This window comes from Lycium ferocissimum, unplaced genomic scaffold (genome assembly GCF_029784015.1).
Source record: "Lycium ferocissimum isolate CSIRO_LF1 unplaced genomic scaffold, AGI_CSIRO_Lferr_CH_V1 ctg1030, whole genome shotgun sequence".
Classification (NCBI taxonomy): Eukaryota; Viridiplantae; Streptophyta; class Magnoliopsida; order Solanales; family Solanaceae; genus Lycium; species Lycium ferocissimum.
Window position 1 is genome coordinate 23,746 of NW_026713251.1, and position 144,179 is coordinate 167,924.

General features: G+C 38.6%; 1 protein-coding gene across 1 annotated transcript; it reads left to right on the forward strand.

Annotated features, from left to right (window-relative positions):
- Positions 1-32,569: 32,569 nt before the first annotated feature.
- LOC132041466 (uncharacterized) lies at positions 32,570-63,427 on the forward strand. The gene is given in 17 exon segments (XM_059432177.1): positions 32,570-32,740; positions 38,816-39,244; positions 39,328-39,450; positions 41,291-41,432; positions 41,500-41,642; positions 41,644-41,742; positions 41,824-41,882; positions 42,068-42,162; positions 45,477-45,579; positions 45,759-45,853; positions 45,952-46,014; positions 61,275-61,350; positions 61,464-61,572; positions 61,822-61,934; positions 62,082-62,140; positions 62,405-62,513; positions 62,877-63,427. Coding segments are annotated over 16 exon segments (1,911 nt in total). The 5' UTR covers positions 32,570-32,740; positions 38,816-38,856; the 3' UTR covers positions 63,012-63,427.
- The last annotated feature ends 80,752 nt before the right edge of the window (positions 63,428-144,179 follow it).

The window sequence follows — 144,179 nt, forward strand, 5'->3', positions numbered from 1 at the left end:
TAAGTATAAAATCAACAAGATAAACAGATAGGCACTTAATACTCAAATCCAAGTCACAGAATATCCCATAATAGAGTCACAACCTATGATGAAGCTCCTAACCCACAAGTCTGTCAAGTTTCAATAATCTCACCTGATAATCACAAGCCCAAGTTCCTTCCCTAGGTAGAGTCACTAATCCACAATTTAACGCAATCAATGATCATAGCAATACCACAACAGCCGTTTTAGCAAACACACCAAAATCAGAACTAAACGAGCCATATAATAATGCAGAATAAAATGTAATGATGTGCAATGCAAAATATGATGATATGCAATGCAATGTAATTCAATGCACTGGCCAAATAAACATTGTACACACATACTATTTATGTCATAGCTCAGAAGTCATGACCTGCAGGGGACTCATGGTGTCCATGTACCATTCATTTCGGATCCACTCCTCAGACACGAGCATAAACCTCCGCTCCGGAAAGAACCTCGAACCCGGGCCATATCAATTGTTATATCCCGTATTTTGTGCATTGGGAGATTCCGAGCTAATTGCGAAAAGTTAGGGACAAGACTATTTTCCGACTTTGTTTTAACACATAAGTTGCTTATGAATTTTGTTGGATAGAAATATTAAGGAATTTGGGGTTAAAAGTGAATTATGAAAGGTTAGACATTTCATGAAAATTTGGGGCCAAAAGTGAAGTTTTGGAAACTTAAAATTCATGAAAAAAATGGCCATGTGGCCGTGCATGTGAGGTGTGGGCCATAGGCCACATGTGCTAATTATATAAGCATGCATAAGATGACTAACTTAATCATCTTCATCATTTTCCACCTAGAAAGTTCAAGAAATATGGAGAAAAAAAATGAAGGGCCATTCGGCCATGCTTAAACCGAAAAAGAACAAGGAGATGTTGATCATGAAAAATTTCAAGGAGATGTTGATCATGAAAAATTTCTTTCTCCTAGCTTTCCTACTAATTGTAAGGCCCTCGTTAACGTGGAGTAGTTGTTGGAACAAGAAAACCGCTCGTTGTCGCAATTCACTAACTCTAGCCGAGGGTGAAGTCAAGTGGAGAAGGGTAAGATTCAATCTTCTTTCATGTGTTGTGGGTGATTTGTACATGTTGTGATATGTGGAAATGAATGAAGTTCATAAAAATATGGTGTTGTGTGTGTGGCCGTGTATATGTAGTGTTATGTAGGGGTGAAGAACTAATTTCATTTAGTATGTTTGGATTGTTGTGTTGTGGATTCTATGGTGCTAATGACAGTTTAATGGTTCAAATTAAAGTTATAGTTATTTGCGGCTTGTTATGGAAGCTAATGGAATTTTTGTATAGTTTCTTGAATTTATGGAAGTAATGTTAGCGAACGTATGGATTGATAATGTAGTTCATGAATTTGGAAGGAAGAAACGTGTCGTGTCGTTTTCTTGAACTTGGAGTGCTTCGGGTGGCATGTTGTATGTTGATTGGGCCGATTTGAATAATTTGTGGATTGTCCGAAGTGTTCTTGAAATCTTGTTTGAATGGTTTGGATTAGTACTTGGACATGTGATTGTCACACCCTTAATCCGATAGGGTGTGATGGGCACCCGACCCTTATTTAGGGCCGAGCGAACCCGCTGACTCTCGTAGTACTCATAACCATGCTGACCCTCAAATCATGACACAAATACATAATGAAAGTTTTTCGAAGAACAATATGCTTTTTACCTTTCTCGAATCAAATGAAATCTATAACATATAAAAATTTATGATACAATGCATAAAAATACATCCGCTTACATAACCGACATTTTATACCCACGACACTGTCTGCAAAGTCTCTAGCACAGAATATGAAACCATAACATAATACTCTGACTCGGCAGCACTCCGGAGAAAATGGAGCTCGCCAATCCCGCCGGAACATCTTTTGCTAATATCTTCGCTCACTCCGGCGTACTGCGCGGCATGAAACGCATTTCCCCAAAGAAAGGGGGTCAGTACGGAATATGTACTGAGTATGTAAGGCATGAGTAACAACATATGGAAGGATACAAAGCATGAATAGTACAAGACAAAAATATGGAACATATCATGAGATAAAGAGTAACCTGTACATCTGAGTGCCTTTTAGGCGGGTACCATGCATGCTTAGTCTTTGAACGCGTGCCCGATCCATATATATATATATATATATATATATATATATATATATATATATTATATTATATTGCTGCGGAACGTGCAGCCCGATCCATATAATATATTGCTGCGGAACGTGCAGCCCGATCCATAACCACATATCCCGCGTCCGGGACGGTATCATGTCATATTATACCAACTGATCAGGTGGTTACGCGTATATAACGCTCTCGCCCTTTCCCATATTCCCCATATACATATACATAAATCATATAAGTAGCATGCATGAGAGCCCAAAGAAAGTCATGTATCTATCGGAGTGACGTAAGGTCGGTAGCCTCCGATCATATTATGGATTAATCGTGGTCGCTTTGTCTCACTTTGGAGGAACGATTATTATAAGGTGAGACTCATCGATGAAGAATAGCTTCACGAGGAAATAGCTTCACGAGGAAACATTAATTAGGATCATAAGGCATCAATTCATATACTTTGGAATCCTTAAAAAATAGTCATCATTCATGAATAAAATTGAGAAATCAAGAAATGGCTCAACATTCTCATATCGTCATTGAAATCATAAACTTGGAACCTTTAAACATAGAATCATCATCATCATATTCATCGTAGGAAGATATTCTCATTTTTGACATCATCGTTGTCATCGTAAAACATGTCCATCGAGTTGTCATGAAAGCTTACGGAGTCATAAACCTCCATTTTGGAAAGATACAGAAATTTTAGAAAGCATTTACGGGTCATCGAGAAAAGAAATCATGCCTTGGAATTGTAGACTTCTAACTTTTGACAACAACAAAGTTATGGAAGCATTTATGAAATCGTAATCTAAGAATCATGCCTTTGAAAGAAAGGGGCGAGCCTTAACATACCTTAGCCGCTTCCTAAGCTAATCCGAACTTACGTCTTGACTTCTCACGATCTACAATAATGTCATTAGGTATCAACCATTGGCCATAACTGATACAAGGACGGATACGTGGAAACGAGAAATTAAGAAGATAAACAAAAGGAAAAGAAAAGATAGATAATTTGACACAACTTAAGATTCAATTTAGCAACCAAAGTTATATTAAAACTAAGGCCTCTAAATTATCATCTAAAGAAACACCAAATTCTTAAGTTGACCTCAAGGGAATCGAATCCCAAGCAACCAACCTCTCAACAACACAAGAATCAACAAGAGCCTACCAAAGGCCTCTCACAAGTTTCTCTCTCTAGAGATACCCTAAAACACTCAAAATATTCATAATTCATCCAAAAAGTCCCCAAATGAAATGAAAGACAAGCTATATATACAAGCTAAGTAAAGAAGACTAATAGGCAATTACAATGCTACCCTTAATGAAGTAAGGGCCTTGTTTGGCTAGTCTTAGTGTAGCCTTCAATTCAGGATCGGCCTTCAATGGCCAAACACGTCCCTTCTTGAATAGATGGCCCTCTAATCAACCTCGCATGCACATGGCCTTCTTGCAATCATAACCCTCTTGCGCAAAGTAGCCGCTTGCACAAATAGCCCTTTGCGCAAATAGCCATCTTCCGACCTTGAATCACCCAAGCTTGCAATTGTAGCCACTTTAAGAGGCAAGCCTTGGGATTTGGACTCTTAAAGCCTTCCAACCAAGCTATCTCCCATATCTTGAAGGCCATCCTATGTGGACCTCTCATGATCTTCAAAGACTCCATTTTCATGAAGCTCGATGGAATTGGTCTTGTATCAGTTTTACTAATCAGCCTAAAAGCCGATTAACAATGAACAATCATTCTGAATAATATTGCAAATAGCACATATGATGCACATGTTGGTCAAGAGAAACAGGTACCTGTTTTAGACGTACTCGGCCCCTGTTTCGAGCCTCACTAGGTCAATTGCAAATGATGCAAAAAAAGCGGGGCTACTAGGGATACCATGTTTGTGTTCCAGTTCTACTAAGGTTAAGCCTGACGGAGAAAGATATCTAGACTGGCTGTAAAACGAGCGGACGACTCGAGTCGAGTGAGGGATAACGTACCGGTAGCAGCGCTTTCCGGCTTTGTTGTGGGTCCTTCCCATCCTAAACATGTGTGACTATAAATCCTTCACCAGGGACCAAGGGCCCACTGGCTTTATCTCAGAAGAAGTGGGGTGCATAGTCGCAATTCCCGTTTTTGTGGCAAAAATGTATTATTGAAGACTCAGAGGGAGTGCACGAGAGAAGACAATTATATTGCAGTTAAACAATATCAAAGCAGTAAATAAGCAGGCATAGAGCACATTAGTCCCATATATACAAAATATCCAAGAAAAAAATAACACAAGCCAAACATAAGTCAATAGACAGAGCTCGAATTCTGGTTATCCCCAGCAGAGTCGCCATCTGTCACACCCCTTTTTTTCCTTAAATAAATAAAAAACAAATTAGTTATAAATTCATTTAAAAGGTTTTTTCCAATTAAAGTGACGTTTTGAAAAGGGATTATTTTATTTATTCAGATTCGCCACTTGGAATTGAGTTTTGGTGTTCCAAGTCACCTTATTGAATTCCTGATCAAAAGGAAAATTGACTCTTTAATTAATGGTCTGCCAAAACAAAAGTCCGGGTAAGGAATTTTGTTGATCGGGGAGAAGGTATTAGGCATTCCCTGAGTCCCGTGGTTCTAGCACGGTCGCTTTATCAACTTATGTTCGGCTTAAATTATTTTGGATAAAATGTATTTATTTAGCTATGCCTATGATTCGCTTAAACATTATTGACCTTTTACTAGTCTTGACTAAGACGCGTAGTTGCGGCCTCAACCTCGACATACGTCAGCTAGACGCGTAAACGCGACCTTAACTTGCGTATCACACCTAGAATTTTTAACCTACTTGCCTTGCTTAAACCATGACGATTATTTGGTCCCTTTTCCACTCATATTATATCGAAGAAACCCAGCAAATTTTTTAGATATATTTTAAAACCAACAGATCGCACTAAATTGGAAGAAAATCGCGAATACAGTCACATAAACAAACTACCAATTGCAACAGAGAAAGGGAAAAATGGATATATAAATTATATTATATAAATTAATATATTATGATTTATTTTGATGATATAAATATAGTACAAGTAATATTCTTAGTGTACGCATGGTTCTGATTATCTAATGTATAGACAAAAACATATATTTTAATCTTGACATCCATTAAGAAAGATGTTACCACAGTGAATAAGATATCATTGATGGGAAATAAAATATAATCAAAGAATGATAATCAGTATTTAGTTCATATATTCGAAAGAAGAATAAAACTAATAATAAAATAAACATTGTTAACTTTGATTGCATAGAAATAATGATTCCCCATAAAAACCATTCAAACCAAATATCCATATTCAAAATTCATCACCAAAGAAAATTTAACTAAATGAAAGTTCCCTTTAGGCTAAAAATATACTAAGTATTATCCCATTGGCAGATTAATTGAAAGGATGGAAATAAATTGAGATTATATGGGCAGTCAACTAAAATAGATTTAAACTTCTAGTTAGGATACCACACAAATTTTGAGTTCATCTCTATCTCTTGATTTTAATTACCTTTAAAGCTAATTATGCCAATATTAGCGTACAAATACTGCTATTCCATTCTATTCTTGCTAAACAGTGGACGGTTGCTAAAGTATACACATATGATGAGTTTATTTATCCTTCAGGCTTAATAAACAGAAACGATAATTAAAAAGCGATACGTCTCATATAATCATGATATTGAACTATACAAAGAAGACTGAGTGTTACCTTTTGCGAAAATATCTCGCTGAAAAATAATAATATGAAGCTACAATATTCTACCGATTTCCCAGTTACTAACGACTAACTTCAAGTCCACGAACTCGAAACCGTGAACGGAAATCTCGAACTCGAACTTTACAGAAAACCTTTATTTTTTTTTGAGTTTGCTGTTTTATGTTTCTCCGTGTTTCTTTTTTTTTTGTTCTCTTCCTCTGTTCCTATGTGTTGTGTTGCCTTATTTATACTGTATGTGTGTGGGTGTTCTGCATAATTAAAGGGACGTGTGGGAGTGGAAGGTTAGAGGATAATGTTTGGGGAGAGTTTAAAGGGGTGGGGGTTTAAAAGAATTGGGAGGATTGGTTTTGGGATAAGGATTGTGGTAGAAATACGTAAAGGAAATGGGACTTAGGAGGATTTGAATTTGTAACAGATTAGTTTGTTTAGGTGAGTATGGATACTTTTTTTTTTTTAAAGATAAAAATGCTAGCTAATCACTTTTAAAAAAATATATAGAATAGTTAAATAGCTAGTCCAAAATAAAGAAAATGTAACTAAGCGAAATACTAAAACCACTAGCTTATTTATCAAAACTTAAATTATAAGAAAACCTATTTTGTGAACTTCCTTTCTTTTCTTTTTTTTTAAAACAAAACTTATCCTAAAATGTGACTCTATATTTGTAGCTTTTGATCTTTTAAAAGTAAGAATTACTAAAAATGAATTAAAAAATAAAATATTTAATTAAACCTAAAAGAAATATTTAAACGCTAAAAATGGTGTAAAAACATATGTTCGGTCAAAAATTAGGTGTTCACAGCTAGCACCACTCAAATGAACTCACACTCTCTTGCCTTTTACCACTCAATTGGACCGGCCAATGTTGATTCTCGTTTGGATCTGGTGGGTTGCAAGGTGCACAATTTCTACTTGAGGTCGGAATGGATTCTTGTTAGACTCAAAGAAAAAGGTCGACTCAATTAAAGCAAACGCACTTGAATCAAGAAGGTATCGACGAAGATTAAAAGAAAAAATAATGAAGAAATTGGCACGAAAAGAATTATGGACGCAAGAACTAGTTAACAACCAGGTAAGGATCAATTACTAGTTGTTAATTAGCTAGAAGAATCAAAGAAATGAAGTTAGGAAGTAGACAAACCCGGACGAACACTTAGAATTTTTTTGCAGAAATTACTCAGACCATGCGACCACTATGCGTCACATGGTGATCGCACGTTTACCCCCTCTCTGAATCTCGTCTGATCAGGCTGACGTGGCATGCTAACGACTCGAAATTGAAGATTTAGACTCTAGAAACACTAAGAAACTCTAATCTAACACTAGATTCAACAAAATCAACAAAAATTAATTGTTTTTTTTAGTAGAATCAAATCCCAAGCTAGATTTGTTGACACAAACCAAATTTAGGCTTTGATACCAATTGATACAAGAACGGATACGCGGAAGCAATAAAATAACAAGAAAAGTAAAGGATGGATAGATTGACACAAGAAAATGGAATTAAAAGCAACCTGAAGGTATATTAAACCTAAAGACCTCAATTAATTAACATTAACAAGCACCAAACTCTTAGGAAGACCTCAAGAGAATTAGATTCCCTGGAAACCAACCTCTCAACAAATCTCAAATCAACAAGAGCTTAAATCCATAAGACTCTCAATTGTTTTTCTCTCTAGAGACAACACAAAACACTCAAAATATTTTCATCAATTCATCAAAAGCTCTAATGAAATAAAAGACCACCTATTTATACTAACTAAATCAAAGAAGACCCTATTATTACATAAATTCTATTAATGAGGCAAGGGCCTTGTTTGACTAGTCTTGTGGAGATGGAAATCTTGAATTTGCGAATGTGGCCTCTTACAAACATAGCCTTCCTTGCTCATTTGACCACTTTAATGCTCTTCCATCTCCAATCCGTCCTCCCATGCTATCATCCAAACTTTGACTCCACGGGACGGTCCTTGAAATGTCCTTGAGGTAACTCAGCTTGCATCAACCCACAAAACTTTATAGATGAGATGTTGAGGACATTGCGAGTAATGCATGCTTCTGATGTTGAATCGATAGAGTTGGCCTCTTATAGATTACGAGATGTGGTGGTTCATTGGTAGAGTACTTGGATATCTTCTAGGGGGGTAATTGCACCTCCACCGGTATGGCAAGAGTTTGTAGATGCTTTTCTTCGACACTATTTGCCGCTAGAAGTTCGACGGGCCAGAGCTGGTAGATTCCTAAACCTCAGACAGGGGAACATGAGTGCCCGGGAGTATAGCCTCCGTTTTAATTCTTTGGCTAGGTATGCTCCTGCTATGGTAGCTGAGATAGGGGATCGTGTCCACCGGTTCGTAAGTGGTTTGGGGCCACATTTGATTGATGATTGTTTGACGACCTCACTTCAGGAGGGTATGGATATTTCTCGTATTCAGGCCCATGGCCAAAATCTTGAGGAGCGACACAGCAACGGGGAAGTGAGTATGTATAAGATAGGGGTTGTAGTGAGAGGGCTAGATCTTCAGGTGCTATTAGTGAGTTCAGAGGTGTTACATCCCGTACTTTCAGAGAAGCACTTAGTAAATTTGAACGTAAGTATGTCGAGCTATGGCTAAGTAAAACAACTTTGAGAAAGAATATCTTTTAGTATATGAGAAGTTTTGAAGCAAAGCAAAATCCTAAATGAAGTTCGTCGAGTTTAGTTTCCAACGCAATAAACCGCTCATCGATATGACATCAGAGTAGAGAATTATGGATGTTGCAATTTAGGCTAACGGAGCAAAAAAACTGCTATAGTAATCAGGCTGCTACAGTCTTTGCTAAAATAACCGACTTGCTACAATAACTGCTACAGTGACCCGACCCGAATTTGACCCACTATTTAAGGATCAAATCTGATCCTAAACCTTATTTTTCAGCCAAGAACTCTCCAAATATTTTTCAAATCTTCTAGAAAATTCTCCCAACTTTCGTCCACTAGATTTTAACGCAAATTAAGTGAAATTCCCGAATTTAAGTTCAGACAACACATAGCTGCGATTATAGTATCGAATTGTGGCAAAACTTGGCTTGGATTCAAGGTGAAAATCGAAGATATTGCAATTCTAGTGGGTGAAAGGTATGAATCTTTCCTTATTAGTATTGATTTAAGCTTATCTACGGCGGAAAAGTTACTAAATGAGCGTATAATGAATTTATGGGTCGAGAAATTGGATAAAACATCGTGTGGGATGTTTATGGAATATTTTGGTGTTGATAATATTATTGTTGATGTTGGTATTGTTGTTGTTGTTGTTAGTTTCTGAATTGAGATTTTGGGCTAAGCATATAAACAGAGGAGATGCTGCCGAAATTTCGACAGATTCTGGAAAGATTTATTTGGAGGCTTAGGATAAGTATATAACAACGGGCCTAACAATAGTATGAATGGTTTTATATGTAGATTTCAAGACAGGAGGTAGGTTGGAAAGTCGAGAAGCGAGCTTCCAGGTATGTTAAGGCTAAACATTTCTTTCTTAAGGCATGATTCCTTTGTTGTGAACCTATACATGATATCTTCAATAACCTCGTTTCTAAAAGTACCAAAGCTTACAGTTCCTGATGTTCTTGTGATATCCTTGATCTTGTTTCATAGCTATTGTTGTTATTCATTGATGTTGATCTCATCTTATGACTTTGTTCGTTTAAGGTGAGACGTGTTCATGATGATGGTTCCATTATAATAATTCAATGAGTTAAGGAACAGGTTCTTAAGGAATGTCTTATATGACACGATTAGAGTGCTAGCAGAGGGTCTTTAATGACGTTTTTAATGTTCGAAGAGAGATTCATGTTGTATCTTAGGATTTGGTTATAGTCTAGTCAAGTGGGAAGAAGTGTTAATGGCCAGAGATGTGCTTATAAAGCTTATACGATTATGTAGATACTACGGGTTAAGCGAAGACTATGAGAAGTGTATATAGATTACTTGTAGAAGTTTGATTATGATGTCGATCACAGTTACCACTGGTCTACGACCGATTGGGCGATTATTACCACCGTGCTACTACCAGGTAGGGCGGATGTATATATTTACCACCGGATTGCGGCGGTCGGGCGATTACCACTCTGCTACGGTCGGTTGGGCAGTTACCGCTGATCAGTCGGGCAGTTGCGCTCTACCGTCGGGCAATAATTGGACGGGCAGTTATTACCACCGGGCTGTAGCCGATTGGGCAGTTACCACTGATCAGTTAGGCAGCTAGTATAGGATGATTAGTAAGATAAAGGCACAGTACTGTACATAGATATGGTTAAGCATGCGAGAGTATAGAGAGACATGTATTATATATGGATCGGGTTGCACGCCGCAACGTATGTTCGGATAATGTTTGATGATAAGTTAACCAGGGCCATGGTAGGGTATACAGACCTAGTAAAGATTGCAAGAAGATGAAGAGGTATGTATACATATGCTAGATTTCCATCGGTAGTTCAGAAATGCCAGGTTGATTCTTATTCTTCTCATCTTTAGTATATGGCTATTTTGCTGCATTTTCTGCCTTGCATACTCGGTACATTGCTCGTGCGACGTCCTTTGGCCGGGGGCGGCTCGCGCTTCATGCCCGCAGTCTTGAGATACGGCTTGACGGATCTTTCGGCAAGGATACCATCTCGGCGAGCAGAGTCGTGGCACTCCACTTGCTTCGGAGTTACCCTGTGAGTCAGCATGGCTGCATATGCATTTGCATGGGTATGGCGGGGCCCTATTCCGGCCACTTTATGTTATGTACTCCTGTAGAGGCTCATAGACAGATATGCACAGTTAGATATCTTATAATTGTCTCGACTTATACTATGTTGTATTATTATTATGGATAGCCTTACCGGCACATGCACTCGAGATTAGTTTGAATACGTAAGTATGTTATCTTTTGGGCTTGTGCTCCTATGGCTTATAGTACCTTGGTCTTATGATGCTTTTCGAGATACGCGTAAAACGTGAGCTACAGTTTGGTTCGCTCGGTTCCCGTAGGGTGCCGAGTGCCAGTCACGCCTTACCAAGGTTAGGGTGTGACAAAAGGGGGTTAGTGGCAGCAGTATTCTAGGTACTAGTCAGCAGCTAGTGCACCTCCTCGATTTGCAAGCAAGAGATTTGATCGCCCTATTTATTCCGGACCAGGTAAGAGTTCCAGAGTCTCGGGTTCTCAGTATAGGGGCGATTCAGGCCAGATGAGGCCACCTGTACCATGATGTATTCATTGTGGTTGGCTACATTCAGGACAGTGCCACCTAGGTTCAGACGCTTGCTATGCCTGTGGTCAGTCAGGCCATATGGTGTGTGACTGTCCATCGAAGGGTGGTAGAGGTATGGTCTAGCCTACAGGATCAGCAGTTGGTTCTTCATCATCTGTACGCCCTCCGGGGCAAAGCTCACAGATACCAGCAGGCTATGGTAGAGGTAGAGGACGAGCGTCCAGTACGAGTGGTCCTCAGCACCGTATTTATGCACTGGTTGCGCGGCAGGATCTTGAGTCTTCCCCCGATGTTGTCACAGGTATATTATCAGTATTCTCTCATGATGTATATGCACTGATTGATCCAGGTTCTACATTGTCATATGTTACTCCTTATGTTGCCGGTCGGTTTGGGGTGAAACCTGAGTCAATTAAACCTTTCAAAGTGTCTACACCTGTTGGTGACCCAGTGATAGCTAGACGGGTGTATAGGAATTGTGTGGTTGTAGTTTGCGACCACCATACCATGGCTGATTTGATTGAGTTAAAAATGGTAAATTTTGATGTTGTTATGGGTATGGATTGGTTGGCCTCTTGTTATGCCAATGTTGATTGTAGAACGAAAATGATTTGTTTTCAGTTTTCGGGAGAACCAGTTTTAGAGTGGAAGGGTAATACAGCGTCTCCGAGAGGTAGGCTTATTTCCTATCTCAAGGCAAAGAAGATGATTGCTAAAGGTTGTATTTATCACTTAGTCTGGGTCGAGATACAGAAGCAAAACCGCCGACTCGTCAGTCTATTCCAGTAGTGAATGAGTTTCCAGATGTGTTCTCGAACAAACTTCCAGGTCTTCTACCAGAACGGGAGATTAATTTTGCCATTGATGTACTACCGAATACTAAGCCTATATCTATTCCTCCTATAGAATGGCTCCTCTTTGAGGCGAAAGAGTTGAAGGAGCAACTGAAGGATTTGCTCGAGAAAGGCTTTATTAGGCCTAGTTCGCCGCCGTGAGGAGCACCTGTATTATTTGTAAGGAAGAAAGATGGCTCCTTGTAAATGTGTATTGATTACAGACAGCTGAATAAGGTGACGACACTACAAGAAAGTGGAGATACGACGACACTTTATAAATGTCGTATTACGTTGTTTAAATGTCGCAAATTCGTTTACCGACATTTAATTTACATTTGCATCAAATGTCGTAAATTGCTGTGTCGGGAATTTTCCGACATTTAGGTAAATGTCGGTAAGAAATAAACGACATGTAGGTAAATGTCGATAAGAAATAAACGACATTTATTTACGACATATATAAAATGTCACTTAATTTTTCCAACATTTAGATAAATGTCGGTAAGAAACAAAGTGACATTTATTTACGACATATATAAAATGTCACATAAAACTTCTGACATTTAAATTAATGTTAGTAAAATTTTTACGACATTTACTTGTGGTCTTTATAAAATGTCACATTGAAATTTGACATTTTGGTCAATATTATTAAAACAAATTTATGACATTTATGAAATGTCGTATCCACATTTATGTGAATGTCAAAAATTAATGACATTTTAAGAAATTTTGCCAATGTCGTATTAAAATTTGCAATATTTCAATTAATGTCGATTCCATATTAATAATAATCATCTATTTAATTTATATCATGATACATATTTATATTCAATTTGCGCGTTTACAAATTTCAACTTTTACAAAAAGGTAAGATACGTAAAACAAATGCTTTTTTAATATCATAACCGAAGAACAAAGTAGCAAATATAGAAGTACTTTACACAAATTAACAAATAGAATGAATTGTTCTCTCAAGTAAACACAAATTTAACTAAATCATAAAAGATAAATTTAACATATTAACTATGTTAAGATCTCTCCTAACTCGAATAAATTTCCTTAACTTCCAGAATGATTTCTGCAACAAAACTTTGTGAAACCATCTCTTCACAAGTCAAGCTATTCGTTGTCAATAATTGATCTCACTTTCTTCAAAATCTTTTGCACAAGAAGTTCACATAAAAAAAAAAATAAAAAAAAATTATAGCTATATAATACAATAAAGAAAAAAGTGTATTATTGCATAAAGAAGATCCACAGAGAAATCCAATCCTAAGCCCCACACCTGCAAATGCATTAAGAAATTCGCTACAACTAAAACAATCTTTGAACAATAGTGTATTATTAATATAAAATCAAACAAGAAAACATTTGGTGCAATTTATGAAAATCTTCACTACAATGAACACACAGAAAAGAGGGGGAAAACGAAATATAAACGAAACAGAAGAAGACATTAAGAAAAAGAAGCAAAGGCTATTAAGAAGAAGAAGCACGCACCCGATAAATTGGTGAAGAGAGCCGCTTAGTTCCGTGTATTTAAAAAGAGAAAACCTAGAATTAGATTTGAAAGTTAAAAAAAGGCAAGGATTCCCCCAAAAAAATTAAAAAGAAAAGGGCACTTTGCCGCCTTAGCTTTTGGTGAAAAATTCTCTAATTTTTAATCCCCAAACCAAATAAGGTGTTGAGAAAATTAAATACTTTACCAATAATTAAAAATCTTTTGGCAACGTTAACAATACATTGTTGCAAATATATTTATACTTTAATTTATCTATGTACCCATAAAAATATTGTAACAAGATTAGAATGTTTGAAAAAAAAAAAAAAAGGCTCATGGCTAAAAGGTTTATTATACAACATAACTAAAGCTTCATTTGTTTTTATTAAAATTAAGATGTGAAACTGAATATAATTTGAATATTAAAATATGCATTTACATTTAGATGTTTAAATTTGAATAAACGTTTGAATATTAAGATGTTGTATTAAGATCGAATACTAAATAATTAAGACTCTATATTTCCAACATTTGAATTTAAAACTTGTCTTTACTTAAAATTTAAATTAATATAAAATTCTAATAAATACTAAATTCTTTAATACTACTAATATATTTTTCAATAATTTTTGTGTAACGCACAAATTTTAATACTAATTACTTTTAGAAGAATCAAATATTCAATAGTTCTGTTTTTATAATTTTATAATTTGCCTTTTAACTTACTTAAACAAATAATTTTAACCACATTTTTAGTTCCAAACTCATTTGTTATACAGTCAAACCCCTTTATAATTGCCATTGTTATAACAGCATTTGACTATTATGACCTGATTTTTTCTGGGATCAATTTTTCGTGTTATATTTAATTTCTCTATAACAGCATTCTACCTATAACAGCAGACAGCAGTGCCTTATAGCAGTACACTCTTTGTAAAATTACCTCCCTTTTGCTGAACGTTTGGACAAAATTCTTCGTCAATTCAAGTGTTATATAATTAATAAGAGACTGAAATTTACGAACAACCTACAATTGTAGAATTCTTACGTCAAATTTGAAATATTTAAATTCTCAATTAATTTTAAATGCATATGTTCCTTAGATTTTAATTCTTTATCAGTATGGTACAATTAGTTATGGATCTATTAGTAATTTATTAGTATTTTCAATTTTTAATTAATTAGATATGAAAATCTATTGAGATTTTAAAATTAACAAGTTTATTGTTTTCGTTTGTATGTAAAAAGTACTAAAAAATAATTATTTGCGTACTTTTGTTTATAACAGTTAAATAGGATCTAAACATCAAATGTCAGTATACAGACATAACCGCATCTCACTATAGCAGCCATGAAATTTTTGGACAAACGCTGTCGTTCTAGAGAGGTTCGAGTCTATATTATAGTTATATTTATGCATCTAATAAATTTTTTTTCCTAGAGTTAAATATAAAGAGGGGCAAACGCTCAAATATATATCCGAACTATACGATTTAGAATAAATTTACCCACCGTTAAATGTATCTCCTTTTTACTTTTGTTGTTACCAAAATGACTCACTTTTGCCCTTTCGGGCTAACGACAATATCATAAAGGGTAAATTTAGATCATTTGTAAGTTCAAGAGGGCCAAATACCTTCAATCTCTACGGTAGATGTCAAAGAGGAAAGAGAAGAAGCCCGAAAAAGAGCAAAAAAGAACATAAACTTGGACACGATAAACAAATAAAATCGTATCGAGGTTCTAAGTGTACAACTTTGGTATGATGTCCTTAGAACTTGGATTCATGTAGAACATCGCACCACCATATGAAGATGGTATATAGGGCAAATCTGGATCATTCGCAAAATCATAATTAAGTTAGGATTAAAGGAAAAAAGAGTCTATACGTTTAATTAATTAAATTGATGTACTTTGGCATGTATTTATCCTTTTTAAAAGGTTATTCATGGTTAGTGACTTCTTAATTACCTTTCATTGGATTTAAATAAATTGTTTAGGGTGCAAGGTTTAAATAAAATTGCCTTGAACTTTGTGAATTATCTGAATTGCTCCTTGAACTTTATGAACGGTCAAAATTTTTCCTTTATATATGTTGTTGCCATTAGCCCATAAGGGAAAATTTAGTCATTTTGATAATAATGAAGGTAAAAAACGAGATACTTTCTCAAAGGAAGGTAAATTTGCTCACATCGTATAGTCCAGGGCAAATTTTGGACCTTCGCCCTTTAAAGGGTCAAATTAATTTTAAAAGATCTAGGTTTTCAACATTAGATGTAAATGACGGTAATTAGAGACTAATAATATGACATTTGAAACAATTAGAGACTAATAGTATGACATTTGAAACAATTGTCACAATATATTCGACACTTTTATGAAATGTCACTGTTTTAACGACATTTACATCAAATGTCGTGAAAAATGACGACATTTTGGACCAAATGTCATGACATATTCGACATTTTCGCTAAATGTCGTTAAAAACAACGACATTTTGCAACAAATATCATTATTTTAGCGACGTTTTACACCAAATGTCATTATTTTTATGACATTTTTCACCAAATGTCATTGTTTTTACGACATTTGGCATCAAATGTCATTGTTTTTATGACATTTGTTCATAAATGTCAAGAAATTCTTTATTTTCCGACATTTGTTTCAAATGTCACCAAATAAATGTCGTCGTATCTCTACTTTCTTGTAGTGCGATCAAGAATAAATATCGGCTCCGAAGAATTGATGATTTATTTGATCAGCTGCAGGGTGCTAAATTATTTTCTAAGACAGATCTTAGATCAGGGTACCACCAGGTGAGAGTTAGAGAGAAGGACATTCCAAAGACATCCTTCAGAACTAGATATGGTCATTTCGAATTTCAAGTAATGTCGTTTGGGTTGACTAACGCACCAGCGGTATTCATGGATTTGATGAATAGTATATTTAGGCCTTTCTTAGGATCTTTCGTGATTGTATTTATCGATGATATCTTGGTATATTCTCGATCCGAGGCAGAGCATGCAAACCATTTACGTGTTGTCCTTAGAATTCTTCAGGCCTGAAAGTTATATGCGAAGTTTTCTAAATGTGAGTTCTGGTTTAATTCTGTGACTTTTCTGGGGCACATTATTTCAACTGACGGTATTCGGGTAGATACCCAGAAGATTGAAGCGGTGAAGACTTGGCCAAAGCCTATAACACCTACTAAAGTTCGTAATTTGCTAGGTCTGGCAGGTTATTACAGAAGATTTGTAGAAGGATTTTCTTCTATTTCTGCAGCACTGACGAAGCTGACTCAGAAATCAGCTAAATTTCAATGGATGGATGCTTGTGAGCGCAGATTTCAGGAGTTGAAGAACAGATTGACTTTGGCCTCGGTTCTGACACTTCCAGAAGGATCGGAGGGCTATGTCATTTATTGTGATGCCTCAGGCGTTGGGCTAGGTTGTGTGTTGCTCCAGCATATTTTCAAGCAGAAAGAGTTGAATTTACGGCAAAGGCGATGGTTGGAGCTATTGAAAGATTATGATGTTAGTATCTTATATCATCCTGGGAAGGCGAACGTCGTAGCTGATGCTCTCAGCCATAGATCCATGGGTAGCCTATGTGATATCCAACCGGAGAAGAGGGAGTTAGCTTGTGAGCTTCAGCAGTTAGCTAGTTTGGGAGTTCGATTAATGGAGCTCATGAGCTTCAACAGTTAGCTAGTTTGGGAGTTCGATTAATAGACTCGGGCAATACAAGAGTTACTATCCAGAATTCGGTACATTTCGTCTTTAGTAGTGAAGGTGAAAGAGCGCCAATATGAGGATCCCATATTAATTCATTACAGAGATACACTTTCCCAGAAGAAAAAGTCACCATTTGAGATTTCTGCAGATGGAGTTCTCAGATATCGAGGCAGATTATGTGTTCCCGATGTTGCAGGGTTACGTCTCCAGATCTTGGGAGAAGCCCATTGTTCCCGTTATTCTGTTCATCCAGGAGCGACAAAGATGTATCATGATATTAAATCAATTTATTGGTGGGATGGAATGAAGAAAGACATAGCAGAGTTCGTGGCTCAATGTCCTAATTGTCAGCAGGTAAAGATTGAGCATCAGAAGCCTGGGGGATTGTTGCAAACTTTGGAAATTCCGACTTGGAAATGGGAAGTAATTAATATGGATTTCATTGCAGGCTTTTCTCGTTCTCAGCGTAAGTATGATTCTATATGGGTAATTGTGGATAGACTCACAAAGTTAGCTAATTTCCTGCCTATCAGAACTACATACACAGCTGAAGATTATGCGAAGCTTTATATCAAAGAAATAGTATGACTCCCTGGTGTTCCAGTATCCATTATTTCTGATAGAGGAGCACAGTTTATAGCTAATTTCTGGAAATCTTTCCAAGAAGGTTTGGGGACTTAGGTGAGTCTTAGCACAGCATTTCATCCATAGACTGATGGACAAGCTGAACCTACCATTCAGACTCTCGAGGATATGCTATGGGCATGTGTGTTAGATTGTGGAGGTAATTGGGATGATCACTTACCGCTTATTAAGTTCTCTTATAACAATAGTTATCATTCCAGCATCCAGATGGCCCTGTATAAGGCTTTATATGGGCTCAAATGTAGATCACCGATTGAATGGTTCGAAGTGGGAGAGACCAAGTTACTAGGGCCAGATTTGATCCAGCAATCAATGGAAAAGGTCAAGCTTATTCAAAATCGATTACTGACAGCCCAAAGTTGTCAGAAGTCTTATGCAGATAATCGCCGATGAAACTTAGAGTTCCAAGTTGATGACTGGGTATTCTTGAAGGTGTCACCGATGAAGGGCATCATGAGATTCGATAAAAAGGGTAAGCTTAGTCCTCGGTATATTGGGCCTTACAAGGTTGTACGCAAAGTGGGCCAAGTAGCCTATGAGTTAGATTTACCTTCAGAATTAGAAACAGTCCATCCAGTTTTCCATGTGCCAATGCTTCGCAAGTGCATTGGAGATCATTCCAGAATTGTATCTGTAGATGATGTTTAGGTCACCGAGTAATTATCCTATGAAGAAGTTCCCATTGCAATCCTAGATAGACAAGTTCGGAGGCTAAGAACTAAAGATGTAGCTTCAGTTAAAGTTCTATGGAGAAACAATAATAGGGAAGAAATGACTTGGGAAGCTGAAGAAGATATGAAGTCTGGGTATCCACATTTGTTTCCACTCCCAGAGGAGGTTCAGGCTGAGCCACCATTGTCTTTCTGATGTTATGCACTCCTTGTAGAGGCATGTAGACATATGTGTATAGTAGATGTTCCATAGTCTTATGTATTCATATTTTTGTATATCATTTTTGGCAGCCTTATCGGCTTGTACATATGGGCATAGTTGATGTGTTTATATAGACGTGCATATGTTCGATGGAACTGGTGTCTTTTCCGTTTGTGGTAATTATGAATTAGCTATGTGTCTCACCTAGACGTGATTATGAGAGGTATGTTAAGAGGTGCTCGATAGGTTAACTCCGGGTGCCCGTCATGGCCCTCCGATTGGGTCGTGACACAACATTATTTTGAGGAGCTAAGATACTGTATCATTTATAATTTTGGACTACATGAATATATATCGATGGATTTTAGAGAAATTCAAAATACCTAGCAGCAAAAAAGTATGAGCTTAATACTTGAATTAATTAGACATAAAAATGTTATTTAATGTTTTCTTTTGCAAACCTAAGAATGTATGGACGAGATGTATTTCAACTAACTGATCAGAGGGACTTAGCATGTTTGATCTAAGAGTTCTTAAAAATATGTATGTTACTATATTTGCAAGGAAATATTAAATTGGTGACAACATCAAACCACTGAATCCAAGTAAAATTGGCAGTATTATGAAAAAGCTAAATCTTCCTTAAGAAAGATAAATTCTTTTATTCTAAAATTCTTTTATTTTGAATTGAGAGTAGTTAACTTTTCAAATTTGAATCGCGGATAAAGCTATTGAGTAGAGTGTGGTTAATTTTGAATTTAAAGTTAAAAAAGAATGTTATTTGTGCATGATGAAACAATAAACTCATTTCTCCAAAGTCAAAGAGAATGAATGTACGGGCAAAGAGAAAGAGGCTCCAAAGAAAATAATGTTAGAAATGCATTTGGGATGTTGTTATTTGTGCATGATGAAACAATGAACTCATTTCTCCAAAGTCAAAAGGGAGTGAATGTAAGGGCAAAGAGAAAGAGACTCCAAAGAAAATAATGCTAGAAATGTATTTGGGATGTGATAATTTCATCATGAAAACGCAACAGATGGTAACGTAAACACAAGGCGGGGTGAATTTTTAGATAAATGGGTGAGTTTTAATTTTAATGTCGATTTATATACATGCAAGCTTAGAAAATGACAATGCAACAATTTTACATTCTCAAAATTTATCATATCAGTTCTCTTAGTTTTTGGGTATGTTTGAGCACAAAAAAAACGTTGATGGTATTTATAGATCAAAAGATTAACAGAAGACATTTGTGAGCAATTTTCAAAACGTTTGGGATATTATTTAGGGAAAAGGTGCAAATATACCCCTCAACTTTGCGATTTAGAGTAGATATATCCCCCGTTATAAAAGTGGTGTAAATATATCCCTACCGTTACAAAATGGTGCAAATATACCCTTTTTGTTGATAGATTTTTTTTTAAAAATCATTTAGTTTATTTTGTAATTAAAAAAATACCATGCGGCTTTAAAAAAAAAGTCTACCCTTTTTTTTTTTTTTGAGCAGAGACATTTTTCTACAGCCACATGATAATTTTTTTTCTAGTGGATCGTGTCTGATTCGTTTTAAAAAATGGGTAGACTTATTTTTTTTAAAGCCACAGAGATTTTTTTTTAAACGAACCAAACACGCCCCACCAGAAAAAAATTTACCATGTGGCGATAGAAAAATATTTCTACATAAAAAAATGAGTGGACTTTTTTTTTTTTTTTTAAAGCCAGGACATTTTTTTAATTAAAAATACGCTAAATGATTTTTAAAAAAAATCCTGTTAGCGAAAAGGGTATATTTGCACCATTTGTGTAAGGTCATGGGTATATTTGCACCATTTTGTAACGACAAGGATATATATACACCACTTTCTTAATGGGGATATATCTGCTCTAAATCGCAAAATTGAGGGGTATATTTGCACCTTTGCCCTATTATTTATATATCCTTTTTCAGTACTATAATTAAGATATGACTACTACTGTAATTTGCTACGACCGCACATCGCACGGGTACGAATACTAGTTTAAAAGAAAAATAGATTAAGGACCTCATACGTACTTTTGTTATTTTTATTGTTTTATCCAGAGATAACCAATTCAATACTATTATTTCACCATTTGGCATGAATAATTAATCCCAGTACTATTTCTAATTCTAATACTCTCTCTGTCCCAATTTATATGATGTAGTTTGACTAAATACAGAATTTAAGAAAGAATACAACTTTTGAGACTTGTGGTCTAAAACAAGTCATAAATATTTGTGTGGTTGTAAATTATTTCATTAAAATAAAAGAAAAAAATTTAAAATTAAATTATTTCTAAGTATAGAAATGCATTATTGTCATGACCCAAATCACTAGTCGTGCGGGCACCTACCTGTAACACCCCGTATCTCTGACCTAAGCTTTAACCACGATCCTAGACTTAGAAAATCAGATAAAGAATGTGGGAATTGAGATTTTTCCGTTCAGTTGTGATATGGTGGTTTACGCCCATGAACAGTGGTCGTATTCCAATTTACGCCCATGAACAGTGCCGTAAACCGAAACCAAGAATTTACGAACATTCCGGAATTTGACATTTTGAGGTCATATGGTTAAATACGGACCGTATTTCACTTTACGGCCCGTATTTCAAAACGTGTTTGGAATTTGGGAAAATTTCCTTGATGAAAGTTGTAGAGCATTGAAATACCTTTCCAACGGTATCTTACGGGGGTCAAACGGACATCTGTGCAAGAGGTTATGGCCATTTTACTGAACGGAGGCGGTCTTGTCCATATTTCAAAATACGGCCCGTATTTTGAAATACGCCGGTATTTAACTGGGCCGAAAAATTTATTTTTCCAGAACAGTATATATTCGTCCATATCAGTTCTAATCATTATTTTTCATTCCTTCAAGCCCTAGAACGACCTCCTACCCTCTCCCATCATCAAGAACACCAAGGTAAGCCTACTCTAATTATTCCAACTCAATTCTAACATCTATCCTTGTAATCTAAACAAGAAATTATCATTCTAAAACTAGGGTTTTCAAGAAAACCCATCTCAAGGTTCAAGAACTCAAGATTTTGGAAATCTTCTTCAAAGCTCAAGTCTTTAATTCAAGTTTTGGAGCAATTAAGGTATGTAGAGTTACTATCTACGTGTGGGAACATCATTGTTCTTCCCCACGCCTCAAAATCCATAAAATTATGATTTCAATACAAAACTAGGGTTTCAATACCATGCTCATGATAACCCTAGGTCCATGTCCATGATTATATTATGTATGAATTGTTATAATTCCATCATTGTGTTCTTAATATTTCTTTATGATTATTGAGAATCCGTCCGTAATCTATGAAAACCCATATCTTGTATTCCATGGGTTCTTGCATGCATGTTTTTGAATAAAAATGCTTATTTCATGAATATCCTATATGTCTACAAGTTTTCATGCAATTGTATTTTATAACTATGTTCATACCATGACTCAAGATACATACATGCTAAATACAAGTTACTTTATGAAACCATATTTACAAGTTATTTCATGAAACCATGTTTACAAGTTATTTCGTGAAATCATGATTACAAGACAAGTACAAGTTAATTCACGAAAATCATGGGCTTCTTAGCCAACTATATTATGTTCATGTTTTTGGGAGTTGCACGAATTACCGAGAAGGCTCAGATAGCCTGAAACTACGTAGCCACCGTAGGACAAGGATCGCTCCCCGGATAGGACGATACCTTAACTTTACACCGAATGGATCCATCGGGCACGATACCACCTCATACACGGCAAGGTATGGGGGCTCGCTGGTCCGGAGGTACCGGACTCCACGTACCCACGTGGTGATATCACATGGTCGGTTTATGAAATGCTTTCTCCCTACTTATCATGTTTTACGTATGTTATATCTATATATGTATCCATGCTTATACTCATACTCATGTTCATGTCCGTGTTTTCGGTTTCGATTCTTATCATGTTATTTCATGTCCCATGTTATTTCATTCGGTTGCTTTACATACCAGTACATTGATGTCGACGTCCCCTTTATTGCCGGGGGCTGCATTTCACGATACGCAGTGCGATATACGGGACGACACACGCTCGGTGGGACGACGGTCGTATCAGCTTATTGGTGAGCCCCATCTCATTCGGGGTTTAGTCAACTCTTTATTTTATTATTAGTTATGCATCTAAGGTATACTGGGGGCCTTGTCCCAGTAAGTATGTTTTCCAGTCAGACTCATGATAGAGGTTTCATAGACTAGACAAGTCAGTTATGTTATGTCAGACATTCGGAGTTGTATAGCCATTTTGGCTTATTCATGTTATTCCCGCATTCATGATTTAAACAAGTGTTTCATTAAATTATTATGACATCTCATGTTTTATAAAGGCTCATCATGCATTCACGTTATATTCCGCTCATGTTATGCCTCATGATGATTCAGCAAGCCATGTGGTTCGCTCGGTCACATGCAGTAAGGCACCGAGTGCCGTGTTTCGCCCAGGCCATGGTTCGGGGCGTGACAAAACTTGGTATCAGAGCCTAGGTTCAAGTGTCTTAGGGAGTCTATGAAACCGTGTCCAGTGGGGTCACTTTTATATGTGTGTGCGCGCACGCATATAAACAATTGACCACCAAGACATTTAAGTTTGTCTCACTTCTTTCAACTCTAGATCGTGAAATAAGCTGTGTTCTCAGAAATCACTCGAACTCGTGTGTTGTTCCCCATTCTACCAAATACGCCTCATCTCAGTGGATGAGGAAGATATGAAACTAATCATTATCGATGTGTTGCTTTCACATAGAGTATCAGGAGTTATTCTGACTCGTGCGCTTTGCATTCTTTCAGAAAATGCCTACTAAGAGAAAGGCAACTTCGAGCCGGAGGGCTACCATTGATGCAACCCCAGGGATGAACTCTCAGACTCCGAGAGTTCTAATTCTTCAATTCTGCGACTGTAGGTCATCAAAACCTGCTTCAAGTACCACTAATTTCTCAGCTCAGACCAATGTGAGAAAGAGGGGTTTTCATAATCCTATTTGTTGCAAGTGTAACAAGAGACATCAAGGGGTGTGCCGCTATGGCACCCATAGATGTTTTGGGTGTGGCCGGCAGGGTCACTATCTGAAAGATTGCCCACAAGTGAAACAGGATAACAAAGGTTTTTCGCACCCCATTTGCAGTACGTGTGGAAAAAGACATGCAGGAGTGTGTAGGTTGGGTTTGGATGTGTGTTATAATTGTGGTCTCCAAGGCCACATGCAAAGAGAATGCCCTTCAGTCAAGTACAATAGTAACACTAAGGGTGGTGGTGCAATTCGTTCCCCCAGACCAAGCATAGCCAATTCAACAACACCGTTCGCAGCCCGTAGTACTCGGGCACTAGCAGACCGAGGCACTGATAGGGATGAAGTATTAGGATTAAGTGGGGATCAAGCACGTTATCATAATACGGTAGATCGCCAGGACTCCGATGTGCCGTCACATGTGTCATAGGTATGCCAATAATTTTCCCTCCTTGTCACATATGAGATATTATGCCCTAGATCTATTATGTCTTACGTGGTTATTATGCAGTTGATAGTTCGGATTTAAGACCCTACAAGGTAACATGTTAGGAAGTTAACTGCAGCAGGCATAAATTGTTCATGGTAGTTTTAAGCAGGAAATAGCCTAAGAGCCAACCACCTGTAATACTAGAAAGTCTCGACTTTTTTCAAGGATATATATATATATATATTGCCATATGATCTATGTACATGACTAGGAAGGGACTGATGCGATAAGAAAACCATGAACAGACGATATTGAATTTTTTTTTTTTTTTTGTAAGGTTAGTTTTAATTTATTTAAGCCTATTCAGATCAGACCTAGAGAGTATGATGTTAGTGAGTTACTACAAGAAGCAGATATTAGTATGAGATAAAAGATATGACAATTCCCTCTTAGGTTATGTGAATAAGTATTTATCACGATGTGTATAGTATGATATAATTTTGAAAGTGTATAGGGAGTTTGGGGTTAGTTATTCCAATTCCTTGTTTGAGACGAGATGAAATTTCCCTAAGTGTGACCCATGTCCATAATTCGAAAAGATAGTATACAACCCCCAGAATAGAGTCAGATAAGGAAGAAAAGTTAGAAATAACCTTACGCTTCACTTTAGTACTCAGAGAAGAATTAGAGAATATGATGCTAGCAAGTGGTTAACAGAAGCATAGTGAGTAAGTTTGAATGGACACAGTGAATTAGAAATTTCAGCAGAGTTAGTAGAAGTACGATTGAAGCTACTTAGTCAAGTTAGCACTACTAAGGTAACCGTCTAAATACACTGAAAGCGTATTAGAACCCAAAGGATTTAAGTTAAATTCGAGGTATAGAAATTGGTGAAAGAAGAAAACCATCTAAGCGGAAGAGATCAAGCTACGAGAAAGAAAGAGCCTTTAAGTGCTATCGAAAATAGTTTCCCCAAGACCGACAAAGCTAGTATGTTAGTCATGTACATTAGAAACCCGTTCATTTAAGTAATCCGTTTTCCCGGTAAGACTTGCTTGAAGTAAGCCAAAAAAATGAGTTGTCGGTATGTTAGAGGAACTTAGCGAATCACTAGATGACCACTTATCGCTAACTCAAGGATCCGAGCTTTAAACATTAGCTTTTGAACTAAGGGGGAGATCGTGCGATAAAGTGCCGATATAAACTATGTGTTTTGTAAGTTGATAGGTGTTAGGGAGATTATGTCGAAGGATCACAATTTCATGTAGCTAAGATAAAGTGTGTGGAATTTGTCTTTTGTCATAATTCGGCGAGATCAAGTTTTAGGGCGAATAAAAGGTTTAAGAGTGTAACGTTTCAATTTCGAATAATTCATGCACTATGTAGTACCAATGCCCAAACGTACTCTACACATGCATAGCATACCTATCTTATGCCCTTGTTAAAGCTTTACACTCCACGTTTAAGGTATAAGAAATAAGACTCCATACATAGATAAGCAAGCTATGCGAGGGAATGTTCTTTCATGTTTTCGGATCGGGTTGTACTCATGACCAAGATTAAAGACCGCATTCATGTCTCATGTATCTATCGTGCTTTTATACCCATGACCACGTTCTAGCTTCTAAGTGCTTTCCAAATATGATGTTGATTTTGATAATGATTGAGGAAAAGGTAACACAATAGTTTAAAGACTAAGAATCCTATGGAATGCCCTTTGGTCCTTGAACAAGGTAAAAAAAAAAAAAAATGCCTTAGGTAAATGATTTATTTCAACTCCAAAGATATGCTACCTACGTTCTCACGTATTCGGGCCCACGACCGACTTCTTTGGGCATCCACATATGGAAATAGCATAACAGTGGGGTTGGTAGGTAACGATAAGGGTAAGTCAAGATGGATGTCCTACCCACGATTCTACGTAACTCATGCTTATGTTCCTACGGTTCTTTTTTTGTTTTAAAGCGGCTCGTAGCTTAGCACAAAGGATGCCATTTTCTTTTCCGAAGTACTTATGCCATTGTTTAAGTTCAAGATGACTTCCTACTTACGCCTTAGTCTTACTTCAATACTCATGAACTCAAGTCCATACGCCATGGTATGTAGGTACTCATATAAACGCTATATTTTTCATGGTCCCATGCCCCATGTCATGCTATTCACGTTTCATGCCGTATGAATAATGTTCCCATGCACGCATGTTCCACGTTACGTCCTCCATGTACAATGCACCATGTCATGTCTGTCTCTAAGGCAACGTACCTCATGTGAATAGTACCAATAATTCCTTTTCTCTCAGTCCTCTATAATTCGCTCACGGGAATGAGCAAGATGAGCTAAGGTATTCGTAATCATGATTTACAGCTAGCAAGATAATCAGAAGTAAGGTGCATTCCTATATTCAAATAGATATCTTTTCATGTACCCTATGGTACTTATCTCGGGAGTATTCTACTCAGATTCGACGTATTCATGTCATGCCTATGCTAGATATTTATGAACACCTATGTTAGGGTTATATTCTTGTTATACGACTGAAGTCTGTCGCATTCACATCGAGTTGCGCTTACATTCAAAGCCTAAGTCATACTCCTATCTCATATTACCATGGTGACATACGAACATCTATGATCAAGTCTCTAAGTATCCAAATCCTACCCGCGCTTAGTATTCAACCCTCATGTTGTAACAATCATGTTTTCGACATTCAGATCCCATGTTACGATATCCATTTTTACACGTATTCATATCTCATACGGTTTAGCACTTATGTATTCATGTCATCCGGTTTCGTGTATTTATGTCCCACGTCACGCATCTCACGCCCGGTAATCATGTCATGTTCGTGCCTATTTCCGGTACTCATGTCATTCGTGCCTACGCATTTCTTTCCAAACCATGTATAGTAATCATGTAATCATTCGCCAATATCCGTGTATTCAAGCCAGCTCAGTATTTATGTTAGCTACATACAAGATGCAGTAATCACGTTATGTCACATCATGCGTATTAAGATACTACGTGAGTTGTGTGTTGGTACTTTAGTTAGCTGACAAGCATTTGAAAAATGTCATGAGGGTCCGAATTATGAAGGAAGTCTGCCAAAATTTTTAGATTCGAGTTAGTAGCGATTCTTAACCACTAGTCATAAATCGAGGACAAATGTTTCATGATTATCATTCATGTAGGCGCTACTCAGTTTCATGTTCCCCATGCACATGTTTCCATGTAATCACGTATTCAGTTCTCATGATCCATGACCATGTTCCCACGTAACCATGTCAAGCTCTTACGTTTTACGTCATGTTTCTTTCATGTTCATGTATTCAAGCCATGTCCACCATGTTCTTAACCATGACCCATCATTCGAGGACGAATGATCCCCGGGGAGATATTGTAACACCCCGTATCTTCGACCTAAGCTTTAACCACGATCCTAGACTTAGAAAATCGGATAAAGAATGTGGGAATTGAGATTTTTCCGTTCGGTTGTGATATGGTGGTTTACGCCCATGAACAAGTGGTCGTATTCCAATTTACGCCCATGAACGATTGCCCGTAAACCGAAACCAAGAATTTCGAACATACGGAATTTGACATTTTGAGGTCATATGGTTAAATACGGACCGTATTTCACTTTACGGCCCGTATTTCAAAACGTGTTTGGAATTTGGAAAATTTCCTTGATGAAAGTTGTAGAGCATTGAAATACCTTTCCAACGGTATCTTACGGGGTCAAACGGACATCCGTGCAAGAGGTTATGGCCATTTCTTGAACGAGGCGTCTTGTCCATATTTCAAAATACGGCCGCATATTTCAAAATACGGCCCGTATTTTGAAATACGGCCATATTTGTTGGGCCGAAAAATTTATTTTTCCGAACAGTATATATTCGTCCATATCAGTTCTAATCATTATTTTTCATTCCTTCAAGCCCTAGAACGACCTCCTACCCTCTCCCATCATCAAGAACACCAAGGTAAGCCTACTCTAATTATTCCAACTCAATTCTAACATCTATCCTTGTAATCTAAACAAGAAATTATCATTCTAAAACTAGGGTTTTCAAGAAAACCCATCTCAAGGTTCAAGAACTCAAGATTTTGGAAATCTTCTTCAAAGCTCAAGTCTTTAATTCAAGTTTTGGAGCAATTAAGGTATGTAGAGTTACTATACGTGTGGGAACATCATTGTTCTTCCCACGCCTCAAAATCCATAAAATTATGATTTCAATACAAAACTAGGGTTTCAATACCATGCTCATGATAACCCTAGGTCCATGTCCATGATTATATTATGTATGAATTGTTATAATTCCATCATTGTGTTCTTAATATTTCTTTATGATTATTGAGAATCCGTCCGTAATCTATGAAAACCCATATCTTGTATTCCATGGGTTCTTGCATGCATGTTTTTGAATAAAAATGCTTATTTCATGAATATCCTATATGTCTACAAGTTTTCATGCAATTGTATTTTATAACTATGTTCATACCATGACTCAAGATACATACATGCTAAATACAAGTTACTTTATGAAACCATATTTACAAGTTATTTCATGAAACCATGTTTACAAGTTATTTCGTGAAATCATGATTACAAGACAAGTACAAGTTAATTCACGAAAATCATGGGCTTCTTAGCCAACTATATTATGTTCATGTTTTTGGGAGTTGCACGAATTACCGAGAAGGCTCAGATAGCCTGAAACTACGTAGCCACCGTAGGACAAGGATCGCTCCCCCGGATAGGACGATACCTTAACTTTACACCGAATGGATCCATCGTGCACGATACCACCTCATACGGCAAGGTATGGGGGCTCGGGTCCGGCGAGGTACCGTTCGACTCCACGTACCCACGTGGTGATATCACATGGTCGGTTTATGAAATGCTCTCCTACTTATCATGTTTTACGTATGTTGTATCTATATATGTATCCATGCTTATACTCATGCTCGTATGTTCATGTCCGGAGTTTTCGATTTCGATTCTTATCATGTTATTTCATGTCCCATGTTATTTCATTCGGTTGCTTTACATACCAAGACATTCAATGTCGACGTCCCCTTTATTGCCGGGGCCTGCATTTCACGATGCGCAGTACGTATATACGGGACGACACGTACGCTCGAGGACGACGTTCGTATCAGCTTATTGGTGAGCCCCATCTCATTCGGGGTTTAGTCAACTCTTTATTTTATTATTAGTTATGCATCTAAGGTATACTGGGGGCCTTGTCCCAGTAAGTATGTTTTCTAGTCAGACTCATGATAGAGGTTTCATAGACTAGACAAGTCGATTTATGTTATGTCGACATTCGGAGTTGTATAGCCATTTTGGCTTATTCATGTTATTCCCGCATTCATGATTTAAACAAGTGTTTCATTAAATTATTATGACATCTCATGTTTTATAAAGGCTCATCATGCATTCACGTTATATTTCGCTCATGTTATACCTCATGATGATTCAGCAAGCCATGTGGTTCGCTCGGTCACATGCAGTAAGGCACCGAGTGCCGTGTTTCGCCCAGGCCATGGTTCGGGGCGTGACACTACCCTTTCACACCTTGGTAGGCAAATGCGCCCCTCAATCATTAACTCAAACCACGATAAAATATATAACACAATAGAATTATAAGTCTAAAACATAAATAAAGATAAGTGCGGAATACAAAATACAATCCCCAAGGAACTGGTCTTACTCGTACAAGAGCAACTACGTAAATGTCTAAATATACAAGTCTGAAAGTCAAAAACAACTGTCTGAATGGAAGAATATAAAGACATGATAGATGAATCTCTGGGCAGCGGCTCGTCAGATGCTCACTGTAGATACTCGAAAGCAGGGCCTCGGAAATCAGTCACGAGAAGTGGAAGTAGAGCTTGTCATGTACTCTGCACTCAGAAAAGAATGCAGCAAGGTAGTATCAGTACAAACACTATGTACTGGTAGGTATCATAGGCCGATAACAGTTAGCTAACATATATAAAGAAAGAAACTGAAGAATAGACATGCTCCCAATCAAGTACAAACACAACACAGTCCAAGAACAACAACTCAAGTATAGTAGTATCAAGTCAGAGTCCAAGAAATATATGAATGTAGTAATGAATGCATACGCAATGCAATGAAATGCACTGACCAAATGTAATCTCCGTACATACATGCTACGGACGGAATACCTTCACGCCTCGATAGTCATGACCCATGGGGAACCCGCGAAGTCCATGTACCACTCTCACGGTCCCAGCAAGGACCTTAGGCATCGGACACTCAGCTCTTTCATCATCATCGGTACCAAGTCTCAGCTCATATCAATGTATCATGTAAAATGAGGATGAGTGCCATGCACAGTATCAATGCCAAGTGAAATCATATCAATACCAATCTTGCCACACATGGACACATACCACAATATCAAGATTAAGTCAAGTTCTTTCCTCTATCCACGATAATGGCAAGATAAGTGAGACACAACAGTATCACAATCACAATATGGCAACTATGTATCAAGTCCAATATCACACATATGGCAATAAGCCAATAAATCACAAAAGGCAACAAGCCCACAAATTAGTCAATAATATCAAACCTAAGTAATCCATCCCAACTTCATACCCGAAGATATAACATGCTTTCTCTGAATGTAACTAACTCTACATATGCTTCGCTAACCGAAGTCTAACCAGAAGATAAGTCGTAACCTACCTCGCTGTCGAGCTGGAGCCACGAGCAATCAAATCTGAGCTTTGCCCTTCTGAAGAGCCTCCAAGTACTCAAAGTCTAGCCATTATCGAATTCTAAGTTAGATATGAGAAATAACGATACCCACATTACTACACTATCGTTCGAATAACAAACAAATAAGATAAAGGGGGAAAACAGGCCCACAAGGGTAAAACGGGTATTTCAAAGATGGAATAGGTAATCCAACATTCTAGAAGTTCAATTCTACTCCTAATTGCTAAATTAACTCAAGAATTGGTCAATTTCATCATTCAAGTCAAAACCCCCAATTTGGGTATAAACCCTAACTTTCAATCTTTCAATTCATCAACTACAATGGAAGATTCAAGCCTATGGGTCACTAATTCATCAAATTTCATGCTTAGATTAGTCAAATCCATCAACAAATCTCATATTAGAATTCTAAATATCAAATAATAAAGTAAACGTCAAAACCCATCTTCTTCCTTAAGTTCTATAGATTTTCTACCATGGAATGCTTAAGAAAGGTGAATAAAGGAAATCAAGGTTAGAGAACTTACCCCTAAGAAGAATCTGCTTAGAACCTCTTCAATTCGCTTTAAAGACACTTAGGAATAATAAATGTAGGAATAGGAAATTAAGGGTTTTACTTAGCATTAAATAGGACACTGTTCCGCGTTTCTCGCCGCAGCGGTAATGAGATCGATATAGCAGGATCGCTATCACGATGCCCTGACTGCCGCAGCGTGTCCGCTGGAGCGGATTCCCATGAATCCACCATCTCGCGCCAGCGGACTGTGCCCTCGCCAGGCAGTCCATTACCCAAGACACGAGCCTCGTCGCAGCAGGTAACATACACCACGGATTCGTTTTTTCACTATCTCATTCCTAAAACCCGACAATCACCCCGGACCTCCCAGATATGCAAACATACATAAAAACACGCTACAGACTCACTCCTGGTCTCAGAATTCCCAACGGAAGTCTATTTGACCGGCTAGGAACCGAACTGAACATCCCACCAAGTCATAATCGACCATCCGAACCTCTCGGAATCGACGGATTTTCGAAATAGGTCCGTTTACCCAAAAGTCAACTATCAGTCAACCGCTTTTCGCTTTAAGGCTCTATTTCACATAAGTGATCATAAATCTCGCCCGATTACCTCGGGGACCGTGCCACCCATCCCCGCAGGTCAAAATCGTACTAATAGGGCTCAGGGAAGGGCCAACAGGGGTAAATGTGTCAAAAGCACTATAACGACCAAACGGGTCGTTACAATTATTCTTATTAGGACAAATTAATGGGCTGTGGGGAAAGAGAGAAATCAGAGGTGTTTTGAGATTGGAACTGAAGATGAATTGTCTAACCTTTTTTAATTTTTGGTGTAAACATGAATGCTTAAGGGAAACATAAGATATTTTTGATGTTTTAGATAATTTGTAAAAGGAACATAGAAAGGATGATCCTTCTTTTGTAATTGTCTAATTGAGGACTATACAATTTGGTATTGTAAACCTGTTAATATATAGAAATGTTACCAATGTCAAAAAAATAAAAAATAAATTAGGACAAACTAAAAAGAAAATGGTAGAAATAAATTGGAACAAAGTGACTATTTAACATATCCTTGGTAACCAAGCAAGAGAATTTTGTCGGACTGTTTGTGCATAGTACCAAAGGACCACTTTAAGTTCCGGTCCTCCGTGTCCGTGAAGCCGCCAGAGTCGCCGTCTGGATTCAAGAGAAGAAAAATCAGATTATAAGAGAGGTACTATCCGCACAATACGCCTTTCCGATTCTTTCTTTGTTCGACTATTTATTTCATTGGTTTTGTTTGATTTCACCGGAAATACTACACTCACACTTGAGGCTTTGAGAGAATTCTGGGGAAATGGGGTGGGACTTCTTGACCTGAAAAGGAACTGTGTGTATCTCTATTGTCTATGAATTGCATAAGATTTGAAGGAGAATTATACAAATTACATGTATGTGTATCTTTATTGGCTTCTTTACTTGTATTATTTCTTTTTCTTTGAGCTGAGGATCTATCTGAAACAGCCTCTCTACCTCCCATGGTAGGGGTAAGGTACTCTACCCTCCCTAGATTCCACTTGTGGGATTACACTTGGCATGTTGTTGTTGAGAAGCACAAATAACCAGAAATTTGTACTCCTTGTTAGAGCAAAATGCAGAATCCATGGATTATCTACCTTCAACTTCACTGTGGTACAGAGAGAGCATTTCTCTGCAGACTCAGTACCAGCTTTAGCTGAGAATCAAGCATTGCTGAAAAATTGAAAAAAATACATATTTTTGGGGAGCTTTCACCTCAAGGAGCTATTATCTCTATTGTATATGAATTGCATAAAATTGGAACTTCTAGTATTCCATAAAGGAGAAGAACTATGCAAAAATTCAATCATGAAAAGCAGAAATGATTCGTAACTAGAAATACAGGTTTCTTGCAAAAAGAAAATGCAGAATCAGTGGATTATCGCTCCCCTTCAATTTGAGGTTATCGAGGAAGTGGTTGTGGAAAGCAATATCAATTGAAAAGAGTTACTACACTAGATATGGAGAAACTAACAATGGAGTTCTTGGAGGATTTGTATATTCTTATGGAGTTGGTGCGTGGAAGGGGATCATGAAGGCCAAAACTGGTTTGTCGAACACATTGCCTTTCATGTGGGTAGCGGGGAGCGAGTCAGCCTCGGAAGGACTTGTGGTCCAGGGAAACACCTTTAATGGAGTCATTCATGCAAGTGTTTTGAGTGGCAAATGACGAGGAGGGTACGGTGTCGCACTAATAATCGAGGAATAATATGGGATGTAACCATTTGAAGGGTTATAAGAGTTGTAGTGAGAGGAGGTGGAGGACTTATTTGAATTGCATCTGAAGAGGTCTTACGATCAAGGGGACAAGTGAATTGTCACAGACTATCTACCCTATTGCGTCTCATATTGTAATTTATCTTATTAGAAGCCCAAAGGTTACTACTAATTGGTTTTAGTGGTAGGTCTTAAAAAGTATCTAAGAATATCACGTTTATATATTTGTACCCTATTGAAATAATGAACCATGCCTGATATGTGTTGAATATAGTGGATTGCTGACTTTTTCCTTTCGAATGAACTACCATGAATCTACTTATTGCCTCAAAATGTTTGGATAAAAGAAGACTAGCTTTTAGAGTGGATTCCTTTCTTAAAGTAAAGAATTAACTTATCTTCTATAGACATTATTTCGCTCCAGGAGGGGACTCTTATTCCTACTTTGCGATAGACTATTTAAGGAGCAGGAGGAGATATAGTAAGTTGGTGTTGCTTTTATCAAAAATAGTAAGTTGGTTACTTGTGCAAAGAGAATGGAAAAGACACTAACCACTTTTGATACAACGTAGATTTGTTTCACAATTTTGAAACCTTGCATGTTCGTTATTCCTTACTCGGGTTATTGCTGAGGCAGTAAAAGAAATGGTCACAAGTTGGAGGATACAGAAGATGAGCAAAGAAAATTAAGGAATAACAGAGAGCTATACCTTTATGTACTTTTTGGTTTATATGGATTGGAAGAAATAGGTGATTGTTTCGCACCTGATGGTGTCCCAGCGATCAATGAAGCGGGTGTGACCAACGTTTAAATGCCAGCGGAGACAAAAAATGCTAGGTAATCTCTTCCCTTCTTCCCTTCTGCCTAAGCCTTGTAGGGTAGAGTTGCTCGATACTTATGGTGGTGGGAATTGGGAAGTAGCAGGTATCCGGTGCAATAGTCAGGGTCCGTACAAGCTGGGCCGAACACCCCAATTACTAAGAAAAGAAATAGGTGACTGTTTCGTAGTAGTAAAATAGTGGTAAAATGCAAAACTGGTTGTATTAAGATATCTTTTTATTTTCTTGTATTCTTTTTTGCTCTAAAGGGAGGATAACCATATGTGTGGATAAATGGGATTACATGATAGCTAAATGTGGTTGAGCCGCTAATTGTTTTGTACATACTTCGACAGCATCTTGGTGTGTCAACATATGATACTTTTGCTTTATAAAAAATATATAAATTGAAAGATGTAGAAGTACATTACCAAATGTGGACAGAACAAGGATGGAATCTTGTGTTTAGAAGGGCATTGAATGATTGGGAAATAGGGAGAGTATCAGATCTGCTTTTGTTACTGAATTCCTTCACCGGTACCATTAATACCCCAGACAACCCAGTCTGGAAATTATGCAACAAAGGGAATTTCTCTGTCAAGTCACTATACTGGGAGAAAAACAAGGTTGTGAACCCATCACCGATTTGGCCATGGAAACTTATCTGGAAAGTCAAAATTCCATATAAGGTTTCTGCTTTTGTTTGGTTAGTTTTGAGGAGGGCTTGTCTTACTACAAGAGGCTCTACAAAGAAGAGGTCTACAAATATCTTCAAGATGCCTATTTTGTGTGGAAAATGCAGAAACAAATGAGCATTTATTCCTTCATTGTCAGACAACTGCACATCTGTGGCACATGTTCTTTTGTATACTTGGGGTGAATTGGGTGTTACCAAGATCAACTTTAGAACTTCTATGCAACTGGGAAGCAATTGGAAGAAGAAATGCACAGGAAGACTGGTGGCAAGCCATTCCAGCTTGTATTTGGTGGACAATCTGGAAGGAGAGGAACTCCAGACAATTTGATGACAAAGCTAATTCTATACAGATAGTTAAAACGAAATGTCTTAGTCTCTTGTACTTTTGGTGTAAACAAGATATAGTGGGGGAGGCAGGAGATTTGGTAGATTTTCTAGGCAATATGTAAATTGTAACTAGTTTTTTACCCCCAGGCCACTGCTTGTGGTTTTACTTGTAAAGTACCTCAGCCGCAGTCCATATGCTGATATTTTTGGATGAAATACAAATGTTACCTTATTCAAAAAGTACATTACCAAGTTATTGAATATAACTATTGAGCATCCTCTTTCAGTAATTTTCCCTTTATAAAAAGTAAAAATCAGGGAATGAAGTGACTGGTCGTAAGATATTTCCATGGTTCCTCTCGGTAATGGTTGAAAGTCTAGAATTAATTTAGTCATATTTTAGAATGTTCGAGATTTTTCCTACTTTGTTGCAATCAGGAATCTTTGTATTTCGATAATTTTTATTCGATAATTTTTCTTATTTAATAATTTTTGCTATGGTCTAGAGAAACCTTGTTTCCAGTAATCGTAATTCCTATACTAGGACTCCTCTTGTACAATCCCCAATCAGATGAACTAATGGTTGAGCACAAGAGTAACAACCTGGAGATACCAGGTTCAAATTGCAGTTACAACACTTGCTGTGAATCTTTCTGCTCCAACTTTTAAGAGTAGGATTGCCAATACAACTTGTGCTTGTGTGCCAGACATACTATCTGGTGAATTAGTTGACTTGAGGTGTGTACAGATTGGCTTGTTCACCATAAATATTCACAAATGGACAAAAAAGTCCTCCTGTTCTTACCTTTTTTTTTGATAACTGTGGTGTCCGGGCCAGCTTGCACGCACCTCGACTAATTTCATAGGATACCCGCTACCTCCCACCACCAGGTCACTTTATCCACCAAGGCTTTGATAGATGGGAGGAAATCATCTAATGTTTTTTTTTTCCGCTCGGATTTAAACCCGAGACCTCATGGTTCTCCTCCCACTTCATTGATCATTAAGCCACACCCATGGGTGCAAAAAAAATCCCTCCTGTTATTAATTCAAGTCAACTTTTCTTTACCTTTTCCTCCCCTCTAATTTTCACATGGTATCGACACTTTTATTCTTTTGGAAGAGACTTAATTTTGCCTACCGGAGGGTTGCCTTATGTTGCTTGCCCAGCCAAAACTTGTCATATTCTACTTTTCCTTTCTATAGAAGGTGATTGCTTTGACGTGGTTGTCTTTGGTACTGAAACCATTAAAAGAACCTTTATTGGACACTGTACCTCCTCTCAATTTTGTTTAGTGGACACTATACAAACTATTTGAAATACAAAAAAGAAATACCATATCATTCGGGTAATATTTTGAAAAAGGTTGCAAATCTGACCACTATTCCAACTTCTTCATTCTCTTTCAAGCAAAATCTTATTCTTCATTTTGGAAAAGTTTCTTCTTTTTTAGAAGGTTTATTCCCCCTTTTTCCCTTACAGGCAGATGTTGGATATTGAGTTCCTTCTCTGAACACAACTTTTTTTAGCCGTTACCAGAAAGCCATCTCTTCTCTTTCTTATAGTATATAGTTTGGGTAGTAACTCCCTCTAAACATTTATTTTTCGGCAGCTTTTATAGTTACTTTTGAGCCATTAATTCAAATTTCAAGATGCAGTAAAGATGTCCTGGAGATTCGCATCACCATACATCTTTGAGCTAGTGAGTATAGATTTCTTTTAATGTATGATCAAGAAGCTTTTTCTTTTTTTCCAGTGTGCACAGTATCAACAAGTTTCAGAGGAAATAATCCCAATCACTTTTCTTTTTCTGGTTGTGCACTAATTTGGAGTCACTAATTCGACATATTATGCAGACAGTTCATGGCACAACTTCTGTTTACTGAGGACATGACCCTAGATAGGAAAGTGTTGAGGTCGAGGATTGGGGTAGAAGGGTACTAGGTAGTCGCGTGATGTTGCACGGTAGGTGGGAGAGGTAGGGGCTAGCACCCTCTACACGTATTCTTAGTAGTAGTATTTAGTAAATGCGTAATTGCCCATTCTTCGATGTGTATCACTATCTTTTGCGCTTTTGCTTTGTATATTTCTCTTTTGCTGTCATTTTCTTTTTATTTTTTGCTATTATTTTTTTTACTGTCTGCGTCGAATTCCTTTTCCAGTATTTTTCTTTCCTTTTATTTTCCTTCCTTTTCTTTAATTTTCTTTCTTTTCGAGCCGAGGGTCTTTCGGAAACGACCTCTCTGCCCAACACAAAGGTAGATGTAAGGCGTGCATACTTCCTACCCTCCCCAAACCCCACATGTGGAATTACACTGGGTATGTTGTTGTTGTATGTAGATGCCTGTCCTTTCAACAATAACCTTTCCTGGCATACTCTGCTCGGCGCGGCTTTCCAGTTTTGATTTGCAAGTTCAAGTTGTTTACTTACCTTAAGTTTAAGGGGACACGGAAACTGCCTCTTGCAGAAATGCAGGGTACGGTTGCATACAATAGACCCTTGTGGTCCAGTCCTTCTCCGGACCCCGAGCATAGCGGGAGTTTAGTGCACCAGGCTGCCCTTTGTATAATACTACAACGACAACAACATAGCCAGTGTAATCCCACAAGTGGGGCCTGGGGAGGGTAGGATGTACGCAGACCTTACCTCTACCTTTATGGGGTAGAGAGGAAATAAATTCTGTTTATATAATAGAATAAATTATTCAGGTTATTAGTATAAGAAATTATTCCTAATTTTGTCATAATTAGAAGTCTCAGTATTTGAGGAATTCTCCTTATCCCATGTAGTCTAAACTTACCTTGTTTCTAATAGTCTAAACTCGAGCAATTCTATGTTGTCTGTGCACTCAATTCAAGATAAAATCACTTTTTTTTTTTTCAATTTTCACAATAATCATCATTTTATGTATGCTGCAAAACTCGTCTTACTATTTCTGGAGCAGCTGGAGTTCAGCAGTGGTTATTGGTTCCTAGATTCTTTTTAATCCATATAAGCTCAAAGAGTAAATTTGTTATTGTCCTGTTGCAAGGATTGAGCAGATTGTCACCATAATCACAGCTCAACATGCTTGTGAAGTTGCAGAGTGTTTTGTGTTGCCACATCTGATGGCTGTGGTGCTCGTGGAATCTGTCTTATGAGAGGAGTAAGTGATTTTTTGTCTTCCCAGGTTCTAAAGGCATGCCTCTCCTTGTAAGTGCTCAAGGCAAGATGGAGAATATGCTGTATGCGGAGGAGCTTGTCAGGGAATTTCTAGTATTCAGAGGCTTTACAAACACTCTGCAGGCTTTTGTCAAAGAGTTGGGAACTGATATTGGCAAAGGATTTCAAGTTGATAAGATATTAGATTTAATTTTCTCCATCTACGTGCCCAAATTCCAAGCTGAAAACCTGATTGAACTCCTTCGCTTTTTCAAGCAGTGCTTTTCTTCTCATGAGACAGAACTTATTTCTACCATATCAGACTTAGATGTCTGTATTATACGGTATTATATCATTCATGCCATACAAGCTGGCAGAAAGGACAAAGTGATAGAGTTGTTTGACATACATGGGCGTGAATTGCTGCAAAAAGACCACGTGTGGGCGTCATGGTTTGGTGGGTCCTCTCTTAGTTATCTTTCTTATTAAACGTGAAACTTTCTTCTCATATAAATTGACATGTAAAAATATTTCATGCAGCAATTCCATATATTAAAACTCCTCAATCCGAACCCCAGTTCCGGGTATACTTTTCTAAGGAGTGGTCCGATGCGTTGCATCTATCTCTTCGAAATTTTCTGAGCAAGATGTTTAATGGCACTCATATCCTTAAGTATATATTATCACATTTTCTTATTCCTAATTATTGCTTAAATATTCTTGCTTTAAATTGTGCACATTAATTTCAAGCGGTTGCCCTACAGGTGGGATTAATTATGGTTCTTTGGTGTTAAGAGGAGAGCATCTTTTACGTTTAGTTTGTGGTGCTTTACTGCCAGTTATATGGGGCAAATGAAGATGCCAAGGCCTTTACCAATTTTTGTTGAGGGAATCAGTTTGTAGTAGAAGCAGATAAATGTCTGAATGTCTCTTATGAAGATCAATAATATGTTTGAAGGTATTTAATGTTGCACAGGAAAAATGTACCCATTAGATTGTAGCAAAAGCAATTACACATTGCATATCACCATATGGTAGTAAGCTAAATGTAACTAATGATAAAAGAATGAGATGTTTGGAATGGATTGCTTACAACAAAAAACAACCTACCCAGTGTAATCCCACATGTGGGGTTTGGGGAGGGTAGGGTGTACGCAGACTTTACCCCTACCTCATGGAGAGATGCTGTTTTGGAATGAATTGCTTGATTATTCTCTCAAGCATGTTGTGGTTTACATAGTGTTTACACCTAAAAAGGAACGAAATGTAATTCTAAAATGAAAGGAAAGTAATTCTTATTTCTAGTTACACAATTATAAGAATTCCAAACCTTTTCCTTATTTACAAAGAGTGGGTTCTTCTAATTCTTAACACTCCCCCCTTAAGTTGGGGCATACATGTTATATGATCCTAACTTGCCACATATATACTCAATTCTGGAGCGGTGGAATGACTTTGTAAGTGTATCTGTTAATTGATCGTTCTAGTTGATAAAACCTGTAGCAGTGCACCCCAATTCTTTTGTTAGATGAAATAACAATATATTTCTGTATACTTTGTTCTCTCATGAAACACTTGTCTCGAAGCATTGTGTATTGCCGCCTGATTGTCATCGATCAATTGCATTAGTGCATCTCCTCCAAGCCTTGACTCTTTAAGAAGTTTCTTTAGTCATATAAGGGCAGATGTATCCAACACCATTGCTCGATATCCTGCCTCTGCACTTGATCTAGCTATTACATCTTGTGTTTTGCTTTTCCAAGATGTCACTTTTCTGTAATTGAAACACAGAGTCCTAAAGTAGATCATGTATCTTAAGAAGATTCAGCCTAGTCTGCATCAGAGTTTCCAATAATATTTGCATGTGCTCTTATCCTCATACAATTAGACCTTGTCCAAGTGAACTTTGATATACCTAAGAATGTAAATTGATGCATTCCATGACTGTCGAAGGAGCTTGGAGAAATCGGCTAACAACACTGACAATAAATGAGATGTCTCGTCATGTGATCGTAAGATAATTGAGCTTGTCAACCAATCTCTGGTAAAGATTGGGGTCCTCTGGGGCTCCCGCTGTCTAGGAGGAAACTTAACATTTGGATCCATAGGTGTATTAACAAGTTGTAATTTAACATACCCTAATTGCTACTCAAACGTGCTTTTTAAATTAATTGGCCAAACACAATTTGCTTTTCACCAAAAGTGCGTTTTTGAAAAGCACTTTTCAAAATAAGCTGATTTTTGGTTACCATTCTAAAAAAAAAAAAAAAAAAAAAAAACCTATTTTAGAAGCTTGGCCAAACAGGCTATAAGTCAGGGATTTTGTTACTCTTTGTTTGATATATTTGGACTTGGTTGTTTAAGGAAGTAGATTCACTCAACCTGATGCATGTCATTGATGATGGATAGTATTACGTGCTTGCAGATGATTGTTTTTTTAGTTGTCATCCATTTGTTTTCTTTACCACTGTGCCTCCATTGAGTTTCTCCTTAGCTATGCCACGTATCCCTGCGTTAATGAAGATCAGTTCTGAAAGCAACATGGTGAGTCGCCTCAAAGGAGACATCAAGCAACTTAATTTCAAACTTGCGCAACTTCAAGTATTGTTGGAGGAGAAAGAGACTCAACTACATCAGTTAAGGAGGTGAGAGCAGTTACAATTTGTTCTCACTGACAGTCTGAAGGCTACTAACTGCATTGTTTGATCTCAGTAATGCCTTGCTAGCGACGGAAGTCACTGTAGGGACTAACAGCTCATCAAATCCTCTTGCTGGTTCCGGGGAACCCACAGTTTTCGGACCTGCGGCATCTCATGATATTTGTGTCTATGCAACTCCACAAACGGGTGAAAGAGAACCTAAACACATTGATGATATCAGGCCTGATGATACTCACGTTTCAACTTCTAAAATTAGTTGTCACAGTAGTCAGAGTGAGTAGTCAGAGTGAGAGAAGTGAGGCCTCCTTCTTCTTCTTCTTCTTCTTATGATGATGATTCCGATTCTGAGATGAGTTATCATGTGATATTTCGACAGACACTGGAAATGAAGCACAGAGAGAAGAAGAATTCCCTGAAGTTAGAGTAGACTTCCAGGTAGACTCTTTTGGAGACAATATTGAGTTTAATTAGCCTGAATTTTCAATTTTTCACTTCAGCAGCTCCTCTCTTCATTTTCTATTCATGCTCATCATAAACTCATAGACATATAATCTATAATTATTCTTTCTTTGGGGCACTGAGGTGGGGTTAATTGATGGTTCTGCCATAATATTTTACAGGAGACATTCTTAGGCCACACAAGTCCAATAAGTCGTTGCCGTTTTTCTGCTACTGGGGACAATGTTGCTAGTGCTTCTGTGGATGGGACAGTTAGGTAAATTCCCTTAGCTGACATGCATTCTCGTATAAATGTTTCTGAAACATGACGGAATTTTGTGAAGTGGCATTCCACATTGATTGTGTCCTTCCACCCTCCAACACACCTCATCTCACCCACCCCCGTAGCCCCCATCCCACCACTCCACACCCTTACCCCCACCCTCACCTCCCATAGTATTTGACTAAATTATATACAAACTAGTGAATTTGTCCGCGCTTCGCTCGGTTATTAAATACAATATTGAATTTATGATATATTCTTCTTCTAATGCCTGAATATTAAAAAATATTGCAAAGAATGTTTTTAGTCTTCAAATCCAATGCGCCCACAATGGGGTTGAACCTGTTCTCTCCATTTGCAAGTAGTAAAACTCCTAATTTACGAAACTTAGTTAGGAATCTTTTTTCTTTGAATCTAGTTCTATTGTCATCTCAGATAGTTGATTCTGAACTAAACCTTGATCCAGTCCCATTAAATATAATACCATAGCTAAAAAACAAATATATAACATAAGACATACATACGATTTTCTTTTAAAAATCAAATGTATAAGGAAAGACTACATATTAAAATAATTAAATATAACCATAAGTTCAAATAAAAGCATTACATACATTTTTGTAGTTTTATACCGAAAAAGTTTTTGAGAAATAAATATAGCTGGTAAAGCTGAAATAACACAGACATAGTTGAAAGATTGAAACATTAATAACAGAAAACAAAGTTATCAAACATTACTTGCTGAAGCCCTTCAAAAATCTTTTCCCCAAGAGTTGTTGAACTTTTCAAAGCTTTGATTTTTCTTGGTTAAACTATAAACTTTCTTCTGTAGCAATGATAAAATGTCTTTGGGAGAAATTACATACTTCATCATTATCTTTTATAGAATCTTCAAATTTAAAAAGCTGATACAATGACATGATGTCGTTGGATCCCTGCAAGTGTTAGCACTAAAGATTTACAAACAGTTATCTTGAAGTATATACAAAATATGCACTTGCGGGAAACTCCTTGCCGAGGGCCTGTGCACCCCCGGGATTAGTTGGGGCTCAAAGAGACTCGGACACCCGGTGCTTAATCAAAAAAAAAAAAAAAGTATATACAAAATATGCAATAGAAATAGTTTGACGCATAATAAAGATATAAGAAATAATTCATATGAAATTAATTAGAAAAACAATGAAAATACAAGTCCATACACAAGAAAACTTTGAGAAGAGTCATTACTCTTGAGTAAATCCAACTACTTATCTAGTAAAGTCAATTTTAAAGAATATTTTTGAGTAAGCATTATTCAAAAACAAAAACTAACCTCAGCTTCAGGAAATAGAAAATATACCAGGTTGAGTTAACAACATGGAATTTTTTATCCAAGTACAAACACTTGACTTTCAATATGGATGCTGATACAGTAATACCTGATAAGAAGATCATTGTAAGTCTTATTTCATATTTATCCTATAAAATAAAATAACAACTCATAATGTTCATCACATATAATTAGTTGTAAGACTTATTTGATATAGATTACTTCGCTTAATTGAATTAGATTTTCAAATTAACTGCAAGCATAAAATTTTACAGCAAAAACTCATCAAATTGTATTTAACTCAATTTTTTCTTCATAAGTACATACTAATAACCTAATATGGTGTGTTGCAGCCAAAATGAACACTACATAATATACAAATAAATAAATAAAATTAGGAAAAGAAAAATATAGGCAACCTGAGGAAGCAGTAAGGAGATACTTCACGAAACTCCAATAGCTCCATTCCCCTCTCGGCTCACAATAAATTAATAGAGGGATCAAAAGAGTTATGCATATGAGTATTCTTTCAGAATTTTAATCGATTTTTGTAATTAGTGGAGTAATAAATTTCGAGACATTTAAGTTCTTAATTATAGAATAGGATTGAAGGGAGGAGTAGTAATTGTCATATTTATTCTTGTACAATAAAAAATAAAAAAATAGGGAAAATTGTCAAAAAAATGAGGAAAAACATAAATAGAATCCTTGGTGAAAGAGAGGTGCATCACCTTTTCTATTCCTAGCTTTACTATATATATATAGATGCTTTATGACAATTATTTTTTGCTTACATACCGAACACAAGAAAATAAGTAAGATACCCACTTATTTTCTTGGAAAACGTTTTCCTTCATACCGAACACACCCTAAATGGAGTTTGGATATTTACAAAATAAACTCTACCAAACCTTTTCTGTCAAACAATTATGGAGGTTTGTACATGAAGATTAAGTCATGTGAAAAATAAAAAAATTCAGGAAAAATATGGGGGTAGCCGTTACAAGTGATCCCCTGAGGGTATTACCACCTCGTATGAAACTAGTGTGTGGAAAGAAATTGTGAAAGATTATAGAAAAGTTTCTTAAATTTTGCATTCGGTAATAGTAGATGCATCTTATTTTGGTTGGATATTTGGTGTGGTGGTACTGCTACTAAAATTCTATAACCATATAAAGCTGGATAAGGAGGCTACGATGGGTAAGATGTCAAGAAGGAGATCAAGTATCCTGTGACTTCTCTTTCAGGATACTTGTTCGAAGACCGACAACAGATTGGGAATAGGATTAGTTGAACCATTTCCTACAAAGGGTCTACAACAGTATGGGGAGGTTTATAGATTGCTAAGGGAAGGAGAAACTTCAAGACAATTTTCAGTTAAATCATGTGATAATAGTTTGGGTAAAATGGGATGCAAGTGGATGTGGATGTCAATTGGGAGGACAAAAGCGCTAGTAAACTGACGTTTTCTTACATGGTTTACGGATCGGATGCCATTCTGATGGCAGATAATTTGAGGAAAGAAAGTTCTGTAGTAAGTTGGTGTTCTTAAGAAGCATATAGGAGGTGAATCACTTCTTACTATATTGCACTTTCCGACAGTTATGAGCTCTAGTTTTCTCCATGTTTAATTGATGAGCTGCCTAGAACAATGACGAGGTTATGGCTAGCTGGGGGATGAAAAGCTGGAGACTAGAAGAAAAAACTATCCAAGGATACTTCTCGTTGTACTTTTTCAAGGGTGTACAAAATTCTATGAGGATGTTTAAGAGCTCCCTTTTGTTTCATTTATTCTTTTTTCTGGGATCAATCTTCGTTCATCTATTCTTTGGTGTAAAAGGATATGCTATAGATATAGATGATTGGATTTTGTGGGGTTTGAAGTATATCCACTCTGTAGAGTGACGCCATCTTGGTGTACTATCACTGAAACTTTTTGGCTTGCCAAAAGATTATGTGATCCTGATCTTTGTGTTGATATTAATGTATTCTGATGAAGGATATGGACATATGACTCATCAGCACCAGCATCAAGAAATGCAACTATCTATTGTGGGGCAGAGATCATGTCACTTGAGTGGGAGTGCAAATCTGACCGTTTGGTAAGACACTGTCAATATAATAGATATAGATTATTATGCCGTACAAAAAAAAAAAAAAATAGACATAGATTATTATGTTATGATTCTTGTTTCTTTTTCATGTTAATTAGTATAGTTGCAAGCTTCAGTACTGGATTGAATTCTAATGCTTCTGGAACTAATGTTCTTCTTGAGAAAAGCTTCTCATAGGCACAGCTGATGGAGGAATCAAAGCATGGAATGTCGATGCTAAGCGTGTTGTTTGTGATCTTAGCTGCACAGAAGCATTCCCAAGGTTTCTCAGACACATGGAATTACTCTTTCTTCTTCGGGGAAAAATGAAATGCTTGGACACATTCTTACTCGTTCTTTCTTCCGTCCTATTTGATGTAGCGTGTTGGATTTAAAATGCAGCCCTGTGGAGCCAATTTTTGTGTCTGCTGCAGCATCGAGAGGGTAACTTGTGCTTCTACCTTTTCTTGTACTATCTCTATGTACTTTTTTGTGCTAAAGTTCTCTATCTATTATGTTGATGTCCTGTTATATTGAAGTTATATACTGAGAACTGCAGGTGCTAGTTGGTAAAAGGGAAAAGGGTCAAAAATATCCCTCTACTTTGGAAAAAGGGCTAAAACTATCCTTGGGGCAAAAAAAAAAAAAAAAAAAAAAAGGGCTAAAAATATCCTTCGGACTTATTTTGGGTCAAAAATACCCTATTAAACTTTTCAAACATACCCCTCTTTTAACAGAAATATCCAATCCCCCCAAATAACCATTTTTTGACCCGACCCATTATTAACCTGACCCAATAAAATATTAAGCCCTAATCCACCAAAAAATAAAATATTAAACCCCTATTCCACCAAACAATACCCAAACGTTCCCCACCCCTAACTATTTCCATCATTTCTTGTGCCCCGTCTAGCTGTAGTTTTTCTACTTTTATCATTCTTTCCGTGCCATACTAGAGATAATCAGTGAACTTTACATGTAAAAAGACTGATTTGATTCGCTACATAAAAAAATAAAATATTAAACCCCTATTCCACCAAACAATACCCAAACGTTCCCCACCCCTAACTATTTCCATCATTTCTTGTGCCCCGTCTAGCTGTAGTTTTTCTACTTTTATCATTCTTTCCGTGCCATACTAGAGATAATCAGTGAACTTTACATGTAAAAAGACTGATTTGATTCACTACATAATGCATATTAGGGGTTAATATTTTATTGGGTCGGGTTAATAATGGGTCGGGTCAAAAAATGGTTTTGGGGAGATTGGATATTTCTGTTTAAAGAGGGATATGTTTGAAAAGTTTAATAATGGAAGGGGTATTTTTGACCCAAAGTAAGTTCGGAGGATATTTTTAGCCCTTATTCCAAAGAAGAGGGATATTTTTGATTGTTAAAATTATTATTTTCATTTGACAACTATGTACCTAAAATTGCTTAAAGCAGGGGAATTGTCACAAAACATTCTTAAGCTACAACTTTTTCATAACAGGACAACAACAACAATAACAAAGAAGAATTGCAATACCTAGGACATACGTTGTTGTCCTGTTATGAAAAAGTTGTAGCTTAAGAATATTTTGTGACAATTCCCATGCTTTAAGCAATTTTAGGTACATAGTTGTCCAATGAAAGTACTAATTTTAATAACTAGCACCTACAGTCTCAGTATATATTTTTCCTTATCTGGGTCCATTTAATTTCAATACTGGTAAATAGTTTATCTTTTAGAACAAATGAAGAGGTTCTTCAAATCTCACACCTATTCCTGCATTTTGGTATACAAGTCACTAACCAGATCAAAAAAATTCCTGACAAACACGTACTGAATGTAAGTAATACACCAATGAAGCCTTAATCCAATTAGTTTGTACTGCTTATATGGATTCGTTTCCTTCATTGTCTTCTATTCTTAGTCAAGTCCGTTGTCTGTACGATTTTTCATGAGATTCTTGGTTTTGTAAGACAATCTTCTTTGTTGAAGTGTGTGTAACCATCTCTTCTAAAATCTTAAGCTATTAGAGAGCACTTTTATTTACTTAGACATGTCTTCGACACGGCCGCTCACGTGGGGGACTTGATTCCTTTTTCATGGGCAATACATGGAAATTATTTTTGACAATGGGTGGTGTTTGAGACTCTAACCTAGGACCTCTGCTTGCTCTAAAGCCATGCTGAAGTGTGTCTGACCATTTGGTCTAAAAGTTTAAGCTTTTAGACGAGTTTGGTTCCACAATTTAACATGATACCAATTAGACCCATTCATATTCTAGGTTTACCCAATTTTAGGCCCTCATGTCATGTTGTCCACGCTCTAGATGTATAGTCCTAGGCGGAAGGGAGGAGGGGTAATAAGTATCTCACTTTGGTGGAGAAAGTGGGCGTTGTCTCCTTATATGGTCTTGGACAATTCTTCCCTCTTGAGCTATCTCCGAGCAGGTAAAGGTCGTGCCTCTCCTCTTCACATGCCCGAACCATCTCAGTCTCGCTTTCCACATCTTGTCCTCCACCGAGGCCACTCCAACATTGTCTCGAATATGTTCATTTCTAATCCTATCTCTCCTAGTATGCCCATAAATCCATCGCAACATCCTCGTTTGCGCAACTTTCATCTTCTGAATGTGAGAGTTCTTGACTGGCCAACACTCCATCCATACAACATAGTTGGTCTAACCACCACTCCGTAGAACTTGTCTTTTGAGTTTTGGTGGTACCTTTTTATCACACAAGACTCCGGATGCGAGCCTCCACTTCATCCACCCAACACTAATACGATGTGTGACATCATTAATTCTGTAAAGAATGGATCTTGGGCCTAACTCAACCCTAAAAGCTAGCTCATGAGGGGAGGATTGCCCAAGTCCATATAAGGAGATCACCCATTTCATTAACCATCGACATGACACTTTTTTTTTCATTCTGCAACACCCCACCTCGCGCCCAGGACTGGACATCTGAAGCGTGGGCAATTTAATTTGGGGGACCAACATCGGGTGAGATGGGTCCTGCTCTGATACCATGTAAAGAATGGATCTTGGGCCTAACTCAACCCCAAAAGCTAGCTCATGAGGGGAGGATTGCCCAAGTCCACTGTCCATATAAGGAGAGCACCCATCTCATTAACCACCGATGTGGCACTTTTTTTCGTTCTTCAACAAAGTCCATTAGACAAAATTTAATTATGCACTTGGTTGATTTATTATACAATATTTATATATAATATAGTATTAATTAGAAAGTACATTTACAATTTGGTACAAAAATGTCACAGGAGCAGTGTTTAAATGAACGACAAAAAGGGCCTTTAACTTTTAATGGTTATTTTGTCTTTTAACTTTACATTTTGGGGCATCGCACTTGTAATATATATATATATATATTTTGGGGCATCCCACTTATATATGTACTAGTTTCTCGGCACATGCGTTGCACGTGTACGCCATATTTTGTAGAATACAATATTGCAAAATAATTTCAAAACATAGCACCGAGTACAATAACTTGATATATGAATTTATGAAAATAGTCTTGTTTTAACTAAACAAATAACTACATAGAATTGACTTACACTTATAGTCTGATGAAATATTGTGTATTTGTGTTGACGTCTTTTTTTGATTGAATATATGTATTTATATGTAAATACATATGGATAATCTATGAAAAACCCAATAAGAATAAAAACATTTGAAGAATTATGGATCAAAATGATTGCCGCAAGAATACAAATCAAAGTTTGAATGTTACACCAACACAAGATGATTTCATTTAAAAAAAAAAAAACACTAAACTTGATATTAGGTTGACACACCAATATTATTGCTTTTTTCCCCTTAAATAAAACATCAAAAATAAAGCTAGTTATAGTTTATTTCACTAAAAGAGAGACCACTAATCTTTTTTGTTGGCTTTAATTGTCTTATTTGATATTGGACGTTAATCTTCATTGTTTGTTTTCGTCTTCATTGTTATTGAACTCCTTTCCCATGAAATTGGAAGAGACTTGTTTATCGTGAAATCAGTAGACTTTCTGTGTGAAGTCATGTGTTGGGGTTTTGAGAAGTAAGATGGTGGAAACACTACGTAGTAAAATCTTTATGTTAATACAAAGTGTTTAACTATATTTCTTGTTTAATTATACAAATATAATTACCGATACCATCTTATACGCACAATATTTGATTCATAAAGCATTTTTAAGGAAGAACTAACGAAAGATATTATTTTATTTCGAATATTACTGAAGACTTGGACATATCATTACTCAACCAAATCATTTTGGAAATTCAATATATTCCAATCTAAAATAGTCATGTGATGTAAATATATAACAAAAGAAAGGCATGAGCGAAAAACCCGTATTGGAATGCTGCGGATGTACAAAAAAGACAACTTCGTTATCACTATTCAAATCCACATTGACATATGTTTAGAGAAAATATTTGGTTTAACTTTCACTTAGATGTGTTATTCATTTAATAGTTTCACGAGAATCATAAGGAATAGCAAAAATCATCCTACTCCAAATATTTAAATTTTTTCAAGCTAATTGGTCACGGCCCCTAACACAAAATTTCATCAATATCATTAAACAATGAATTACATCTTCTCTAACAAAAGTAATAGTACTAACAAAAACACTATGATATACTCCAATCCTTCGTCCCAAATTAACAGTCACTTCAACTTTAAAAAAATCATCGAAAATTAATTCACTTTAGGAATTCAAAATTACAATTGGTAATTGTTTTCAACTATACACTTAATTGCACATTATTTGAGAAAAATAAATCAGTCTACTTTATTAAATAGGAGTAACTCAGTAAACTATGCTTTGGATTTATTATTTTTTAATAAATATATTAAAAAAAAAACTAAATTAGCAGTTAAAAGGGAGGGAAGGAGTATCATGTTGGTCCAAATTATTGAAAATTATTGAATCATACAAAATTTCTCAAAGCACAGACTACAGAAAATTGAGAAGATGGTGTCGTTTGATCTTGTGATTCACCTTTTAAGAAGACCTTAATTGCGGAAACAACTGTTGTCATAAAATGTGTCATTGTAGGCCATGTGGAAACCGTGGATTGTTGCAATCAAAATTAAATATTATGTTGTGATAAAATTAGCCTAAAGGAGAAAGCCAAAACATTTGGATTAGCCATGAAAAGTTGTAAAGCATTTTTACAACTGTAAAGCATAAATATTGAGAAAAGCAAGGTGTATAGAGTGCTTGGATTTAAGAATTTACCAACGGTGTACTGTAAGGTCTCTAATTGGCAAAGGATGTGTTTTAAAAGAAAATGAAATGGCAACTACTCTTTCTCAATCGGTGGGATCTCTTTCTGAAAAGGCTTTTTTAGTTTGCGTTGGCTAATAGGGAGTTATTTATGGCATTTATTAAGAAAAAAATTAAATATGAAAATTATTGAGAGGGGTATTAAGGTAATTTAACTTTTAAGTTTAGGAGTTCATGCTTTTAATATAATGTAGATAGATATAGATATATAGCCCATTGTTGAGAAGCCTAGCCCAGCAGCAATGGAAAAACCCAAGATGAGAGCTTTTTGCTTCATATGGGAACCCAAGAGTTGACGACAACTATGATGGTAGCGATGCTTTTCTCCTCTCTTTTTGATTTCTTGTTACATTTTTATCTCATTGCTTTCCTTTTCCTTCTTTTGTTTCCTTTTCCTCCATCTCCTTCTCTCTTCGGCTCTTTGTTACCTTTTTTTTTTTTTTTTGCCTTCATATGGTAACCTGAGAGTTGACGACAACTATGATGGCAGAGAGACTTTTCTCCTCTCTTCTTGATTTCTTATTATATTTTTTTCTCTTTGCTTTCCTTTTCCTTCTTTTGTTTCCTTCTCCATCTCCTTCTCTCTTTTGCTCTTGCTTTCTTTCCCCTTTTTCTTTCGTTCCTTCCTTCTTTCTATTCATCCACATTGTCAACACACCCTCTTTGGATTGACTAGATCAGCTTGAGCGTCCAACTGGCACCTATGTCATGTTGTATCCACATAAATCAGAGACAGGAAATGGAGGATCTGTGTAACATAACATGCCATTGCATTTAAAGGTTTACACAGGACATGTCCAACCATTTCAGATGCTTTTTCTTATTTTATTTCAGATGCTTTTTCTTATTTTATCTTCTATTTGTGCTAGTTGCCCTGCTTTCCGATTTGATAATTTTTAATCTTGTCCAATTTTTATGACCCCACCTCATCTTTAACATTCTTATTTTTACAATGTTCATAGGTGAATATGGAAATTCATTCCCATAACATAGTTGGTCTCATATTCTTTGAATTTGCCTTTTAATTTTCTGCATCTTCTTATCACATAACCTTTTCGTAGCACTCCTCTGTTTCACTTTTTCTATTTTAATTATGTGTTACATTTCTTTAAAAGAAATTTGTTTCGATAAGTGATCGAGTCAGTAAATTAGATTCTTTTGTTGAAAGCATAAATAAGTGAATTGATTCTGGTATTAGATTGGTAGGAGAGGGTTTTGATAAGTAAATAGGCATAATACATAGATATACACCTTAACTTGGCCTCAACTGGCAACTAAACACTCCAACTTTGAGAACGCACATCTAGACACCTAAACTCGTCCCCACTGTGTGTCGTGGAAACCCAACGCTGACATGGCACATAAATTTTGGAAGTGTCTAGATGATTAATTTGTAAGTTTGAGTGTTCAACTGACACAGTGGAGACAAGTTGAGGTGTTTAGATGATCATTTTGTAAGTTGGAGTATTCAACAGATGGTAGAGGCAAAGTTTAAGTGTCTTTCTATGTATTTTGCCTAAGTAATTTAGTTTTGGAAAATAGACAGTTAGTTGTGGGAAAATGGATATATCTCCCAGTTGTTAACTTGTTAGTCAGAATTAGCTGATTATATTTGATGGTGAATGAGGATTTTGGTTACGGTTGACATGTCTGGACCTTTTTATTGTTTCTGCGTCTGCTTATTGGGTTGCGCAGTGTCATGATTGAGAAGTAGGTATTCCAACTCATCGCCCTATGTCCTGTTCAAACTCTTGATTGGAATAAAAGTTTTCAGCTAGTTGACTCTAAAGAGCTTGGCTTGACTAGAAAATGTGATTGCTGTGAGATGAATGAGTCCGACAAACCAACAAGAAATTAAACTGAACATAGACTTTCAAAATGATTCTGAAGTAGTAAAAAGTATAAACTTTGTGACATTTGATCTGTTTTTGAAATTATATTAAACCTTAAACTGTAAAGATTCTAAGATAGAAGCATCTAAGCTTAGCTGTTGAGCATCATCATCAGCGCTAGAGTTCTGAAGGAAGCATTAAGCGGAGGGAGATTGAGAGACCAAAGGGATAGTGGAAGGAGGGGTAAGCAATACCAGTAGCTTTGTGGAAATGATTGGGCAGTTCTGCCAATTATCATGATAGCATATGAGATTGGAACAGAAAGCCAAAAGTAAGCGAACTTGTGCTGCTTGATTAATATTCAAACAGTAATTGTGCTCAAGCTTGGCTCGTTAATGAACAGTCTTTGGTCGGTTCATATTCATGAGCCCCATTCATTTACCCCTAGCCTTTGATAATAAGAAGTTTGATGTGGTGAAACAGGGGGATCGGTGCACCAGGTGTCAGTGCAGTGCTCTGGGTCCTGTCCTGTAGGAGTCTTCATTGCTTTGAAATTATTAGTCTTGATACTAGGAGTATTATTATCTTTGTACATTTGCTTATTTTTTTTAGTTCTCTATTACAACTTGACTGTTCCCTTACTTCATTTATCTTATCTTATTATATTGTTGCTATTACTGCCTATTATTATTGTTGTCTTTGCATCTTTTCTTGAGCCGAGGGTCTATCGGAAACAACCTTCCTACCTTCACAAGGTAGGGTAAGGTCTGCGTACACTCTACCCTCCCGCATCCCATCTGGTGGGATTACGCTGGGTATGTTGTTGTTGTATCTTCTTTTATCATGCCATTCTCCTAAAACGTTGGGTCAAGATATCTAATTGAATGCACTTTTGCACCGCAATTCCTTCCAATCTCACTTAACGTCGCTCTTCTTAGTGGCACGACCCAATTTGTAGGGCTGTGACGGGCAGCTAGCGAGCTCGCCCCACTAGGCGAACCGGGTAATATCATTTAACTCTGCCATTCTCAAGCATTTCACTATATTATAAATCCCCAAAATCGTTCAATATTCATAAAGTAAGCGGGTTCGAGCCTTGGAGCAACGGTAAAGTTGTCTCCGTGTGACTTATAGGTCATGGGTTCGAGCCATGGAAGCAGCCACTAATGCTTGCATTAGGGTAGGCTGTCTACATCACACCTCTTAGGGTGCAGCCCTTTCCCGGACCCTGCTAACGCGGGATGCTTTGTGCACTGGGCTGCCCTTTTAGAAGGGGAGTCTTGAAGCAACAGTAAAGTTGTCTCTGTGTGACCTATAGGGTTCTAGACGTGGGAGCTGCCGCTAATGCTTGCATTAGGGTAGACTGTCTACATCACACCCCTTGGGGTGCGGTCCTTCCTGGGACCTTGCTCACGGGGATGCTTTGTGCACCGGACTGCCTTTATTCATAAAGAAGATAAGATTCATGTCTCAAACATCTCAACATAACTAGCTCAAACAACTCTGAAAAAAGAAGAAGCTTAAAGCAACTGAATACTGCATGGAGCAAACTCTGAAACGTGTAACAACCAGTACAGTTGTCTCAACAAACAAAAGGAAACTAAAGCAACTGAATACTGCATGGAGCAAACTCTGAAACGTGTAACAACCAGTACAGTTGTCTCAACAAACAAAAGGAAACTAAATTCATCATCCACGAAAGATGGGGGGCTCACCAGAGTCTTGTAACTAGCTCCTCAATGTCACCTTTTTTGGTCTATGGCTGTACATGTAATCATGAAGATGTGGGATGAGTCCACTGACCCAGTGAACGAATAACCATCCATAACTGTTTGGTCTATGGCTGAAACGTGTAACAACCAGTACAGTTGTCTCAAACCAGAGTCTTGTAACTAGCTCCTCAATGTCACCTTTTTTGGTCTATGGCTGTACATGTAATCATGAAAATGTGGGATGAGTCCACTGACCCAGTGTACGAATAACCATCCATAACTGTTTGGACAAGAAGTTATACATGCTATATACAGAGTTAAACCACTGATCCGTCAAAGATAATATAATGAGCTAAATGCTGTAACATAAATGAAAGCTCTACCTTTTTTAATTTAAGAAAATATCTGAAACAGTAATGTGAAATTTTTTACGTTGTGCTCATGGCCTGTAACTCGTAAGTACTCCTTACTTTACTATCTGAATGCTGAAAGTTGATACTATACTTTTACTTAGGGAGTACTCAGCTTTGACCTAGCGTCATTCCAAAATGGTCAGCGAAGTAGATTTTTGTTTTTATGATGAGTAATGGTCGGCTGAGTATCCTCGTGCACCATGCATACATACATGACGATCCGATCCCTAGCTAATTGACTAGGCATCCTGGTACGTCATATGTACATAACGAAAGTCTGATGCCACCTCATCAGCTAGCGGTTATAGCACATCTGAATTTGAAGCTACCGTGAGAGTATTGAGTAGCATAAGTCTTAGACGAGTAACACTCTTACATGTAGCATTATGCGATATCGCCCCTTGCGAAAGGAAATAATAACTCAGCCATTTTAAAGCTTCCTCCAAAACATACTTTTACTTTAAGACATATAGCCAAACTTGTATAGAATGCATAATGTATCTCAAAGCATTAGACATAACTTAGAAACTTAACTTAAAACAAATTAGCAAGTCTAAAACACACTTTTAGTTAACATTACCATTCTCAAGGAAAAAAAACACACTTTTAGTTATAAATTCTATTATCCATCTTAAGTTACCTTAAATCCAGTTTTTAAACAATAACTAAAAGAGAAAAAATCACCTCAGAAACACTCCCAGGCACTTATCCCAAGGTAATGCACTAAAGTTACTTGGTGATTAAGGTCCTACCTCCGGTGATCCTTCTGATCACCGGAATAATCCCATCTCTTTGCTTCCTTCTTTCTATCACTGGAATAATCCCTTCTCTTTCCTTCCTTCCTCCTTCATCCTTTAGTTATGGACAATAGCATTTATTTTGCGATAGGATTTAAGTCATACGATATCACAAGATCGACGAACAATGATGAACCTTGGTTTGACTGGACTGAGAGAGGTAAGAATTTCATCAGAAGAGTTTCCTTTAATAGGAAGACAATGGAATGGATAGTACAGAACCTAAGAGAGGCGTCAAAAACGCGAGGTAACGTGGTGAGAAGATGGAAGAGAAGAGACAGCTTCTCAGAGACATTCTGTTCCAGGAATTTTAATGGTTTTGGCAGGCATATTAGCATTGTTAGTCTACGTGGAAGGAGGAGAGCTGTACTAATCATCCCTGAAGTATCTTTTAATGCTGGTTGGACATATCTGGCTGACAAGATTGGTAGATTCATCAATAGCTTTGTCGAGAAATTTAATGTGGGGGAGCCTAGGTTGGTGGACAAGGAATTTCAATACGCAGACGCACCCAGAAGCTTTAAATGGTCGAACAAAAAAGTGGTTGGTGGTTCGGCATTAAAGAGGGGAGAAATTATACAAATAAAGGAGGACTTGGAACACCACCAGAATGGTACTCTTGATAGATGTTTAGTTGGCCATTTCTCATCGTCAGAAGTCCCAACATTATCGGACCTTCGAAGATGGACTATCTCTTCATGGAAGCAGGTTCATGGACTTAACATTTATGAGATGCGTGAAGATCGATTTCTCTTTGAGTTTGCCTCCAAAGATGCTGCTGAGCAAGTTCTGAAAGGAGAGTGGTACTGGAAAAGATCTCACATCAGTTTCCAATGGTGGTCCCCTCTGTCAGGGTCATCGATCAAGAAAAATTTACCAAACTCTGTATGGATTAGGGTTGTGGGTGTGCCGCTCCAATTCTGGTTATCTGAAGTATTTAAAGTTATTGGGGACTATTGTGGAGGCTGGGTGGAGACAGAGGAAGAGACCCAACTTCGGAATCATCTCAAATGGGCTAGAATCAGAATCAGAGGTGATGGTAGCGAGATCCCTAAAGAAGTGACTCTGAAGCAAGGCAGATGTCTCTTTACTCTTCAAGTTTGGGTAGAGTCTCCGGTGAAACTTACCATCGGAGAAGAAGAGGAGAAGTTTGCTAATATCCAGCAGTTATCGAAGTCACTGGGAAAAAGTAAGGGAGCAGCTTTTCAGAGAAAGTCAGACCTCGCTGACTTTGCACGTGGTCCAGCTAGGGCATGTGGGCTTGGGGTTAATTCAAATAAAGTAAGGGAGTGGACCTGGGTGGATTGGCGAAGGATATAATTTTTGGCCCAAACCGATTTAATTGTTTGGCCCAACGAGAGAAAGAAAGTGACCCAAACTTAAGTGGTCCACGCGAGGGGTCACGTGCGACCCCTTCAGAATTATTTAATCCCACAGGAACCTTCCCAGTAGCCGATCCTGACAAATACCTCGTTAATTTGAAAGAAATTGCTTCCAGATTTCTAGAGAGCTTTGCGACTTGGGATGGAGCGATCAACAAGCAAAAGGAAAATACTCTTCCTCCTTCTTCTTCTTCTTCTTTACCATTAAGCAAAAATTCTCCAGAATTGGATATGATGGCATCTATCACGCCAAGAAGGAATGATGTAGGAGAAAAAGTGATGGATCAATACCAAGAGATTATACAAGAAGAAGAGGAACGGGAGACACAAGATGGACAAGAAGAAACGGAAAGGGCTGTAGATTGTTCCATAGTTCCTTCTCCATTGGAGAAGGCTCACATGCAAAAGAACAATTTACTGAGAAGTGATGGGGAGTCTTCATCTCTGATCACTATTGAAGATGCTGTCTCTTTAGACCAGCAGAGTCCTGAGGAAGGAAAAGAGTCGGATTCTGCTATCCCAATCTGGATTCAACAAAGTATGCGAGGAATTTAAGGTGGACATATCGGGGTGCAAGAAGGAAGCTTTGATGCTATTTATGAAAATTGATAGCATGAGGCAGAATTTTGTTGAAAAAATAGAAACAAAGCTGATAGCAACTCCAACTGTTAAGGGATTCAAAGAATTAAAAAGTTTGGATATAGGGAGCAATTTCAGAAGCAATGGTACAAGGAGCAGAGGGGGATACAACTATCCTACTGATCAATGACAGTCAACATTGTTTCCTGGAATGTGAGGGGGCTTAGCCAAGCTAGCAAGAGAAACCTAACAAAAAACCAAATTCTCAGTAGGAAGACTGATTTTTATTGCTTTCAAGAGACTAAGATTGAAGGTGATATAAAGGAGTTTGTCAAAGATTTGTGGGATAACAGATGGGCTAAATTTTGTCAACTGGAAGCTAGTGGTACCAGGGGTGGAATTCTCATGTTATGGGATGGGAGATTCTGGTTAGGTGATATCAGTAGTGTGGGGGCTTATTCTCTAACTTGCAAATTTACTGGTAAGAACCAAAAACTTATTTGGTATCTAACTGGTATCTATGCTCCTAATGATAGAGCGAAAAGAGAAGAAGTATGGTCGGAAGTTGGATCTGCCAGAGGTTTATTCACAGGGCCTTGGGTGGTTTGTGGGGATTTTAATACTGTTAGATTCCCTTCAGAGAAGATGAATTGTATCAGAATCACCAGAGCAATGACTGAGTTTTCTGATTTCATTGAAGACATTCGGTTCTTCTTCATTAGGGGACAATAGTATATTTTACAATGCAGGTTTTAAGTCTTATGATATTACTAAATGCAATTCTGGTGTAGAAACATGATACGAATGGGTGGAACGTAGCAGGAATTTAATGAGGAGTGAAAATTAGCATTAAAGTCTTAAAGTGGTTGATATCAGTATTTATTGAAGCATCCAAAGTACAGGGGAAGGTAGTCGGGAGATGGAATCTGAAGGATCATTTTTCAGAATTTTTCTGCACTCTTAAATACAATGAGAGTGGTAGATACATAAGTTTCATTGCCATTCAAGGACAAAACAAATCAGTAATCATTACACCGGAGACCATATACAAAGAAGGATGGGGAAACATAGTACATAAGATTACCAAGTTCATATATGAGCTAGTGCAAGTACATAAGCAATAGTGACCAGCTACGAAACAGTTGGGTGCATCCTTCAAACAAGTCATCACCGGTGACAAATGGAATGGGGTGGTTGAGAAATGTGAAAAAAGGCTAGTGAACTGGAAGAGCCAATATCTATCCTTGAGGGGGGGGGGGGGGGGAGAATTAACACTGATCAATAGTGTTTTGGATGCCATGCCCACATACATGATGTCCCTATTCCCTATTCCTAAGAGTGTTATTGAGAGATTGGATCTCTTGAGAAGGAACTTCCTTTGGGAGGTTAATAGTGACACTAAGAAGATCCACCTGGTTAAATGGTAGGCTCTAATAGGAAGCAAAAAGGCAGGGGGCCTGGGAATCAGGAATTTGAAAGCTCAAAACCAAAGCCTTTTGATGAAATGACTTTGGAGATTTGCTTTCAATGAACAATCCTTGTGGAAAGAGGTGATAAGTGTGAAATATGAAAGGGAAAACAACTGGACAACTAAACCTGTAACTAGTACTTATGGAACAAGTTTATGGAGAGCTCTCAGGAATCAATGGCCAAAGCTCAAGGGAAATTGCAAACTAAAGGCAGGAAATGGCATGAAGATATCCTTCTGGGAAGACAATTGGTTAGAACAAGGTAATTTGAAACTCTTATTCCCAGAATATATACATCCTCAACCTGCAACAAAATGCCTCTGTGGCAGAGGTATGGTCTAATCCGGGGTGGAGTTTGAGTTTTAGAAGACTACTAAATGACTGGGAGATTCAGTGACTAGCAGATTTCTACAAGACCTTGGAGCAATTTAGGGGACCATCTGAAGATGAAGACTGCCTAATCTGGCAGAATCACAAACTAGGCTAGTTTTTTGAGGAGGAGGCATACAAGACTTTTAACATTTACAGAAACCAGATTGACCACTGGCCATGGAAATTGATATGGAAAGTTAAGATCCCTTACAAAGTTTCTTGTTTTGTCTGGCTGCTAGCTAAGCAGGCAGTACTAACTCAGGAAAATCTCATGAAAAGGGGTTTTAATTTTAGTCCAAGGTGTTTCTTTTGTGGTGAAGAAGCAGAGACTGTTAGTCACCTCTTTATTCACTGCAAGACTACCTTTCAGATATGGAGTTTATTCATCAATTTGAAAGGTTTAACATGGATAATGCCTGAGAAAATTGTTCAAGTTCTGGAGATGTGGAATAGTTATGCCAACCTTTCTACAAAGAGAGATGGAGAATTATACCAGATTGCATCTGGTGGTCTGTGTGGAGTGAAAGGAACCTTAGATGTTTTGAAAATAAGTGTAATTCTTTACAGAAGATGAAAATGAAGTGTCTTGCTTTATTCTACTTTTGGTGTAAACAGGAGTATAAGGAAGATCTAGAATCATTTATGGATGTCTTAGGTTCTATATAAGTTTTTGTTATAGGATTGAAGATCTTCTGAATACTCCTTTGTAACTATGAGACCTGTAACTGTTTGTGACAGGTCTGATTTTTGGATAAATATACAAGTGTTACCTTTTCAAAAAACTAAAAAAAAAACAATCACTAAAGAATGATTGAAGAAAAAATAATTTCTCCCAGTAGATTCCATCACCGGAGCAGGTTCAAAGTGGCTGGAAAAGTATTTAATCCCTATCCTCCAAAACTGTACCTGAGAGCATCTTTCTTGCTTGAGTTACTTTTATAACAACACTTTACTTTTTGTCTAAAACATGCATAACTCAATAGAGAACGTGCTAGATACCGGAAAACCAGTAATGGAAAGGTTAGCAGTGACCTCAATGCTTTGACTTATTTCAAATGAACTAGCTGCTTCTATATCTCCATTAATCTAAAGAGGAAGCATGCAACACAACATGGTTTGACATCTGTAGACCAGTCCATAAACCTTATTTATTCTAAAAACCCTAGTAACCCATAAGGGCTCTAAATTTGGAACTCTAAAGAAAATCTAAGAATCCCAAGGATTATATGTGAATTCGACCTCATAGACCTCAACTTAGAGTTGGCTTTACCTCAATCGCTTTGAATCCTTCCACTTAACGATGGGTTCACTCCAATCCTTCTCCCATACTTGTTTGTGATCATAAACTAGATGCCTCGTAACCTATTTCACCATTTAATCAAGATTTATAGGGCTCATACTGAGATTTATAATAGACCTCTAGAGTTGGAAGTTACCTTGCTAAACTTGTATTGCGTATATTCTACTTAATTCCCTTTATCCTAAGTTGAAATCCTACTCTCAGGTTCCAACTTTTAGTTGACTAAAACATACCTTTCTGGGGTTTTAATGGTTGTTGTGGTCTATGGTAGTTGATCCTGATCTAAACTGTTTCTCATTATCAGCTATTAAATTTTACTTACTGTATTGTATAGAAAATGAAGAGGGGATTGATGCCTTTGGTTTGAGGATATTAGTTCAGTAGAGTTCATCTGACTTAAAATATTCACTTGTTTTATCTTGTAATTTATTCATTAGTTCTGATTAAACAATTTTTGGGGATCTATGTGAGAGTTTTGATATGCTTAATTAAGATGTATACGCTAGTTCTTGGTTGCCTCAAAAGTGATCCTAAATGGCAGTTTTGCAGGCCTGGTTCGAGTGACATTGGTAAATTGGGCTGTGCTTCTTTAACTGTCTGGAACATGAGGACGTGGAAAGCCATGGTATGCAATTATTTTGGGTCCCGGTTGTATCCAAGTGCCGAATTTACAATACTATTTCCTTTCCTTTCTGCATGAGGATTCTAAAGCCCAACTCTTATCAAACTTTATTGAAGACAGTCCTTCCTCTTGGTGAAGATCCACCTCCAATTACTTCAGTATGCTTCAATCACAATGGAAAACTTTTAGCAGCTGCAGCTACTGATGGAATGATACACATGTTTGGTATCCTTGTCTGAGCTAGTGAACATAGTGCTGTAGACGTCCTCTCTTATACCTTGCATTAGGAAACTTTTAAATTTATTTACCATTCTCTCTACCTAATTCTCTCTCTATCTATCTATCTATCTATCTATCTATCTATCTATCTTTTGTTGTGAGTAATGGTGTTTGAGAGTGAATCTGTGCTTTCAGTTGACATGATCCCATAACTTTGCTGGCCTGCATAACCAGCTTAACCTTAACAAGTGATAGATATGTCTGCTGGCTTGCAAATTACTGGATGGCCAGCACATGATTCGGCAATTAGTTCTGTTTTGTTTGGTTCTGATGAGACAAGCATTTTCACTTTGGGTATGGATGGAAAGGCAAGTTATTTAGCAGTCAGCAAATTCACTTTATTTTCCTTCCATGCATTTGAGTGCTTCTCCATATATGTAAGGTTGTCACCTTGCTGAAAGCTTTACTTTGTTACCTGCATTGTGAAGAATCTAACTCAGTAGTTTGTGAGGCAGATATTTGAGTGGAGTTTGCAGAATCAAGGCAAAGTACTTTGGTCAACAGATTGCAGCAGGTACATGGGATTGTTTAATCCTTTAGTTTTGGTATTTCATTCTTGTATGAAAATTCCAGTTAACTTGAAATATTTTCTAGCCCTAGTTTCATGCTTGTGGATCAAAAATCATTTATCATTAGTTAATATACTTTCTATGAAGCAGCATATCTATTATTTTTTTTTGTTTTCCCCATTAAATTTGTTCTCTAAGTTGAAAGACGTTCTCTTTTCCTGTCTTGTTGTAGAATAAGGTTCTTAACATCTATCCTCCCCGTGTTGCAGATTCTATAACCTTCAGAGTCTGTCACACTATAAGCATGAAATGGCTCTCGATGCTGATGGAAGAAGACTTCTTGTGACATCCAACTCCCTGAGGGCGCCTATATACCAGGTAAACTAGTTTCACACAGAATTATATGTTTAGGTTCATTTGCCTTGATGTTCTCAGAATCTAACTATTAGTTCATAAGCTCTAGGTTGGCCTCTTAACTGAAAATGGGCAATCATTTGTGGTGGTCACAGAAAATTGTCCCATCAGTAAAACCAACTGGATCTCTCTTTTAGTATTAATAAGTACTGTTGGGAATAGCAGTGCACATACAATGTCACAAGGCCTAGGGCCAGTCTGATAAGATGTAGTTTCATTGGTCCTTGCTATGTCCCCTGTTCATTTCCAGTTACTGTTATATCTTTCCGTGCTGGTTTACTTATGTTAAGATTTATTGACACTACAAATAATTCTTTGTTGTATCAGGTCCGAGGTCATCCATATGGGATGAGAACTCTTCCTCACAGTGCATCTATAACAACAGTAGACTGGCATCCGACATCACCCATCTTCTTGACTGGATCTGCAGATCACTCTGTTCGGGTTACATCTATAGCATGACGACTAAAGTAGTTGAATTGAAAATGTAATATTTATTCGGTTATCCAGTATCTAGGTGGACCTTGAAAGCTCTGTCCATTTTAAAGTTTGATTACAGCCATTAGGCAAAGGGATCATCAAAAGCAGAGAACAGAATATAAAGGTGGTAGCTCGGTGTACATGAGGCTTACGGAAATATTAATGGAAAAAAAAGGACAGAGAAGAAGAGAGGTCATGCTTCATGGACTCTTTGGGTACCTTAGATTGTACGATAATGGAACAATTGGTTTTGCATAATGCAATCAACAATCTGATACATCGAGAAGGGATAAGCGTCGAATAATTGAATACATTGATAATAGTTGCCTCATGTACTTGGTGTTCTTATATCATAGCCAGTGTTTTGATTGTTCTACAAGAAATCAACTTTATAGTGCTGTCTTGCTTCAGGATAAATAATTTTGTAACCTTTTTATTGGGTTTAAAGTAGGTTTCATGATCTAAATCAAACAGCCATTAATACCCATGCTCTACAATCTCAAAACCATCAATCCCAAGCTGACAATTTTGTTGGGAGGCACTGAAATTGTGCGAACGTGATGCACAAAAGTAATCTCGAGTGGAATTAGTTAATCTAGGAGCTTGTAGCTCAGCGTGCATAAACTGCTCACCATAGTTTTGGATAGAAAAGAGCCTAGGGGAAAAATATCTAAGTGGCAAAGAGCGTGTGATATTACAGAAGATGTGTTTTTGTATGACCCATGAACATGACTAAGAATATATGATGTACGAAATGAGAACCATGGAACCAAACAAACCAGAAAGGTTCCAAGTGTTGTAGAGGGAAAGGAGCTCGTGGAGCGAGGTCCAAAGCGAGACGAGCTCGTGATGGGGCTCGGGCCGCGAGGTGTGCAAATGGCAGAACGAAAAGTGGAGAATTTGGCTAAGTTTGGGGAATAATTTTAATTGGTTCAAATTTATTCAGATCACTGAAAAGTACTATATTAGTAAGTTACTACAAAAAACAGATATTACTATGAGATAAGAAAATGTGGCAGTTCCCTCTTAGGTTATGTGAGTAAGTGCTTACCCTAAATGTGTATAGTCGGGTATGATTTTAAAGTGTATAGAAAGTTTGGGGGGTAGGTATTCCAATTTTCAGTTTAAGACAGATGAAATTGCCCTAGGTGTGATCCATGTCTACAGTTCAAAAAAAGGGTATAGCATATGACCGTAGAATAGGGTCGGATGATGAGGGAAGTTAGAAATAACCTTATATTTCACTCTAGTTATTCAGAGCATAATAAGAGAACGTGATGCTACCAAGTGGATAGTAGAATAATAGTAAGTAAGTTTTGAGTAGATACATTGAATTAGTAATTTCAGTAGGGCTAGTAGAGGTACGTTTTGAATTCCTCAGTCAGGTTAACACTAGTGAGTGGGTAACAATCTGAATATACCGAATGCTTGCTAGAACCCAACGAGTTTAATTTAAACCAAATCTTTGTGACAGTGGAAGAATAAAATCAGCTAGGCAGTAAGAGAGCAAACAACAAAAGAATAGTCTTAAGAGTTATCAAAAAAGGGTCTTCCTAAGACTGCGAGTGTGAGCAAAGTTAAGTCGTTAAGACAAAATATTCCAGTTATGAATACCTTAGCGGGTTCATGTAAGTAATTCAGCTTTTCCTAGTAAGGAAGATTGCTTAGATGTGAGTCGAAAGATGAGTCGTCAGTGATGTAAAGTACAAAAAATTGCAGAAGGTAAGGAAAGTTGGTTGGATCCCAACAAGAGAAAAGGATATGCAAGTATAAGACCTTAACCTTTGGTCTAAGGGAGAGATGTGTAAATTGTTAGTACGTCCAGTTGGACATTTGAAACCCGAAGGGTTAGCATGAGATATGAAGAACCTCTATTTAGTAATGAGGGCAAAATGAGAGTCTCCATAAGGAATGTGCCTTGCGTGTACAAGAAACTCGAAGTGAGTATATTGATCGTCGATCAACTTGTGTCAGCTCAGTTATTATCAATTAAGTGATCACATAAAAGTTATAAGATCAATGCCCAGTTATGTGTCACAAGGGTAGTGCCATTGTACGAGATTCTAATCTTTATGTGCTAGTCAAAGACTTAGCGCACAGTAATACTATGCGTATTTCAGGAAGTATCTCAAAAAGAAATCAAGTAAGGGGAGTTTCGCTCATGTTGAGGGAGACAAGAAAATCACGGTAAGAGAAGTTCATCGTTTAACAAACCTAGGAGTTCAACTTTTCCCGAAGATGGTAGAGTTGATGTACAGAACAGAGCCAAATGCTCCTTAGTAGCTGAGCAAAAGAGGAAAATGGTTTCATGATCCCTATCTATTGAAGCTAAAGGAAGGGATTCACAGGCATAAACCCATACCTTTCGAACAAAGGGGAGATGATGGTACTCTAAGGTACCAAGGAAAATTATGCGTCCCAGATGTAGATAGACGCAGAGAGAGGATTATGGCAGAGGCGCATAGTTTCAAATATTCTACCTACCTAAGCTTTACGAAAATGTATCATGCCCTTAAGGTGTTTATTGGTGGAATGACATGAAGAAGAATGTTATTGGGATGATCACTTTCCTCTCATTGAATTTTCCTATAATAACAGCTATCACTCTAGAGTATCAAGATGGCACAATTCGAAGCTCTGTATGGGCAAAGGTGTAGGTCGCCAATTGGTTAGTTTGAAGTTGGCGAAGAAAATTGTTAGGACCAGATTTGGTCCATCAGGCTATGGAAAGAGTCAAGTTGATTCAGGAGCATTTGAAAATGGCTCAGAGTCTTCAAAAGTCCTATTCGGACGTGCGGCGCAGAGACTTGGAGTTTCAGATTGATGATTGGGTATTCATGAAAGTTTCACCTATGAAAGGTGTTATGAACTTGGGAAGAAAGGAAAACTTAGTCCCAGATATATTGGGCCATACAGATTTCTGCGAAGGATTGGTTAAGTATTTTATGAGCTCGAGTTATCGCAGGATTTGGTTTTCGTGCACCCGGTGTTACATCTATCCATGCTGAAGAAGTGTGTTGGAGACCCATCATTGGTTATCCCTACTGAAACAATCACAGTTAAATATGGAATAGCTTATAAGGAGATTCCTATGGCTATTTTTGATCGTTAAGTTCGTAAGTTGAGAACTAAGAAAGTTGTCTCAGTAAAGGTGCTTCGGAGAAATCAGAAAGTCGAAGACGCTACATAGGAATCCCAACAGGACATGAGGTCCAAATATCCACATCTATTTGAAGCAAAAGCAGAAAGAGTTGAAGGTAACTAACCTTTGCATTCAGACTTCTTATTATAGCATTCGCATTACATTCCATTCAATATTCAGACCTCATGCTATAATTTGTCAGTTCAGTATTCTTGTCAGTTTAGTATTCATGCAACTATGTCTGCAATGCATGTTAAGTTCAACCATGAGAACCATGACCCAGCATTCGAGGACGAATGATCCCAAGGGGGAGATATTATAACATTTCGTACTCCCAAACTAAAGTATAGAACTATGAAATCAGAAGAGCAGAATTTTCCTAAGTGTTGTGACGCAGAGGGGAGCTCGCTTAAACCAAGACAAGGCCTTGCTCGGCGAGGCTTAGTGGTGCTAAAATGAAAATTCAAAACAATTGACTAAGTATGGAAGGGACACTGGGTCTCGCTGATCGAGACATTGAGTCTTGCTGAGCGAAGCCCAGAGCGAGACCTTGTCTGGCTATGGAGCTTACTAAGCGAGCCAACCCATCCCAGACCTAGTTGTTACACCTCCCGTTTTCGTCGCAAGGAAGTCTTTGGTTTATTGGTAGTTTATACCCTTAGCATGGATGTCACACCCCAACTTCCGATAGGGCATGATGGGCACCCGACCCTTAGTTAGGGCTGAGCGAACCCGCTGATTCTCGCGATACTCATAATCATACTGGGCCCTTAAATCATGAAATGAATGCATAATGTAAACTTTACAAAAACATGCTTTTCGTCTTTCTCAAATCAAGGAAAATCTGTAAACATATGAAATCTGTAACATAATGCATAATGATACATCGACACAGAGCCGCTTACAAGACGACATGTCATATACGTAACTCGTCTCGCAAAGTCTCTAACATAACTCAAGATACCATAACATAGATACTCATGACTCGGCAAGAAGACTCGGGAGGAAATGGAGCTCGCCAATCCAGCTGGAACGTCTTCTATTAACATCCTCTACCCATCTGTGTACACCTGCGCGGCATGAAACGCAGCCCCCCGAAGAAAGGGGGTCAGTACGGAATATGTACTGAGCATGTAAAGCATGAAATACAGTAAACAGGATCATACTGAAATCAGGAGCATAGAAAATCATAAGGCTTGCCTCTGAAACATAAATCATGCGTATCGATATCATATCCAGTTCATCATGGGACTTAGAGCCATAAGTGAATAATCATCGTGTACATATGCATATATATCGTGTCCCGGCCCTCTAGTGAGGGACTCGGTAAATAAGATCATCATATCATCATGTCATCATACCATCATGTCATCATATATATATATATATATATACCGTACCCGACCTACAGTGAGGTACTCGGTGAAGTAATCATATATATACCGTACCCGGCCCTCTAGTGAGGGACTCGGTGAAGTAATCATATATATACCGTACCCTACAGTGAGGGACTCGGTGAATGAGATCATGTCTCCATCATGTATATCATACTCGGCCCATCCCGTGGGCCGGCGCCATCATCATATCATCACATATGTACGTACCCGCCCCCAGTGAGGGACTCGGTGAACAATGCAGTGAACTGTGCACGAATACATACCCGGCCCGAGACTCGGTGAAAGACATATTGAGGCTTGCACGAACAGAGTAGTAAGAAACCACATGCATACAAATCATCAATCCAGACTCAATAGATAAGTAGACAAATCAACGCTCGAGTATCTGAATAATAGTCACACTTAGGACTCTTGAAATATCACTACAAAATATGTCACATAACGTCTCATGGATCATAAACATGTATCAAGCCAATCCGAGCCCGCCTAGGAAAGTTACGGCATTATTCATTATGGAATCCTCTACGAACATGTCATAGCAATCAGAGACCGTATATGAAAGTTAGGGACATTATACATTATAGAACTTTCTACGAACATATCGAAGCGATCCGAGCCCTTCTATGAAAGTTAGGGACCTTATCCGACATAGAATCTTTTCGGAACAAAACTCTTTATGCAACATTTAATAACCAATCATACAAAAGACATAAGAACCATAATACGACTATATTAAGAATGCTATCATCAAGAAGTGAATAAGAATCGTATACATGCTCGGATCTTAAGAATGGAGTTACCCCAAGGCTCGTATCGTATCTTACTTACATCTAAGACATGCCAAAAGAAAGAAGGGTAAGCTTTACATACCTCGTCTGCTTCCTAAGCTAATCCGAACTTAAGTCTCAGGCTTCCCAAGATCTACTACAACGTCATTATATACCAAACATTAGCTATAGATACTTAGGGATTCCATCCCATACTAGCACTTTATCTACAGAAATTTGGGCAGCAGTTCCCCTATAAATTCAACAACCCCGAGAATTCAACTCGGCCAAATCATCAACAACAATACCAACAATCATATTAACAACATCAACAATCAATTCAAAACGCATTCTAACTGTTATACCTCGTACTTTGTACGTTGGAATATTCTAAGTCGGTTGCGACAAGTTAAGGATAAGGTGGTAAGTTTTTTTCGATTTTGTTAAAAGTGCATAAGTTGCATATTCATCTTTTATTGGTATGGAGTATTAAGGGTAAAATTGGAATAAGGAAATTTGGGGTCAAAAGTGAATTATGAAAAGTTAAGCATTTCATGAGAATTTGGGGCTAGAAGTGAAATTTTGAAAAAAGAATATTTCATGAAAATGGCCACATGTGGCCATGTGTGAGATGTGGGCCATAGGGCAACTTGTGCAAATTATATATGATGAAAAAGATGACAAGGTAAGATAAATTATTCATCTTTTATTACTTAAGAAAAGTCTAGAAAATTGGAGAAAAAAAAGAAGGGGCAACCGGCCACACCCCTATATATATATATATATATATATATATGGACATGTGATGGAAAAAGCAAGACAATTTATCATTTTCCACTCAAGAAAGTTCAAGAAACATGGAGGAAAAAAATGAAAGGCCATTCGGCCATGAAGGAGAAAAAGAGGAGACCAAAAATCTTCTCCAAAAAAATTATTTCTTCTAGGTTTCCTACTAATTGGAAGGTCCTAATCAACATGGAGTGGTTGTTGGAGCAAACAAATCCTTGGTTCTTGCAAATCTCAACCCTAGCCAAGTTGAAGAACAAAGTGGAAAAAGGTGAGGTTTAATCTTCTTTACATGACTTGTGGATGATTTGTGTATGTTGTGAAGTGTGTGGAAATGAATGAAAATCATGAAAATAGGGATGTTGAAGTGTAGCCGTGTGTGTGTTTGGCCGTGTGTATGTAGAGTGGTGATGGAGTGATGGATTAATTGTATTCAACATGTTTGTGTGTTGTTGTAATGTGTAGAAAATGGATGAAATTCATGGAAATATGGAAGTTGGTATGTGGCCGTGCATATGTGTTATTTGTAGAATATGATGAACTAATTTTATTTAGCATGATTTGGTTGTTGTTGCATGGATTCCATAATGAGAATGATGGTTTAAAGATTTAAATGGAAGTTGGAATCGTTTGTAGGTTGTTGAAGAAGATAATGTAATTTTAATATGGTTCTTGTATTATTGTGGTTAATGTTGTTAATGTATGGAATGTTGGTATAGTTTGTGAATTTGGCGGAAAGAAATGTATTGTTGTTGTTCTTATGGAAATTTGAAGTTTCGGGTGGAGTAGAGCATTAATTGGGTTGTTTGAAATATTGTGCGGATTGTTGGAAACGTTCTTGAATCGTGTTTGAATGGTTTTGGATTGGTATTTGAATATGCGATCGTTGATATTAGTTTGAATGTATGAAGTTGAATTGAATATGCATGAATGTTATCGAATTATGTAGAAAGGAGTTATTAATGCGTTTGGAATTGCTTAGGGATATTGTTGATGTGGTTGTTGGTATTGTTGTTGGATATTTGGCCGAGTTGAATTCTCGGGGTGTTGAATTTACTGGGAAGTGCTTTGCCCAAATTTTTGTAAATAAAGTGCGAGTTTAAAATGGGATTCCGAGGTGCCTATGACTAATGTTTGGTGTCTAATGACGTGTTGTAGATTTTGAGAAGCCAAGACTTGAGTTTGGATTAGCTTAGGAAGCAACCAAGGTATGTAAAACTTACCTTTCCTTCTTTTGGCATGTCTTAGATATGGCTAGGTTGTGATATGCTGTGAGCTTCGGGGGTAATTCTATTCTTAAAAATCCGAGTACGTTTATGAGTCGTATTTGCTTTTGATGTTGGCATCCTTATATGGTTAAACTATGGTTTATACGTCTTTTGTATGACTAAGTTTCAAAAGTTGCATAAAAGTTGGTTTTAAAAAAAAAAAGAGTTTTGTTCCTAAACGATTCCGAAAACTACGAACGTCCGTAACTTTCACAAACAGAACCGGATGGCCTTGATATGCTCAAAAATGATTCCATGATGTATGACGACTATGTTTTCCATAGGCGGGCCCGGCTCGGGTCGACACCCGTTCGTGGGTCCCGCGACTTTCCTTATGTACTTCGACGATTTTCGAAAGGATATGATATGACTATTATTCCGATTTCAAGTACGATCGGTTTACTTATCTTTGAGTTTGTAATAATGATACGGTAACATATGATGACTATGATTTTCGCGAGCGGGCCGGATGGCCGACGCTCGTCCGTGGGTCCCGCGATCTTCTTCTGTACAAATCTGATGGTTTTTGAAAGAATTCAATATGACTACCTTTCCGACCCCGCGAGTATGATTATATGTTATATGTATGTATTCTGGAATATGATCAGTTGGAATCGGAGCCAGTGGTGGGGCAAACCCAATGGTGGGGCAAACCCAGTGGTGAGGCAAATTCCACACTGGTTTAGGCAAATCCCACATTGGTTTAGGCCAATCCCACACCGGTTAATGTCAGCTCATATGATAGGTTATGATGTTATGAACCTCATATGTTTACAGATTTCATACGATGCTAGCTTTATTTGATTTAAAAAAAAAATGATGAAAGGCATGTTTGTTTTCAAATTTTTTTTTTTCGTAACGTGCTTATGTTATGTTTTGCGAGCCCAGTATGAGTATTACGGAAGTCTGCGGGTTCGCTCGGCCCTAGGTAAGGGTCGGGTGCCCATCACACCCTATCGGATTAAGGGTGTGATACTAACGTTAGTAACTCTTTTTACATAATTCGACAACATTCCATTTACATTCAATCCAACATCAATGCTCACACATTCAAGTATTAATCCGAAACCATTCAAACAAGACTCAAGAACACTTTAAACAATCCGCACAATATTCAAAACAACCCAACCAATATACAATGCCACCCGAAATCTTCCAAACTCCAATAGGAACAACAACAACACATTTCTTTCTTCCAAATTCATGAACTACACCAACAATCCACACGTTAACAACATCATTCTCATAAATTCAAGAAACTATATTAGAATCACATTGGCTTCTAAAACAGCCCACAAACGATTATAACTTCAACTTGAATCATTAAACCTTCATTTGCATCATAGAATCCACAACACAACAACCAAAATACTAAGTAAAATCAATTCACCATGCCCTACCCAAAACAGCCCCTATTCGGCTACAACATCAACACCATAATTTCATGAATTTCATTCATTTCTACACACCACAACATGTACAAACCATCCATAACACATGTAAAAGAAGATTAATCCTTACCTTTTCCACTTAGTTCTTCAACTTGGCTAGAGTTTGTGATTGCAAAAATGAATGGTTTGCTTGCTCCAATGACCACTCCACGTTATAGAGGACCTTCCAATTGGTTGAATTGCTAGAAGAGAATATTTTTTGATCACTTCTTCATGGACCTTGTTCGGCTATTGCCATGGCCGAATGGCTTCTCTTGTTTTTCTCCAAGGTTCTCCAAGCTTCTTAAGGGGTGAATATGATGAAGATGATTAATTTGTCATCTTTTAACTACATATATTATGCATCCATGTGGACCATGGCCCACACCCATATTTGACCACTTGGCCCTTTGGTGTCATGAATTAATAACTTTCCAATATTCACTTTTAACCCCAAATTTTTCTTAATATTCCATTCCAATAAAATCATAAGCAACTTATGCCTTAAAACAATATCGGAGGTCACAAGTCTCTACCTCGTACCCCGGAATAGTCTTGTCCTTAACTTATCACAGTTAGCTCGGATTATCCCAATGTACAAAATACGGGATATAACATCCTTCCCCCCTTTAGAACATTCGTCCTCGAATGTTAAACTAGTCTTACGGGGTCTTACGAGCACTTCGGGGGAAGTTCCTTTTGTAGCTATCACATACAGTTTATTCATCAGTCCACATAACCAATTTAGGAATTTGGATCACCTGTAGGCATAGGGAACAAGTAGGGATACTTATTCTTCATTTCCTCTTCAGCTTCCCAGGTCACCTCCTTCCTGTCATTATTCCGCCACAGTACCTTAACAAAAATCACGTCTTTAGTACGCAACCTTTTTACCTTACAAACAATGTAATAAGGCCCAATATATCTCGGGTTAAACTTCTCCTTCTTGTTGAATCTCATTACACCTTTCATGGGTGATATCTTCAAGCATACCCACTCGCCAATTCGAAATTCTAAGTGTCGACGCCAATTGTCGTCATATGATTTCTGTCGTCTCTGAGCTGCTAATAGCCATCCCCTGCTTTAACTATCATCAGCTGGTATCACCCTGAAAGAATTTGACACATAAATTCACCCTCTTTTAATAGCCCGCTAGTTCTGATCATCTTGCTTAAATCGTCTTATGACCCCCTTTACGCAACTTGTAACATCCTAGGCGTATTGTCTCGTGTGGTTTCTTCATCTTTAATTCAACCTCTTCTATTGTCCCTTTGCTCAGATCTTGCTCTTAACTTTCCGGTCACTCATTATGTGGCAATCTTTACACGAATATGCGGAGGTTCTCAATTAGCACAAGAAATACCTTAGAGTGGCTTTACTAATCCTTATGTTTCATTTTGTCTTCGCCTCTCCTATCTTACAACCGGTGTCGGGATCGGTCTTTGGTTCAACCATAGCCATGTCCTGTTTGTCCTCAGTACTAACTCTATCTCGGTAATTTAGCTTAAACCATCTTTACATCTTTCCTTAATGCACCCAAAATTTCGTAACCATATTGTTATTACTGAATCCAAACTTTTCTCATTAAGTATTTGCTTGGTCTCATCCCTAGCATCTAAATATTCATAGGTAACATAGCTACCCTTGTATGACCTGTACAAAGTATACTCGACCTTAGTCACGATCTTTCCTTCTCTTGGTTCATTCTACTTCACATATTCCGATAGGGCATGATGGGCACCCACTTTCCAATGCCATATCGTTCACGGCCTTTACAAATGATTCCCAGCACTATCTCAATTACCATCCTAACTTCTACCCCTTTATTGCTGGCTTCCAGATCCTACTAACTTGTCTCATCAAGGAATCTTACCTGTAGCCCAAGCATCCGTATCAATATATTGTAGTGTCGATTGTCTCCATCTTACACTTGCATCTCTCGCACCCGCTTCCCCCCTTAAGGGTGTACTTATATTATTATCCGATTATACTTTGCCCTATGTCCGTATTTCCGATCTCAGTTAGGCGACACTTTTATTCCGACATTTTGATCCCCTTGCCTTCCATCTACTCACTTTCTTTCTTTTCCAAATATCCTTGTACTAGAACTTTCCAAGCTTAACCTGTAGTGAAAACAGCATCAGCTTGCCTTGTAACTGTCACACCCTTAATCCGATAGGGTGTGATGGGCACCCGACCCTTACCTAGGGCCGAGCGAACCCGCAGACTTCCGTAATACTCATACTGGGCCCGCAAAACATAACATAAGCACTTTACGATTTTTTTTTTTTTTTGAAAACAAACATGCCTTTCATCATTTTTTTTTTTAAAAATCAAATAAAGCTAGCATCGTATGAAATCTGTAAACATATGAGGTTCATAACATCATAACCTATCATATGAGCTGACATTAACCGGTGTGGGATTGGCCTAAACCAATGTGGGATTTGCCTAAACCAGTGTGGAATTTGCCTCACCACTGGGTTTGCCCCACCATTGGGTTTGCCCCACCACCGGCTCCGATTCTAACTGATCGTATTCCAGAATACATACATATAACATATAATCATACTCGGGGGTCGGAAAGGTAGTCATATTGAATTCTTTCAAAAACCATCAGAATTGTACAGAAGAAGATCGCGGGACCCACGGACGAGCGTCAGCCCCATCCGGGCCCGCCTGCGAAAATCATAGTCATCATATGTTACCGTATCATTATTACAAACTCAAAGATAAGTAAACTGATCGTACTTGAAATCGGAATAATATTCATATCATATCCTTTCGAAAATCGTCAGAAGTACATATGGAAAGTCGCGGGACCCACGAACGGGTGTCGACCCGAGCCGGGCCCGCCTATGGAAAACATAGTCGTCATACATCATGGAATCATTTTTGAGCATATCAAGGCCATCCGGTTCTGTTTTTGAAAGTTACGGACGTTCGTAGTTTTCGGAATTGTTTAGGAACAAAACTCTTTTTTTTTTTTTTTAAAGACCAACTTTTATGCAACTTTTGAAACTTAGTCATACAAAAGACGTATAAACCATAGCTTAACCATATAAGGATGCCAACATCGAAAGCAAATACGACTCATAAACGTGCTCGGATTTTTAAGAATAGAATTACCCCGAAGCTCACAAAGATATCGCAACCTAGCCATATCTAAGACATGCCAAAAGAAGGAAAGGTAAGCTTTACATACCTTGGTTGCTTCCTAAGCTAATCCAAACTCAAGTCTTGGCTTCTCAAAATCTACAACACGTCATTAGACACCAAACATTAGTCATAGGCACCTCGGAATCCCATTTTAAACTCGCACTTTATTTACAAAAATTTGCAAAGCACCTCCCCTCAGAATTCAACACCCCGAGAATTCAACTCGGCCAAATATCCAACAACAATACCAACAACCACATCAACAATATCCACAAGCAATTCCAAACGCATTAATAACTCCTTTCTACATAATTCGACAACATTCATGCATATTCAATTCAACTTCATACATTCAAACTAATATCAACGATCGCATATTCAAATACCAATCCAAAACCATTCAAACACGATTCAAGAACGTTTCCAACAATCCGCACAATATTTCAAACAACCCAATTAATGCTCTACTCCACCCGAAACTTCAAATTTCCCTAAGAACAACAACAATACATTTCTTTCCGCCAAATTCACAAACTATACCAACATTCCATACATTAACAACATTAACCACAATAATACAAGAACTATATTAAAATTACATTATCTTCTCCAACAACCTACAAACGATTCCAACTTCCATTTAAATCTATAAACCATCATTCTCATTATGGAATCCATGCAACAACAACCAAATCATGCTAAATAAAATTAGTTCATCATATTATACAAATAACACATATGCACGGCCACATACCAACTTCCATATTTCCATGAATTTCATCCATTTTCTACACATTACAACAACACACAAACATGTTGAATACAATTAATCCATCACTCCATCACCACTCTACATACACACGGCCAAACACACACACACGGCTACACTTCAACATCCCTATTTTCATGATTTTCATTCATTTCCACACTTCACAACATACACAAATCATCCACAAGTCATGTAAAGAAGATTAAACCTCACCTTTTTCCACTTTGTTCTTCAACTTGGCTAGGGTTGAGATTTGCAAGAACCAAGGATTTGTTTGCTCCAACAACCACTCCATGTTGATTAGGACCTTCCAATTAGTAGGAAACCTAGAAGAAATAATTTTTTTGGAGAAGATTTTTGGTCTCCTCTTTTTCTCCTTCATGGCCGAATGGCCTTTCATTTTTTTCCTCCATGTTTCTTGAACTTTCTTGAGTGGAAAATGATAAATTGTCTTGCTTTTTCCATCACATGTCCATATATATATATATATATATAGGGGTGTGGCTTGCTAGTTCCTTCTTTTTTTCTCCAATTTTCTAGACTTTTCTTAAGTAATAAAAGATGAATAATTTGTCTTACCTTGTCATCTTTTTCATCATATATAATTTGCACAAGTGGCCCTATGGCCCACATCTCACACATGGCCACATGTGGCCATTTTCATGAAATATTCTTTTTCCAAAATTTCACTTCTAGCCCCAAATTCTCATGAAATGCTTAACTTTTCATAATTCACTTTTGACCCCAAATTTCCTTATTCCAATTTTACCCTTAATACTCCATACCAATAAAAGATGAATATGCAACTTATGCACTTTTAACAAAATCGGAAAAAAATTACCACCTTATCCTTAACTTGTCGCAACCGACTTAGAATATTCCAACGTACAAAGTACGGAGTATAACATCCTTTCCCCCTTTAGAACATTCGTCCTCGAATGTTCAACTAGTCGTATGGGGTCTTAAGGATCTCGATTTAAACTTTTCCTTCTTGTAATTCCCTTTACTCAACTTGTGGTATTCTAGGCACATTATCTCGTGTCGTCTCTTAATCTTTAACTCAAACCCCTCCTTATTTGTTCTATAGTTTGTTTTTCCTTTTCACACTTGAACTTTGTTATCCTGTCCGATTCGTGTCTCCCACATACTGCCACGTTGGTCGCCGGAATACACTGATTTGGTCACGTACGGAATGTCACATACACACCTCTATATATACATAGTTACTAGCATTTCGTTTGCAAAATATTTCCAAACGCTACTCAAACTCACCCTAGTTCTAAAACTGTGGTGCACTTTCTTTCTTTTCACCGGTCTAATCCGCCCCGTTCTACGCGGCCTCTTAGGGTTCCTGCCCACTCTGCAGACTCTAATTTTTCCTTAGGTTACTCTAATTTCCCATTTGCTTCTTACGTCTGAATTTGTAGAACTTTCAGAAAACTTCCCAGGGGGGTCACCCATCCTAAAATTGCTCTCACTCCAGCACGCTTAACTTTGAAACTTCGATGGAATACGATGCTTTAATGCTAGTAGGATCGCGTCCACTTCACCGTATGATCTTTATCACATAATCTGAAATAAGTCAAAGTCTTAACGGATCCCGGAATGTTCTCATTCTATCTCGTTCCTCATCCTTTCTATAGCCGAGTCTTTCACCGTCCCGTCACTTATAGTACTTGTATCCTTGGTGCACATGTCATGGGCTATTACTACACCGTTATCTCGCTTTCCTCTTATTTCCTTTTCTAGCCAATTTTATCCTTGACGTTTCACCAGCGGTCTTATCCATACGTTCATATCCGTCACATTTCTTTTCCTCTGCACTCTTGTCTTAATCATACTATTACTTCTTTTAACTATAACTCGTCATAATTCATTCTTGCTTATCCAAATAACACTTCATCAAGATTATCATTTCTTAGTGCCACAAGCCCTTTTCCAATTTCTTTTATCCTGTCGATATCGACCTTCTAATTATTCTTATCCTTAATTTAGTAATTAACTTCTTTCTCGATGTCGGCCGTTCTCGCAACTTACTCAAATCTTACCATTACGGTGGACACGGCCTTTAGGTCGCGTTACAAACCTACATCTCATTTTCTCTTTATTTCGGGAAAATTTCGGAGAGTTTCCTCTATATTCCTTACTATCTCAAAACTCGTATACGTAAAATACCAACAATGCCTCACGGGGCCAACATATGTACATATATCATATCATATCACAAACACACACAGGGCTCTCAATATCATCAAAAAGAAGTACACAAATGATAAACATACCTCGTATGCCCAACTCAAACGGCACTCGTTACACTTTCTTGTTTACTTTTCCCCTTTAGTCTTCAACTTGTATTTCAATCGTAAGTTCAATATCTTTGCCAACATATATCTTTCATACCTTTACTTACTGCGTACTTTGTGGCTTCCAACATCATCAATCACTTTCTTCTATCGTTGTCATTCTTCACTCGCAATCACAAATTAGGTAAGGAGTCCCATCTCCTATGACTTGGCTCTATGGCACGATCTCAGATGTGAAAGAAGAGTAACCACCCTAGATGCCCCGTAGCCTCCTGTTTATAAGTGTGGCGCGCTACACACCATAAACAAGACTCTATTGGACACGACTTTGCAGACAACCCCTAGGACGAACTACTCTGATACTAATTTGTGACTACCTTTCCGACCCCCGAGTATGATTATATGTTATATGTATGTATTCTGGAATACGATCAGTTAGAATCGGAGTCGGTGGTGGGGCAAACCTAATGGTGGGGCAAACCCAGTGGTGAGGCAAATTCCACCTTTGGTTTAGGCAAATCCCACATTGGTTTAGGCCAATTCCACACCGGTTAATGTCAGCTCATATGATAGGTTATGATGTTATGAACCTCATATGTTTACAGATTTCATACGATGCTAGCTTTATTTGATTTAAAAAAAAATGATGAAAGGCATGTTTGTTTTCAAATTTTTTTTTTCGTAACGTGCTTATGTTATGTTTTGCGGGCCCAGTATGAGTATTACGGAAGTCTGCGGGTTCGCTCGGCCCTACGTAAGGGTCGGGTGCCCATCACACCCTATCGGATTAAGGGTGTGACAAGAACATTCGTGCCCTTTATTTTTCTTTTTACTTGAACTTCGTTACCCTGTCCGATTAATGCCTTCCATATACCGCAACGTTGGTTGCCGGAATACACATATCCGCTGATATAGCCATGTATGAGATATCAGGTGCATACCTATATACATATATAATTTCTACTATCTCTCTTACAAAATATTCCCAAACGCCATTCAACTTACCCTGCTTCTAGAGCTGTGGTGCACCTTCTTTCTCTTTACCGGTCTAATCCACCTCGTCCTACGCGACCTCTTAGGGTTTCTGCCCACGCCGCATACTCTAATTTCCCTTACGCTACTCTAGCTTCTCATTTGCTTCTTATGTCTGAATTTGTAAGACTTTCTGAATACTTCCCAGGGGGTCACCCATCCTAAAAATTTCTCTCACTCCAGCACGCTTAACCTTGAAACTCTATTAAAATCCGGTGCGTTAATGCTAGTATGATCGCGTCCATCTCACCGTATGACCTTCGTCACATAATCTGGAGTAAGTTGAAGTCTTAACAGATTTCGAAACGTTCTCATAACACATCTCCCTCCGAATTAGAAAGGGTCTCTTACTCTTCTGACTCCACAATTACTATTTTAGCCCTTTTCAATCCTCAATATTCACCTTTCACCTATGGATACGACTACTTTCCGTCCTAGACTTCCAGATTCCTAATGGTGAGGAATACACCTTGATCGTCGTTATTCATAAATACCTAGTTATCAGCCTTTGGATTTCTACTCTCATTTTACCTCGTTCCTCATCCTTTCTGTAACCGAGTCTTTCACAATCCCGTCACTTTTAGTACTCGCGTCCTTGGCTACCCATGTCATGGTCTATTAATACACTGTTATCTCGCTTTCTTCTTATTTCCTTCTTCCAATTACCCTTTCTTTTCTTATGCTCACTATCATTTCCGTTATTACATAACCCTTATTCCAAACTTTCCCTACAGAACTTGATAAGCCTTCCTTATTCGTTCTATAGCTCGCTTTTTCGTTTCACACTTGCCTTTATATCCTAGCTACATAGATCACATCATAGCTTTGGCCACTTTCTCACTAGGCTTTACTTATTTTCATAACAATCCTCATTATATCTTATTCGTAATCAATCCTGTAATGTAACACTTCTTAACCCTTTACCCTTTCTGATCAACTTTATTCTTAATATCTCACAAGCTGTCTTATCAATACATTCATATCCATCACCATTCTTTTCCCCTATACTCTTGTCTTAATCATACTATTACTTCTTTAACTATAAGCTCGTTATAATTCATCCCTGCTTATCAATTCAGTTGGTACCTTAATATAGCTCTCTATCAAGGTTTACCAGCCCTTTTCTAAATCATCTCTTAGGATTACAAGCCCTCTCCAAATTCTTTTACCATATCGATATCGACCTTCTAATTATTTTTATCCTCAATTCAACAATTAACTTCTTTCTCGATGTTAGCCGTACTCGTAGCTTAGTCAAATCTTATCATTACTACTGGCACGACCTTTCAAGACATATTGCAAACCTATATCTCATGCTCTCTTTACTTCTAGGAAAATTTTGCGTAGTTTCCCTCCGTAATTGTTACTATCTCAAAACCTGCACGCAGGAAATACCAACAATGCCTCACAGGGCCAACATATGTATATATGTATATCATATCATATCACAGCCACACAGGGCTCCCAATATCAACAGCAGTACGGAAATGATGGACTTACCTCGTATATTCTTGTTCAACTCAATCTGCATCTGTTACACTTTCTTGTTTACTTTCCCTTTTAATCTTCAACTTGTATTTCAATCGTACTTCAATATCTTACCCGACATATATCTTTCATACCTTTACTTACCTGCGTGCTTTGTAACTTCCAATATCGCTAGTCATTTCCTCCTGTCAATGCCATTCTTCTGCTGAAATCAAAGGTTAGTATAAGGAATCTCATTCCCTATGACTTGGCTCTATGGCACGATCTCGTATGTGAAAGAAGAGTAACCACCCTAGATGCCCCGTAGCCTCCTCGTTTATAAATGTGGCGCGCTTCACACCATAAACAGGACTCTACCGGACACGACTTTGCGACAATCCCTAGGACGAACTGCTCTGATACTAATTTGTCACACCCCAACTTCCGATAGGGCATGATGGGCACCCGACCCTTACTTAGGGCCGAGCGAACCCGCTGATTCTCGCGATACTCATAATCATACTGGGCCCCTAAATCATGAAATGAATGCATAATGTAAACTTTACCAAAACATGCTTTTCGTCTTTCTCAAATCAAGAAAAATCTGTAAATATATGAAATCTGTAACATAATGCATAATGATACATCGGCTTACAGAGCCGCTTACAAGACTGACATGTCATATACGTAACTCTGTCTGCAAAGTCTCTAACATAACTCAAAATACCGTAACATAGATACTCATGACTTGGCAGCACTCCGGGAGGAAATGGAGCTCGCCAATCCAGCTGGAACGTCTTCTACTAACATCCTCTACCCATCTGTGTACACCTGCGCGGCATGAAACGCAGCCTCCCGAAGAAAGGGGGTCAGTACGGAATATGTACTGAGCATGTAAAGCATGAAATACAAGAACAGGATCATACTGAAATCAGGAGCATAGAAAATCATAAGGCTTGCCTCTGAAACATAAATCATGCGTATCGATATCATATCCAGTTCATCATGGGACTTAGAGCCATAAGTGAATAATCATCATGTACATATGCATATATATCGTGTCCCGGCCCTCTAGTGAGGGACTCGGTAAATAAGATCATCATATCATCATGTCATCATACCATCATGTCATCATATATATATATATACCGTACCCGGCCCTCTAGTGAGGGACTCGGTGAAGTAATCATATATATACCGTACCCGGCCCTCTAGTGAGGGACTCGGTGAAGTAATCATATATATACCGTACCCGGCCCTCTAGTGAGGGACTCGGTGAATGAGATCATGTCTCCATCATGTATATCATACTCGGCCCATCCTGTGGGCTGGCGCCATCATCATATCATCACATATGTACCGTACCGGGCCCTCTAGTGAGGGACTCGGTGAACAATGCAGTGAACTGTGCACATTTACGCGGCCCGGGACTTGGTGAAAGACATATTGAGGCTTGCACGAACAGAGTAGTGAGAAGCCACATGCATACAAATCATCAATCCAGACTCAATAGATAAGTAGACAAATCAACGCTCGAGTATCCGAATAATAGTCACACTTAGGACTCTTGAAATATCACTACGAAATATGTCACATAACGTCTCATGGATCATAAACATGTATCAAGCCAATCCGAGCCCGCCTAGGAAAGTTACGTCATTATTCATTATGGAATCCTCTACGAACATGTCTTAGCAATCCGAGACCGTATATGAAAGTTAGGGACATTATACGTTATAGAACCTTCTACGAACATATCGAAGCGATCCGAGCCCTTCTATGAAAGTTAGGGACCTTATCCGACATAGAATCTTTTCGGAACAAAACTCTTTATGCAACATTTAATAACCAATCATACAAAAGACATAAGAACCATAATATGACTATATTAAGAATGCTATCATCAAGAAGTGAATAAGAATCGTATACATGCTCGGATCTTAAGAATGGAGTTACCCCAAGGCTCGTACCGTATCTTACTTACATCTAAGACATGCCAAAAGAAAGAAGGGTAAGCTTTACATACCTCGTCCGCTTCCTAAGCTAATCCGAACTTAAGTCTCGGGCTTCCCAAGATCTACTACAACGTCATTATATACCAAACATTAGCTATAGATACTTAGGGATTCCATCCCAAACTAGCACTTTATCTACGTAAATTTGGGCAGCGGTTCCCTATAAATTCAACAACCCCGAGAATTCAACTCGGCCAAATCATCAACAACAATACCAATAATCATATTAGCAACATCAACAATCAATTCAAAACGCATTCTAACGTTAGTAACTCTTTTTACATAATTCGACAACATTCCATTTACATTCAATCCAACATCAATGCTCACACATTCAAGTATTAATCCGAAACCATTCAAACAAGACTCAAGAACACTTTAAACAATCCGCACAATATTCAAAACAACCCAACCAATATACAATGCCACCCGAAATCTTCCAAACTCCAATAGGAACAACAACAACACATTTCTTTCTTCCAAATTCATGAACTACACCAACAATCCACACGTTAACAACATCATTCTCATAAATTCAAGAAACTATATTAGAATCACATTGGCTTCTAAAACAGCGCACAAACGATTATAACTTCAACTTGAATCATTAAACCTTCATTTGCATCATAGAATCCACAACACAACAACCAAAATACTAAGTAAAATCAATTCACCATGCCCTACCCAAAACAACCCCTATTCGGCTACAACATCAACCTCATAATTTCATGAATTTCATTCATTTCTACACACCACAACATGTACAAACCATCCATAACACATGTAAAAGAAGATTAATCCTTACCTTTTCCACTTAGTTCTTCAACTTGGCTAGAGTTTGTGATTGCAAAAATGAATGGTTTGCTTGCCCCAATGACCACTCCACGTTATAGAGGACCTTCCAATTGGTTGAATTGCTAGAAGAGAATATTTTTTGATCACTTCTTCATGGACCTTGTTCGGCTATTGCCATGGCCGAATGGCTTCTCTTATTTTTCTCCAAGGTTATCCAAGCTTCTTAAGGGGTGAATATGATGAAGATGATTAATTTGTCATCTTTTAACTACATATATTATGCATCCATGTAGACCATGGCCCACACCCATATTGCACGGCCACTTGGCCCTTTGGTGTCATGAATTAATAACTTTCCAATATTCACTTTTAACCCCAAATTTTTCTTAATATTTCATGCCAATAAAATCATAAGCAACTTATGCCTTAAAATAATATCGGAGGTCACAAGTCTCTACCTCGTACCCCGGAATAGTCTTGTCCTTAACTTATCACAGTTAGCTCGGATTATCCCAATGTACAAAATACGGGATATAACAATGGAGATCCATACCAGAACTTTTGAGATAATAAGTGCCTTACCTTGCGTGTACCAAAGTATAAGTATGCGTTCTTTGCGATACGATAGGATTAGAAGTTAACCGAATCGAATTGACGCAAGTTGGAACGACTCAGGAAAGTCTGCAGAAACCAGTCGCCATTGACAGGCCGTCGGCACGTCGATGAGCCATCGTTGGTCGCCGTCAACAAGATGTCGCCTCTGAACTTTTAGGTGGCAGGTCGACGGAGCACATCGACGAGTCGTCGACCCTGCTCGTCGACTCGCACCGCTGGAACCTTCTTGATCCATCTATATATATCTAGTCCCGCGACATTATTTCTTATTTTCTCAGTCCCAAATCAGAGAAAGCCCTAAAATATTTACCCTCAACATTTTCCATCATATTGGAGGAATTCTAGCAAGATCCGAGCCCCCTAAAACCCGAGCTAGTGAAGAAGAAGGTTGTTCTTAGGGTTTTATTGAAGTTGTTAAGCTTTGGAATTGGAGTTGAAGTTTGATTCTTGGAATCCTAGACCCCTCAAGGTATGTATATGATTCCTACCTTTGTGTTTGAGTTAATTATCAAGAGTTTTAGTGGTTTTTAAGTAAAGGAAATATAGTTAAGGAAGTGGTAAGTTGGATGAGGGTAAAGTTAGGGTTAAGAGCTGTTTTGAGCGATGATTTGGGATAGATTTGATTATATTTTGGTATGTAAGTATTGATATTGTTGTTGATGTTGAATTGAATTGGAAGTTGAAGGATTGTTAAGTTTACAAGAGAGATGTTGTCCACAATACGTTAAGCTCTTTTCATACTTAAATTGGTTAGTAAGTAAGGTAAATGATCTAATGGTGGCATATGTTACCTTGATTGTAGACTTACGAGTTCGGGATGTAGATGTTGGACGACTAGATACGCCTCAAGGTATGTTAAGGCTGTTCCTTCTATTCTTTTTGGCATGATTCTTATCTTATGAATGAAAAGAATAAGCAAGCGAGTTCTAAAGACTCTACTCCTAGATGGTATATGATTTAGCTTATCCTTGACCTCTTATGTCTTATATCTATGGCTTCCAGAAATCTTATGTTGCTCAGAGTAGTTCAGAGTATCCTATTCCGAGTCTTTCATGCGTTTATATATATGTACAGCTATTTTCTTACACCGCGCCTATATGGCCGGGCAGTATGAGATGATGATAACACCGCCCTATATGGCTGGGCAGTATGAGATGATGATAACACCGTACCTATATGGCCGGGAAGTATGAGATGATGATAACAGCACGCCTATATGGCCGGGCAGTATACTATATATATACACGTATGTATAAGATGTTTTTTTTTAAAAAGAGCATGCATAGCATCCGCCGCAGAGGCACTTTCAGATATTGAGTTTAGCTTTTATGTTTCAGACATTCTTCGTGATTTCTATGTTTATGTTGTTCTTATGCCTTACATACTCGGTACATTTTTCGTACTGACTCCCCTATTGCTCGGGGGCTGCGTTCATGCCCATAGGTTCAGGTAGACAGACAGGCGGTCCAGCTCAGTAGGACTTCCACTCAGCGACAGTCAGTGCGCTCCACTTGATCCGGAGCTGTAGTCTATTTTGTATGCCATTTTGAGATGTATATGTATATATATGGGTATGGCGGGGCCCTGTCCCGCCTTTCTACAGCTTTCTGCTCAATTAGAGGTCTGTAGATAGTTATGTGTAGTTGGTACGTGATGTAGCCTTGTCAGCTCCCATTCTTTTGTGTACAACATAGGTAGCGGCCTAGTCGGCTTGCACTGTTCTTTCCCACACATATATACATGCCTATATGCACAGATGGTTGATAGTTCTTGATGTTGTTCTTATATGGGTCGGCATGGTTCAGTTATAAGTCATATGGGTCACCCAGTTATTCAGTGATGTTCAGGTGCGAGTAGAGGGGTGCTTGATCAATAGAGATCAGATACTTGTCACGACTCATCGGTTCGGTCGTGACAGAAGTGATATCAGAGCAGTTCCGTCCTAGGGTTGTCTACAGACCGTGTCTAGTTGAGTCTTGTTTATAGGTGTGTTGTGCACCACACTTATAAACAGGAGGCTGCAGAACATTTAGGAAATTGTCATTCTTTCTTTCTTAGATCGTGCGATAGAGCTGTGTGTTAAGAAATTGCCTTCTAATAATTTGTTCTGATTTCAGCGATGCCTCGCAAGAAAGCTACAGCGCCCAGAAGGGCAAGGGAGTGGCTGGTGAGGTTGCTAGCCAAACTCAGCGAGCTACCAGGGCTCAGGTCGAGTCTCAGAGTGAGAGCCCATCTCAAACTTCGTATTCCCTGTTATATCCCGCATTTTTGTGCAATCAGATAATTCAAGACAATCGCGGGAGGACAACAAGCAAGGCCTTATTTTGTTTTGCTTGGCATATGAGTTGCTTACGAAGAATTTAGAAGCGGAATTATTAAGAGAGTCTAAGGGTAAAATGGTAATTTTACAAGTGTTCAAGAAAAAATTTCGGAAAGTTCCAAGTTGGCCGTGTGGCATGTGTAGCATATGTCCACATTTCTATTAATTAGTGGGGGCTAATTACAAATTATGAGGACATGTGGACTAAATCTTACAAAGGAAGACATTAGGTCTTCTTTATTTATTTTAAGAAAATCCAAGAAAATGGATGAATTTTCTAGAGAGGGGAAGAAAGGAGGCATGTGACTAAATTGAGGGACCATTTATAAATATGAAAAATTGGTGGAAGACTTATATATTTATACATAGGAAGTCATCTTTATTATTAAAAAGTCTCTAGAAATTTCAAGAGGGAAGAGAACAAGAAAAAGAAAGGAAAAAAAAATGGCCATTCGGCCTTGAGGAAGAGAAAGAAACCGAAGGAGAAAAAAAAAAAAGAAAGAGAAGAGAGAGTTCCCAACTTGTTCTTCATAGCCAAACAATTCTTTGAAGGGTGATTAGCAAGGTGAAGGGGTTTTGGAGCAAGAAAAACTTATATTCTTGCAAGCTACAAAAATATAGCTAAGTGAAGAGTTGAAGCAAGAAGGTAAGAATTCATCTTTTCTTATATGTTATGGATGTTGTGCATGATGTAGTGTGTAAAATGAGTGAAATTTATGGAGAGCAAGAGTATGGGGAGAGGCCGTGCATGTGTGTATGTGTGTGTAGAAATTATGTGCTAAATTACCTCATTTAATGTTTGGTTGTTGTTGTAAATGTTATGTTAGTAATGGAAGTTGAATGATTTTGGAGAAGTTGTAGTTGTGTATGTATGATGTTGGCCGTGTAGTTGTGGTATGGAATAAAGGAAAATGAGTCAATTTTATTTGAAAGAATGGATTGTTGATGTGTGTGGATTCTATATTGCGAATGAAAAGCTTAATGATCTAGAGAAATTATAATAGTTGGAGGCTTGTGGTTGAAGTTTATGAAAATTGAATATTATGTTTTTACATGAATGAAAGACAATGATATTAGTATGGTGTTGTTGGAATATGTATTATAAGATTATTATTGTTTTCATTAGAGTTGGAAGGTTTTGAAGAAAGTAGCATATTGATTGAGTTGTTGTAATGTAACTTGAATTGAATATGGAGATTGTTGGTATGGTTGTTGTTATAGTGTTGTTAGTTTGGCCGGGTTGAATTCCCGGATTGTCGTTGGTTGAAATTGGCCAAGTCGGACTTGGTGGGATGGAGTATTTACAGGGGAAGTGCTGCCGAAATTTCGGTAGCCAAGTGTCATTTTAAGATTTTAATTCTAAAGGCACTAATCATATTTGGTAAACATGACCAATTTGTAGATTTTGGCGGATTTGCAGCTTGAAGTTGGAATAGCAAAAGGAGCGGAAAGAGGTATGTAAGGTTTCCCCTTCCTTTCTTGGCATGTCTTAGATGTAGTAGGCTGGAATACGTACCTCGGGGACAATCCCTTTCCTAGAAATCCGAGATTGAAAATAGTTACTATTCATTCGGAAGATTGAACCAAAAGTGCATGAATTGTGAAAGAAATGTCTAAATGTCCTAGAACTTGCAAGGATAAGACCCGATTACCCTAAGACTTTCATAAGTAACGTCACGACACGTATTATATGTAAGTTGTGTACGCCACCTCATTTGACTCGAGGTGGGCCCACTGTTCCCGGATTTTCTTTAGTGCCTTGTTTATTAAACGATAAGTGTTGTAACTACTTTAACGAGAATACTTCTATGACGATAATGATAACGACGATGTAAAGGAAAGAACATGGCTATGGTAAGTATGACAAGAAGGATTCCATGACTAAGAGCCTTAAGTCAAGAGTCTAACGAGTGCATGAAAATGTTAAACTAGTTTTTGGTCTTTAATTCTATTCCTTAGTTATGAAACTATATTCTAAAGATTTCAAAGCACAAGTTAACATATATATGAAGTCCATGATTTCACTCACTTGTTTTCTTTAATGTTATATTCCGCGGATAGTCTCGCCTTATAAATGTTCCTTTAAAGTGAGGCACCGTAGAGTCGATGGTGGGGCAAACCCAATGGTGGGGCAAACCCAATGGCGGGGCAAACCTCGGCAAGAACGGCGAGTCCCAAAGTGGGAGATAAGCGTAAGGCTTGTCTTAGGCTAATCCCGCATTGGTCTAGGCTAATCCGCATTGGTTCAAAGCTAATCCGCGTCGGCTAAAGTTCCCGGACTCGGGAGGCCGGACGCGGGCTAATGCGTTATGTGCTTCGGACAGTTATGTACGTATATGAAAGGAAAAGATAAGCATGCGTGGTATCCGCCAAGGGGCCCTTACATATACGGTTACTCTCTTATCTCTCTATATGATCTATGACCTCATAGTGTTGCATTTCTTACTTTACGTTCTTGATGATGTTTTCATGCCTTACATACTCGGTACACTATTTGTGCGACGTCCCTTCTTGTGGACATTGCGTTTCATGCGCGCGAGGTCGGCGGACGGAGACGGATTTGGTTCTTAGAGGCCTCGCCCGCTCCATTTGCGCTCCGGTTGTTCGGAGCCTACTTCTTTGGTACTATTTTGTGTATATGTATATTCGGGCACGACGACACTCGGCCCTTCGTATGTATATACGTACAATGTTTAGAGGCTCGTAGACAGATTTATGTACGGTAAAGCTATTTGTACTTGGCATTGTCCCCGTTGTATATTAGATGAAAACAAGCTAATTAGTCCATGTTCATAATGACGCTATATTATGTTAATGCTAGTAAAAAAAAAAAAAAAAAAAAACGGTGTAGTTCATATGTGTAATAAGAATCGGCGGGTTCGCTCGGTACGAATATGGGGTCGGTGCCCGTCCGGCCCTAGTCAAGGTCGGGGGGGTGTGACAAAGTGGTATCGGAAGCGGGCGGTCTAGGGTTTGTCTACGAGCCGTGTCCGCAGTAGAGTCTGTTTAGGGGTGTGTAGCGCGCCACATATAACGGGGAGGTGAGGCATTTAGGAAACATGACCTTCTTTGTATTCTAGATCGTGCGATAGAGCTATGCTATCGGAAGATTCCATATTCTTTCTTAATCCTGCGTTATGGTTTCGGTAATGCGGTGACGAAGAAAGCTATAAGGCCGAGAAGGGCAAGACGGTGGATAAAAGAGTTGAACGGGAGCCAGGCGGAGGTAGAAGAAGGCGAGTCTCATAACGAGGCTCCTCCTCAGACTTTTCATGCTTCCCCCGTATCGGCGGAAGCGAGGAGGAGTTCCGGCCTCGGCCCCGGCACCCCCGGCTCCACCGCCCGGCGGCTCGGGCCGGCGGATGGTAGAGGGACAATGTCCGGTTGACCCGGCTAGTTGCCGCACGGGTTCGGCGGCAAGATGCTATTTAGACGGGCGGTGAGCACTAGGGCTCGCGATTTCATCACTCTGAAACCTCCAGAGTTTTATGGATCGAAACCGGAGGAAGACCAAACAATTTTATCGAAGAGAGAGAGGAGAGATGATCATACATGCTTCGGATACGAGTCGGTGGAATTGGCTTCATAGGAGGTTACGGGATGTGGCGATTATTTGGGTATAATAGCCATAGCTTCGAGGGAGCAAATGCCTCCCCCGGTTTGGCGTGGGAGTTCATCTTGGGCATTTTTACAACATTTCTTACCCGCGGAGGTTCGACGAAGCTCGATATATATGTTTCTAAATCTTAAACGTAGAAAATATGAGCGTCGGGAATATAGTCTTCGCTTTAACTCGTTAGAGGTATGCCGGCCATGATGGCGATATGGGAGACCACGTACCGGTTTTGTGAGTGGGTTGGGGCCATTTTAAGGAATGTCGACGACTTCACTCCGGGATGGAATGACTATTGCCGTATTCGTGCCCATGTAATGAACTGGAGGAGAAAGACATGGCCACGGAAAAGTGAACGTGATTACGATAGTGGGTGCGCTAAAAAGGCTATTAGGGGTTATCACGGCATGAAAGTATAAAAAGGGCGACATAAAGCAATATTCCAAGGCCAAAACTCGAGAGTTTCGGGTTCTCCGTCGGGAGGGCTCCCCGTCAATTGAGTTCCTAAAAAGTCATCAATTCCACGATGCAACAACTGTGGGAAATTTCACCTCGGTCCGTGAAAATGCTTGTTATGCATGCGGACAAATCGGGCACAAGATGCGTGAGTGTCCTCTCGGGTGGTAGTGGTAAGGGTCGGCCGGCCCAAGGTCAAGGGCCGGTTCATTTTCATTTGTGCGCCCTCTGCGGACGGACTTCCCGATTTAAAGCCGTGGCGGGGAAAGGAGAGGCACCTAGTTAAGAAATCCTCCGCACCGCATGTATATTAAGCGGGGACGGCGGGATCCGAATTTCGATAGACGCGGCCATAGGTACACTTTCGGCATATTTCTATATATATATATGTGTGTAATTGGTTTAGATTCTACTCATCATATGCCGCTCCTTGTATTGTTGAGCATGTTCGGAATTTGGAAATTTAGGACGAAAATAAGCCATATACATAGGAGAAGGAGATATTAGCGATCGCGGAGGCTAAAATAGTAATTAAAAGAGAAAGATATGTTACGGGAGCGTTAAAATTGTCAAGACACCAATATCGCCCCGGATTACGTGATAAAGATAGTCGGGAGAGTGGAGGCAAGAATATTAATATTAAGGCACTGAAATGCACCAAGGTTTCGAGGTTAAGCGTGCTAGAGTGAGGGTAATTTCAGGATGGGTGACCCCCTGGGAAGTATGCGGAAAATTTCATAAATATGGGAACAAGAGACGAATGTGAAATTAGGTAGCCTAAGGTAAATTAGAGTGTATAAAGTGGTCAGAAACCATTGTAGAAGTCGTATAGGTTGGGGCAGACTAAACTAGCAGAAAAAAGCATGACGAGCTTAGGACAAAACAAAAGTTTGATTAGCTTTTGGAAGTGCTTGCAAGTAAAATAGTGATGGAAATGTATATATATGCACATGACATCTTATACGTTAATTACCGTAGAATGCAGACTTCGTGTTGTGATACATAGAATACTTTTTAAAAGAATGAAATTCAAAGGACGTGATGAAGAATATAAGTATAGATGTCACAAGGTAAGACCGATGCCGAACCTACACTAGTTAAGGCTAGAAAGCCCTAATGCGGTGATATATGAGTATGTCAAGCGACATGTGAACTACCTACGAAGGAGACCTCCGAAACATTATAATACATTAGGAGGCCAATTTAACATTCGAGGACGAATGTTCTAAAGGGGGGGAGGATGTTATATCCCGCATTTTTGTGCAATCAGATAATTCAAGACAATCGCGGGAGGACAACAAGCAAGGCCTTATTTTGTTTTGCTTGGCATATGAGTTGCTTACGAAGAATTTAGAAGCGGAATTATTAAGAGAGTCTAAGGGTAAAATGGTAATTTTACAAGTGTTCAAGAAAAAAATTTCGGAAAGTTCCAAGTTGGCCGTGTGGCATGTGTAGCATATGTCCACATTTCTATTAATTAGTGGGGGCTAATTACAAATTATGAGGACATGTGGACTAAATCTTACAAAGGAAGACATTAGGTCTTCTTTATTTATTTTAAGAAAATCCAAGAAAATGGATGAATTTTCTAGAGAGGGGAAGAAAGGAGGCATGTGACTAAATTGAGGGACCATTTATAAATATGAAAAATTGGTGGAAGACTTATATATTTATACATAGGAAGTCATCTTTATTATTAAAAAGTCTCTAGAAATTTCAAGAGGGAAGAGAACAAGAAAAAGAAAGGAAAAAAAATGGCCATTCGGCCTTGAGGAAGAGAAAGAAACCGAAGGAGAAAAAAAGAAAAAGAAAGAGAAGAGAGAGTTCCCAACTTGTTCTTCATAGCCAAACAATTCTTTGAAGGGTGATTAGCAAGGTGAAGGGGTTTTGGAGCAAGAAAAACTTATATTCTTGCAAGCTACAAAAATATAGCTAAGTGAAGAGTTGAAGCAAGAAGGTAAGAATTCATCTTTTCTTATATGTTATGGATGTTGTGCATGATGTAGTGTGTAAAATGAGTGAAATTTATGGAGAGAAAGAGTATGGGAGAGGCGCGTGCATGTGTGTATGTGTGTGTAGAAATTATGTGCTAAATTACCTCATTTAATGTTTGGTTGTTGTTGTAAATGTTATGTTAGTAATGGAAGTTGAATGATTTTGGAGAAGTTGTAGTTGTGTATGTATGATGTTGGCCGTGTAGTTGTGGTATGGAATAAAGGAAAATGAGTCAATTTTATTTGAAAGAATGGATTGTTGATGTGTGTGGATTCTATATTGCGAATGAAAAGCTTAATGATCTGGAGAAATTATAATAGTTGGAGGCTTGTGGTTGAGAAGTTTATGAAAATTGAATATTATGTTTTTACATGAATGAAAGACAATGATATTAGTATGGTGTTGTTGGAATATGTATTATAAGATTATTATTGTTTTCATTGGAGTTGGAAGGTTTTGAAGAAAGTAGCATATTGATTGAGTTGTTGTAATGTAACTTGAATTGAATATGGAGATTGTTGGTATGGTTGTTGTTATAGTGTTGTTAGTTTGGCCGGGTTGAATTTCCGGATTGTCGTTGGTTGAAATTGGCCAAGTCGGACTTGGTGGGATGGAGTATTTACAGCGGAAGTACTGCCGAAATTTCGGTAGCCAATTGTCATTTTAAGATTTCAATTCTAAAGGCACTAATCATATTTGGTAAACATGACCAATTTGTAGATTTTGGCGGATTTGCAGCTTGAAGTTGGAATAGCAAAAGGAGCGGAAAAGAGGTATGTAAGGTTTCCCCTTCCTTTCTTGGCATGTCTTAGATGTAGTAGGCTGGAATACGTACCTCGGGGACAATCCCTTTCCTAGAAATCCGAGATTGAAAATAGTTACTATTCATTCAGTAAGATTGAACCAAAAGTGCATGAATTGTGAAAGAAATGTCTAAATGTCCTAGAACTTGCAAGGATAAGACCGATTACCCTAAGACTTTCATAAGTAACGTCACGACACGTATTATATGTAAGTTGTGTACGCCACCTCATTTGACTCGAGGTGGGCCCACTGTGCCCGGATTTTCTTTAGTGCCTTGTTTATTAAACGATAAGTGTTGTAACTACTTTAATGAGAATACTTCTACGACGATAATGATAACGACGATGTAAAGGAAAGAACATGGCTATGGCAAGTATGAAAAGAAGGATTCCATGACTAAGAGCCTTAAGTCAAGAGTCTAACGAGTGCATGAAAATGTTAAACTAGTTCTTGATCTTTAATTCTATTCTTTAGTTATGAAACTATATTCTAAAGATTTCAAAGCACGAGTTAACACATATATGATGTCCATGATTTCACTCCCTGTTTTCTTTTAATGTTATATTCCGCGGATAGTCTCGCCTTATAAATGTTCCTTTAAAGTGAGGCACAGTAGAGTGGATGGTGGAGCAAACCCAATGGTGGGGCAAACCCCGATGGCGGGGCAAACCTCGGAAGAAGAACGCTCGAGTCCCAAAGTGGGAGATAAGCGTAAGGCTTGTCTTAGGCTAATCCCGTATTGGTCTAGGCTAATCCCGCATTGGTTCGAGCTAATCCCGCATCGGCTAAAGTTACCCCGGACTCGGGAGGCCGGACGCGGGCTAATGCGTTAGGTGCTTCGGGCCAGATTATGTACGTATATGAAAGGAAAAGATAAGCATGCGTGAGTATACGGCCAAGGGGCCCTTACATATACGAAGTTACTCTCTTATCTCTCTATATGATCTATGACCTCATAGTGTTGCATTTCTTACTTTACGTTCTTGATGATGTTTTCATGCCTTACATACTCGGTACACTATTTGTACTGACGTCCCTTCTTGTGGACGCTGCGTTTCATGCCGCGCAGGTCAGCAGACAGACGGTTTTGGTTCCTAGAGGCCTCACCACGGCACGCGGCGCTCCGGTTGTTCGAGCCTCACTTCTTTGGTACTATTTTGTGTATATGTATATTCGGGCACGACAGCACTCGTCTCCCTTCGTATGTATATACGTACAATGTTTAGAGGCTCGTAGACAGATATGTACAGTAGCTATTTGTACTCCTGATTGTCCCCGTCGCTGTATAGTATGATCGCAAAGCTTATTAGCCTATGTTCATAGTTGTGCTATTTATGTTAATGCTAGTCAAAAAAAAAAAAAAAAAAAAAAAACGGTGTAGTTCATATGTGCAATAAGAATCAGCGGGTTCGCTCGGCTCCGAATATGGGGTCGGGTGCCCATCACACCCTAGTAAGGTCGGGGTGTGACATACCCCGCCTCCAGAACCTGCTCCAGTGCCCTCAGTTCCTCAACCAGATGCACCTAGTTAGGATATGTGAGATGCTATACAGTTATTGACCAGATTGGTAGCCGCTCATGTCCAGCGTTAGGGAGTTGGTGTTGATCAAGCAGATCGCGCTAGTAGTGCGAGGGCTAAGACTTTCCTCGGGTTAGATCCTCCAGAGTTCTCCGTGTTGAGGCAAAATATGGATCCTCAGGACTTTATTGATAGTATACAGAGGACTTTGAGGATTATGCGCGCTGATGAGGTCGAGTCAGTGGAGTTGGCTTCTTATAGGCTCTGTGATATTGCAGTGCAGTGGTATCAGACATGGGAGCTATCTAGGGGAGAGAATGCCCCTCTAGCCATTTGGTGAGAGTTTTCAGACGCCTTCATTCGTCATTATTTACAGCCAGAGGTTCGGCGGGCTCAGGCAGATCGATTCTTACATATTCAGCAGGGCAGTATGAGTGTTCAGGAGTACAGTGTATATTTTGATTCATTGGCTAGATATGCCCCAGCTATGGTGGCTGAGATGGAGGATCGAGTTCATCGTTTCATGGCTGGTCTAGGGCCACATTTGATTGATTACAGCCGGGTATGGATATTTCCTGTATACAGGCATATGCACAGAATCTGGAAGATCGTAAGCGTCAGCAGAGGACAGAGCGTGAGCGTGACCGGGGCCATGGTAAGAGGGCTAGATATTTGGATATGGTTGGTGAGTTCAGGGGAGGACAGAGACAGCAGCATTCCTGATATCCATTTCATTCAGCAGGGAGTGCACCTCTGCGGTTTTCAGGCCCTCAGGTTTGATCAGTCTTCTTATTCCGGAGCGGGTCAAAGTTCTAAATCTTCAGGTTCTCAGCATAAATTGGAGTTAGGTCAGATGAGACCATCGGTATCGCGGTGTACCCAGTGTGGTAGATTACACTCTGGACTATGTCGATTGGGATCAGATGCTTGTTATGCTTGTGGCCAGCCAGGTCATGTGATGAGGGAGTGTTCGTCGAGAGGGGATGCAGGTATCGTTCAGCCTACAGAGGTACATAGCTGGTTCTTCTTCATCAGTACGCCCTTTAGGGCAAGGTTCTAAAACATCAGCAGGATGTGGTAGGGGAAGAAGTGGAGCATCTGCTTCGAGTGGTCCTTAGAACCGCATTTGTGCATTAGCTGGTAGACAGGATCGTGAGACGTCTCCTGATATTGTTACGGGTGTATTATCAGTCTCCTTCTACGATGTATATGCACTGATTGACCTAAGTTCCACCTTATCGTACGTTACTCCATTTGTTGCTGGCAAGTTTGGGATAGAGCCGGAGTCGATTAAGCCTTTTGAGGTGTCTACACCAGTTGGTGATCCGGTCATAGCTAGGCGAGTATATCGAGGCTGTGTAGTGTGTCACACCCTAATCTTGATCAGGGTGCGATGGGCACCCGACCCCGTAACCGGAGCCGAGCGAACCCGCTGACTCTTACCACGCACTAAAATTTTTTTTTGAACCTTTAAAGCAAACATACTTAATAAGATTACTCATATATAATAAGACTCTTTCGTTGCTTTTAAATCAATTAAAATATATAGCTGTACAAAACTCATATCATAATACAAACTGACTCCCAAAACCCACGACTCTGTCTGCAAAGTCTCTAACTTCAAACAAGACACCATGGCTTAGCTCACTGACTCGGCGACACTCCAGAACAAATGGAGTTTGCCAACTTCGCTGAAACGTCTTCTAGCACAGCCATCCGTACGGTTGTACTCGCGCGGCATGAAACGCGACCCCGAAGAAGAGGGGGTCGACGAGCATTGTCTTGAATATGTAAGGCATGAACAAGAACATGGCATAAAATGTAGAGCATGTCATGTAAATGAGAATATCTTTGTACATACGGAACATATCATGTATAGTAGCCGTCGTGCATGTGAGTGCCTCTTAAGGCAGAATCATGCATGCTTACTGTTACCTTTATATACGTACATAATCTGACTGAATCGCATGATCTCATAATCTGACTGAATCACGTAATATCATTAGCCCGCGTCCGGGCCTCCCGCGTCTGGGGTGATAATTTCTCGCAGCGCCACTAGTGGGGGTCGTGCCCGGCCAATAGGCCCAGTGTAATTATATGCAGACCACTACGCTCACCGTAGTGGCGGTCATGCCCGGCCCTCTAGGCCAGTGTAATTATATGCAGACCACTACGCTCACCGTAGTGGCGGTCATGCCCGGCCTTCTAGGCCAGTGTAACATCCATCATAAGCATGCATTGGAGCCCAATCAAAAGCTATAACTTCATCGGAGTGACGTAAGGTCGAGACCCTCCGATTATGTTATGGAATAACCATGGGCGCTTTATCTCACCTCGGAGGAACTAATAATAAGGCGAGACTATCAATGGAAGATAATATTAAAAGAGAACATGGAATGAAATCATGGACATCATATACATTAATTGTATGCTTTGAAATCTTTAGAAAATAATATCATAGCTAAAGAATAGAATTAGAGATCAAGGACAAGTTTAACACTTTCATGCTCTCGTTGGATTCTTGACTTAAGGCTCTTAGTCATGGAATCATTTTTGTCATACTTCTCATAATCATATCCTCTTCCTTACATCATCGTTATCATTACCATCATAGGAACATTCCCATTAATACGTTTACAACACTTATCGTTTGATAAACGGAACAATGAAGAAAAATCTGGGACCAATGGGCCCACCTCGGGTTAAATGAGGCGGCGTACAAAATTTACGTATATTACAATTCATGAAGTCACTTGTGAGAGTCCTAGGGTAATTGGGTCCTCTTGGTGCAAGTTCTAGATGTTTAGGAAGTTTCTCCATCATTTCACACAATTTCTAATTCAATTCTACTGAATGAATAGTAGTTAATTTCAATCTCGGATTTCTAGGAAAGGAATTGTCCCCGAGGCCCGTGTCCAAACCTATTACGTCTAAGACATGCCAAGAAAGGAAAGTAAAGCCTTACATACCTCTTCCCGCTCCTTCCGCTATTCCAAATTCAAGCTCCAAATCCGCCAAAATCTACAATTTGGTCATGTTTACCAAACTTAGTTAGGGGCATTTATGAGTTGATTCTTTAAAATAACACTTTGTCTGCCGAAATTTCGGCAGCATTTCCCCTGTAAATACACCATCCCGCGAACATGGCTCGGCCCAATTCAACAACAACAACCCGAGAATGGAACTCGGCCACAATATCAACAACAAAACCAACAATAGCATCTCCAAACATATTCTAACATTAGCAATCCCTTTTCCCACAATTCGATAATATTCCCTTTGTTCAAATAACTTCATGCATTCAAACTAACACCAATGATCGTACATTCAAATATTATTCCGAAGCCATTCAAATACGATTTAGAAGCATTCCAAGCAATTCATACAACATTCAAAGCAACCCAAACACTATGCCATGAAACCCGAAATCTTCTAAGTGTAAGAAAACATCAACGATACATTTCTTTTCTTCAAAACTCATAAACTACGTCGACAATCCACACATTTACAACATTATTTCCATAAATTCAAGAAGCTATATTAAAATCACATTACCTTCTAAATCAGCCCATATTCACGGCCACAACATCAACATCATTCTTTCATGCATTTCACTCCATTACACGTTCAACTATCCATAACACAACAATCCAAACATACTACATACATATTTCCATGAACTTTCATGCATTATCATCCATTTCTATATATTTCAACAACAACTAACTTACTACATATATTTAATTCATCCTCCCTACACAACACATCAACACACACCCACGGCCAAACCAACATCTACAACTTCAACTAAAATCTTCACACTTTCATTGTCAACGTAGAATTCGCAACAACAATAATCAAAATATCGACTAAAATACTTGGTTCACCATTACCATAGCATACTAACCTCACGGCCACATGCATGTTTTTCACACTTCCATGAGTTTTACCAACCTTTACATGCCACAACATACATAATTACTTATAACACATAAAAATAAATTGATTCTTACCTTTCCTTCTTGCCTCCCCACTTGTCTAGAATTATAACTTGCAAGAATATGAAACTTTCTTACTCCAATGAATACTCCACCTTGCTAAGGGCCCTTCAATTGGTAGGAAAATAATTTTTGCAAAATTTTTCTCAAGGTTCATTTTTTTTTTTTCAAGTAGGGCCGAATGGCCCTTGATGTTCTTCTCCCTCTCCTCTTTTTTTTTTCTTGCTTTCTCTCCATGTCTTGCATTAAAGATGAACTTATGTGTATATATATAATTATACAAGCATGTGAGGGGCACATGCCCCTCTCTCCACTTCTCTAGATTTTTCCTCTCTTTTTCTTGAAATTTTTTGAAATTCAACAAAGATGACTTGTTGTGTCATCTTCTCTTCTTCTTTTTTTTTCTTTTTTTGTCACATGGCCAATATGGCCCTTTTAGAATTTTCATGAACCTTTTGTGAGATTACCATTTTGCCCCTCAACTTTTCTCAATATTACCATTTTACCCCTAGCCTTCCACATTATTTTCATTGGCCATTTTGCAAAATTCTCTTTTCACCCTTAACCTTTCTCAATATCTCCATACTACCAATGTCCATAAATAATATTCCTAACAACTCGTACATTAAAACTATTTTAGAACATAGTCTTGTCCTTAACTTCTTACCATTGTCTCGCAATATCCGAACGTACGAAATACGGGCTATAACATAGTGATAGTTTGTAATCGTCATACCCTAGCAGATTTGATTGAGCTAAACATGGTTGATTTTGATGTTATTATGGGCATGGATTGGTTGGCCTCCTGGTATGCTAATGTTGTTGTAGAACAAAGATAGTTCGATTTCAGTTTCCTGACGAGCCAGTCCTAGAGTGGAAGGGTAATGCTGCTTCGCCGAGGGGTAGGTTTATTTCTTACCTTAAGGCAAGAAAGATCATCAGGAAAGGATATATTTTTCACCTAGTTCGGGTCCAGAATGGGCAAGCATAGTCACCGACCTTTCAATCTGTTCCTATGGTTAATGAATTTCCAGATGAGCTTCCAGGCATTCCGCCGGAACGGGAAATTGATTTTACTATTGATCTATTGCCAAATACTCAGCCGATATCTATTCCTCCTTATAGAATGACACCTGCGGAGTTGAAAGAATTGAAGGAGCAACTGAGGGATTTACTCGAGAAGGGCTTTATTAGGCCCAGTATATTACCGTGGGGAGCACCGGTATAATTTGTAAGAAAGAAAGATGGATCTTTGCGAATGTGTACTAATTATCGGCAATTGAATAAAGTGACTGTAAAGAATAAGTATCCGCTTCCGAGGATTGATGATCTATTTGACCAGCTGCAGGGTGCTAAATATTTTTCGAAGATAGATTTGAGATCGGGATATCATCAGGTTAGGGTGAAAAAGGAAGATACTCCAAAGACGGCATTCATGACTAGATATAGGCACTATGAGTTCCGTGTCATGTCATTCGGGTTAACTAATGCTCCAATTGTATTCATGGACTTGATGAATCGTATGTTCAGACCCTTCGTGGATCTGTTCATGATCGTGTTTATAGATGATATTCTGGTTTATTCACCGTCAGAGGCTGATCATGCAAATCATCTACATGCAGTGCTTAGAGTTCTTCGAGATAGAGAGTTATATGCGAAGTTTTCTAAGTGTGAGTTGTGGCTGAACTCTGTGGCTTTTCTTGGTCACATAATATTAGATGATGGCATTAGGGTGGATACTCAAAAGATTGAAGCTGTGAAGAATTGGCCAAGGCCCACAACACCAACAGAGATACGTAGTTTCTCGAGTCTAGTAGGATATTATAGAAGGTTCATGGAAAGATTTTCTTCTCTTTCAGCCCCATTGACCAAGCTGACTCAGAAATCAGCTAAGTTCCAGTGGACGGATGCATGTGAGCAGGGTTTTCAGATGTTGAAGGACAAGTTGACCTCAGCACCCGTCTTGACTCTTCGAGAGGGGACAGATGGCTATGTGATATATTGTGATGCTTCAGGTATTGGATTAGGTTATGTATGGCTATGTGATATATTGTGATGCTCAGGTATTGGATTAGGTTGTGTATTAATGCCACACGGTAAGGTTGTTGCCTATGCTTCTAGATAGCTGAAGAAGTACGAGAAGAATTATCCAACTCATGATCTTGAGTTAGCTGTAGTGATCCATGCCTTGAAGATGTGGAGACATAGGAGAATTTGTCGCTCAGGGTCCGAATTGTCAGCATGTCAAGATAGAGCACCAGAAGCCCGGAGGTTTATTACAGGCTATGGAGATTCCGACTTGGAAATGGGAGGTAATCAATATGGATTTCATTACAGGTTTGCCCCGTACTCCGTGGAAGTATGATTCAATATGGGTCATACTTGATAGGCTTACAAAATTAGCTGACTTCTTGCCTGTCAGAACTACTTATTCAGCTGAAGATTATGCGAAGCTTTATCTTAGAGAGATTGTACGACCTCACGGTGTTCCTACAGCCATTATTTCAGATAGAGGGGCGCAATTCACAACTAACTTCTGGAAATCTTTTCAGAATGGACTGAGGACTCAGGTGAGTCTTAGTACTGCATTTCATCCACAGACAGATAGACAAGCGGAGCGTACTATACAGACACTTGAGGACATGCTGAGAGCTTGTGCGATTGACTTCCGAGGTAGCTGGGATGATCATTTTCCTCTCATTGAGTTTGCATATAATAACAATTACCATTCTAGCATTCAGATGGATCCTTACGAGGCTTTATATGGGCGGAGATGTAGATCACTTATAGGATGGTTTGATGTTGGAGAAAATTAGCTAGTAGGCCCAGACTTAACAGCAAGCAGTTGACAAAGTGAAAGTCGTTCAAGAAAGATTACTAGCTGGCGCAGAGTCGATAGAAATCCTATGCTGATAATCGGCGACGCAAGCTAGAGTTCGAGGTAGGAGATTGGATTTTCCTGAAGATCTCACCTATGAAGGGAGTGATGAGATTTGTCAAGAAGGGTAAGTTGAGCCCTTGATACATTGGGCCATATAGAATCATTCGTATAGTGGGTAAAGTAGCATATGAGTTAGAACTACCTTCAGAGTTGGAGTCTGGACACCCAGTATTCCATGTGTCTATGCTCCATAAGCGTATAGAAGATCCTTCGAGAATTGTACCGGTAGATGGTATCCAGGTGACTGAGCAATTATCATATGAGGAGATTCCTGTGGCTATATTGGATAGACAAGTTCACCGATTGCGAACCAAGGATGTGGCTTCCGTTAAAGTTCTGTGGAGAAATAATAATATTGAAGAAATGACTTGGGAAGCTGAAGAAGAAATGAAGGCTAAGTACCTGTATTTGTTTTCGTCATCTCAGGAGGCTCAGTCTGAGGCATTATCTCCCCCAGGTATTGGTTTCATTTATAGTTACTGTGATTGGTCGTGCGTGTTACACCTTGGAAATTTTTCGTTAACGTGTAGTGCATAGACTAACAAGAGGGCACGACGTATATAATGTTTTGATAAGTAAGAAATAGCATTTGATGACCCTAAGTAAGATCTCAAAGACATTCGACGTTAGACGAGAAAGTTGCCGAGAGAAGGCAAGGCATACGATAAGTATCGGAAGAGATTTATGAGCATTGAAGTAATGATGACCTAATGATGTTTTGGAGAAGAGTCATAACTTCCCTTAGATTGTTAATGAAGTGTTAAGAAGGTTCCATAGGGATTGGAGATCAAACGAATGACGGAGATCATTTCAGGAAAAAGGAGTTATACGGCCGACTTATACGGTCCGTATAACATTATACGGTCCGTATAACATTATACGGTCCGTATAAGGGTCCGTATAACACCCAGCAGAGATGTCGATTGCTCAGTGGTGAACCACGACCACTTATACGGGCCGTACAATGTTCCACGGACCGTATAAGTGTCCGTGGAAGTCCCGACGAGCTGAATAAGTTCAATTATATAAATGTGGTCTCACTTCACTAATTTCATTTCCCACACTTCTTCATCTCTCTCAAGACCTCTAGAAAGTTCTACATACTTCATCTACAAGAACCCAAAGGAAATTGATGATCAACCTCATCAAACCAACGAAAATCAAGAGTGTGAAACACATTAAAGTCATCCAAGCCAAGAAATTCCAAGAGAAGTGAACTAGGGTTTTGGGTGCAAGAAGAGTATTCCACTCAAGGCTTATTCCTATACTATCTAAGGTAATTTTTATGGTATTTTCATGTTGTTTAAGGTGTTGAGAAGTTGAAACACTTGGATTGTAGAAGAATATAGAAAATGGGTCATAAATGTGGGAATAGTGTCATTGTTGAGCCATAGCTTGGAATGAATCATGAATATTGATATGTTGTGATTATGAATATGTTATGAATGACATTTATAACATGGAATGAGTATCATATGTGAAAGAACGCGATAGTGAACTATGACCATGATTATGGAGAATTTGAAGTGAAATTGTGAAATGCGGATAATGCAAATGAATGGTGATTGTTGTCTATGATATTGTGATTGTTGTTATGAATGTTTGGGAGTTGATATGGAATATGGAGCAAGTCGTATAAACAAAGGAAATGCTGCCCAATTTTCTCTAGCTTTAGTAAGCACGTTCTTATAATTGTGTAGCTAATGTCTATACGAATTCTCTTGAAGGTAGAAATATGAGCATCGAAGGAAATCGAGCAAGCGATAGAATAGTTATGTCACGCCCCAATTCCGATGGGACGTGATGGGCACCCGACCCCATATCCGGAGCCGAGCGAACCCGCAGACTCCTATGGCACACATAAATTTTTTTTCCAATCCCTAAACTGAATAATCTTGAAATACATAATGAAGCTTTCAAATTTTACAAAATCTGTAATTATACAAACTTTATTACATAACCCAAAACGACCGGCTGATGGAGCCGCTGACAGACTGACACACCATACCCACAACGCTGTCTGCAAAGTCTCTAACACAGATCCAGAAAATCAAATCGAACGGAGACTCGACTCGGCGATACTCGGGAAGATGGAGCTTGCCACCTCTCTGTGGAACGTCTTCTATAATCACATCGGCTCTAAACGGAGTACACACGCGGCATGAAACGCAGCCCCCGAAGACAGGGGGTCAGTACGGAAAAATGTACTGAGTACGTAAGGCATGCAATACAAGTAAGCAAAACTATAACTGAAACAGATGGAACTATTAAGTAAATACATATAACTCGAGTACCAGACACATACCTTTCAGACACAACTCATACATACCTGTTTCATAAGCCAAAAGTGTACAGAAAAACAAATGGTCAACCAAAGTACCTAAAATGCTTACTTTGCGTTCACGGACCGCATGTCCGAAGAGGTGCATAAAATACAGAGCGCACGGTGATGTCACACGTCAGACGGAGCACAGAACGTACAGAACATTCAGATGCGATCATATATCGGACGGAATATCAAACGTACAGAATGTTCAGATGATATCGTATATCAGACAGAGTACAGAACGCATGGAGTGCTCAGATGATATCATATAACGGGCGAAATACAGAACATACAAATCGTACGGATGCGGCCGACATACATCGGACGGTACGAACGTACGGAGAAGGCTCAGAAGTTGACATATGTCGGACGGAATACAGAATGTATGTCAAAATCATAAATCTCATATGTATATGACGTGTCCCGGCCCTTCGATGAGGGACTCGGTGAATAGGATCATGTATAGCAGAATCAGATGTCATATATGCAAACAACGTGTCCCGGCCCTTTATTAAGGGACTCGGTGAATAAAATCATGCATACCAGAATCATATGTACATAACGTGTCCCGGCCCTGTACTGCGGATCTCGGTGAATAATAGTCATACGCCATCCTGGCCACCGTCCCCACAACATCTCATCATAATCACATACAGATAACGTGTCCCGGTCCGCAAGTACGAGGGTCTCGGTGAATAATGCAGAGAAGTGCGCACGAGAACATGTCCTGGCCCGGGACTCAGTGAATCAGAATCGTATCGTGACGTACGCATGAAGTCATAACGTGCCCTGGCCCGGGACTCAGTGAAAGACACATTGAGTCGCGCACGAACAGAGTAGTGCAGAAACATATGCATATAAGACCAGACTCAGTAGATAGATCACTTTCTGTCATTCGAAGATTCAGAAACAAATCTCGGGTTCTTCCGAAGTAATATCAGAAAGTTATGAGCACTTGATATACAAAACCTCTTCGGACTTTTCAAGCGATCCGGAGTCGTGTGCGACGAACATTAAGACTTACAAGGAATGTTCATATCTAAATACTTATGTCAAATACTCATGCTAACGCACTTATATCCGAGTACGTATATCAGAATTTCTATTTCAGAGCATTTATAACGGACTGCTTGTACCAGAATATTCATGTCAAACTTACTCGTATCGGAACGTCTATATCAGAATAGTCTATTCAGAATACCCATATTGGGGTTACCGGATACTTATAGCAAACTCGAATCGTTAGTCTAAAGTCTCCATTATTTAACGAACGGAATTAAGGCAGATAGTACTACACGGTGGGTCTCGGGGGTTGTGGTCCCACCTCGAGTCAAGTCGGATAACGGACCTAAAAACGTGGTCATTGTGTCCTATTAGGTCATCCTTAAAGATTTCAAAACATTCCACTTTCGTTTTCAAAGGTTACGGACGCTTAACCATTTCTTGCACTAAAGTGTAAACTAATTAGTTCAATTCTATTGAATGAATAGTAACTAAATTCAATCTCAGATTTCTAGATTTAGAATGACCCCCGAGGCACGTAATCAAGCCTAGTACATCTAAGACATGCCATAGAAGGAAAAGGGAAGCCTTACATACCTTTTCTGCCGCTTGTGCTACTCCAAATTCCGAGTCTGACTTGCCAAAATTCGCGATTTGGTCATGTTTGCCGATTACTATTCATGAGGCTTTAAAATTCCAATCTTGGATTCGTTCTTGTACGTAGAAATTTCGGCAGCACCTCCCCTGTAAATGCACCATCCCGAGAATATGGCTCGGCCCAAATTAACATCAACAACAATCCGGGAATTCAACCCGGCCAAACTATCAATCATAATATCACAACTACACTAACAACTTCAACAACCAACTCAAGGTACATTCCAACAATTCCACCAACATAGTGCTTCCTTTAAGGGCTTCCAACTTTAATGAAAACTATAACAACTCCGTAATTCATACGCCACAATATCATACCAGTCTCATTATCTTCCATGCATGCAAGAATCATTATATTCAATTCACATGATTTCTACAATAAACCTTCAACTACACAATCATTAGGCTTCTTTTTTTTTTTTTTTTTTTTCTACAACATAGAATCTACAACACAACATCCCAAACATACCAAATGACATTAGTTCTTCACCCCATTCAACACAACACATGCACGGCCAAACTCAACATTCACGGCTCAACATCAACCCCAATCATTTAATGAGTTTCATTCATTTCTACATATTACAACAATACACAAACATGTTGAATACAGTTAATTCATCACCCCAACACCACTCTACATACACACGGCCACACACACAACATATATACATATGGATTATTTTCATTCATTCTTCACCCTACCATGATCACACCATATTAACTAGACCTTAATTCAAAATCTAAACATAGCACAACACACACATGCTCCACACGGCCACACTTCATACATATAATCTCAATTCCAACTTACTATATTTCATGAATTTCCTTTGTTTTAGCATACTACAACATACATGCAACCTTCATAACACATAAAACACCATTGATTCTTACCTTTCTTCACAACTTCTTCACTTGGCTAAAGTGATGATTTTGCAACCAAGAGTGATTATCTCCTTCCAACAATTATATCATGTTGAATAGCACCCTTGAATTAGTAGGAATACAACAAGAAATAAATTTTTGGGGCAAGTTTTCATGGAGGAATTTTCCATCTCCATGGCCGAATAGGCCATGGTGTCTCTCCTCTTCTTTCCTTTTGTTTCTTCCTTTCTTTCTCTCCTCTTATACATATATATATATATTCATTCATCTTGCATGCATGTGAGGGGCACATGCCCCTCTCTAGATTTTTCTTTCTTTTCCTTTTTATTTTCTAGAGTTTTCTTCCTTTTATTTTATTAAAAGATGACTTATTATTTCAGTCACCCTTTTCCCATTCTTTTTCTTCACATGGCCAATATGGCCCCTTTTGGAATTTTTTTGAATTCCCGTGAAATGACCATTTTACCCCTCGACTTTTCTCAATATTACGATTTTGCCCCTGGCCTTCCGCATTATTTTCATAACTTTGTTTTGCAAATTTCTCCTTGTTACCCTTAACCTTTTTCAATATTTCCCATACAATAATAGTCATAAATAATTTTGTAACGACTTGCACATCAAAATGATTTTTGAAAATCGTCTCGTCCTTAACTTCCCACGACGACTTCAAAATATCCAAACGTACAAAGTACGGGCTATAACAAGTTAAATGACAAAGGTATGTGAGGCTAGTACTTTCTTTCTAAGACATGAACCTTATGGCATGAATTTCCTCCTTCTTCATGAATCTCCTATCTTCAAGGAAACTAAGAGTCCTTGTTCATGAATAGCCATATGAGATAAGAGATACACTATGAGTACGATAATGATGATGATAAACTTAAGTCTAAAGATTCTAGAGTCCATGATATGATATTCCTATAAAGCTAATGATGCTATCTATAATCCATTGATGTTGATCATTACATACACTCACCTTATCCTAATTCCTTCAAGGTGAGGCAGAACGCTTATAAATGCTCCATAATGGAATCGGGGGTTCACGACCTTATGTCACCCCGATAAAGTATAGTTGTCCTTGAGTTCCATGCATGTATTATGATGAGTATATTCTGATGAGCATATGATGATGACATTACACCGCGCCTATATGGCCGGGCAGACACCGCTAAGGCGGGCAGCGTATACACCATGGCCAGATAGCATGGGCAGACACCACTAGTGGGCGGCATGAGATGGTACCCCAGACGCGGGAGGCCCAGACGGAGGCTACGCTAATGATTATCACACCGTACCTATATGGTCGGGCGACTTATACATATATGCATACATGATATGATGATGATTATGAAAGTAAGCCAGCATGCATTATTTCTTTTATGATTCACAATCAGTTACAGATTGCTCCTCATTTGATGCTTCCCTATTTCATTGATGTGTTATTATTGTTGATGCCTTAAATACTCAGTACAATGTTCGTACTGACGTCCATTTTTTTTGGACGCTGTGTTCATGCCCACAGGTAGACAGGGAGGTGGTCTAGACGAGTAGGAGCTATAAGCTGATTCGAGAGCACTCCATTTTTCCGGAGATGCCGTTGATTATTCTTTTGGTATATATATGTATATGTATGTTTGGGGCATGACGGGGTCCTGTCCCGTCCATATGTCTAGCACTCCAGTAGAGGCTCGCAGATACGCAGTGTGGGTAGTATGGTCTCATAGTTCTCATTGTATGTCTATATATATGTATATGTATTATTTTGATAGCCGAAGGGCTTATGCATATAAAGTGAATATGTCTCAATGAAATAGTTTTCTATGATTATGAGTATAAGAGATATAAATGAAAGCAGATGAGTAATAGAATGAGTGGTGCTCGGTGGTTAGCCCCGGGTGCCGGTCATGGCCCTAGTCGGGTCGTGACAGTGTGAGGCCATGGTGTTGCATATTTTAGCATGTGGCCCTGTGTGGCATTATTTTGGGTTGCTGTGTTCATGTGGGATTAGTATATTTACAGGGGAGACTCTGCCAAAATTTTGATAGCCCATGACTTCTATGAACATTCGAGGACGAATGTTCCTAAGGGGGGAGAATGTTACACCTCCCGTTTTTATCGCAAGGAAGTCTTTGGTTTATTGGTGGTTTATATCCTTAGCATGGAGATTCGTATCCGAGCTTTGAGATATTAAGTGCCTTACGCTGTGTGTACCAAAGTATAAGTATGCGTTCTTTGCGATACGATAGGATTAGAAGTTAATCGAATCGAATCGACGCGAGTTGGAATAGCTCAGGAAAGTCTGCAGAAACCACTTGCCATTGACAGGCCGTCGACACGTCGACGAGCCATCGTTGGTCGCCGTTGACGAGCTGCCGCCTCTGAACTTTCAGGTGGCAGGTCGACGGAGCACGTCGACGAGCCGTCGACCCTGCTCGTCGACCCGCACCGCTGGAACCTTCTTGATCCATCTATATATATCTAGTCCCACGACATTATTTCTTATTTTCTCAGTCCCAAATCAGAGAAAGCCTTAAAATATTTACCCTCAACATTTTCCATCATATTGGAGGAATTCTAGTAAGATCCGAGCCCCCTAAAACCCGAGCTAGTGAAGAAGAAGGTTGTTCTTATGGTTTTATTGAAGTTGTTGAGCTTTGGAATTGGAGTTGGAGTTCGATTCTTGGAATCCTAGACCCCTCAAGGTATGTATATGATTCCTACCTTTGTGTTTCAGTTAATTATCAAGAGTTTTAGTGGTTTTAAGTAAAGGAAATATAGTTAAGGAAGTGGTAAGTTGGATGAGGGTAAAGTTAGGGCTAAGGGCTGTTTTGAGGGATGATTTGGGATAGATTTGATTATATTTTGGTATGTAAGTATTGATACTATTGTTGTTGGTATTGTTGTTGATGTTGGATTGAATTGGAAGTTGAAGGATTGTTAAGTTTATAAGGGAGATGTTGTCCACAATTCGTTAAGTTCTTTTCATACTTAAATTGGTTAGTAAGTAAGGTAAATGATCTAATGGTGGCATATGTTACCTTGATTGTAGACTTATGAGTTCGAGAAGTAGATGTTGGATGACTAGATAGGCCTCAAGGTATGTTAAGGTTGTTCATTCTATTCTTTTTGGCATGATCCTTATCTTATGAATGAACAGAATAAGCAGGCGAGTTCCAAAGACTCTACTCCTAGATGGTATAGGATTTAGCGTATCCTTGACCTCTTATGTTTTATATCTATGGCTTCCAGAGATCTTATGTTGCTCAGAAGAGTTCAGAGTATTCTTTTCCGAGTCTTTCATGCATTTATATATATGTATATATATATATATATATATGTACAGTTATTTTCTTACACCGTGCCTATATGGCCGGGCAGTATGAGATGATGATAACACCGCGCCTATATGGTCGGGCAGTGTGAGATGATGATAACACTACGCCTATATGGCCGGGAAGTATGAGATGATGATAACACCGCGCCTATATAGCCGGGCAGTATACTATATATACACATATATATAAGATGTTTTTTTTTTTAAAAAAGAGCATGCATAGCATCCGCCGCAGAGGCACTTTAAGATATTGAGTTTAGCTTTTATGTTTCAGACATTCTTCTTGATTTCTATGTTTATGTTGTTCTTATGCCTTACATACTTGGTACATTTTTCGTACTGACTCCCCTATTGCTTGGGGGCTACGTTCATGCCCGCAGGTTCAGGTAGACAGACGGGCGGTCTAGCTCAGTAAGACTTCCACTCAGCGACAGTCAGTGCGCTCCACTTGATCCGGAGCTGCAGTCTATTTTGGTATGCCATTTTGAGATGTATATGTATATATATGGGTATGGCAGGGCCCTGTCCCATCCTTTCTACAACTTTCTGCTCCATTAGAGGTCTATAGTGTCATGTCCCAAAATAACCCCTAGACGTGATTGGCACCCAGCACACACCACCGCCCAGGCGATTCCAACGATATATAGAAGTCTAAAATCCGACACAATTTGCCCCTTCAAATAAATGATTTAGGTTGATAAACCCTAGGGCTAAACTTTCTCAATTCCTCAAAATATCCCCTTCTTTTCACCATAAAAATTCACTCATAATTATGTAATAAACTTAAATAAAGATTAGAAGCATTACCTTGATGATTTGGGTTGAGAATCCTTATTTTTCTCCGCTCTTTTCTTCTCTTTTCTTTTTCCTTCTCTGCGTTATTTTTTTTTTCTGGATTCTGTGTTTACGTTTCTGTTTTACGTACTGGTCCTTTGTTCCTTTATACTTGAATTCTTTCTCTCTGTCTTTTTTTTTCTTTTCAAGCGGGCTTCGGCGCCCCCCCCCCCCCCCCCCCTTTTCCCCTTTTAGCTAAAATTACCAAATAAACCCTTATTTAAAAATTGGGTTATTACATTCTCCACCACTTAAAATAACATTTGTCCTCGAACGGATCTAGATCATACTTGTACTCTCAGAACGTATTCACATAATATAACATGCACCTCTTGTAGCATAACAAGTCTCTTAGTTATGACCACAACCTGTTGCCCAAAATCTTATTAGCGATAGATGCTTGCACCCCACAACTTATCCTTCTTTCAATATATCACATAATACCATTAGTGTCAAAGGAAATTTCCATAAACACACGATCACTAAATGAAAAAGCCTTTAACTGCTTTGAGTTGTATTTAAAGTGTTTTGCTTCAGATCGGCCTTATCCATGGCCTATCACACTATTTTTGTACATTAGCTTTACTTTCTCGAGTTCAAACCACTCAACTAGAGGACGACAAGGCTCAAAAGACATGATTTGCACACTATACTTCCACTTAACAATGCAAACACCTCATGCCATTTCACTATATCACTGACACGTAACGCAACATAGGCTGGTATGATGTATTAAAAAAAAAAAGTTCAGCTTGAATCAGGTACTCAATCTTGCTAAGCCAATCAATATCACCCAAGCTACGATCACAATTTTCTGAATGGACGTGTAGACTAGCTACAAAGTCTACAGTGGTACATATGTATATATATTTACTTTCTATTGGAGACAATCATTGTTACTGTCACGACCCAACCCCATAGGCCGTGACTAGTGCCCAATCTGGGCACCCAAACACACCTATTAAATGCTATCTCAAATGATATCAAACGCACCCAAAATATCCAACAAAAGCCGACAAGGCTATATTTCAAATTTAGATAATTTTAAAAATTTTCGGAGTTTCCTTTGTTTTACGGACTATCCAAAATAACCTGCGCACAAAAAATACCAACAAGGCCACGGGGCCAACAAAATATCATATACATATGCGGACCGGCCGCCGCGGCAAGTGGGATCGCCCAAACACAACGTATACACACACAACTGAACAGAGGTAGGCACAACCCACAAAACATGTCCACAGATCTCTAAACAGACAGACAGAATCATATGGCGGAACAGGGCCCCGCCGTACCCATGAACAATATATACAAATGCAACAGACGAATATATATACCAAAAGTATAAGCTCCGGAATGAGAGGAGCACTCCAGTAGCAGTTAAGGGTGTCCTAAACGGGTGGATCACCGGTGAACGTCCGTACTGCGGGCATGAAACGCGGCCCGGAGAAGGGGGGTCGGCATTTAAATATGTACTGAGTAGGCAAAGCAGAAGGTACAGAAATAAATCTGAACAATAATCGAATCAGAAGTAAGGAGAATAATACATATCCAAAAATATCAAAATGTTTATTTTCAAAGTATAAATTATGCATAGGGCACAGGAAAATATGGTCGCCCGCCTGTCGATGGCGCCATAACACAAACATAACACCAGAAAGTTTCAAATCTCCGAATCCCCGTCACACATCACAACACAGCATAACGCCAATCACAGCATAACGCCAAACATAAGTGGAACCCGGCCCTCGAGCGAGGAGCACGGTGAACCATAAACACAGCATAACACCGGAATGTATCACAAAGCGCACGACAACAGAACCGGCCCGGGAACCGGCGAACGATATCATAGTAGGCACGAGCGGAGTAGTGAGGAATCATATGCATAAAATCATTATTATAAACCCGAAGGATAAGTAAAACAGTCATATTCGAAATCGGAATAATAATTATCACTTTTTGTTTCAAAGTTGTCGAGTTTACATAAAAGGGCGTCGCGGGACCCACGGACGAGTATAGACCCGAACTGAGCCCGCCTATGAAAAACATACCCATTAAACATCAAGCAAACTTCTATAAAAATTATTGAAGCGATCCGAGCCTCTATGAGAAAGATATGGCATTCGCAGATTACGAAATTCCTTAAAGTGAACCTTTCTATGCAAGGTTCGGAAAGCGATTACTTCAAATACATAATGGTTCATATTTCATCAAAACATACATAAGAGTGCCAAAGAATATATATAAGGATCATAACATGCTCGGATTTCGAATTTGGAATTCCCTTAAGGCTCTAATCTAGCCTATGTGAAACTAAGGCATGCCGAAAGAAGGAAGGTTGCTTTACATACCTCAAACGCTCTCCAAAATGATCCAAACTCAAGCTAATCCAAACTATGATTCGGGCTGCCCACGATCTAAAAATAAGCCATAAAATGCCAAACATTAGCTAATGACTTTTAGGCTTTAAATTCCAAATTCGCCCTTAATTCTACCGAAATTTGGGCAGCATTTCCCCTGTAAATAGGCCATCCCGAGAATTCAACTCGGCCAAAACAATCAACAACAACAACAATAACCAACCTAGCAACATCAACAACCAATTCGGAAAGCAAAATAACAATAGTAGTTTTCTTTTCCACTTTTCGACAACTTACATTCAAGTCACAATCGACGCTTATACATTCACATACTAACCCAAACCCCTACCAACGATATTTAAGGACATTCTAAGCAATTCATACAATATTTCCAATAATCCAAATTTTTCTCCAAGCTACCCGAAACTTGCCCCTCTAACTTTTTCTTCATTTCCAAATCATGGTTTGTATTCACAATTCACATTCTAACAATACTATCTCATCCATATACCAATTACATTAAATATACAAAAACCCCCAAATCAGTCCGCAACATCTACAACCTCAATTTGAACCAATGAACATTCATTTCCAACATAAAATTCAAAGCGACGACGATTAAAACATTAAGCGATATTCATTCGTTCATTGTCATATAATGTGACCCATTTCGATCAACACTACACATATACATATATGGAAAATTCTCAATTGTTCTTCACCTTACAATGATCATAATCAACTAACTAGGCATTAATTCATAAATCCAATCACAACACAACAACACCCATTTACACGGCTCAAGCTCCACATACACAACTCACCTCCAACATTTCATATTTCATGATTTTCAACCATAATAACATACTACAACATGAATATAACCTTCATAACACAAGAACAAGATCAAATCTTACCTTTTTCTCTTCAACTTCCACAAGCCTAGGGTTTCCAAAAGATGAGAAATAGTGGATTGATCGCTCCAACGATGGTTCCACGCTACTTAGGGACCTCAAAATAATGGGTTTACATCAATGGAAAAATTTTGGAAGAACAAGAAATGAAGGTGAAATTTGGGAGGGGCTGGCCGTGAGCCTCTTTGAGGTTTTCAGCTTTGCTCCTCTTTTTTTTTCTTTCAAAGTGTTGGGTGGAATGAGAAAATAAGACTAGTGGTCATCTCTTAAGTTGGCAAGACTTGGTCAAGGTCCCTTGGCCCACATTAATGTGTTGTCCCAATTAAAATTGAACACCATTTGTGTGGGCCAACCATGGAAATTGTGGATGATTTTCATCTTCCAATTTTTATCACTTTTGGTCCCAAATTTTCCTAATTGTTCCATACCAATAAATTCATGCACAACTTATATCTCAAAATAAAATCGAAGGTCAAGAATCCCGACTTTGTATCCCGAAATAATTTTTGTCCTTAACTTATCGTAATTAATCCAGATTACTCCACTGTACAAAAATGCGGGTTCTAACAGTTACACCCCAAAAAATTTCGCGTTACTAAGGCTGCAGACGGCTTAATGTGAGCTCAAGGAGGAGCAAATATTACAAGTATAAAGGATGAAATTCTACTTTATTAGCATGAGGATAGCATGAGTATGATATTTGGAATTCGTAGTATGATTGGAATGATACGTTAAAAGATATATAGCCCTCGTAATCATAAGCTGAGGTGGGGTCCACATGTCGAGATTTTATAAAGGACATATGACAAGTTATATGGATAATATATGTGAAGTAAAACACAACTCAAGAAGGATCCTTGAGCCAAATCCAAGTGGAAGCCCTCCAAAAAGATGTTTTTAAGTTACGTTTTCGGGTGATCTGACTTCGGGAGGCCATAACCCCATCATTATTTGGGAATTTGGGAAAACTCCAAAATTGAAAGTTGTAGATAATTTAAATACCTTTCCAACCATAGGTTGTGGGACTGCATGTGACATAGGGATAAAAGGTTATGGATGTTTTAAGACAGAAAGGTAATGCTGGGCAGTGGGCTCGGCCCAACCCGACTCAAGGTCGGTGGGAACCGACCCAAGACCCATATATAAGGGCTAAAGTCATAAAAATTCATTCATTTATACATCAAGCAGTCCAAAAACTTTTAGAGAGGGAGAGAGGAGAGCTAGAGAGAGCAAGTGGAGAATCGATCAAGTTCGAGGCCCTGAATCCCGAGGCTCGTGAAGGATAAAGTATAGTACGAGTTGTCGTCGTCGTTTTAAGCTAAAAGTTGAACTTGGGGGATGTTGGTTTCGTGGTGGCTGCTCATATAAGGTATGTTTAAGATGTTAATGATGTTCTTACCATGATCATTGATGGATTTGACGGGTTAGAATAGAGAAAATGACGTTGAAAGTTCGGTTATAATTTTTGGATATCAAATGACTTGGGGCTGTTTTGGTATGATTAAATGGATAGAATTAGTTGGATATTGATATAAAATTATTGTTGATATTGTTGTTGATGTTGTTGATAAGTTGGTGTTCTTGAATTTGGGAGAATAGAGTGAATGTAGATATCGTATACAAAGTGTATACTGGGCTGTTTTGGTGTATATCTTTGGGAGTTGATGTTGTGAGTTTAAAGAGGATTATATGAGATGGTTGTTGTTGTTGTTGGTTGCTGATTGCGCTGTTAAATTGAATTGGAATTAGAGGGAAACGAAGATTTCAGGGAAAATCTTTGCCCGAATTTACGGAAGTTAATTACGAGCTTAGAGAAGTATATTGTCACACCCTAACCTTATTAGGGTGTGATGGGCACCCGACCCCACATCCGGAGCCGAGCGAACCCACAGACTCTTATTACGCACACAAAAAATTTATTTTCAAATAAAGATAAAATGCAAAATATAACTTTCGAAATAATTCTTTTCGTTGCTTTCAAATTACATAAATTTCGTAGTCAAACAAAACCAATCACATATGACGTATCGGCTGATGGAGCCGCTTACGGACCGACAACCAACACCCACGACGCCGTCCGCAAAGTCTCTAACATCCATCCGTAAAAGCATATCATACAAACTCGACTCGGCAAAGACTCCGGGAGTAAGTGGAGCTGCAACCTGTGTTACCGGAACATCTTCCGTAATGGCGGCTAATCATCCGGGAGTACCGCGCGGCATGGAACGCAGCCCCCAAAGAAAGGGGTCGGTCGGAATATGTGCGAGTATGCAAAGAAAGTACAGAAAACGAAATCATAACCGAAGTCAGGAGTACAGAAAGCAATTATGATAATCAGAATACCAAGATGCCTTGCTTTCTTTTGTGCAACGCTTCTATCTCATGTATGTAGAAAGTAGAACAATTTATATGGGCTGACATTAAACGACTGGTCATAATCCCGACTGTCCAGAAACACATATCACATCACACGCACATACACCGCGGCCAAGAATCCAACGGCGATGTGTATATACACGACACACATACACACAGTGCCGCGGCCAAGAATCCGGCGGTCATGTCACGGCTCCGCGGTCAAGTATCCACGGACGATATCTCACATACACATGCCGCGGCCAAGAATCCAGCGGTCATGTCATAGCCCGCGGCCAAGTGTCCAGCGGACGATAGCACACATAAACATGCCGCGGCCAAGAATCCAGCGGTCATGTCACAGCCCGCGGTCAAGTATCCAGCGGACAATATCACACATACACATGCACATACACATATACACATACACGCATACCGAAATTTGAAACCACATGCACACATATCCGGACCGGCGAGAGCACACACACTTACCAACATCGAAGACTCAATAGAACAATCATGCTCCCTGTCGTTAGACAACCAAGACATCAGAGCTACAGAAGTTATTCCTGACCGAATGTTCGTAGCAAATTATTCATAACAGATTACTCACATCAGGAGCCTTATATCAGGTTACATATCCAAATCAAAATACTTTTACCAGAATACTTATATCGGAATATTCATGTCGTTTTAATGCTAATGTCGAATACTTATATCAAAATACTTTCGTCGAATGCTTATATCAAAATACTTATATCGGAGTGCTTATTTCGAATGTTTATATCGGAGCACTTATATCAAAATACCCGTGGTGAATACTCGTGTCAAGATGCTTGTATCAAAATACTTATGTCAAAATACCTATATTAAAGTACCTATAACTGCATTCTTATAACGGAATACTTCTATCAAGTACTTATATCAAATTACTCATACGTATTTCTTAGATCAAATTACATACCCAAACCATATACTCACATCAGCGCACTTTTTTCGGAATACTTATATCAAAATATTCATGTCAAAATACTTCCATCATATACTTGTGTCGGAACACTTGTATCAAAATACTCACGTCAGAATACTTATATTAGAATATTTATATTAGAATGATCAAGGCAGAATACTTGTACCAGAATTTCCAGATACTTATATCAGAGAACACCTACGAGTCATATCAAACTCGAAACGATAGCCAAAGGTTTCCCTTAATTATCGTATGGAAATGAGACAAATAGAACGATACAAATGGGTCTCGGGGGTTGCGGGCCCACCTCGGGCCAAGTCGAGGTGACGTACACAATTTTACGAACTTTAGATTCCATGAAAGCATATATGAAAGTTTCAGAGCAATCCGAGCTCGTTTGGGAAAATTATGGAAGTTTGAGCATTTTTCCAACAAAAGGGAGAAAGGTAGTTCAATTGTACTGAATAAATAGTAACCAAAATTAAACTCAGATTTCCGAGAATGAATGATCCCCGAGACTGAGATCCAAACCTAGTACATCTAGGACATGCCAAAGGAAGGAAAGGGTGAGCCTTACATACCTTTCTTGCCTTTTTCGATCGCCCAATCTCAAATCCCGTTTCGTCCAAAAACTGCAAATGGTCACATTTATCAATTACTATTCATGAGACTTACAATTTTCAACCTTAATCAATACTGTTCTACAAAAATTTGGGCAGCATCTCCCCTATACATATAGCGTCCCCGAGATTCAACTCGGCTCAAAACAATCAACACAACCCAACAACAACATCAACAACATCAACAATCACAATAGAACACACAACTAGTCTTCTTCTTAACATAATGCAATAGCTTCCATTCCGACTTCAAATTTTCAAACCAACACCATCATACTCACATTCATTACTAATCAAAATCACTACGATGCCATTCGGAAGCATTTCATATCATTTCTACAATATATTCACAAGATATACAAAATATACAAACTTTCCACCAAAACCATAATTCATCCAAAACTTCCAACCCTCAACATAAACATCCACAACACATTTTCACCTTCCATTATCGTTAACAACAATCATAATTTGCACCTTACAACTTCATTCTCATAATTACATAAACTATAATAAAGTCACATATTTTCCAACAACAACTTAACAATAATTTTTTTCATGCTAACTAGAACCATTTACCTTCCACTTCCATCATAAGACTCCAACATCACAATTAACACACTAAATAATTTAATTCATATTCCATCCTTCACCCCATACCACACGGCCACATTCCATATTTTCAACTTCCATCAAATTCATTCAACTTCCATTTCCAACGTGAATTCCACCATAACCACAACTAGAATACAACATAAAATTCAACTTATCTTACTTATACTAACTACACATACACACGGCCACACATGCATATATACAAATACCATGCCAACTTCCATATTCTCATGAGTTTTATCCTTTCCTACATTCCACAACATAAACAAAGCTTTCGTAACATGCAAAAGGGAATTAAATCTTACCCTTTTCCTTCAATTTTCTTCACTTGGCTAGAATGCGAAAACGGCGAAACGAACGACTTATCTTCCGAAACAACTTCGCCATGTTGTAGAGGACCCTTGAATTAGTAGAAATACATGAAGAAATAATTTTTTGGGACAAGATTTCCCATAGCCAAGTTTCCATGGGGTTGGCCGAATGGCCTCCCCTTTGTTTTCTCTCTTTGTTTCTTTCTTTCTTTCTTCCTCTCCTTCTCCAAGTATGAACACCCCTCTCTTATATATATATATATGTGTGTCACATGATCATGCACATGCCTTATTTTTTTATTTCAAATTTTCTCTAGATTTTTCTTTCCTTTTCCTTTTCATTTTTCTAGAGTTTTCTTTCCTTTTATTCTATTGTTTTTTTTTTAAAATATGACTTATCATTTTAGTCATCCTCTTTCCATTCTTTTTTCTTCACATGGCCAATATGGCCCCTTTTGGAATTTTCTTGAATTCCCGTGAAATGACCATTTTGCCCCTAGCATTTTTAAATATTTCCATGAACCATTTTGCGAATTTTCCTTTTTCGCCCTCAACCTCTCACAATATTTCCATACTAATAATGTTCATAATTAATATTCGCCAACGACCTCTGCACAAAAATAATCTTGGAAAATGGTCTAACCCTTAACTTCTCGCAATTATCCCGACTCATCCGAACGCATAAAATACGGGATATAACATCCTCCCCCCCTTTAGAACATTCGTCCTCGAATGTTCAACTGACCTTATAGGGTGATATAATACCCGGGAGGATCCCTTCGTACCATTGCCCTTTTTCTTCGTACTCATTCTTATTAAGTCCGACATGATATATTCTCCCCCCTTTTTAAGGGGCTCCTTACACGCCAACAGTCTTCACGTTGGGACACACGTGTCCACTAATTCAATCACCATGAGGCATCATACGCATTTATATGTATATACATAATTATTATCAACTAATCCACAAAATACTTCCAAACGTCGTTCAAGCCTATCCTGATTCCAAAGCCGTAGCATACTCCCTCGTCTCTTTTTTCGATCCGACACCGTTGCGTACTATGTGACCTTTTATGACCTCCAACCAGCCTGTACATCCTATTTTTCCATTTGTCTCTTGGATCAACATTTGTGGAAGTTTTGGCATACTTCCCAAGGGGTCACCCATCCTGAAATTGCTCCCACCTGAGCACGCTTAACTCCGCAACTTCGACGACCCCGGTCCCCTAATGCTCGGTGTAATCACGTCCACTTCCACACATGACCCTTATTACATAATGAGCCATCTCAAGGTTTCACGTATTCCGACACATGCTCGTAGCACGTCCTTTCTTGTACATTTACTATTTTACCCTTTTTGATCTTCCATACTACCTTTACCAATTCTTATTAGCCGAAATCGTACACCGCGAATGCCATCAATACCTTAAGTATATAACTTCATATCACACTTTTGCCATCAGAGGCAACATCGGTCTCGGGAATATCGATCAAATATATCCACACTTACCTCCTTTCGTCGTATGTAAGGCTTACGGATGGAATTTCTTATTTCATTCTCCTATGACCGGCTCGTCGCACGATCTATGACGAAAGAAGGTCAACAATTCCTAGATGCCCGTAGCCTCGCGTTTATAAATGTGGCGCACTTCACACCATAAACGGGACTCTCTTGGACACGACTTTGGACAACCCCACGGACGGCATCCTCGCTCTGATAACACTTTGTCACACCCTAACCTTATTAGGGTGTGATGGGCACTAGACCCCACATCCAGAGCCGAGCGAACCCACAGACTCTTATTACGCACACAAAAAATTTATTTTCAAATAAAGATAAAATGCAAAATATAACTTTCAGAAATAATTCTTTTCGTTGCTTTCAAATTACATAAATTACTCGTAGTCAAACAAAACCAATCACATATGACGTATCGGGGACGGAGCCATTATGATCGACAACCAACACCCACGACCTAGCTGCGCAAAGTCTCTAACATCCATCCGAAAGCATATCATACAAACTCGACTCGGCGGCACTCCGGGGAGTAAGTGGAGGCGCCAACCCATTTTCAAGGAACATCTTCGTAATCGCTAATCATGCGGGAGTACGCGCGACATGGAACGCCCCCCGAAGAAAGGGGTCGATACGGAATATGTACCGAGTATGCGATAATATAAAATGAAATCATAACCGAAGTCGGGAGTACGTAAAGCAATTATGATAATCGAATACCAAGATGCCTTGCTTTCTTTTGTGCAACGCTTCTATCTCATGTATGTAGAAAGTAGAACAATTTATATGGGGCGACATTAAACGACCGGTCATAATCCCGAAAATCCCGTAAAACACATATCACATCACACGCACATACACCGCGGCCAAGAATCCAACGGCGATGCCACGTATACACGGCTACACACACACACGTACGCGGCCAAGAATCCCGGTCATGTCAAAAGTCCGGCGGTCAAGTATCCGCGGACGATATCTCACATACACATGCCGCGGCCAAGAATCCACGGTCATGTCAATCCCCGCGGCCAAGTGTCCGGCGGACGATAGCACACATAAACATGCCGCGGCTAAGAATCCGGCGGTCGTGTCACGGCCCATGTCAAGTATCCAGCGAACAATATCACACATACGGATACGCACATACACATATACACATACACGCATACCGAAATTTGAAACCACGCACACATATCCGGACACGGCGGGGAGCACACACACACTTACCAACATCAGATGACTCAATAGAACAATCATGCTCCCTGTCGTTAGACAACCAAGACATCAGAGCTACAGAAGTTATTCCTGACCGAATGTTCGTAGCAAATTATTCATAACAGATTACTCACATCAGGAGCCTTATATTAGGTTACATATCCAAATCAAAATACTTTTACCAGAATACTTATATCGGAATATTCATGTCAGAATGCTAATGTCAGAATACTTATATCAAAATACTTTCGTCAGAATGCTTATATCAAAATACTTATATCGGAGTGCTTATTTCGAGAATGTTTATATCGGAGCACTTATATCAAAATACCACATATTTAACTACACATAATCGATCTTACATAGTCGTCTACGAGTCCTCCGGACATAATACACTTATACATAGAAAGGACCGAGTCCATACGTCGTGCCCGAAAATATATACACAAAAGAGTACCACGGGAGTGAGGCTCCGAACAACCGGAGCGTCGTGCTAAAAAATATATACATCAAGTGCGGCCGGTAGAGCTCTTAAGGATCAAATCCGCCGTGAGGATCGCCGACCGCGCGGCATGAAACGCAGCGCCCACAAGAAGGGGCGTCGCACGAATAGTGTACCGAGTATGTAAGGCATGAATAGTAATATACGAGAACATAAATCATGCATAATGACATAAAAGAATTACAACTCAAGTCCGGGATAGAAACATAACCCGTATATATAAGTGCCCTTGGGCGATGCCGTGCTTTCTTAACTTTCCTTACTCATTTATATATATATACATAAAATATAGAATATATATTATATTGCCGAGGCGTCGGCACCGATCCATTTAACCATAAATATGCACATCCCGCGTCCGGCATCCCGCGTCCGGACGATATCAAGTCATGTAATGCCAACCGATCGGTGGATATGCGTATATAACGCTCTCGCCATTACCTCCTTTTCCTCATAAATATATGAAAATTCCATGTATGAATATCGGCGTCTATAGCGCCCATGAATATATGAAAATTCATGTATAAATTTTGGTCGTCTATAGCGCCCATAAATATATGAAAATTCCATATATATATATATATATCGGCGTCTATAGCGCTCGACTCCATGTATTATTATATATATATATATATACCTTGTTCATTTATTAGCGCGCATAAGGCAGCTCGATTCCTTGTTATCATTATCGAATCGTAGAAGTATTCTCATTAAAGTAGTTACAACACTTATTGTTTAATAATCAAAGCACTAAAGAAAATGGTTTAACATTCTCGTACCTCGAGTCAAATGAGGTGGCGTATAATTACCTATAATACGTGTCATGACGTTACTTATGAAGGCCTTAGGGTAATCGGGTCTTATCCTTGCACGTTCTAGAATATTTAGACATTTCTTTCACAATTCAAGTACTTTTAGTTCAATCTTACTGAATGAATAGTAACTATTTTCAACCACGGATTTCTAGAGTTAGGAAAGTCCCCGAGGCGCGAAATCAGGCCTATACATCTAAGACATGCCAAGAAAGGAAGGGGAAACCTTACATACCTCTTTCTGCTCCTTTAGCTATTCCAAATTCACGTCGCAATCTCGTCAAAATCTGCAAATTGGTCATGTTTACCGAAACTCTTATTAGGATTCTTAGAGTTAGAGTCTTAAGGAAACACTTGGCTACCGAAATTTCGGCAGCACTTCCTCTGTAAATATACCATCCTCAACATTCCATATAGCCAAATTTCTCATCAATCACAATCCGGGAATTCAAACCCGGCCAAACTATCAATATAAACTCCACAACCACACTAGCAATTCACATATTCAATCCAAGATACATGATATCAATTTACTACTTTCTTCACAACCTTCCAACTCCAACGACACATTAGCAATCTTATAACATATTTCAACAACACTATTCTATCACCATTACATCTCATACATGCAAGAACATAGCATTCAATTCACATAATCTTCCAAAACAAGCTTCCAACTACTAATACTTCACTAAGCTCATTAGGTTTTCATTTGTAATATAAACTTCACAACACAACAACCAACATACTAAATAAAATTTGTTCACTATCTATTCACCATATTACACACATACACGGCCCTATACACCATGCACACACACGGCTTCTTCATACATTCACAACTACAATTTCTCCAAAATCATTCAACTTCCATTTTCCACATAACATCCGCAACAATAACAACCAAGCACTAGCTAGAATGATTAAAACAAAATTTCCACACACACATATCTATACTACACCTCACGGCTACAACAAAATTTTCCCCCTTCCATAAGTTTCATCCACTTTTAACATGCTACAACACACAAAACCATCCATAACATAAAAAGAAAGTGATTCCTTACCTTCTTCCTTAATTCTTCAACTTGCTTGAATTTCCAACTTGTGAATATGTGTCTTCTCTTGCTCCAATGGATACTCCCCTTTGCTAAGGACCCTTGAATTGGCAAGAAATGATTTTTGCAAAAGTTTTGTAATTTTTTTCTCTTGGAGTTTCTCTTGGCCGTATGGCCTTCAACTTTTTCTCCTCCTCTTTCTTGTTCTCTTCTCTCTTGAAATTTCTAGAAAAATAATGAATATTGATGACTTTCTACATAGATATATACAAATCTTCCCATATTTAATAATAGGTCCTTCCACTTAAAATTATAGCTACATGATCCCTCTCTTTCCTTTCTTGAAATTTCTAGAAAATTTATCAAATAAGATGACTTATTTGTCATCCTTGCCCCTTATTTCTTCACATGGCCCTTATGGCCCCTTTGGAACTTTCGTAAACTTTTTCTGTAAAATTCCCGTTTTGCCCCTCGACTTTTCTTAAAATTTCCGCTTCTAAATTCTTTATAAGCAACTCATATGCTTAACAAAACAAAAGTAAGACCTTGCTTGACATCTCCCCGCAATTACCTTAAATTATCCGATTGCACAAAATGCGGGATATAACATTCTCCCCCCCTTTAGAACATTCGTCCTCGAATGTTAAACTGACCTCATGGTGCATTATAATACTTCGGGGAGGTCTCCTTCGTAGATATCTCACATATCGCTCAACATATCCACTTTAGGTCCAACCTGCCTCCCTCTTCTACTGGTTTAGTCCGTCTCCGCTTACATGACCTTTATAGGGTTTCTAACCACTCTACACACACTAATTTACATCGGGCTACCTAGTTTCACATTCATCTCTGGTTCCCACATTTATGGAATTTTCAGCATATTTCCCAGGGGGTCACCCATCATGAAATTACTCTCACCCTAGCACGCTTAACCTTGAACCTTTAATGCATCCCAGCGTCTTAGCGCTAGTATTTTCGCCATCGCTCCCTCGCACTACTTATGTCACATAATATGGGACGAGTTAGGGTCTTAGCAGTTTTCAAATCGCCCACGTAACACATCTTTTCTCTTGTTTACAGTTCTGCCCTCCGCAATCTCTAGTATTCGCTTTTACCTGTACGTATGGCTACTCTTCGTCCTAATTTCCGAATTCTTAATATGTTTAGCAATGCAAAGGCAGCGTAGGATAAGATAGAATTCGAATCAACTGACACGCGTATCATAGAAGGTGCCGAAAAAAAGTACCCGTGGCCGCGTCGCGGAAGGCGGGGTCCCGTCGCCCGTCGGTGCATATAGGCGGTGGGGAGGGCCGGTACCGAACCGGATGCTCCTCCTCTACCTCGGCCGCGTCCCGCCGAAGCTTGGGAAGTACGCCGGGAGGGCGTACGGTCGACGATGAACCAACCGCGGACCCGGCGGGCTGGGCTTGGTCTCCCTCATACCTCAGTGGGCAATCACGCATCCGGTGGCCAACCCGCCCGCAAGTATAGCAAGCACCTGTGCCTGCGAGACACTCTCCAGAGTGTGGCCTACCACATCGCGCGCACCGCGGCGGGGGTGGCATCATTCTGCTAGAATCGGCTCTATTCTCGGGACTCGAAGCTTCTATCAGCAAACTGAGGGGGTGCACTGGCCGCTGGTTGGCCTGAATACCTAGATTGCTCCTGCGCCTGTCCCCCTCCATACTCACTTCTAGCCCTGGGAAATCTGCCCCTTTTCCTGGAGCCCCTATCTGGATAGCGCTCTCCTCCCCGTGGCTGGTATTGTTCCTCCAGGTTTTGAGCATGAGCCTGGATACGGGCAATAGTCATTCCATCCTGGAGTGAAGCTGTCAGGCACTCCTTAATGATATGTGGCCCCAACCCACTCACGAATCGGTGTATATGATCTCCCATGTCGCCGAATCAATCATGGTGGGGCATACCTAGCCCGAGTTAAAGCGGAGGTCGTATTCCCCGACGCTCATATTCCCTTGCTTGAGGTTTAAAAACATATCGGCCGAGCTCGTCGAACTTCCGGCGGTAAGAAATGTCGTAGAAATGCCTCGCAAACTCCCCGCCAAACCGGGGGAGGGGCATTTGCTCCCTCGAGGATCTCCAATTGTCATACCACAGACCATAAATATGGCTACATCCCGTAATCGTACGATGCCAATTCCACCGACTCGTATCCGAAGCATGCATTATTCTCGCAGTCCTCGCCGCGTCTCATCTATAAAATATTTGGGGGTCTTCTTCGGTTTCGACCCATAAAACTCCGGAGGTCGTAGGGCAATAAAATCACGGGCCCTAGCACTTACATCGCCCGTCTCCGGGTCCGTATCTTGCCGCCCGAGCCTCGTGCGGCAACTAACCGAGTCAATAGCCGGATGGCCTCGCCACCGGCCGGCCCGGGCCGCCGTCTCGCCCTCCCGGGCTGCCCTAGCTTTCTTCTTCGGCGGCATTACCGAAACCATAACATAGGATTAGGAAAGGAATATAGAAACTCGGTAGCATAGCTCTATCGCACGATTTTGTCACGAATACAAAGAAGGTCATATTTCCTAAATGCCTCGTAGCCTCCCGTTTATAAGTGTGGCGCGCTACACACCCATAAACAAGACTCTACTGGACACGGCTCGTAGACAAACCCCTAGGACCGAACTGCTCTGATACCACTTCTGTCACGACCCAACTAGGGGCCGTGACGAGTACCCGATACTTGTACCGAGCACCCCTTATCTACCGTTTCACCTGTACCTTTTAGCAAGTCGTATGAACAGTGCCCTTTTTTTTTCCAAACTAAACATTAACATTAGCAGCGTCATTATAAACATAGACCAGTTAGCTTCGCTATCACTTTATACAACGGCATTAGGATGCCAAAATACCACATATTTAACTACACATAACTGACTGTACATATCTGTCTACGAGCCTCTGGACATAATACACTTATACATAGAAAGGACCGAGTACTGTCGTGCCCGAAAATATATACACAAAAGAGTACCACGGGAGTGAGGCTCCGGAACAACTGGAGCGCTGTCAAGTGCGGCTGGTAGAGCTCTTAAGGATCAAATCCGCCTGTCGCCGACTCGCGCGGCATGAAACGCAGCGCCCACAAGAAGGGGCGTCGCACGAATAGTGTACCGAGTATGTAAGGCATGAATAGTAATATACGAGAACATAAATCATGCATAATGACATAAAAGAATTACAACTCAAGTCCCGGGATAGAAACATAACCCGTATATATAGGTGCCCTTACGGCGTATGCCGTGCTTTCTTAACTTTCCTTACTCATTTATATATATACATAAAATATAGAATATATATTATATTGCCGAGGCGTCGGCATACCGATCCATTTAACCATAAATATGCACATCCCGCGTCCGGCATCCCGCGTCCGGACGATATCAAGTCATGTAATGCCAATTTCGATCGGTGGATATGCGTATATAACGCTCCGCCATACCATTCCCCTTTTCCCCATAAATATATGAAAATTCCATGTATGAATATCGGCGTCTATAGCGCCCATGAATATATGAAAATTCATGTATACTTATATCATATATATATATAAATCCATGTATAAAATATATATCGAAATATTTCCATGTCACATCACTTATTATATAATATATATATATATATTAGCGCGCATATAGCGCATTCTTCGATTCTCGTTATCATATCGTCGTAGAAGTATTCTCATTAAAGTAGTTACAACACTTATTGTTTAATAATCGTTAGCACTAAAGAAAACCCGAGAACATATGGGCCCACACTCGAGTCAAATGAGGTGGCGTAACACTCGTACTTTCATTTTTTATTACAAAGTATATAATACGTTGTCATGACGTTACTTATGAAGGCCTTAGGGTAATCGGGTCTTATCCTTGCACGTTCTAGAATATTTAGACACTTCTTTCACAATTCAAGTACTTTTAGTTCAATCTTACTGAATGAATAGTACCTATTTTCAATCGCGGATTTCTAGAGTTAGGAAAGTCCCCGAGGCGCGAAATCAGGCCTATACATCTAAGACATGCCAAGAAAGGAAGGGGAAACCTTACATACCTATTTCTTTTCGCTCCTCTTAGCTATTCCAAATTCACGTCGCAATCTCGTCAAAATCTGCAAATTGGTCATGTTTACCGAAACTCTTATTAGGATTCTTAGAGTTAGAGTCTTAAGGAAACACTTGGCTACCGAAATTTCGGCAAAGACTTCCTCTGTAAATATACCATCCTCAACATTCCATATAGCCAAATTTCTCATCAATCACAATCCGGGAATTCAAACCCGGCCAAACTATCAATATAAACTCCACAACCACACTAGCAATTCACATATTCAATCCAAGATACATGATATCAATTTACTACTTTCTTCACAACCTTCCAACTCCAATGACACATTAGCAATCTTATAACATATTTCAACAACACTATTCTATCACCATTACATCTCATACATGCAAGAACATAGCATTCAATTCACATAATCTTCCAAAACAAGCTTCCAACTACTAATACTTCACTAAGCTCATTAGGTTTTCATTTGTAATATAAACTTCACAACACAACAACCAACATACTAAATAAAATTTGTTCACTATCTATTCACCATATTACACACATACACGGCCCTATACACCATGCACACACACGGCTTCTTCATACATTCACAACTACAATTTCTCCAAAATCATTCAACTTCCATTTTCCACATAACATCCGCAACAATAACAACCAAGCACTAGCTAGAATGATTAAAACAAAATTTCCACACACACATATCTATACTACACCTCACGGCTACAACAAAATTTTCCCCCTTCCATAAGTTTCATCCACTTTTAACATGCTACAACACACAAAACCATCCATAACATAAAAAGAAAGTGATTCCTTACCTTCTTCCTTAATTCTTCAACTTGCTTGAATTTCCAACTTGTGAATATGTGTCTTCTCTTGCTCCAATGGATACTCCCCTTTGCTAAGGACCCTTGAATTGGCAAGAAATGATTTTTGCAAAAGTTTTGTAATTTTTTTCTCTTGGCCGTATGGCCTTCAACTTTTTCTCCTCCTCTTTCTTGTTCTCTTCTCTCTTGAAATTTCTAGAAAAATAATGAATATTGATGACTTTCTACATAGATATATACAAATCTTCCCATATTTAATAATAGGTCCTTCCACTTAAAATTATAGCTACATGATCCCTCTCTTTCCTTTCTTGAAATTTCTAGAAAATTTATCAAATAAGATGACTTATTTGTCATCCTTGCCCCTTATTTCTTCACATGGCCCTTATGGCCCCTTTGGAACTTTCGTAAACTTTTCTGTAAAATTCCCGTTTTGCCCCTCGACTTTTCTTAAAATTTCCGCTTCTAAATTCTTTATAAGCAACTCATATGCTTAACAAAACAAAAGTAAGATAGTCTTCTTCTTAACACAATCAACACAACCCAACAACAACATTCCATTAGAACACACAACTAGTCTTCAACATTTTCAAACTTCAAATTTTCAAACCACCATCATACTCACATTCATTACTAATCAAAATCACTACGATGCCATTCGGAAGCATTTCATATCATTTCTACAATATATACACAAGATATACAAAATATACAAACTTTCCACCAAAACCATAATTCATCCAAAACTTCCAACCCTCAACATAAACATCCACAACACATTTTCACCTTCCATTATCGTTAACAACAATCATAATTTGCACCTTACAACTTCATTCTCATAATTACATAAACTATAATAAAGTCACATATTTTCCAACAACAACTTAACAATAATTTTTTTCATGCTAACTAGAACCATTTACCTTCCACTTCCATCATAAGACTCCAACATCACAATTAACACACTAAATAATTTAATTCATATTCCATCCTTCACCCCATACCACACGGCCACATTCCATATTTTCAACTTCCATCAAATTCATTCAACTTCCATTTCCAACGTGAATTCCACCATAACCACAACTAGAATACAACATAAAATTCAACTTATCTTACTTATACTAACTACACATACACACTACCACACATGCATATATACAAATACCATGCCAACTTCCATATTCTCATGAGTTTTATCCTTTCCTACATTCCACAACATAAACAAAGCTTTCGTAACATGCAAAAGGGAATTAAATCTTACCCTTTTCCTTCAATTTTCTTCACTTGGCTAGAATGCGAAAACGGCGAAACGAACGACTTATCTTCCGAAACAACTTCGCCATGTTGTAGAGGACCCTTGAATTAGTAGAAATACATGAAGAAATAATTTTTTGGGACAAGATTTCCCATAGCCAAGTTTCCATGGGGTTGGCCGAATGGCCTCCCCTTTGTTTTCTCTCTTTGTTTCTTTCTTTCTTTCTTCCTCTCCTTCTCCAAGTATGAACACCCCTCTCTTATATATATATATATATATGTGTGTCACATGATCATGCACATGCCTTATTTTTTTATTTCAAATTTTCTCTAGATTTTTCTTTCCTTTTCCTTTTCATTTTTCTAGAGTTTTCTTTCCTTTTATTCTATTGTTTTTTTTTTAAAAATATGACTTATCATTTTAGTCATCCTCTTTCCATTCTTTTTCTTCACATGGCCAATATGGCCCCTTTTGGAATTTTCTTGAATTCCCGTGAAATGACCATTTTGCCCCTAGCATTTTTAAATATTTCCATGAACCATTTTGCGAATTTTCCTTTTTCGCCCTCAACCTCTCACAATATTTCCATACTAATAATGTTCATAATTAATATTCGCCAACGACCTCTGCACAAAAATAATCTTGGAAAATGGTCTAACCCTTAACTTCTCGCAATTATCCCGACTCATCCGAACGCATAAAATACGGGATATAACATATATGAACCTCTTTCAAGTTGTCTACGGTTTCCTTTACCTTGATTGTATATTGGCCAGTGTTTGGAAACATAATTTAAGCTAATCACGTAAGCGACAAGGTATGTAAGGCAAACTTTTCTTCCTTTGGCATGATTCTTGTTGTTATTCGTTCGATATGTACTCCATATGATTCCATTCTTAGACGAGTAAGGTCTAAATGTTTCTTGTAATGCCTTATTGATATTGAAATCTTATTCTGTTCCGAAGGGAACACCCATAAGGTGCCACGTTGAGTTGTGTATATGGTTTTACTAATGATTTCGAGGAAATGAGTTCTATACTAAAGAAAACACAAAGTTTGATTTTCAAAATCACTCCGAAGGGGGTGCGAGATTTTACTACTTCATTTCATTTACGATTTATGTTTACATTCCATAGTATCATCCCTTTGTATTAATATGATCATTTATTCTTTGGGTAGGGAAATAAGATGAAATTGAGTAGAATATAAGTAGTAAGAATTTCATAACAATTCTACCCTCAAACCTGGAAGTATGTCCTCCTGAGTCTAGTGAGATACAAATTTGATAACTTCTTATGAAAGACTAAGGCTAATAACTGGATTGTAATGAATTGATTAGTGACTTATGATATGAATTGAAATTGATACTTGTGGATTGAGTTTGTGTTGACATGATTGTGATATTAAGCCGGAAATGGCTGCCCGAAGGGGCCATCATTATTATGCTGGAAGCGGCCGTCCGAAGGGACTATTGTGATACTAACCGGATGCGACTGTCCGAAGGGACCATTCTGTTAACATGTCGGAAGCGGCATGTGTATTGGATTGCATTATTTACTTAAAGATTGTTTTGAGACTTCGTGTGCACATTTTTGTTTCTTCGGCGAAGGCTGCAGTATTGAGTTAGATTGTGATTTCTTCTCTCCTAAATCAAATTATGATTATGATTTGTTACCACCTTGCATACTCGGTACATTGTCCGTCTTTGGCGTCTTTTTTACTCGGGGACGCCGCATTCATGCCTGTGCCCCGGCATTGTTTGGGTGTTAAGTGTATAGCTAGAATGCTTGGACGTCGGTTGGGATTGGCAAGTTCCACCTCATTCGGAGTCGTGTCGAGTCATGTATAGATATGCATAATTATGGGTATGTCGGGGCCACGTCCCGACTCATAATATTCGGTTCACTTCTTAGAGACTTCTGCGTACGGTGTCTTGTGGTATATTTGTCGAGATGTCGACAAAGTGATGTCGATTGAGTCATTTGTGGATTTTAAAAGAGTATGTATTTTAGATGATTTCAATTGGTTTAAAGTACTTATTTGATTGAAAGTTTTCATAATCGTCATAAAGATAATGATTTCTATTTAGAAAAGTTCACGTTTTTAAAAGTTTTTGAAATGACAGGTTTTGATAGAGCGAATGTCTAATGGTTCGCTCGACGCTGATGAGAGTCGGGTGCCCGTCATGCCCTACCATTGTTAGGTTGTGACAATCATGTAGCGAAAATTTCGAGTCTCTTAACACTCGTATTTAATATATTAACGATTTAAACACAAGATCAACATTTATGTACCCAAAATAACTTTTGTCAATTTTAACTCTCATCCTGCAGCCCCAATGCATATTTGTGAATCTAAAAAGTAATAAATATAATAAACGTTGTATCTTTTCAAGTACGAATCTCCTTAAGTCAACCACCATAGGTGTACACACATTCGACTCTTTAATTAGAATGTTGTTCTTTTTTTTTTCCACTATCAAGTAGCCTCGTCTTTAGAGACTATCATTAATCCCCAATAAGGTCAAGACTCTCGTATCGATCAACTGTGCATGTTCAAAAAAACAACTGTAGCATAACACATGATAGCGCCTTAGTGTGTGTATTACACTCAACCTTCCATCCTTTTACTAGACACCACAAGGCTCATAACGTGATAATGTAAAAATTAAACTTCAAACTTTTAACCTTAGTTGTTTAATCAATATTATCCTGGCATCTTTTTCAACCACAACTTATGCTTCTATCGACTGAGAAGATATTCGTATATGTCATTAATGAACATAGCAAATAGAGCGCTAAGGAATGTTTTTGAATACCCCAATCCTCTAGTGCATGACAATCACTAATGCCTTCTCTATCCAAAAGATATCACCAGAAATTTACACTAACCAAAATAAGTCTTGGTACATGTCTTCAACTTATCCAACCCTTTCTCCTACTATTTAGTGTATCCCGATCACAAGTCTATCTTAGAATAGCATATAACACCCTGCAACTGAAGGCACATATCATGTAATTTAGGAAAGAGAAAAAGATACTTGCCCATCATATGATAAAAATTAAGTCATTTTTCTCTTAGTGATAAAAATCTGCATGGATTCAGCGTTCTCCTCAACAGACAGAAATTAAGCACCTCCGCACTCCATACTTGGTATAGTGACCTCTCAATCGTGAAATCTTGTAGCTTGTTATTTATTTCCTTTGACTTTGCAGAGTCATTCTATAATTAAAAATAAAAATATACCAGATTAATGACAGCATATCAATACCCAAGTTTTTGAAAGCATATTCAAAAACTTGTTAACCCCTCACACTAACCCAATAGTTAGTTATTCAACTCTGATGCCCTGAGTTATAGTTAAATACGACCTATATCCTCCACCTATTATACAAAGAACTTTATCGACGAGGTTGCTTTGTCTGCGGACATACCAAATGAATCCTTTAAACTCAATATTAGGCTCCACCGAAATGGAAAATGGAACGGTCTTTTAATGGTAATCAAGCGTAAGGCAACACGAAGTCATTCAATCTAAATCAAAGATAACCTCAAGGTCAATACTCAATAACGCCAAGTGTTTTTTTTTACAGCACATAAACGTATCATGACTTTGAACTGTGTCCACACATGTTTTATAGACCGGCCAATAATAGTAGACTCCGCTGTTTGGATCGAAATCACAAATGGTACATCTAAGTATCAAGTTCTCTCTTTATCCTCATCTATACTATCATCTCATTAACATGTTGTTCATCTTCCTCAAGCTTGTGCTTTATTGAAAACAACATATATTATCAAAACTATGTGAATTGGTTATCTGTGGCAATCATGTCATTTATTATTTACTCCAACTTCTTTTATGGTTCATTTATTTTCTTGATGCATGATAGTATTTAATATTCCACGTCTTTCCCTTCAACAACTAATCAAGCCACTATACACTGAGTTTCATGCTAAACATCTTACTATCTTGTTTTAATAATTCTTATACTTAAGTCTTATTCTCGCTCACAATCTGGAATTCACCCAGGGACCTACTCCACGAACAAGTTGTGCATCTCATAGGGCCATTATCATGCTCATACTTAATACACTTAAGATATGTAATATTACGCCACAGTCACACTTATGACATCACCATCACGACATTACTAATATAGTGAATCGCTTTAAGAGGCATTAAGCTTAGAGCCATTTAAGCACTTTTCTCAAAATATCTTTCACCATAAAGCCCAACAACTTAGGCATGGGTATGCAATTACACTTCTTACTTTCCTGCTACACTCTTTCTCTTTACCGATAAGACTCATAATATAGAGTTATACCAACAACCCCAAATTTGAATGGCCGCTCTTACACAATTTTTTTTTTTTTTTATATCATTTGACCACTTTTTTTTTTGATGACTAGGGAACCCGCAGCCGCTACCCTTCCATTCAACAATTTCTTAACGTTCAAAATTTTCACTAACTCCCGAACTTCTAAAAAATATTTGGCAGAATTTTCTTTGTAAATAAAACTATCCCAAAGTGTACACCGGTCCAATCTCAACTACAATCAACGCACACAATATTCCATGTACTCAGTATCACTCTCAGTTGCACATATGACGTTAAAAAAACTTTCGAATCAACCGTGACATCTAGCAGAGGAGGATATGCATGTCCTAGCCGTCTGTGGAATAAGTATTACAACAATTAGACTAGATTCAACTCAACGCACGAATAGGGAATGAAAGAAGGGAAACCTGTTATATCCCGCATTTTTGAACAATTGGATAATTCGAGACAATCGCGGAAGGACGACAAGTAAGGCCATATTTTTATTTTGTTAAGCATGTGAATGGCCTAAGAAGAAATTAGAAGCGGAATTTTTAAGAAAGGTTAAGGGCATAAAAGGAAATTCGTAATACGTCTCGTGGAAATACGGAGGAAGGCTAAGGGCGATATTGGAATTTTGGAAGATGGTTTCATGCATTATTAAAAGTGGGCTAAGGATTTCGGGCTTGGAAAAATTGAAAAAAAAAATAATAAGACAAGAGGCCCAAAGTGAAAGGGGGGCCGGCCATGGTCCATTAACAAGGACCCAAGCCCACTAAAATTCATCCATGTGATGAATTATTTAAAGGCCAATGTTTCATATTAATCCATAGAAATTTCAAGAAGTTGAGAGAAAGAAGAAATAGAAAAGAAAAAGGAGAGAAAGACATGGAACATGTGACATGGTCATGTGCCTACTAATATATATATAAAGGGACAAGCCTTGTTGATTTTCTAGAATTTTCAAGAGAGGAGTAAGAGAGAAAAACAAGAAAAAAATGTCAAGAACAAGAGGAGGGGTTCGGCCAGCCCCCTCCAATTTTACCCACCAAAATCTTGTTCCAAAAATTCTTGTCTTGTGATTTTCCTACCAAATTAAGTGCCCTTATCAACTTGGTGTGATTGGTTTGGAAGAAAGAGGGCTTGTTTCTTCAAATAGACAAGTTGTTCTAGTGAAGAAGTTTGAAGAGAAAGGTAAGAATTCATCCCCTCTAATTATGTTTTGAAGGTTGGTTTGTGTTATAGTATGTGGAAATGAGTATAATATATGAAAATATGGAAGTTGCATGGTGGAAGTATATGCATGTAGATGGCCGAATATATGTAGTATGACTATGTTGAATTGTATGTTGTATTATAGTTGTGAGTGGTGTGGAATTTGTATTGGAAATGAAAGTAGAACGAAAATGGAAAGAAGTTGGAAATATGCATGTTGGCCGTGGGGGTATAGGGTGATGAATCATGTTGAATTTATTTTGTTTAATATGGTAATTGTGTTGTTGTGATCCTTGCATTGTAAATATGGGGAAAATGGGTTAAGTTTGCATGAAAATGGAATGTAGGGAATTATGTTATATTAATGTGATTTTATGGTATTAAGATAATTAAATTGTTAAGGTGTGAATATGATGATTGTTGATGAATTTGGAAGATGGAAATATGTTATGAATATGTTTGTCGAAGAATGGAAGTTTTGGACGAGTTATGGTTTCGATGGAGAATTTGTGTATTTTGTGAATAATATGTGAACTCATATGAAATGTCTCCAAATGATGTTGAGATGATCTTGGTAAGTAAATGAGTATGTCAACATTAATATTAGTTTGAAAGGTGAAATTAGTTGCAAGTTGTCGCTATGCAAAAAAGAAGACTATTTGTGTTAGTTTGCGATTCTTGTTGTGGATTGATGTTGTTGTTGGGTTGTTGTTAGATGTTTTGAGCCGAGTGGAGTCTCGGGGGTGATGTATTTATAGGGGAAGTGCTGCCGAAATTTCGGTAGCCAAATAGAAACCAAAGATTGAAATGTCAACTTGCATGAATAGTAACTGGTAAAGATGACCATTTGCGATTTTTGGCGAAACGGGATTGGAGTTTTGATGAGCTTGGCAAGCGAGAAAGGTATGTGAAGCTATCCTCTCCTTCTTTTGGCATGTCCTAGGTATACTAGGCTTGAATTTGAGCCTCGGGGGTTATTCGTTTATCGAAATTCGATTTCGAAATTGAGCACTATTCATTCGATGCGATTGAACTAGAATGCTTATATCTTGTTGGAAAATGCTCAAACGTCCGTAACTTGCGTGAATGTAATCGAATTGTCTTGAAACTACCATAAATGGCTCCATTAAGTGATATTTTATAAACTTTTCAAAACCACTCCGAAGGGAGTGTGATATTTTATAAACTTTTCTAAAACCACTCCGAAGGGGTGTGATATATTATTTTCTAAAGCTTTCTTAAAACCACTCCGAAGGGGTGTGATATATTATTTTCTAAGGCTTTTTCTAAAACCACTCCGAAGGGGGTGCGTACAAAACCACTCCGATGGGGGTGTGAGATTTTATTATTTAAACTTTTCAAAACCACTCCGAAGGGGGTGCGATATCTAATATTATTATTATCATTATGCCCGAAGGGGCTAGGATTAGTAGTATGTCACGAGTGGCATGCCCGATGGGGCCAGGATAGCCGTATGTCACGAGTGGCATGCCCGAAGGGGCTAGGATGCCGGGGCCAGCATGTCCGATGGGGCCAGGATAGACGTATGTCGGACCGGCATGCCCGAAGGGGCCATCATTATTATGCCGGAAGCGGCAATGCCCGAAGGGGCTATCATCATTATTATCCGAAGCGGCAATGCCCGAAGGGGCTATCATCATTACTATGCCGGAAGCGGCAACACCCGAAGGGGAATTATCATTATTATTATACGGAAGGCATTACACCGGGGGGATTACTATTATTATTATTACTAATATTATTATTATCATTATTATTATTATTAACATTATTATCATCATTATTATTGCGCCGGAAGCGGCCGTCCGGGGACTATTTCATTGGTATGTCGGAGGCGACACACGGGTTAGGTTGCATCCTTTGCTTAAGGAATGTGTGTTCATTGTATTATTTACTTAAGGTTGTTCTAGGACCCCATGTATACGTTTATATTTTCCCCAGCCGAGGCTGCGGGTAATGAGCTTGATTGTGATTTCTTTTCTTCTAAATTGAGTAGTGATTGTTATTTGTAATCGCTTTACATACTCAGTACATATCCCGTACTGACCCTCCTTCTTCGGGGGCTGCGTTTTCATGCCACGCAGGTACACCCAAGCGAAGAGAAGACTTGCTAGAAGTTGTCTCCGCGGGAATTGGCGAGCTCCACCTCGGTTCGGAGTGTTGCCGAGTCAAAGTGTTCGTGTCGTGGTTTTTAGCATATGTTAGAGACTTTGCGGACGATGTGTCCTGTGGATAGCGCGTCGGGAAGTGCGGATGATTTGTAAATGTTAAAAGAGTATGCGTTTTTAGATAATGTTTATTGATTGAAAAGTTTCATGTTTCTTAAAAATTTTCGAAATGGCAGGTTTTATTATGCGAATGTTTAAGGGTTCGCTCGACTCTGAGGAGAGTCGGGTGCCCATCACACCCTAGTGAGGTCGGGGTGTGACAAAGTGGTATCGAAAGTGTCCGTCCTAGGGGTTGTCCGCAAAGTCGTGTCCAAGTAGAGTCTTGTTTATGGTGTGTTGCGCGCCACACTTATAAACAAGAGGCTACGGGGCATTTAGGGATTGTTGACCTTAAGAATTGTCATATACGAGATCGTGCGATAGAGCCCAGTCATAGGACATGAAGTCCCTTGTACTAACCTTTTATTTCAGCTAAAGGATGATGTCGACAAAAGAAAGCGACCTATGACGTCAACAGTTACAAAATACAGTGGTAAACAACAGTGCGGACGAGGCATGTTGGATGAGGGAAGAACATTGAAGTATCACTGAAATGTAAGTCGGGAGAATGAAAGTGAAGGCGAACATTAAGAATCGACAAGGGTAAAATAGTAAGTGTACAAGAAAGGATGTGTTACGAACATGTCTTGGAATCTGTAAGACTTCGACTAGCCCCAAATCATGTAATAAAGGCTGTATGAGGAAGTGGGCGCAATTATACCAGCATTAAGGCAACAAATTCCACCAAGGTTTTGAGGTTAAGCGTGCTCAGGCGGGAGCAATTTCATGATGGGTGACCCCCTGGGAAGTATGCTAAAATTTTCACACATGGTGACCCCAGAAACAAATGGGGAATATGTTATGTTGGACTTAACAAGGATGAGTATGAAGAAGGATAACTATAAGGGAATGACGAAGAAGGACGGAAGGAGTTGGAAAGAAGGAGACCTCCCCGAAGTATTGAGAGGCCCCATAAGGTCAGTTGAACATTCGAGGACGAATGTTCTAAAGGGGGGGAGGATGTTATATCCCGCATTTTTGAACAATTGGATAATTCGAGACAATCGCGGAAGGACGACAAGTAAGGCCATATTTTTATTTTGTTAAGCATGTGAATGGCCTAAGAAGAAATTAGAAGCGGAATTTTTAAGAAAGGTTAAGGGCATAAAAGGAAATTCGTAATACGTCTCGTGGAAATACGGAGGAAGGCTAAGGGCGATATTGGAATTTTGGAAGATGGTTTCATGCATTATTAAAAGTGGGCTAAGGATTTCGGGCTTGGAAAAATTGAAAAAAAAAAATAATAAGACAAGAGGCCCAAAGTGAAAGGGGGGCCGGCCATGGTCCATTAACAAGGACCCAAGCCCACTAAAATTCATCCATGTGATGAATTATTTAAAGGCCAATGTTTCATATTAATCCATAGAAATTTCAAGAAGTTGAGAGAAAGAAGAAATAGAAAAGAAAAAGGAGAGAAAGACATGGAACATGTGACATGGTCATGTGCCTACTAATATATATATAAAGGGACAAGCCTTGTTGATTTTCTAGAATTTTCAAGAGAGGAGTAAGAGAGAAAAACAAGAAAAAAATGTCAAGAACAAGAGGAGGGGTTCGGCCGGCCCCTCCAATTTTACCCACCAAAATCTTGTTCCAAAAATTCTTGTCTTGTGATTTTCCTACCAAATTAAGTGCCCTTATCAACTTGGTGTGATTGGTTTGGAAGAAAGAGGGCTTGTTTCTTCAAATAGACAAGTTGTTCTAGTGAAGAAGTTTGAAGAGAAAGGTAAGAATTCATCCCCTCTAATTATGTTTTGAAGGTTGGTTTGTGTTATAGTATGTGGAAATGAGTATAATATATGAAAATATGGAAGTTGCATGGTGGAAGTATATGCATGTAGATGGCCGAATATATGTAGTATGACTATGTTGAATTGTATGTTGTATTATAGTTGTGAGTGGTGTGGAATTTGTATTGGAAATGAAAGTAGAACGAAAATGGAAAGAAGTTGGAAATATGCATGTTGGCCGTGGGGGTATAGGGTGATGAATCATGTTGAATTTATTTTGTTTAATATGGTAATTGTGTTGTTGTGATCCTTGCATTGTAAATATGGGGAAAATGGGTTAAGTTTGCATGAAAATGGAATGTAGGGAATTATGTTATATTAATGTGATTTTATGGTATTAAGATAATTAAATTGTTAAGGTGTGAAATATGATGATTGTTGATGAATTTGGAAGATGGAAATATGTTATGAATATGTTTGTCGAAGAATGGAAGTTTTGGACGAGTTATGGTTTCGATGGAGAATTTGTGTATTTTGTGAATAATATGTGAACTCATATGAAATGTCTCCAAATGATGTTGAGATGATCTTGGTAAGTAAATGAGTATGTCAACATTAATATTAGTTTGAAAGGTGAAATTAGTTGCAAGTTGTCGCTTATGCAAAAAAGAAGACTATTTGTGTTAGTTTGCGATTCTTGTTGTGGATTGATGTTGTTGTTGGGTTGTTGTTAGATGTTTTGAGCCGAGTGGAGTCTCGGGGGTGATGTATTTATAGGGGAAGTGCTGCCGAAATTTCGGTAGCCAAATAGAAACCAAAGATTGAAATGTCAACTTGCATGAATAGTAACTGGTAAAGATGACCATTTGCAGATTTTTGGCGAAACGGGATTGGAGTTTTGATGAGCTTGGCAAGCGAGAAAGGTATGTGAAGCTATCCCTCTCCTTCTTTTGGCATGTCCTAGGTATACTAGGCTTGAATTTGAGCCTCGGGGGTTATTCTGTTTATCGAAATTCGATTCTGAAATTGAGCACTATTCATTCAGTGCGATTGAACTAGAATCTTTATATCTTGTTGGAAAATGCTCAAACGTCCGTAACTTGGGAATGTAATCGAATTGTCTTGAAACTACCATAAATGGCTCCATTAAGCGATATTTTATAAACTTTTCAAAACCACTCCGAAGGAGTGTGATATTTTATAAACTCTTCTAAAACCACTCCGAAGGGGTGTGATATATTATTTTCTAAAGCTTTCTTAAAACCACTCCCGGGGGTGTGATATATTATTTTCTAAGGCTTTTTCTAAAACCACTCCGGGGGGGTGCGTACAAAACCACTCCGATGGGGTGTGAGATTTTATTATTTAAACTTTTCAAAACCACTCCGAAGGGGGGTGCGATATCTAATATTATTATTATATTATGCCCGAAGGGGCTAGGATTAGTAGTATGTCACGAGTGGCATGCCCGATGGGGCCAGGATAGCCGTATGTCACGAGTGGCATGCCCGAAGGGGCTAGGATGCCGGGGCCAGCATGTCCGATGGGGCCAGGATAGACGTATGTCGGACCGGCATGCCCGAAGGGGCCATCATTATTATGCGGAAGCGCAATGCCCGGCGGGCTATCATCATTATTATGCCGAAGCGGCAATGCCCGAAGGGGCTATCATCATTACTACGGAAGCGGCAATGCCCGAAGGGGCTATCATTATCATTATTAGCGGCAACACCCGAAGGGGATTACTATTATTATTATTACTAATATTATTATTATCATTATTATTATTATTAACATTATTATCATCATTATTATTGCGGAAGCGGCCGTCCGAAGGGACTATTTCATTGGTATGTCGGAGGCGACACACGGGTTAGGTTGCATCCTTTGCTTAAGGAATGTGTGTGTTCATTGTATTATTTACTTAAGGGTTGTTCTAGGACCCCATGTATACGTTTATATTTTCCCCGCCGAGGGGCTGCAGGTAATGAGCTTGATTGTGATTTCTTTTCTTCTAAATTGAGTAGTGATTGTTATTTGTAATCGCTTTACATACTCAGTACATATCCCGTACTGACCCTCCTTCTTCGGGGGGCTGCGTTTTCATGCCACGCAGGTACACCCAAACGAAGAGAAGACTTGCTAGAAGTTGTCTCCGCGGAATTGGCGAGCTCCACCTCAGTTCGGAGTGTTGCCGAGTCAAAGTGTTCGTGTCGTGGTTTTTAGCATATGTTAGAGACTTTGCAGACAGTGTCCTGTGGATAGCGCGGAAGTGCGGATGATTTGTAAATGTTAAAAGAGTATGCGTTTTTAGATAATGTTTATTGATTGAAAAGTTTCATGTTTCTTAAAAATTTTCGAACTGGCAGATTTTAGTAACGCGAACGTTAAGGGTTCGCTCGACTCTGAGGAGGGTCGGGTGCCCATCACACCCTAGTAAGGTCGGGGTGTGACAAAACCATCCTAGATGTTCAGTAGCCTCAAGGTCATAAGTATAGGCGCCTACATACCGATGAACAAGACTCTACTAAACACTGCTCCACAACCCGGGACTTAAAGCCTAAGCTCTGATACCAATTTCGTCACATCCCAAAATACCCCCTCGACGTGATTGGCACCCAGCACACACCACCGACCAGGCGAACCACATTTTCATATCTTAATCATAATTTTTGCAGCATTAACCAAATTAAATAAGCACTCAAATAATATAATAATTAATAATGGATAATATTAACTAAATACTCTTGCCCAAATCCCACACTAGACCATGGAGCATCTAAGAGAATTACAAAAGACTCGGGTTTGTAATTCCCAAAAGATAAAAAAAAAAAAAATTATTAAATAAATGATAATGACACTTTTGGTAGCCTCCACGAACAAAGCGACGGCTTACCTCAACTACTAGATCAACTCTAGCAAACTCGTGAGCTACTAGCTTTGTCATCGCCAATAGTATCTGCATGGACATGCAGGTAAGGAGTGAGCTATATGTAAATATAACCCAGTAAGATCCTCGACCTGCCACTCTAAATACCCCTGGAACAAGTGTTAGAAAATACAAACACACAACAAGCACTTTATATTATGTACAAGGATTATATCATAATATAATATCCGACAAGGTCCAAACAATTGTTTATCAAGAATAGTATATATATCTCAACACAATTTACACTAAAGACCTGTCATAACAGCAGTTAAAGATTTTATCAACACCACCAATCCACAACAACGTACACAATGTGTTAAATATATCAAGAAGCATACACAATGTTCGAGAAGCATACACAATGCTAAGGGGAGTATAAACAATGCCCAGTAGAATTAATAAGCATACACAATGCCAAAGGGAAGCATACACAATGCCCCAATCTCATGGCTCACAGCCGTATCACATCACGAAACAATTTAGAAAGAGAGTTTTAGAGTATTTGAAAATAAAGTATATGCGGCTGGCCTCAAGGACCACCGATTCTACCAAGCACATGCTCGTCCCAGCACATGGACCAGGCAGACAAAACATATGTTTTTAAAACAGGTTTGAAAAGCAAGCACCCAAATCTTAAAGTCTCACTTACCTCAAATTCACAATTCAAGCACACTTCCCAATAAATCAAAACTGCATTCTCGAGTCTCCGGATTACCTCAAACTATATAAAAATAGATTTAGAATGGTCAAAACCCTTAGGGTAAACCACTTCGATATTTTTAAAGGCTTAAACGATTAAAGTCAAATTTTAAAGGACGAAAATGCCCTCTGGTTAATGTGTTCAAAACCCAACAAGACATAGGTTTTCAAAAAAGTCTTAACGAGGTGATTCCAACGATATATAGAAGTCTAAAATCTGACACTATTTGCCCCTTCAAATCAATGATTTAGGTTGAAGAACCCTAGGGCTAAACTTTCCCAATTCCTCAAAATATCCCCATGTTTTCACCATAAAAATTCACTCATAATTATGTAATAAACTTAAATAAAGATTAGAAGCATTACCTTGATGATTTGGGTTGAGAATCCTTATTTTTCTCCGCTCTTTTCTTCCTCTCTTTTCTTTTTCCTTCTTTGTATTTTTTTTTTTGGATTCTGTGTTTACGTTTCTGTTTTACGTACCAGCCCTTTGTTCATTTATACTTGAATTCTTTCGCTTTTTTTTTTCTTTTCAAACTGGGCTTCAGCACCCCCACCCCTTTTTTTCCCTTTTTTGCTAAAATTACCAAATAAACCCTTATTTAAAAATTGGGTTATTACATGTAGATAGTTGTGTGTAGTTGGTACGTAATGTAGCCTTGTCGGCTCCCATTCTTTTGTGTACAGCATAGGTAGCGGCCTAGTTGACTTGCACTGTTCTTTCCCACACATATATACATGCATATAGGCACAGATGGTTGATAGTTCTTGATGTTGTTCTTGTATGGGTGGGCATGGTTCAGTTATAAGTCGTATGGGCTACCCAGTTATTCAGTGATGATCAGGTGCGAGTAGAGGGTTGCTTGATCAATAGAGATCAGGCACTCGTCACGAATCATCGGTTGGGTCGT